At 42.3% G+C, this 144,179-nt stretch overlaps 1 protein-coding gene across 1 annotated transcript; it reads left to right on the top strand.

Annotated features, from left to right (window-relative positions):
* The first annotated feature begins 76,059 nt into the window (after positions 1 to 76,059).
* On the top strand, positions 76,060 to 120,748 carry LOC126418679 (endocuticle structural glycoprotein SgAbd-8). The gene is made up of 4 exons (XM_050085571.1): positions 76,060 to 76,144; positions 90,559 to 90,809; positions 113,539 to 113,794; positions 120,129 to 120,748. Exons 1-4 carry the CDS (start codon positions 76,133 to 76,135, stop codon positions 120,228 to 120,230), a joined length of 621 nt encoding a protein of 206 aa, XP_049941528.1. The 5' UTR covers positions 76,060 to 76,132; the 3' UTR covers positions 120,231 to 120,748.
* Positions 120,749 to 144,179: the final 23,431 nt, after the last annotated feature.

Below are 144,179 nucleotides of genomic sequence, written 5' to 3'. Positions count from 1 at the left end.
ATCTGAGGTAACGGTGTGTACAGGAATCTGGACGACCACCCATGAAGGTCTCGCTGTATGGTGATACAACATGCGATGTGTGGTTTTCATGAGCAATAAAAAGGGAGGAAATGATGTTTGTGTCGGTCTCTATCCCAGTTTCCTGTACAGGATGCAAAACTTTAATAGATGTTTGTATATGTGCAGCCTACATATCTGTAATATTATAATGGGATATCTGCACGTTATTAACTAATTTAGATTGTAACAATTGAAGACATGAAGTCCGTAAATGTGTCCGCGGTCGTTTTATGGCACTTAATTTGTAAATATCCAACTTGATCATTTGAGCTGAACTATCCATATTTACCAGTTACAGGTGTTGCCATTTTCATACCCGTCACAAATAGAAAAACAGTGGTGTGAGAAACTACAGTTGGCTGAGGCTAAATATAGGAAAGGCCTAGGAATACATATGAAATATAAATGATGTTTATATGCAGACTGATGTGACGAATGAAAAGTTGTACTAAAGTGAGGACTCGAACCCAGATCACCTGGTCACTAGCTTGGTACGCTAACGATTACACCACCCTGGCACCGAGGCTGTGCACACCTGCACGGCGTACCCTGGCACACACTCCTCCTCATTCCGATGCTAGTGTGGTCTGTGCAGTCATGCAAAGCGGCTATGCCACGGTGGTGCAGTGGTTGGCGCATCTGCCTAGTGAGCTGAAGACCCGCGTTAGATACCTGATCTTGGTATAAATTTTCATTCGTTGCTTTAGCCTGCACACACACAACATAAGCCGTGCGGTTCTGGGCGGTACAGTCTGGAACCGAGCGACCGGTATGGTCGCAGGTTCGAATCCTGCCTCGGGCATGGATGTGTGTGATGTCCTTAGGTTAGTTAGGTTTAATTATTTCGAAGTTCTAGGCGACTGATGACCTCATCAGTTAAGTCGCATAGTACTCAGAGCCATTTGAACACACAATATAGATGTTCGAGACTTCAAAGGTCTCTGAAAACAGATATTTGAGAAACACGAATGCTAAATCCTGTCACTCTAGAGAAAATAAATGGGATGCTTTAGAGTCATGTTCAATAAGATATTAAAACAAATACCATAACGATGAAGTGAAAGAATTAAAAGTTATCAAACAAATCGCTGGAGCAAATGGGTATAGCGACTATGACGTAACGAACAAGCTAAGGTGTAAAATATATGACATGATGGAGACAATGGCTCTAGAGGAAACAGGTTCGTCGCTACGTCATGCAGTATTGCATTTTCCGATAGAACTCCATAAGCTTTATCAATACGAAAATTAAAATGGTATTGGAAACCAAAGGTACAAATTGTTCTAGGCTACTCCACGATTTTGGAAGAAATAGCACCAGATATTTGTTGTGCCGCTCTACATGATTAACTGCCAAATCTTTGGAGAGTTTTATATTGGTAAGATGGGGAGCATTTCTAGGCTCGTTCAAAAGTGCATACGTATGGCCAAAAGAAGAGCACCTTCGGTACAAATTTGAATAACTAGAAATATGTAGGAAGAAATATGCACGATAATATTGACAATTATTGAATCTACTAGAGGATATGGAAATTTACGTATATAGAAAACGGCAGCTGGGTTACCGCTGAACGAACAGAGTGACTTTTACCTGAATGCCTATTTTGATGAATTCAGAAACCTACCACGCTTACGGAAAAAACCGCAACACGAGTTAGGAGTTGTATGACGTAATTCAAAGTTGGTATGCATTTTTCTGCATCTGAAATATGACGTCTATTCAGACGGCTTGCCAGTCGTATACGAGTGGTGCTAGTACCACCACTACAAGAATGCCAATCAGGTTTTCCTTAAAGACACGCTTTAACAGTCATGAGTGTTACTTACCTTTGAGATTGGGACGTGGTGCGTTTATGTTAGTCAAGAATACATTTAAGGCGACAAAGATGCCATTATCGATACATGACTACATTTAACTGGGTCTTGTAATACGTCTTTGAGAAAGTTGATGTTCCTTCTGCGATAATGCAGAAAAACTTTGCAGGAATGTAAGCACTGTACAAACCTGCCGGCAGCATTGATCACGAGAACGTACGGTTGCATGAAGACCGGCCTCCTGACAGCCGAGTGTTCTACCGAGAGGAACGACAATTCGGCGTTTGGTTCTGATGCATCGTGTTGCATCTGCAGCAGCAATCTGAGCAGAATTTGGCAAGTGGTACAAATCGGTTACTTGAAGGACGGCTCCGAGCCAGAGAGTCTGTAGCATGGATTTCACTGACCCCAAACAACCGCCAATAGCGACTTTAATGGTGTCAAACTAGAACTCATTGGAGGACAGGGCGGAGACGTGTAATGTTTTATGAAGAAAGCTTGTTCTGCCTCGGGTGCCCGTGATGTCCATGTGTTGAATAGGAGGAGGCCAGTTGAAGGCCCGCAACCAGTCTGCCTACGTGCTAGACGAAAGTGACCTGCAACTGAAATTATGGTCAGGGGTGCGATTCCATATGACAGCAGGAGCACTCTTGTAGTTTATCCCACACACTCTGACTGAAAATTTATACGTCAGTCTACCTACTGTGCTGCCGTTCATGAACAGAGTTGTAGGGGATGTTTTCCAACTGGATAACGCTTGTACACGTACCGCTGTTGTATCCCAACATGCTCTACATAGTGTCGACATGTTGCCTTGGCCAGCACGTCCACTAGATCTGTCTCCAATAAAGCATATGTGGAACATCATGAGACGACAATTCCTATGTCATCCCCAAACAGCTTTAACCGTCCCTCCATTGCCCGACCAAGGGCAAGAGACGTGAATCTCCAGCCCGCAAACTGACATCCTGCGTTTGCACAACACAATGCATGTACGTTTCTCGTGATTGTATTCAACACCTGCACAGGATTAGCCGAGCGGTAGGTCTAGGGTGCTGCAGTCGTGGACTGTGCGCTGGTCTCGGCGGAGGGTCGAGTCCTCCCTCGGGCATGGGTGTGTGTGTTTGTCCTTAGGATAATTTAGGCTAAGTAGTGTGTAAGCTTAAGGACTGATTACCTTAGCACTTACGTCCTATAAGACTTCACACACTTTTGAACATTTTGTATTCAACAGTCTGGCGGTTACACCGGCTATTAATGTACCAGCATTTCACATTTCCTATGTCCTACGTCGCGCTAACTTTAACCTGTGGCGCTGCTATGTTAATTATTCAAATTTACTATCTAGACAAATGTATTTCCGAAAGTTCCTTAATCTATTTTTATTATTTTTTGTTGTTGTGATTTTTGTTCTGTCGTAGTTTGAGCAACGTCACGAATCACAGCAGCTTGGTGTGTGCTCCTGTGCGTCGACAAACAGCGGCGAGGAGACTGGGCATGATTCCCTACGATACGCTAAAAAAAAAAAAACAAAAAAAACGCCAATCGAGATCTTAATTAAATATTCATTGACTCGTTAACTATCTTCCACTTAAAGTCTGTTAAATGCTTTGTTATTTTTACAACTTTTCCTCTGAATTTTACGCAGTGATTTATTTCTTACTTCGCTATACTGGGAGCTTTCCATTGTGCTCTGAACACGTTTTATGTGCATTTTAAGTATGAATATTATTTCCATAAATAATGTCCCTATTTATGATTCATTATCGGACACTCATTTTGCCTCACTGCATTTTAACTACTGATTACACATGTATCCCAGCTTATGTGCCTTGTCTTGACTGCAGTTATTTATATAAGTTCACGACGCCCTCAGGTCATCACAAGCGCTGATTGTGTAGCTAGGTGTACAGATACTGACGTTGAGACATCAGAAAATATTAATGGTATGTGTAGCTGCTAGGTATGGCTGTCAGTTTGTTATTTCTTATGTGTTCTTAAGTCTTTTGTAAATTTAGCCTCAGCTAATTTAATTTAGTAACACTGCTGCTTTACTATTAGTATTAGATTTGAAGATACAATATACGAAACCAGTAACTGCGAATTGTTCAACTCATCTCAACAAGCAGCGCCTTTAAGTCTCAACTTGTCTGAGACAATCCTGGCCTTCATTGTTATACCTGGCTTGTAATATCTATCTTTCTGCTTAAAGGACAAATACATTCACACACACACACACACACACACACACACACACACACACACGCACACACACAGATGAGCTGGCTCGACATGTGGAGAACTAGCATTGGTAATGGTGTTCGTATACCATATTAATTCTCTTGTTACTCGGCTCATTTGAAATATTCTTTGACGGCTAATTACACAGGTCTGCGACTAAAAAACTGCAAACAATTTTTTAACGTTTTCTTATACACTTGACCTCCCAAAAACAGGAAAAATATTCAATAACTTCTATCACATAGGTTTTTATGTATAATATACATGAATAATATACAATATTATTGAAGCATTTATGTTCATTACTAATAAACCTATGAGTTATTTTAATTTAATAAATATTAATGATTATATAAATTATAACTGATAAAATAAACTTAATTTGAAAAAATTTACAATGTTAACTGTTCTTTGTTACCACTTGCAGGTTTTACCGTGAACTCGTGGGCGCCAGAAGCAAATGCAAACAATCCTATTGTTCAGTTTTATCGTGTTGCGACAAGTCAAATGACGATTTGTATATCACATGAAATGAAGAGAAACTCTCAGTAGACATATTGCTATTCAAGTGAACAGTGCTGTTGTTTCTGTCTAGTCATGGCTACAAGAGGTTATGTTATTTCTCCAAACAGTTTGTTAATTATGTGGTGAATACACTACTAAAAGTCAACAGAGAAGCAAAAGTGATTTTGTGAGGAAAGTTTATTTTGCTTACTTTACATTAAAACTTGGGCCCCTCATATGGTGTGTAGAAGATGTGAAGAAGATCTTTGTTTGTGGTCTAAGAGTAAGAAAAATGCAATTCGATTTGGAATTCCTACGTATGGCGTGAGCAGAAGAACCATACCACTGACTGTCACTTCTGTTCAGTTGACGTAAAGGTATCTAATTCAAAAAACAAAATAAACATAAGTTATCCTAACCTTAACTCAGCTATACGTCCAGTGCCCCATACCTCTGAAATCCCCCCCCCCCCCCTCCCCCAGCCACATTCCAGTTTGGATGAATACCCGAGTGAGTTGGAAGACGAAAGGTGAATCGAGCTCAGATTTTTTTTCAGACGAAAATGAAAAGCCTCAACTATTTTCTCAAAGTGAGCTCATTGATCTAGTAAGAGATTTAGATCTTTCAAAAGATTCAGACTAACTGTTAGGTTCCAGATTAAAAAATAAAAACCTTTTATTATCTGGCACCTCATTTTCAAGGTACAGGCACCGAGAAAAAGAATTTACCCGGTTTGTATCAAAAGAAGGAAATTTAGTTTTTTGCAATGATCTGGAAGGACTCATGCATCGCTTTGATATGCAGTAAGACTCATCTGAATGACACCTATTAATTGATTAATCCGAAACTAAAGTAGTATTATTCTCCAATGGAAATAAATTTGCATCACTTCCGATGGAACATTCTGTGCGTATAGGCGAAAACTAAAACGATTTGGCCATTATCCTGGAAAAAATCTAATATCAGGACCATCAATGGATTGTTTGTAAGGGCTTCAAAGCACTACCTATGCTTTTGGTTCAACAGGCAGGCTATACTAAATACCCATCCGTCTTATGCTTGTGGGATGGTAAAGCCAGAGAACAGCAATGGACTAAAAGTGATTGGCCACCCCGAGAAACTTTAAAACCTGGAGAGGAAAATATTATCTATACTAGTTTGGGACCAGCAGAAAAGGTTTTGGTGCCCCTTCTCCATATCAAATTGGGGTTGATGAAACACTTTATAAAATCGCAGCAAAAGGATGGGGACTGCTTTAAATATCTATGTACAAAGTTCTCGAAGCTGCCAGAAGCAAAGTTGAAAGAGAGAGTTTTCACTGGACCCGACATAAGAAAACTTTTAACCGACATCCTCTTAGTGGAAAGTATGAATGAAAAGGAAACAGAAGCTTGGGCAGCGTTCAAGAATGTAGTGCGAATGTTTTTGGGAAATACTGGGATCCTGACTACAAAACCATTGTTCAACGGATGCTAGCAGCATACGAAGCTCAAGGCTGCAAGATGAGCTTGAAGGTCCATTTTTTACACTCCCACATAGACAGTTTTCCTGGAAACCTGGGAGTTTACAGTGAAGAACAGGAGGAACGGTTTCACCCAGATGTCCGTGACATCGAGAGACGGTACCAAGGAAGATGGAATGTCACTATGCTTACTGACTACTGTTGGATGCTAAAGCGGGAAACTAAAGATGGAAATCGGAAAAGGACTCGGCGAAATATCAAGGAAAAGAAGAAAAAGTTTCACGAAAAACATGAATAAGTATAATACTGTTACTATTTGTCTCAAAATAATATTGCATTAGTTGTAAAAAAATATTATGTTTGATAATTTTGAATAAACGAGTGCTTTTACCAATTTTTTGTGTTTGAATTTGCAAAAAACCCTTATGTGACTGAAAAAATAGGCATCACTTCTGAAATCAGCATTCTAAAACATATCATTCAGTAAAAATGTCTCATGCAGCTGACAAAAAATTTTTACAGACCTGCAGATAATTATCTAACGGTTATGAACACTAAATTTAATTTACCGTCAACTACTTTGAAACGCAATTTGGAATCAAAAACTTTTCTAATCTATTATTCATCATACGCTCAACGTGTAATGACAGCCACTTTTGATTCGTGTCACAGCACTTTATATCCTAAGTGAAAGTCCAATGCAGTAGTGAATCTCTTAAGGAGGCAGTCGTGACAGTGGAACGACGTCGGCATAAAAACCCGCAATATTCCGGTGATGGCACAGGTTTTCTCTGAGTGCCGCGCCGTGCCGTAACGCTGGCCAAGTGCTCATACTGATCCATATTGTGTGTTGCAAACGCAGGTGAAGTTTCAGTCTCAAATTTGTTATGCTCCCTCTCTCTGTCTTTGAGAATTCCAAAGGCGGTTCCCCTCTTCTAGTTAGAGGGATCTGCTTTTTCAGCGATTATACTTACAGCATCAAAGTGGATTTAAAAACCTGCTGTTACTCCAGACAGCTTGACGTGCTATACTCGTCTGAGAGGCTTGGGCACAGTAGTGGCTTATTTTCTGGTCATGTCGGTCCCAAATCAACGAAATACAATAGAAACGAATTTCTTTCTTTTCACATAGAAAATGAGAGTATCAGGGTGTCCCAATTCAGTATTTGTTGTGCCCTTCCTTCTCTTGGTCCTGCTAACTGTCAAAGATTTATTAGGAAACGCGTGAAGTATAGCTCCTCGAAATGACACTTAATAATTTATAAGATGAACAGGCGTGTGTTCATAACATGAAGACAGTACTCAGTTGTATCGAGTACTGTTGTACTCAGAACAATTTGCACTATTGTCAGGATTTACGGCACAAAAACATCGCCTTTCGAAGAGCTGTAGATAATCATGTCTTGAATAAAAAGAAACACGTCTTCTTTCCCTTTTCCAATTGTTTTTTATTATTTGTTTCTCAACGTTCTATAAAATAATTTACAAATATCTGGCTTCTGAAGTGCTATTAATAGTTAACTAGGATTTTCGATAGATAACGATTTCATATGATATCATTCGATTTCTGGTCTTCGTTGTCAGTGAATCTCAAGATCATTTCCCGCAAGACTAGTATAACTGAGTTACTCTTTTTCTTTACCTCAAAATCCTTTTTCACATTTGGCATTATCATCTATCCATTCCTAACAATATAACAAAGCCGGCCTCCATAGCGGAGTGATACGGTAGCTCAGCGTGTTCAGTCAGAGGACTGGCTGTCCACTGTAACAAAACTCAGTCAAAGGATCAATGACGAACATCAACGGGTGTCGTGTGATGTCCAACCTGACCAAATGCAACGTAAAAAAAACGAGAAATATGTAAAAAAAAAGTTTAGCGCGGCATGATACCACAAGAGCCGCCTGGGTTCGATTCCTTGCTGGGTTGGAGATTTTCCTTCGTTCGGGGACTGGGTGTCGTGCTTTTTTCATCATCAAATAGTTATCAAGAGCAAAGTATGTCACATTCGCTAACATGAGTAACACAGTTCTAAAAAATAGTAGTTGTATACATTCAGAGAAGTGTGCAAACATAGTTGTTTAACGACAAGACACTTTCCGTATGATTGCAAGAACATCTATGTGTTAACATAAAAAACATTTATACTAGTATCTATGATAACTACCTCTGCAGAGTAAAAACACACAAGGGAAAAATAGGAGCTCCACCAACTACGGGAACAAATAGGACAAGAGGAGAAAAAGGAAGGTTTGTCTAGCAACAAGAATAATTTGGCCAAAATTGTCAATACATGTCAACTTGACAAGATAAATATTATCACATAGCAGAAAAAGAGTAATCCCCAGGCAACAAGAATTTAGATATCCAACCACAAATCAACATAGAGAAAAAGAAATCAAGTCTAGAAAAACAGCAAATCACTTAAAAAGTAACCCTAATCTCACACCTTCTATAACAGGGAAAAAATATCATTATGAAATCAGAAGAAAATATCATCGTCATCTACACAGAGTCTCTCCTTAATATAATACCTTCAAAAGAAATACATCATAAAGATACCAGAAATACTAGAAATACCTACATAATATCATAAACATCATAACATTTGCCGGCAAAGGCAAATCATGACCTATTCTCAATCCAGTAAGACCTGTTATAAATGGATTAGTACAAACTTTGAAAATTCATCAGGTGCAAAACCACGATACTTGATCTGCCTAGGCGCCTGTCACATGACCATTACCTGAACGCTTACGATTTACTTCTGTATCTACCAAGCTGTCTGTACTAAGCTGCTGAACTATATAGACCTGTCAGTCCTTAACAAGTGGCATCAGCTAAAACGACGTGCACCACGCGATCGGTCTCCCCAAGCAGAGTCCCTCGCCACACAACGTTTCATCATCATAAGAATAATGAAAGAAATACTACAAAATTAAATATTTTCAGAAGTGTCGTTTCCATGCCACTTTTTCAGCTTCAGTACTAAATTTATCTTGGATTTTTCACATGGATTCTGTGACTATCTTAATGGCGGTCTGGATATGAGTGTGTCCCTCTCTAAGAAACACCCATTTTAACTGACATGAATAACTACATTTTTAGCCAGGACATTTCAAAGATGTACTATGATCTTTACAGCTCTCAAAAAGGAATATCTCTCAGGATTAATCATATTGGCTATAAGGCTAATGGGTCACGCAGGTATGGCCGATAGCTATCTGTATTTCAAATGAGAATGGCAAAGTAGGAAGTCTAGGCTGTGTTACACGTTTAATCTACTACTAATGCAGTGGGTTTCAAAAAGATTATATCTTCTACATGAATGAGAGTTGAAAATAAATCATGTTCCCTCCAGTTGTAGGTTGCCTGTTATAAGATTGTCGGTAAGGTTCAGCTGTTGCAGCTCGGTCGTCCGCTTTATCATTACCCAGTGTGTATTGAGTCCAGATGGCTATAACACAGCAAGAAAAGGCGTTATTTGTTTTCCACTGAACAGATACAGCTTAGTTACAACTGAGATTTCCTTCCAGAACACAGCACTGTTTGAAGGAGGCGCACATAACTAGTATTGGATCACTGACTGCAATATCGCCTCTTCTGCTGGATTGTGATGTTTCTGTAAGGTTTGTGAATGACTCGGTATACGTGCCTACCTTCCCAGGAATCGTGGATGGACTGAGATGACTCAGAGCAGCGTCTGCGCGTCCAGTTACTCTAGACATGCTCACGAAATTACGTGAAGTACTGTAGTGTCGAGTGGATGTTCTCGTGCGTATGGCGGAGAGCTAGCTAAAGATTTTCGAAAGGTAAGTGAAAACTTTGATCGTAGACAAAGTTGCAGAAAATACCCCTTATTTGTGTGCGCATGCATGTGATGGATATGCTCTTGCAAAATGTAATAGTTCCTTTGCTTGTTGTTGTGGTCTTCATTGCAAAGTCTGGTTAGACGCAGCTCTCCATGCTACTCCATTATGTGAAAGCCTCTTCATCTTTGAGTAGACTACTACAACCTCCAACCTTCCGAATCTGCTTAGTATATTCATCTCATGGACTCTATCTACGAATTTTACCCTCCACACTTCCCTCCAATAGTAAACTGGTGATCCCTTGATGCCTCAGAACCCGCCCTACCAAGTGGTCTCTTCTTCTAGTCAAGCTGTGCCTCAGATTCCTCTCCTACCCAGTTCTGTTCATCATCCTCTCATTAATTCCCTGATCTACCATTCTAACCTTCGACATTCTTCTGCAGCACCAAATTTAAAAAGCTTCTTTTCGCGTCTTGTCTAAACTATTTACTGTCCATGTTTCACTTCCATAAATGGCTACACCCCATACAAATACTTTCAGAAACGACTTCCTGACACTTGACTCTACACTGGATGTTAACAAATTTGTCTCATTCAGAAACACTGTCCTTGCCATCGCGTGTCTACATTTTATATCCTCTCTAGTTCGCCCATCATCTGTTATATTGCTGCCCAAACAGCAAAACTTGCACCTTGCACCCTCCACATATTGATACTTTCTTGATGCCGTACGCATGTCAGGCACTCGTCTGAAAACACTTCTCCATTCACTGTGGTCACCGGCGACAGAACTACCAGCAAATGTCACTCTACTGTCACGTCAAACTGAAGTTGCAACAATTGTTTCCTTGCTGGTGGTCTGCGTTGCTGCAGACATTATAGCACCAACTGTGTGAACACTGTCTTGGTGATCCATTGTGGACTTGGGACAGTAGCTGGTTAAGGATTTAACAAAGAGATTCGCCAAACAGCGGTGCTAATTGAGAAGTTCTTTCATTTACACTACCAGTATCGGCAATTCAAGATGCAATCTTCAGGCCCCATATGCACCTCTTAAAAATAATCGATATCGACATACTAGAGTCATCTGCCTCTGGGTGTGGTGAGTTATCAAGGGCTTCCTTCGAAGAGTTGAGTTCATCTGTGCGAAAACCAGTCCAGACATTCTACATTGGCATAACATTTGTTGCATCCCAGCCAATGTAAGTAACAATATCGTGAGATAAAAAATATTCTCGATAGCCGCCATCGTGCCACCTTCGATTTCCGACCAGTGCTCGGAAACGCTTCTCATTCTTAGACGAGATCGAAGACGACCCTCTCACCAAGAATCAATACTGAATTTTCAATTTATGAAAAACAAAAGGCTGTGTAATCCCTCTCCATACACATAATGTAGACGGAATTATTCTTACGGTGCAATGAAGTTTTATCATAGCATCATGCGGGCGCATGGGGAACGACAGCCCGGTGATCGTGAGGTTTAGAGAATGACAACGTACTAAACGCGGCACCTTCCGAACCCAGAAGTGGTCGGAACAGTCTTCTGACAGTTCGGTTTCCTGCCGCTTGCTACCGTCACTTTGTGTTGTTCTACTGGGGTAGCGCCTCTGCCGTGGTACTCCATTGGTCTCTGTTTAAGGGCAGTGAGACGCTGCGACTCGTATCGTGCCTGTGTGGATCGGACAATAGCAAGCAGACAGCTTAATACATGTGCCTGATTCTAGCATACTCAGGTTCAGGAGCAGTTGTAACATGGGGCACTATCCACCTCAGCCTCTTTAGTGGTAAAACAACTCAGTGGATAGCCTGTCAAAAAGATCAAGCATGAAAACAGGAAGAAGGTGTACTGTACTGTGGAAAAAGAAGCAAAACAGAAAAGCAGTCCAACCTCAACAAATGCGATATCGAGCAAATGTCAAGAGCACAGCGTTGTTGCTGAGTGGTCACGGTGTTGGATTGCGATGTGGAAGATCCCTTTTTAAATCTCCCTCCTTCTCCATTTTTTTCCCACAAAATATCAACTTTCCGTCTGTTTTTATTCTGTAGTCAAACTACACATTGGTTATAGAATATGAGTCATGTTGTAAGAATATATTACCGTCGCAAGTAAAGAATAGCGAGTGCAAGCGAAATGCCGCATAGGTCTCTCACGGAAACGGAAACAACAAATAAACGGGGTGGGAACTACATTACAACAAAGAAATGCAAGAGTTAGAAGCTTCCGAAACGGAATGCACGAGTCATAACATGTGGTACTTGTGTAGAACAAATAGGAGATATGTACCTGTGGACGTTCCTTCCTTACACCTTGCTGTTGCAAACGGACGTTAGACCACCGCAATGATTCAGATTTGACAACAGCGAACAGACACGTCAATGACCGAACGGACAGTTCATAATTTTGTGAAAAGTATGGGAAACGAGAGAGAATTGAACATGGATAAGACAACGTAACCACGATGTCACCGTTATAGAACTGCGTTGAGTGTTGAACATCTTGATCTTGGGCAGCTCACTGTTTCCATTTTACTTCTTTTTTCTCTGCACTCATTCTTCCTGTTTTCATGCTTGATCTGTGTTCAGTTTTTGACTGGCTATCCACTGGGCCATCATACCACTAAATCTGAGGGGGATTCGATGGGGAGTTTCCCTTATAAGTGGTTACAGCTGTCGTCGAAATGTGTCAGCATCCTACCATTCTGAAATCGTATCTAATTAAAAAAATATATTTTGGAAACCAAACTGTATCTTCCGTGAATATTACCTCATCTTTCACTATTGCTATTTTAATATGTGTAGTTATTATTGTCAATGAAGGTCCAAATGCCAAGTAATACATTAAATGAACACTGTTTTCTGCATTATCTGAGTATAGGTCAGCATGTGAACTGTGGCTGTACTGGAAAGTGAATCATACAGGTACTTAGGGGAAATTGCAAAGTGCAACTAACCTTTTTATGGGATAAGGGAAACAAGAAGCATTTGGTGACAATTTCAAAAGGGAGGTTTTTTCATATTTGTGGATTCTAAGACTTTGTTCTTTTAATAAATTTCACATAAATTCTATTAGGTAGCGACTGGTCTAACGTAAAAAAACGCCGAATTCCACGGTTAATAATGATATCGTATTGGCTATGATGCATATCAGCTAATCTGAGTTTGCGCGTATTTTGTGGACAAAGATTTTTTTTCTAAATTTCGGAGCTCAATCATCAACATTCTCGGGCGGGATGAGTGAAAGAGATGGACTAGTGAATTCTGATCTTTTTAGCCTAAATTGTGACTTTTGAACTAACTAAAACCCGCACTGCGTACTGCACAAGTCGGGACCGAGAACGGAATATTCAGAGGGATAGAGTTGTGTAATATATCAGCTAGCATTCTGTCACCGACAACCCATTTCGATTTTTTTTCAACTGGTTCGGTTAGATACTGTACACCCTCTTCTGTGAGTGACTGTAACTGCATGTGTGTGCCGAAATTGTAACTTGACATTACCACAGGCTTCGTGGTGTCTTTGTGTCAAACAAGTAACAATACACTGAGGTTTTAACTCACAAATCATCTATCCGTTAATAAATCACTTAGCCTGATAAAATAAAACATTTGATGCAACTTGTGCAGATGTGTGATGCTGATAGGTTTCACTACAAACCTTTATAGCCGAAGAACATTAGACATTTTTCTGACAGACGAGGCGGGTGTTACAGCTGCGGAAAACGACAAGTCCCCCGCAAACTTCTGTAAGGGGAACAACAATAACCACGCCGTTACAGTCATCCAAATGAATTTCGTCTTAATGTGAACATCGTTCTTTAATTTGACAGCTGTGTAGTCTAGTGAAGATTGGATGAGTCTGTAGGCAAGTTAATTTCAATAATGAAACGTATCAGTTTTAAATATTACATCTTTAGAACAAAATTTAATTGGTTTGTTATCACATATCTGCGACTAGAGCTTTGCTTGCTTGCAGTGTACACATTCAAAGTCCCTCCCCGCATGGCTGTTGATGTTAAGACAGCTGGTGTCCATACGTCGCTGCAAACGGATCACGGCGCGCATATCTTCAAAGCAGCCACCACAGTGCCACGGAATTGAAGAGCGGGCGAACATGGAAGCTTGTGTCGAGCGGTTGACGAATCGGAGGTTGAAGCAAGTACTTGGGAAGAAGATGGGGAAGCGATGGCGAACCACACAGTGATAGCGGCATCGGATGCTCCAGGGGTGCGCCAGCTAGTGCTGGTTTGACATTCCGGTAGCCTATTGCTAGAGGCTTTCCATAAACAGCGGGGGGACCAGAGCATGGAGCTTGTGCCATGGGCCGCTGCTGACTAACAGACAGTGGTGTTGAGTGCACAGGAAAGAGCTGTTAGGTGTTTTTTGGTACTTATTGTGGAGCAGCGATGCCGCAGATTGTAGAAACAGATGTCGGCGGAACTGAGCGGTAGTTAGCGGTTGTCGACAACGAGAGAACGGCGCCAAACACTTGAGGAGAGGTCCAGACGGTTTTTGTCTTGTTGCTCGGAAGATTGTGCCTGCTGTGCTAGGACAGTGCTGTGTGCCCTGTACACAAGAATGCTCAAGGAGTTACTAAGGCCTTGGAGTGTGCAATTAACAGCTTCAGAAACTGTGACATTGTCGTACCACTGTGACATTGTTTAGCTGTGTGCTAGTTGTGTTGCGAAAGTGTGCACCTTACTGCTTACAAGTTTATTGACTGGTAATTGCCAGTATACAACTGTTAGACGCAGTGATATCGCCCACTTTGTTCAGTCTCATAGACCTGTTTGGATACGGATCTAGGCGCTTCAGTCAGGAACCGCGCTGTTGCTACGGCCGCAGCTTCGAAACCTGCCTCGGACACAGATGTGTAATGTCGTTAGGTTAGTTAGGTTTAAGTAGTTCTAATTCTAGGGGACTGATGACCTCCGGTGTTAAGTCCCATAGTGCTTGGAACCACTTGAATTTTGTCTGTGGATAAATATTAGGGCAGATTCATTCTGACGCTGAGAAAAAACTGTTTCTTAAACTGCGAAGTTTGGGTTTGGTGTCACGCTACCTTTCCAGATTGATTAACTGTGTTGTATGCTTGGTACATAAACTTACTTTTGATGTTGCACGTAATTTTAGACGATATGTGTGTGTGTGCGAGGAAGAACTTCTTAGGGTAACGGTTTGCCACAAGCCAGCATTATTACTGGATATTGCATTTACCGTGTGAAATTTAAGTTGTGATATTATATTGTGCCACATAGAGTAGGATTTAAGTGCTAACTCTTAATTATCATCTGATTGAGCGTGTTAGTGTGTCTAAATCAGTACACTATATGAAATCTGTAAGATACCAGTATGAATTTTCACTCTGTAGTGGAGTGCGCACAGGTATGAAACTTCCTGGAAGATTAAAGCTGCGTGCCTGACCGAGACACGAACTCAGGACCGTTGCCTTTCCCGAGCAAGTGCTCAACTGACTGAGCTACCAGTAAACGACTCAGGACCCCGCCAATACCTCGTCTCCTACCTTCGAAGCTTCAGAGAAGCTCTCCTGTGAATACTGCAAGACATGGCTTAGTCACAGCCTGGGGGACGTTACTAGAATGAAATTTTCATTCTGCAGCGGAGTGTGCGCTGATGTAAAGCTTCACACAGTTTTAATCTGGCACGAAATTTCTCTAAGATACGTTGAAGAGTGATTTAGTTCCACTGTTTACAAGTGTCAGTAACGCTATTTCTCTCACTTAAGTATCGATAATGCTATTTCTCTCACTTAACTTTTTTGGTGCTACCGTTTTGGATGTTATCATTGTTATTATTATTATTAATCCCGAACCAGTAACATTTTTTATATTTATTGTATTGTCTTAAAATGTTTTGGAAGAATTTTACTGAATATATCATTGACAGTGCTCGATACTACAGTTGTTAGTAAATGTTGTCACTGCTACGCTATAATTATACCTTCATAACCCCGGGATCACCTTGACTCCACAGTGTATGTTGCAGTTATAATCCAATTCCATCACACTATACGTTTTAGGACTTCGGTAGCAAATCGTTAAAATTGTTTCTAACTGATTATTACTATAGTTAAATAATTAAAATAGTAAAAGAAATGTTACTAACACAATAGAGTTCATCTCCATCACTGTCATTTACTATTCTCGTGTAAATATGTGTCAGGTGCTACATGTGAATAAAATTACGGTTCCTTAACTCCCAGCCCTACCATTCCACAGTTTAGCCCCGCTACAAAGTTGTGGAATATTTTGACTGCGTTGTCTTCTCAGCATCTCAGTACTGGTGCCAAGAACTACGCAGGATACGCATTTTCCCCTTACCATTTTCTTTGTCATATGCCCAGAAGAACGAATATGTTTCCTGTTTATAACACGAAATTGTTAATATTCGACAAAAAGATATTGCATCGCTCATCTTTACCCGGATACTCCTCAATATGTTTTCGTCGTGCATACAGATCATCATTAGGGTATATTGTATTCGAGATAATAACATGATTTCTGTTCGGTTATTAGGCGAGTGTGGGAAGATAGAAATTTGTTTGAGCTGCGGATTGTGTTTAATCTCTGGTTAAGTATTCAATAATCTTCAAGGTTCGGATAACTTCAGATAATTGAATCATATGAATCATTTTCGACTGCCACACGAGAAGTGGAAGGATGTCATAACACTCACTAGGTCTGTTACTTGAAAATTATTTTAAAATACTCAAGCTGAGTTACCTTGAAACGAAGAAGTGAAAAGCATGTGTCTAATTAATTGTCGTTGTGTCAAAATACTTCAATAATAGGACGTAACACCCACTCCAAATTGCTTACAACATTTCTTGTTACGTCTAAGGTGCCTCACTCATTTAAATGTGATAGATGTGGCGTTAGTAATACAGAGAAAAAATGAAACGCACGAGTAAATGGCTTGATAAAGCTAAGAGCCTATTACACGTTATTCGTCTGCGGTCACACCATCGACAAAAAATAAATTTGTCTCTGAAGACGAGAAAAGTAATTAGGAAATATTTCATGTAATATCGAAAGTATGGAGCTATAACCAGAAATCTCTTCCTGTTCGTGATGCTGCGCTGATATGCGTGGAAACTGAATAACCATAAGTGGGAAGAAAGTGGGACAGATTACAATTAGCCATGCCGGCGAATGTCGTAACTACAATCGTCTATGCTGGTAGTATGTATTTTCCTGTATGTGTACTTCTCTGGATGAAATGGAATCTTTCCATGTTTGTTTGTTGTTTATATGGCACTACAGTCGCAAACGCTTGGTCACACTACGCGACGCCACAAAGATCTTAACGCCTCAGCTTCTCGGAGTGTACTCTAACGCCGTATATTGCGACTAGTGGGCTACATGTCGAACAGCTGAACGAGATGGGACAGTGGACAATGTGGGACAGTGGACAACACGCTGAGCTAGCATTCTGGGTGGACCAAAACAAAATCTCTGTCCGTCCACCCAGATGTCTCTAAGTCATTTAAGGAGTATTAAGAGGTGGGTGCTGCTGAAAGAACGCTGCCGAATTCTGGCCCCATCGTTTCAATCGTTAATTGCCTTTTCTTCGACAGAACTTTGCTAATATTTCTGTAGTGTTTACAGTTCGAACTAGTTTCGTAAATAACATAATGTACCATCTTACCCACGTTCACTGATGCATCTTCGGTTGTTTTCTTCTTTATTTCTACCCGGATTCGATTCCCGGCCGGGTTGACCTTATCATCATCATCTAATCCCCATCTACAAGCAAGTCACCGAAGTGGCGTCAACTCGAAAGACCTGCACCACGTGAAAGGTCTACCCGACGCGAGGCTCTATCCGCACAGTATTTCCATTTCTTCAATGGCAAGGCGTCTAGACAGAATGAAATGCCTGTGACAATCTACACGTATTATCTGTCGTCTTAGTAGCAGTAGTTTAACGTAGAACGCTGAAACAACGAAAGGTACAAAACAATTCAAGAAAGGTAATTATCATACCAATATTCAAGTAAGGTCGTAACTGTTGCACAGAATTATTGGCCTATTTCGCTGACATCAATCTGCTGTCTAATTGTGGAACATGATCTATGCTCACAAAAAGTCTTCGTCTAATATATAATTTTTTGTTTAAGGGTGTATATACGTATAATGTAAAATTATCAGAATGAAGTACAGTAGGAATATGAACCTGTTTATTAATTAGTGCAATACAGAATCACATATTTCTATTTACATAAACGTAAAATAACTTTCAAAAGTATAGACAAGAAATTTAGGATGCAAAATAAGTATTCGTGTGCCATACTTAAAATTACGCTCTGCACATAATCTCTTGCATTCTCCTCGGCATGGATTTCGGCACAGATTAATTCTGTACTCTAATTTTACGCCATTCCCCTAGTAGATGGTTCTTCAGAGCATTTGAGTTGACCACAGCCTTGCATTTAGAGCTGCATGTTTTGGGTCATTATCTTGTATGAAAATATAATCCACTGAAAGGTCTTACTATTCATACTTATTGGGTAGTAATTTTTTAGGATATTTACGTAAACCTTGTAGTCCATACTTCCATCAATAAAACCCAAATCCCCCACACCATTTGCACTCAGCAGCCCCAGACAAGTAATGAACCTCCTCCATGTTTAACCGGGACTGTTCTGTTTCTCCCTTCAAGTACACATTTTTTTTTTCTCCAAGTCGTTACTCGACACTTTGTCTTACACAACTCAAATCGATTCTCGCCATTAAGATTTGTGTTCTCTTGCAAATACAACTACGTTCCGGTTCTGTTCGACGTTCATAGGCAGCTTTATAAAGCAAATTTCTTACGGTCCGTACTGAGACAGACTTTCCCAATGTGTATCTGGACTGCAGTAGCAAGTTTTGGAGTGCTTACTTTTTATTTTTCTTGACTCCTCTAAGCAGCTGTAGCGTCTTCATGTGGGATAGATCTGCAGGACGACTGATTCGTAGTTGGTTTTTATACATTTTCATCTGATGAAACCTGCATATAATGGTCTCCAACGCACTCGTGCATCTGCAAGTTGTTTCTCAGGTTTCTTGAAAAGATTTTCCTTTTCAAAACAACGTGATGCAGATTTCTCCCTTTTCTTTTATAGTTTCGGAACTTTTTCCACCCATTTTATTTAAATAGCACTCAACCTCTTTGAAAATTGAGAGGGAACTATCCACTGCAGTGGATGAAACGCAGATACAAAAATAAAAGTAGAATTTTTTAGTACACCAGTACGTCTTTCACATCAAATGACGTATATTTTTTTTAAAAAAAATCTGTGAAAGATTATTGAAAACGAAACCTGCTATTTAAATGCTAACCGTTAAGAATACAAGTACAACTAGTTTTATCGTTTAGTTTCCATCGAATAATTGTTGCATGTGCTGATGAATGAGTCAGTATTATCAACAACGAGTTCCATGATAGAATATATGTACAGCAGTGGCAGAGTTTAGTTTCCATCGAATAATTGTTGCATGTGCTGATGAATGAGTCAGTATTATCAACAACGAATTCCATGATGGAATATATGTACAGCAGTGGCAGAGTTAGTATTCCGTGATGCCCGAATAACAGCCTCCCTGAAGTTCACGAATTGACATCGCAGACCCTCTTAACAGCCCTTTTCAGGGCTATGGCCGCTATTGGTGGGCGCACAGAGTCACCCCAAGGTACACTCCTGGAAATGGAAAAAAGAACACATTGACACCGGTGTGTCAGACCCACCATACTTGCTCCGGACACTGCGAGAGGGCTGTACAAGCAATGATCACACGCACGGTACAGCGGACACATCAGGAACCGCGGTGTTGGCCGTGTAATGGCGCTAGTTGCGCAGTATTTGTGCACCGCCGCCGTCAGTGTCAGCCAGTTTGCCGTGGCATACGGAGCTCCATCGCAGTCTTTAACACTGGTAGCATGCCGCGACAGCGTGGACGTGAACCGTATGTGCAGTTGACGGACTTTGAGCGAGGGCGTATAGTGGGCATGCAGGAGGCCGGGTGGACGTACCGCCGAATTGCTCAACACGTGGGGCGTGAGGTCTCCACAGTACATCGATGTTGTCGCCAGTGGTCGGCGGAAGGTGCACGTGCCCGTCGACCTGGGACCGGACCGCAGCGACGCACGGATGCACGCCAAGACCGTAGGATCCTACGCAGTGCCGTAGGGGACCGCACCGCCACTTCCCAGCAAATTAGGGACACTGTTGGTCATGGGGTATCGGCGAGGACCATTCGCAACCGTCTCCATGAAGCTGGGCTACGGTCCCGCACACCGTTAGGCCGTCTTCCGCTCACGCCCCAACATCGTGCAGCCCGCCTCCAGTGGTGTCGCGACAGGCGTGAATGGAGGGACGAATGGAGACGTGTCGTCTTCAGCGATGAGAGTCGCTTCTGCCTTGGTGCCAATGATGGTCGTATGCGTGTTTGGCGCCGTGCAGGTGAGCGCCACAATCAGGACTGCATACGACCGAGGCACACAGGGCCAACACCCGGCATCATGGTGTGGGGAGTGATCTCCTACACTGGCCGTACACCACTGGTGATCGTCGAGGGGACACTGAATAGTGCACGGTACATCCAAACCGTCATCGAACCCATCGTTGTACCATTCCTAGACCGGCAAGGGAACTTGCTGTTCCAACAGGACAATGCACGTCCGCATGTATCCCGTGCCACCCAACGTGCTCTAGAAGGTGTAAGTCAACTACCCTGGCCAGCAAGATCTCCGGATCTGTCCCCCATTGAGCATGTTTGGGACTGGATGAAGCGTCGTCTCACGCGGTCTGCACGTCCAGCACGAACGCTGGTCCAACTGAGGCGCCAGGTGGAAATGGCATGACAAGCCGTTCCACAGGACTACATCCAGCATCTCTACGATCGTCTCCATGGGAGAATAGCAGCCTGCATTGCTGCGAAAGGTGGATATACACTGTACTAGTGCCGACATTGTGCATGCTCTGTTGCCTGTGTCTATGTGGCTGTGGGTCTGTCAGTGTGATCATGTGATGTATCTGACCCCAGGAATTTGTCAATAAAGTTTCCCCTTCCTGGGACAATGAATTCACGGTGTTCTTATTTCAATTTCCAGGAGTGTATAATACCCACACGAGACGGTAGGATTAATGTGAGCGAAGTCAAACAAATCTTCGTGTTTCAGTGTCAGAGTCAATGGTGATTGTACTGATAGTGAAGATAGCAGCAGTCAGTTTCCTCTCCATTCCTAGAAATTTACTGTGGTCCATTTTTACTGAGTCCACCTTCGGCTAGCAAAATGTCGCATTTACAAGAGTTCCCTCTCAGAAAAGGGTATTCACCGTGTTTTGTTGCTGTTAAACATTCCACTCTCCTCTGAAAGCCAAGTGTGGATGTTATTGGCTACCCTATTAGCTAAATAAATTTACGGCGCACTCCACGTCCAATTGGCGCGTTAGGTCGTCAAAAACTCGAGGTGGTTGGTTGGCGCCTGGGCACAACGCTCCAAACGTTGTCAATCTGGAAGAGATACGACGACATTGCTGGCCATGGTGGGGTTTGGCAATTCGAAGACAAGCAATAGAAAATCTCGCTGTGCGTGGGCGGCCGTTATGTTGCTGAAATGTAAGCCCAGGATGGCTTTCCATGAAAGGCAACAGAATGTTGACGATGTACCGCTCTGCCCTAAGGGTGCTGCGGACAAAAATAGGGACCATGCTATGAAATGAAATGGCACACCAGACCACCACTACTGGTTGCTGGGTCGTATGGAGGGCGACAGCCAGGTTGCTATACCACCTCTGTCCAGGGCATCGCGACACACGTCTTCGGCCAGAAATATCGTTGAATGCAGTAGCATGGTCTTCAGTGATGAGTCCCGCTTCAAACTGAGTCCAGATGCCCAGCGAAGATGTGTTTGGAGACGCCCCAAACAGCGGTGGGAGACCAACTGGACTGTCACCCGCCGTCAATGGTGTGACGTGCCATTTCTTTTCATAGCAGGATCTGCTGGCTTGTCATCCATGGCATCGTGACAGCAGAGCGGTACGTTGACGATATATTATTTCCCGTTTTGTTGCACTCCATGGCAAGCCATCCTGGTCTTGTCTGCTACTGCTACTTCTACTGCTTTTACTGCTTTCCAAACTTCGACTTGGCGAGCAGGGTCGTTGGATCTCTCCCCAGCTGAGAATGTGTGCAGCAGTAAGAGCAGAGCCCTCCAACGACCTACAGATTTTGACGATCTAATGCGCTAACTGGAAATAATTTTGCTCCATATCCCTCAGAACGCTATTAAAAAAATTCTGTGGATCAATACCGAGAAGGGACAGAGGTGGACCGACGTATTATTGACTTACTCCGTTTCTGAAACTCTATATCTTGAATAAGTCGTCCGATTTTTCTGAAACTGTAAACATTTGTTTGTCTGCACATGTTATGAGGTGACCCATTTCGCAGTAAAATCTTCTTTGCCAGAACATAGAGAGTGAGAAATAGAGAGCAACCTCTTCGAGACGTCGCGCTCACATTATGATATTATGCGGCAAAAAGTCTGTGAATGCTTTACTGCAATGAGACTCCGTGAAATCTTTCATAGACACAGTGTTAACCTTTTTTGTTTATACCATAATGTGTCAACTTATGCTAATGTATGTATAAATAAAGAAATACAAGAATGAAAATTATATCTTCTTTTATTTGTGAAGCATCTTCAGTGGCCTGCAATACATGTTTCTTTTTACACATATAATAAACGTATTATGTGGTAGTTACCATATGTTGCTATATTACATTCTGGCGTGTTTTGCACCTGTTTCTTAGGTTAGAATCAATTTCTGTAGCACAAATTTCGTGATTTGAAATCATCGTTCAGTATTATTTACGATTTTCAGCGCTGTTAACTCATGCATGTGGTCCTGGAGATGTATTCGTTAGTTTCCACGCTCCAGGTTGGTCGATTTCCGGTGTTCTGTCACCAACATTCCATTCAACACATCACATATATCACTTGCCGTTTCCATTTTTTGATCAGCATATGTGTGTTTTAGGTGTGTATTGTTTCCAACCTCCGTTGTTTGTTTATCTGTCCTCCTTGGTTTGTGTTGAGTGTGTGTGGTTTTATATTTTTCACTTGCTGTGGGTGTGTTTGTTGTGCATAAACGTGCCATTCTTTCTCTACAGTGTGATTTCTTATACACGGATCCTTGTGTGTGTGTGTGTGTGTGTGTGTGTGTGTGTGTGTGTGCGTGTATTTGCTGTGTGCCTAATGTGTCAATCTTTCTTGAGAGCATGATTTTCTCTTATTATTTTTCTTTATTTATATATTTTTTAAATGGATATTTGTGTTTGTCTGTGTATGTGTGTGTGTGTGTGTGTGTGTGTGTGTGTGTGTGTGTGTTTTTCCACTCAGCAAAGAAAACTGTGCAAACTAATTACTAACTGTACAACTCATAGCCACAAACAATGGTACAACATCCGTATAGTACAAAAACTCAACTAAAAATACACACACACACCAATATCCAAAAAAAAAGTCCCACTCACAAGAAAGAATGCAAATTCACACACAGCAAAAGAAAAAAAGAAAAAGAAAACCGACACCAGACAGACAGACACACACACACACACACACACACACACACAGATACTCACATACACACACAACAACTGAAAACTATCAAGCCACACACACAACACAAACAAAAGACGGCAGATGCGTTGAATCAAATGTGGGTGACGGGACGCAGGAAATCGGCCAAACGGAGCATGGAAACTAAGGAATACATCTCCAGGACCACGCATGAGTTAACGGAGCTGGAAATCCTAAATAACCCTAAACGATAATTTCAAATCACGAAATTTGTACTACAAAAGTTGATTCTAACCTAAGGAACAAGAGAAAACACGACAAAATGTAGTATGGCAACATATTGTAACTACCACATAATACATTTGTTGTATGTATAAAAAGAAACATGTATATCAGGCCACTGAAGATGCTTCTCAAATAAAGAATGGAAACGCGTTTGGCAATAAACAAACTGCCTTTGATTAGTTGCGTAGGCAGAAAACAACTCAATGAATTTTAAAGCAACTAAGGAAAGATGTAAAACAGAAAACATGAAAATACCAACTCATCAGCATGATGCTAGTGAATACACTCTGTTCTTCCTATTATTTCCACAGCACTAGAGATTATTTAGAGATCAAGTTTGTTGTGGTGCCCGTTTTCGCAGCAGCTGTATATAAATTACAGTCGTTCAGTAGCAAAACGCCTTTTGCATACTGTACACGAAGATTTCTTTACTTAACTTGCGCCCTCAGACGTATTTCGCTTTGGCTACAACGCATCCTCAGTGGGTTTCATGCATTTTTTCTCACATATAGGTCATAGATTTAAAACAGTTAATTGAAGTTTTTTTGATAAAATGGATCATATTCTAATTCATTATTTGTAAGTCAAAGAACTTTGTCTGGAAAGTTTCCAGTTTCTTTTCTGGTCAGTGTTTTCGAAATATAGCACTCTAACTGTCATACAACAAACAAAAAATAGTACATACACCCACACAATAAACTTACATCAGCACGCATACCGCAATTACAGTGCTTTATTTCGAAAACAATGACCACAAAGAAAACTGCAAACTTTCAACAAATTTGGCACCTGAGACAAAGTGGTTTTGCTTAGAAATAATCAACTGGACGCTGATCTGCAGGTGTTTTTCATTTTTATTATAAAACTTCGAAGAACTGTTTTAAATTTACAAGCTGTATTTACGAACGAAAAAAAATCATGTAATATTTGAAGACATCCGTGGAAGATGATTCACAACAATGGCGAAACAAGTCTGGGTGCACGAGCTCATAAAAAATATTAATGTGAACTACACTACAGGCAATTAAAATTGCTACATCAAGAAGCAATGCAGACGATAAACGGATATTCATTGAACAGATATATTATACTAGGATTGACATGTTATTACGTTTTCACGGAATTTGGGTGCATACATCCTGTGAAATCAGAACCCAGAACAACCATCTCTGGCCGAATTAACGGCCTTGATACGCCTGGGCATTGAGTCAAACAGAGTTTGGATGGCGTGTACAAGTACAGCTGTTCATGCAGCTTCAACACAATACCATAGTTCATTAAGGGTAGTGACTGGCGTACTGTGACTAGCCAGTTGCTAAGCCCCCATTGACCAGACGTTTTCAATTGGTGAGAGATCTGGAGAATGTGCTGGCCAGGACAGCAGTCGAACATTTTCTGTATCCAGAAAGGCCCGTACAGGACCTGCAACATGCGGTCGTGCATTATCCTGCTGAAATGTGGGGTTTCGCAGGGATCGAATTAAGAGTAGAGACACAGGTCGTAACACATCTGAAATGTAACGTCCACTGTTCAATGTGCCGTCAGTGCGAACAAGAGGTGACCGAGACGTGTAACCAATCGAACCCCATACCATCACGCCGGGTGATACGCTAGTATGGCGATGACGAATACACGCTTCCAATGTGCGTTCACCGGGATGTCGCCAAGCACGGATGCGACCATCATGATGCTGTAAACAGAACCTGGATTCATCGGAAAAAAGGACGTTTCGCCATTCGTGCACCCAGGTTCGTCGTTGAGTACACCATCGCAGGCGCTCCTGTATGTGATGCAGCGTCAAGGGTAACCGCAGCCATGGTCTCCGAGCTTATAGTCTATGCTGCTGCAAACGTCTCTCGAACTGTTCGTGCAGATGGCTGTTGTCTTTTAAACGTCCCCATCTGTTAACTCAGGGATCGAGACGTGGCTGCACGATCCGTTACAGCCATGCGGAGATGATGCCTGTCGTCTCGACTGCTAGTGACACGAGGCTGTTGGGATCAAGCACGGCGTTGCGTATTACCCTCCTGAACCCACCAATTCCTTATTCTGCTAACAGTCATTGAATCTCGACCAAAGGGAGCAGCAATGTCGCGATACGATAAATTGCAATCGCGATAGGCTACAATCCGACCTTCATCAAAGTCGGAAACGTGATGGTACGTATTTCTCCTTCTTACACGAGGCATCACAACAACGTTTCACCAGGCAACGCCGGTCAACTGCTGTTTGTGTATGAGAAATCGGTTGGAAACTTTCCTCATGTCAGCACGTAGTAGGTGTCGCCACCGGCGCCAACCTTGTGTGAATGAAAAGCTAATCATTTGCCTAACACAGCATCTTCTTCCCGTCGGTTAAATTTCGCGTCTGTAGCACGTGATTTTCGTGGTGTAGCAAATTTAATGGCCAGTAGTGTATTTGATAAGCGCTTGTCCTCTGAACGACTGTAATTTATTTAGAGATACATTTAACCTTCGTAAAAAATCCGAGAGGTATTATCAAGTCGTACAGTAGCTACTGAATTCGAGTAATGTTTGATTAAAGAAGTGGAAGAAGAAAGTGCCGTTCCCACCGCATCTAGAGCGGCACACACTGCTAAGGTAGTAAAAACCCATGTCATCACCAGGAGACCAAACACTTTGGGCGCTCAGTGGACAGGAATTTGCAGGCGTCACTGCCTCTCGCATCGGGCAGCGGTGGCTTTCGCAATGGGCGCCGCACCGGCGTTTAGCAGTTGCACCACTGACGCGGCCGCAGACGACGCTCCGACGAGTCCGCGCTTCGACCCAGATCTGCGGTTGCGCAACGGCGCTAGGCCGATGGACCGGGCAGCCAGCATCGACCTCCTCTCCCAGCCACGCGGAAGAACGGGCGGCAGGCGCCAGCCATTCTATTGTGTACGTGGGCCGTCTGAAAGCGACGCTACCCTTCCCTCTTTCTCCTGCGGACACCCTCTACTTTGCTATGCTAATCGCGACATCAGCGTCTAGATGTGCCCACGTTTATCCGCAGACTTCTCTGGGATTTCTCCCGACCCCTAGACAATTAGAACCTTGTACGTGTCACAGCACTTGTGAAAAGTACTAACAATGTGGTAGTCATCATTAGCGCCGCAAACGACAGTAACATTGCTCCCGAGACGGAAGTCCATTCGGTGGTAACTTGTGCATCTCGTGATTCGATTTTTTTTTTTTTTTTTTTTTTTTTTTGTCATCAGTCTACTGACTGGTTTGATGCGGCCCGCCTTGAATTCCTTTCCTGTGCTAACCTCTTCATCTCAGAGTACCACTTGCAACCTATGTCCTCAATTATTTGCTTGACGAATTCCAATCTCTGTCTTCCTCTGCAGTTTTTCCCCTCTGCAGCTCCCTCTAGCACCACGGAAGTCATTCCCTCGTGTCTTAGCAGATGTCCTATCATCTTGCACCTTCTCCTTATCAGTGTTTTCCACATATTCCTTTCCTCTCCGATTCTGCGTAGAACCTCCTCATTCATTACCTTATCAGTCCACCAAATTTTCAACATTCGTCTATAGCACCACATCTAAAATGCTTCGATTCTCATCTGTTCCGGTTTTCCCACAGTCCATGTTTCACTACCATACAATGCTGTACTCCAGACGTACATCCTCAGAAATTTCTTCCTCAAATTAAGGTCGGTATTTGATTTTAGTTGACTTCTCTTGGCCAGAAATGCCTTTTTTGCCATAGCAAGTCTGCTTTTGATGTCCTCCTTGCTCCGTCCGTCATTGGTTATTTTACTGCCTAGGTAGCAGAATTCCTTAACTTCATTGACTTCGTGACCATCAATCCTGATGTTAAGTTTCTCGCTGTTCTCATTTCTACTACTTCTCATTACCTTCGTCTTTCTCCGATTTACTCTCAAACCCTACTGTGTACTCATTAGACTGTTCATTCCGTTCAGCAGATCATTTAATTCTTCTTCACTTTCACTCAGGATAGCAATGTCATCAGCGAATCGCCGGCCGCGGTGGTCGTGCGGTTCTAGGCGCTCCAGTCCGGAGCCGCGCTGCTGCTACGGTCGCAGGTTCGAATCCTGCCTCGGGCATGGATGTGTGTGATGTCCTTAGGTTATTTAGGTTTAATTAGTTCTAAGTTCTAGGGGACTGATGACCACAGCAGTTGAGTCCCATAGTGCTCAGAGCCATTTGAACCATTTCATCAGCGAATCGTATCATTGATATCCCTTCACCTCGTATTTTAATTCCACTCCTGAACCTTTCTTTTATTTCCATCAATGCTTCCTCGATGTACAGATTGAAGAGTAGGGGCGAAAGGCTACAGCCTTGTTTTACACCCTTCTTAATACGAGCACTTCGTTCTTGATCGTCCACTCTTATTATTCCCTCTTGGCTGTTGTACATATTGTATATGACCCGTCTCTCCCTATAGCTTACCCCTACTTTTTTCAGAATCTCGAACAGCTTGCACCATTTTATATTGTCGAACGCTTTTTCCAGGTCGACAAATCCTATGAAAGAGTCTTGATTTTTCTTTAGCCTTGCTTCCATTATTAGCCGTAACGTCAGAATTGCCTCTCTCGTCCCTTTACTTTTCCTAAAGCCAAACTGATCGTCACCAACGCATTCTCAATTTTCTTTTCCATTCTTCTGTATATTATTCTTGTAAGCAGCTTCGATGCACGAGGTGTTAAGCTGATTGTGCGATAATTCTTGCCAGCTCTTGCCGTCTTCGGAATTGTGTGGATGATACTTTTCCTAAAGTCAGATGGTACATCGCCAGACTCATATATTCTACACACCAACGTGAATAGTGATTTTGTTGCCACTTCCCCCAATGATTTTAGAAATTCTGATGGAATGTTATCTATCCCTTCTGCCTTATTTGACCGTAAGTCCTCCAAAGCTCTTTTAATTTCCGATTCTAATACTGGATCCCCTATCTCTTCTAAGTCGACTCCTGTTTCTTCTTCTATCACATCAGACAAATCTTCACCCTCATAGAGGCTTTCAATGTATTCTTTCCACCTATCTGCTCTCTCCTCTGCATTTAACAGTGGAATTCCCGTTGCACACTTAATGTTACCACCGTTGCTTTTAATGTCACCAAAGGTTGTTTTGACTTTCCTGTATGCTGAGTCTGTCCTTCCGACAATCATACCTTTTTCGATGTCTTGACATTTTTCCTGTAGCCATTTCGTCTTAGCTTCCCTGCACTTCCTATTTATTTCATTCCTCAGCGACTTGTATTTCTGTATTCCTGATTTTCCCGGAACATGTTTGTACTTCCTCCTTTCATCAATCAACTGAAGTATTTCTTCTGTTACCCACGGTCTCTTCACAGTTACCTTCTTTGTACCTATGTTTTCCTTCCCAACTTCTGTGATGGTCCTTTTTAGAGATGTCAATTCCTCTTTAACTGTACTGCCTACTGCGCTATTCCTTATTGCTGTATCTATAGCGTTAGAGAACTTCAGACGTATCTCGTCATTCCTTAGTACTTCCGTATCCCACTTCTTTGCGTATTGATTCTTCCTGACTAATGTCTTGAACTTCAGCCTACTCTTAATCACTACTATATTGTGATCTGAGTCTATATCTGCTCCTCGGTACGCCTTACAATCCAGTATCTGATTTCGGAATCTCTGTCTGACCATGATGAAATCTAATTGAAATCTTCTCGTATCTCGCGGCCTTTCCCAAGTATACCTCCTCCTCTTGATTCGATTACAAAGTAAAAATTGCCACAATTTCACTGTGGCGACTTTCTTGTAAAATAGTGCAGAGAGTAACGTTTAATTTTTACGCAAGTTGTTATGTTAGTAGTCTTGTGTTTAACCTTTCCACAGTTTCGTTTGTTATCAGTTTTGGCCAACGTACTTTGGAAATGATTAAAGTTCACCTTCGATATGTAGCGAAAAAAAATTGCGTAGAGCTATGTGAAGTAAATTTTTTTATCATAGTCTAATATTCCTTCTCTTATTCATATTCACGGAACTTTTCATTCGTTTTCAGTATTACGGGCATAGTCGTACATTAGTGTATCAGACTGCATTATGAAAAATTAATAATGTTTTGCACTTTGTTTGAAATCTCAAACTTATATAAAGCTGCCATATGGGGCACAGTGTAACAGTGTAATGTGGGGCATAGTGTCACAATGTTGAGAACTGGGGAACCCCTGTTCTAGGAGCCACTGACGATGATGAGGGTGCAAGTAATGTAAATAAATGTCGTGTGACTAGGGCCTCACGTCGGGTTGACCGTTCGCCGGGTGCAAGTCTTTTGATTTGACGCCACTTCGGCGACTTGCGCGTCGATGGGGATGAAATGATGATGATTAGGACAACACAACACCCAGTCCCTGAGCGGAGAAAATCTCCGACCCAGCCGAGAATCGTACCCGGGCCCTTAGGATTGACCTACTGTCGCGCTCACCATTCACCTACCGGGGGCGGACGGTACAAGTAATAATAAAGCAAGTGAGGAAAATGCACCATGCAAAGATTTGAATAACGCTGATATTTTTCAAAGGTTCGCTAAAGCTTGTGAAAGAACGAACCACCAAAGTAGAAAGAAGGAAATATGTTGCATTACAACAGGTAACCAAGCTAAAAAACGCATTGGAAGGTCATTCAAGACAGTCGGTGATGATACAGGAGAGGAAAACTAAAATCAACAAGAGAAATTTGTTTCCCAATCTGACTTGCCTGGAACAATACAAAAAGGCAAAAATCTGTTTTCCTTTAGATTAGTCAGATAATGGACATGTTAAAGGTCGAGTTGACGGCAAAGAAGAAAAAATTATACCAACTGTTGGAGACGTTTGTGTTTTAACACAGTTCCTGGCAAGAACTCAAACTAATGTACTGGTAAAATGGTAAGGAATAAGGATGATGTTAGCAACTCTGAAGTGACATTTCTCTCTTGCGAAACCAAAAATCTAAACGTGTTTATACATCCACACACAGCTAATACAACATATGTACTTTCCCGTTACACTGTGTCCCACCTTCCCTAAATAACAGAGTACCCGCTAAATCCCTTACGTTTTCTTAAAGTAGTGGAAGAAGGGGAAACTGTCTTCATTATATTTCAAGTGACACATTCTGCAAGGATCTTAAAAATATTAATAATGTTACTACGGAGCTATACGCATAGCTCTTTATATCTGATGATTAGCATGCCATATAGTGACGACAGCTAGACGGTGATCAAATTCGCCGGGCACATTAACGAGCACTGTATTTGTTCACCAGCTAGACAAGCCATGGGTTTAACAGCGTTTCAGTACCTTTTATTGCGATTCCCTATTTCGTTCCACCTACTGGAGACCTACTGGAGTACTGTAACGAAAAGGACATCTTTCAGCTGGTTGCAGCTAGGTAGCATTCACGATCACCCATTGCATATTCCAGAAATGTGATTATTTGTTGATAGGAATAGTACCATTCGGTAGATACCAAAAAAATCTCACCGATTCCATATTCTGCTAACAGTCATCGGATCTCGACCAACGCGACCAGCAATGTCGCGATACGATAAACCGCAATCGCGATAGGCTATAAAGCGACCTTTATCAAAGTCGGAAACGTGATTCCACGCATTTCTCCTCCTTACACGAGGCATCGCAATAACGTTTCACCAGGCAACGCCGGTCAACTGCTGTTTGTTTATGAGAAATCGGTTGGAAACTTCCCTCATATCAGCACGTTGTAGTAGTCGCCACCGGCGCCAACCTTGTGTGAATGCTCTGAAAAGCTAATCATTTGCATATCACAGCATCTTATTCCTGTCGGTTAAATTTCGCGTCCGTAGCACGTCATTACAGTGGTGTAGGAATTTTAATGGGCAGTAGTGTACTTAGTAAGTGCTGCTGCTGGATGCTGCCTTCCAAGACAGGGCTAAACATAAAGCAAGGTAGAGAGCACAATTTGCAACTAGTTTTACTTATTTTATATTTCAACGGTGTTTTTAATTTCATTCCCAGACGCTATTAGTGCGAGCCACGTCGGAAGTTTCGTCGAATTTTATCCGGTGACAGTTTTCGAAAGAATGCTCAGCGAAATCAGATTTATAGGGTGGCGGAAAGCAACATGGCCGATAACACTCTAAATAGAGACGGTGGCCTGCAGCTCAGCACGGCGTGGGTTGAAGCGGACACATCGAGTGCCATTAAGTACGCCCTTATATGGCGGTCTCGCGAGCACCAGTGACGTAATAGCCAGCAGCTAGTGTGTGTGTAAGGGGTGTACCAGCTGCGCACTGGTAGCCATATCACTTGACAATGGCCAAGGAGTGCTTTGCTGAAATCTCGTGGAATTTTACTCATTTGACATGCCTGAAAAACTGCGAGCATGGGTTATTATCCTGTGAGAACCTCTTCATCTGAGAGTACTGCTTGCATTGCACGTCCTCAGTTATTCGCTGGCTGTTTTCCAGTCTCTTTGTACAGGATTTACCCTCTGCAGTTCCCTCTCAGGCCACATAATTTTTAACACGGGTGTGTAGCACTACATTTCAAACGCTCCGATTCTCTTTTATTTAGGATTTGCTATAGTCCATGATTCACTGCAGTGCAATGCGACTTTCCATACATAGGTTCTCAGATATTTCTGCCTCAATTCTAGATCTATATTTGATGTTAGTAGACTTATTTGGGCTCAGAGTGCCCTCTCCGCCTATGCTAGTCTGCTTGTCACGTTCGTCACGAATTACTGTGATTTCAAGGAAGCAGAATTCCTAAACGTTGCGTATTTTGTGATCACCAATTCTGATATTTGCTCATTACCTTTTTTCGGTTTATTCTGGACCCATTTTCTGTAATAATTGCGCAGTTTATTCGACTGTGCAGGTCTTATAATTCTTCTTCTCCTTCATTGAGGACAGCACTTTCATCAGCGAATCCTATTACTGTTGTACATTTACATCTGCGTCACTACTACTTGCAAGTGTATGGCAAAGGATACTTCTGGCAAGGGGTACATTATATTGCACTAGTTATTACAGGTTACATTCACGTACGGAGTGAGGTTTGACGGACTGTATGCCTCTGTGAGCATCGTAAATCTAGTCTTGTCACACAATTACTACAGGATAAAAGCGATGGGAATCGTAGTACGTTCCCAGATTCATCACTTAAAGCAGGTTATTGAAAGTTTCTATGCAGGCTTCCTGTCGTACCGTAGATGCAACCACAACGGAGGAATATCTGTTGGGAGGACAGACAAACTTGTGTTTCATGAAGAGGGCAGCAGTTTTTACAACAGTTACAGGCCCAACAAACTGGATAATGACTGATGTGGCTTTGTACACCAACCGAAACTACCTTCCTGTGCTGGTACTGCGAACGGCTGAAAGCAAGGGGAAACTGTTGTGGCGTAACAAGCTTGCTACGCCACACTGGGAAGGGAGCCGAAAGGCACGCGTACACACACGCCGACTGGCGTCAAGTCTGGAACAGGATACGTTAGGACTGCTATAAAGAAAATACGTAGCTTTGGAATATACTTAACTTTTAATCACTCCTTGTGATACATCTCTCTTGACTATACAAATGAGACTCGTAAGATACATGCACTGTTACAATTGGCGCCTTGCTAGGTCGTAGCCATGGACTTAGCAGAAGGCTATTCTAACTGTCTCTCGACAAATGAGAGGAAGGCTTCGTCCGTATTGTCGCTAGCAATGTCGTCCGTACAACTGGGGCGAGTGCTATATCGTATCTCGAGACCTGCCTTATGGTGACGCTCGGTCTGCGATCACACAGTGGCGACACGCGGGTCCGACATGTACTAAATGGACCGCGGCCGATTTAAGCTACCACCTAGCAAGTGTGGTGTCTGGCGGTGACACCACATTCCTCCCCCGCAAATCGGCGAACGATCGTGTGATAAGTCTTCCGCCCGCCGTGGGGAGGACCCCATGTTGACGTATTCGATGAGGTGGGGAGCCTAACAACAGGCGAGGCCGTGCCACCCGCACCTGGCCATTCGGTCCGAGGGGAGCTAGGAAACGCCTGAAAACCTAGTCCAGGGTGCACGTCAACATGCGGTGTATGCGCCCGTAAAGAGACAGGAGGGGCCGAAAGGTCGACCTCCATTGCGTCGGGGTACCCGACGCGCGAAGACGCCCTGTGGTCCGGAGCGGGCAAGAGTTCCATGGCGGAGGACGGCTGGTCACGGGAAGCGATCGGCGGCGCGTGACCCAGGGAAGCGCTTGGCGGCTGCAGCGAAGCGTCCACTGCGGGCGGCGCCGGCGGGAGAACAGGCGGCGGCGGCGGCGGCTGCGGCGGCGCGTCGCCATGGGGCAAAATGGAAGGCATCGTCGGTAACACCTGGGGATGAGGCGAGCCAGTAGATGGGTCCCCAGGGCGCTGACCGGACGGCACCGTCGCTGAAAGCAGACGGGGAGCGGCAGAACCCGTGCGACGACAGAGGCGCAGCTGATTGAGATGCCGACGCACCTCACCAGAGGCCCCCAAAACCAAATACATCGCGCGGCCGAGGCAGCGAAGAATGCGCCCTGCGAGCCAACGCCGTGAACCGCGATAGTTGCGATAGAATACAACGTCGCCTGGAGCAAAAGCAGGAGTCTGCCGCTGCACAGGAACCTGATGCGGCGGATGCAGCAAAGACATCAAGGTTCGATGAGGACGACCGTGGAGCAACTCAGCCGGCGAGCGACCTTCTCGGGGCTGATAGCGATACGAGGACAAAAAGAGCAACAACGCGTCCTCCCGAGAATGCGAATCTTTCATATTCAACATCTGTGACTTGAAAGTACGGACCAATCGTTCAGCGGCACCGTTTGACTGAGGCGAAAACGGCGCGGATGTCAGATGTTGAATACCATTGGCCTTGCAGAATGACTGAAATTCTGCGAACATGAATAGTGGGCCATTGTCGGAAACAATAGTCTGCGGAAGACCTTCAATGCAAAAGATAGCAGACAACGCTTGGATGGTGGCAGAGGACGTCGTGGAAGACATCCGAACAACAAAAGGAAAATTACTGAAGGCATCTACCAGAACCAACCATCTAGCATTCCAGAATGGACCAGCAAAATCGATGTGCTAGCGTTGCCAAGGGGAAGTGTCTTTTGGCCATGCAAAGACTTTCCGCGGCGGTGCTGATTGTTGTTCGGCACACGCCATGGAAGAGGAACACATATTCGTAATCGCAGCATCGATTCCGAACCAAGTACAGTGCTGACGAGCAAGTTGTTTCGTTCGCACTATACCCCAATGGCCTTGGTGAAGAAGCCGTAAGACAGAGGACTGTAACGAACGTGGGACCACGACTCGGGACTGATCATTATCAGAACGCAACAACAAAACACCACGTCGAACAAAAAGTCTCTCCTTGTGAGCAAAAAATCGGCGAACCAACGGATTCTCGATCCGAGACTTTGACAAAGGCCATTGCGTAGCAACAAAACGCAAAACAGTAGCAAGGACAGGGTCAGCAGCTGTGGCTGTAGCTACACGACGAAAATCAATCGGAAACGATTCGACCACTTCATCGGTTTCCGAATCAATGAACATGCAAGCAAGTTCGGAAGAACTGAATGCTTTATCCTCAGCAACAGGCAAACGGGACAACGCATCGGCGTTTCCGTGCTTAGCAGTGGACCGATACAAGATATCGTAGCGGTACTGCGAGAGGAAAATAGACCAGCGAATGAATTTCTGCGCTGTACGCGGAGGTACAGGCTTGTTCGGATGAAAAAGGGACGTCAAAGGTTTGTGGTCTGTGATGATGGTAAAGTGACGACCATACAAGAAATCATGGAACTTAGTAACACCAAACACGAGAGCCAAAGCTTCTTTCACTATCTGTGAGTAATTTCTTTGCGCAGATGAGAGCAATTTTGACGCAAAGGCAATAGGTCGATCATGCGAGCCAACTTTGTGCGCAAGCACAGCACCGATCCCGAAATCCGATGCATCTACCATCAACAAAAGGGGTTTCTGGGGATCGAAAGGCGTGAGGCAAGTATTAGAAAGCAACGCCGATTTCAACTGGCGAAAGGCGCGTTCGCATTCCGTCGTCCAGACGAACGGAACACCTTTACGGCGTAAGCGATGAAGCGGAGCTGAAAGGGAAGAAGCGCTTGGCACAAATTTATGATAATAGTTAATTTTACCCAACACACTCTGTAGCTGCTTCATATTTTGTGGCGAAGGCAATTCTTGTATGGCACGGAGGTGCTCTGGACTCGGATGTATGCCTTGGGCATTAATGACATGTCCCAGGTATGGTAAGTCACGAGCAAAAAACACACATTTGTCCTTCCTCAAGCGAAGACCATTTTGTCGCAAGACCTGAAATAACGTTCGTAGGTTCGCAAGATGATCTTCTTCTGTCTGTCCAGAGATCATTATATCGTCCAGATAGTTTGCTGCAGTAGGGACCGACGCACAAATAGTTTTTAAATATTGCTGAAACAATGCAGGGGCGGATGCACACCTGAAAGGCAGTCTTTGGAACCTGTACAATCCAAGATGCGTGTTAACCACCAATACGCGCTGGGATTCGTCGTCCACCGGTATTTGCAAGTACGCATCGGCTAGGTCCAACTCTGAAAAATATTTTCCCGGGCACAGTTTAGCAAAAAGTTCTTCCGGGCGGGGCAAAGGAAATGTAGCAGTCACTAGTTGTGGATTCGCTGTGGCCTTGAAGTCCACGCAAAGTATCAATTTTCCAGAAGGTTTTGGCAAAATTACTAAGGGTGAGGCCCAGAGAGAAGCTTGCACACGTTCGATTACACCCTGTGATTCTAGATCGTTTAATGTTCTTGCGAGCTCATCACGCAATGCGTGGGGAACATTGCGCGCTCTGAAAAATTTCGGTTGCGCGTTTACTTTCAGTTCCAAATGTGCTTCATAGTTTTTAGCGCAACCTAAGCCCAGTGCAAAAATGTCTGCAAATTCGTCGCACAGACGAGAAACACAGTCTGAAGGCACAGTTTGATTCACTCATAGGACCTGATTTACAATAGACATGTTAAACAACTGAAATAAATCTAAACCAAACAAGTTCACTGCAGAAGAAGAATGAAGAACGTAAAATGACACAAGTTTTGTTTGTCCCTTGTATGTTGCAAGAAGAGTGCACTGTCCTAACACAGGGATGAGCTGTCCTGAATAACTTTTTAGCGTAACATTTGCGGCACGCAACGGAGGTGTGCCCAGTTGTTTGTACGTGTCGTGATTGAGCAATGAAACTGCAGCTCCGGTATCGAGCTGGAATGGTATGACCTTGCCATTAAAGTCCAAATCTACAAAAAGTTTATTGTCCTGCTGACAAGAGCGACTGTCTCGTGCAATTTGAACTGATATAGGTACAGCAACACTTGCTAATTGACGTGATTTCCGGCGACGTCGACAGACACTTTTTGTGGGACGAACACAGTCACTGTGAGAGAAAGTGTCACTGGACGAAGTGGAATTAACGACACGAATGTCCATGGGCGAAGGTCCCCGAGCCTGAGTGTCCTTGGTTCGATTCCGGCGCGAAGCAAAGGGCCTGGAATGATTGTGATTGTCTGATCTGAGCTTTTTCTGGCAAACACTTTGAACATGTCCTTTCCTATTGCAGAAAAAGCAAATAGCTTGGCGTGAAGGGCAATGTTCACGCGAATGTCGAGTAGCACACCGCGGGCATGATTTCACTGCATTTGTGGGCTGGCGCGGCACACCTGGTTTAGAGCGCGGCGGCAGCTGCGTCGAAGTGCGCGAGGGCAGGTGACCGGGCCGCGCAGCTCGCCCGGCGGGCCGGTTAATGTTACTCACTGCTGGCGAAGTGTCAAAAGATTCCTGAGCACAGTCAAGTGTGTCTTGTCTATCCAATATGTCTATCACTTGTTGAAGGGAGGGATTAACTAGTTTCAAAATTTGCTGCCGTATGAGAACATCAGAAACATTCTGTGCAATTGCATCACGTACCATTGTATCTGGATAAGAAAGGCCACAGTTACAGTCAAAGGCACAGTCCCTTGTAAGGCCTTACAAAGTTGCAACCCACTCCCTATTAGTTTGACCGGCCGTACGTTTTGTACGAAAGAAAGTATACCTTTTTGCAACTACATTAACTGTTTCTTGGAAATAGGCATCTAAAGCCGACAAAATTTCCTCATAGGACAGAGTTGCTACGTCGCATCGGGGAAACAATTTCACTATCACACGGTAGGTGGACACACCGACACAAGAAAGCAAAAACGGCTGCCGCTCATTACCTTGAATTCTGTAGGCGGCTAGATGAAAGCCAAACTGTCGGGACCATTCAGTCCAGGACTCGTGGTTTTGGTCAAACTGGCGAAACGGCGGTGCAGCTGAATGTTGTGGCGGCGGCAGCGATCAAGCTGCGGCTGCCGCATCGGTTTGAATTGCACGTTGACCCTGGACGAGCTGTCCAAGGGCATCCAATAATGCCTGCGTCTGCTGATTCTGCAAGCGATAAAATTCGGACAGTACATCTGGAGATTGTGACGAAGCCACGACACAAATAAATCAGAGCAAAGCAAGTAGAAAGAACACGATCCTTTAAGCCTCGTCGCCAATCTGTTGTGGCGTAACAAGCTTGCTACGCCACACTGGGAAGGGAGCCGAAAGGCACGCGTACACACACGCCGACTGGCGTCAAGTCTGGAACAGGATACGTTAGGACTGCTATAAAGAAAATACGTAGCTTTGGAATATACTTAACTTTTAATCACTCCTTGTGATACATCTCTCTTGACTATACAAATGAGACTCGTAAGATACATGCACTGTTACAATTGGCGCCTTGCTAGGTCGTAGCCATGGACTTAGCAGAAGGCTATTCTAACTGTCTCTCGACAAATGAGAGGAAGGCTTCGTCCGTATTGTCGCTAGCAATGTCGTCCGTACAACTGGGGCGAGTGCTATATCGTATCTCGAGACCTGCCTTATGGTGGCGCTCGGTCTGCGATCACACAGTGGCGACACGCGGGTCCGACATGTACTAAATGGACCGCGGCCGATTTAAGCTACCACCTAGCAAGTGTGGTGTCTGGCGGTGACACCACAGAAACTACAGCCGCAATTTATTCCAACTGTGATGCGACTCTAGTGTTGGTTAAATGGTGATGGCAAATTTTTGGGTAAAATATTGTGGATGAATATAGTCCCCGATTCGGATTTATGCTCGAGAACTACTCAGGAGAACGTCATCATCAGGAGGAACAAAATTGACGTCCTACAGATCGGAACGAGGAAAGTTCATTCCCTAAATATGGCAGGTAAGTAATAAAATTTAATAACGGAAATGACTATGTTAAAGTCAGATATGGTGAAAATTAGTGAATTTAGATGCCAAGAGGAACATACAGCGCCATAAATATGAAATCAACTAGCGATATACAAGAGTAGTTTTAAAAATGGCCGGCCTCTGTGACCGAGAGGTTCTAGGCGCTTCAGTCCGGAACGACGCTGCTGCAACGTTCGCAGGTTCGAATCCTGCCTCGGGCATGGATGTTAGTTAGGTTTAAGTAGTTCTGAGTCTAGGGGACTGATGACCTCATATGTTAAATCCCATAGTGCTTAGAGTCATTTGAACAAGTTTTTTAATAATGAACAATAAACGGAGGTCGGCTAAGCTACTACGAATAGTATATTGAACACATTATCGTAGCCAACACAGACCCGAAGTTCGAACCTACCACAGTAGTACAAGTTTATATCCAACTAGCTACAAAGATGATGAAGAGATTGAAGAAATGTATGGTGGGATAAAAAAAATTACCCAGATAGTTAAGAGAGATGATAATTGCTATTGGGACTGGAATTCGATACTAGGAAAAGGAAGAGAACGAAAAATTGCAGGTGAATAGGGCCTCGGAGAGTTGGGAGGGAGGGGGCGGGTTGCGGGAGACAGAAATGAAAGAGGAAGCCGCCTGGTAGAAGAATTCAATCATCACTAACACTTGGTTTAAGGATCAGGAAAGAAGGTTGTATACATGGAAGATAGCTGGAGACAATGGAAGATTTCAGATGGATTACTTAGTTTCAGAACTACATTTTATACTGGAAGACATTTCCAGGGGAGATGTGGAGTCAGATCAAAATTTATTGGTTATGAACCTAGACCAAAACTGATGAAATTGCATGAAGACTGTTAAGAAGATGGGGCCTCCATAAGTTGAAAGAATCAGAATTTTTGTAGAGTTTCAGAGGCAGCATCAGGCAATGATTGACAATAACACGGGAAAGGAGCAGAGTAGAAGATGAATGAGTACCTTCGAGAAATGAAACAGTGAAGGCAGTAGATGATCAAATAGGAAAAACAAAGGGTCCTAGTAGAAATCCTTGGATAGCACAGGAGACATTAAATTTGACTGACAAAAGGAAAAAAGAAAGGAAACACAAAAGTAAGAAAAAAAATGAGATTGACAGAAAGTTCGAAATGGCTAAGTGGGAATAGCCAGAGAACAAATGTAAAGATTTGGAACCATATATCACTAGGGGAAAGATAGATACTGCCTACAGGAAAATTAAAGAGGCTTTTGGAGAAAAGAGAAAGCTCTGATGGAAAACCAGTCCTAAGCAAACAAGGGAGAACTGCAAAGTAGTAGGAGTACAAAGCTGTAGAGTGTCTGAGGAAGGCCCGGTAGTAGACGACACTTTGTGGTAACTTCTGACAGCTTTGGGAGAGCCAGCCATGACAAAACACTTCCACTGGTGTGCAAGATGTATAAGTCCGGCAATTTACCATCAGACGTCAAGAAGAACATATTACATCCAATTACAAAGAAATAAAGTCGTCACAGATGTGAACAATACCAAAAACCGAGTTTAATAAGGCATGGCTGCAAAATACTAACAGGAATTTTATACAAAATAATGGAAAAACTGGTAGAATCCGTCCTCAGGGAACGTCAATTTGGATTATGGAGAAATGTAGGAATACGCAAGGAAGTACTGATCTTACGAATTTTCTCAAGGGATAGATTAAGGAAAGACAAACGTACGTTAAAACATTAGTAGACTTAGAGAAAACTTTTGAAAATTTTGACTGGAATATTCTCTTTGAAACTGTGAAGGAAGCAGAGATAAAACACAGACAGCCAAAGGATATTTACAACCTGCACAGAAACCAGTCAATTATAAGAGTCGAGGGATAGGAAAGGAAAGCAGTGGTTGAGAAGGGAGTGAGACAGGGTTGTAATCTTCCCCCGTTGTTATACAATTTGTAGACTGAGCAAGCATTAAGGGAAACCAAAGAAAAATTGGGAATCGGAATTGAAATTCAGGTAGAAGAAATGAAATCTTCGAGATTTGCGATTAGCACTGTATTTCTGTCAGAGACAGTAAACGGCTTGAATGGACAGTATCTTCAAAGGAGGATATAAGATGAATATAAAAAAAAGGATGCTGAGGGAATTATATTAGAAAAAGACACTCTTAAAAGTAGTATATATATGAGTTTTGCTACACTGTGTAATTATGAGTAATATACATGACTTATAATGACTTACAAGATCGTGGCATCTCCATCGGTAATGCTGGAATTCAATATGGTGTTGGTCCACCCTTAGCCTTAGCTTCCACTGTCACAGGCATACGGTCAATCATGTACTGGAATGTTTCTTGGGAAATGGCAGCCCATTCTTCATGCAGTGCTGCGCTGAGGAGAGGTATCGATGTCGATCGGTAAGAGCTGGCACGAAGTCGGTGTTCCAAAACATCCGAAAGGTGTGCTATAGGTTTCAGGTAAGGACTCTGTGTAGGCCAGTCCATTACTGTCATATTAATTGTCATGTAACCACTCCGCCACAGGCAGTGCATTATGAACAGGTGCTCGATCATGTTAAAAGATGCAATCGTCAGCAGTGGGAAGCAAGAAGGTGCTTAAAACACCATTTAGGCCTGTGCTGTGATAGTGCCAGGCAAAACAGGGGGTGGAAGCCCCTTCCATGAAACACAAGACCACGCCATAACACCACCGCTTCCGAATTTTTCTGTTGGCACTAGACAGGCTGGCAGATGGTGTTCACCGGGCATTGGCAATACCCACACCCTGCCATCGGATCGCCACATTGCGTACCGTGATTCGTTACTCCACACATCGTTTCTCCACTGTTCAATGTTTATTCTCCTTACACCACGCGAGGCGTCATTTGGCATTTAGCAGCGTGATGTGTGGCTTATGAGCAGCCGCTCGACCATGAAATCCAAGTTTTCTCACATCCCGCCTAACTGTCGTAGTACTTGCAGTGGATCCTGATGCAGTTTGAAATTCCTGGTTCAAATGGCTCTGAGCACTATGGGACTTAACATCTATGGTCATCAGTCCCCTAGAACTTAGAACTACTTAAACCTAACTAACCTAACGACAGCACACAACACCCAGCCATCACGAGGCAGAGAAAATCCCTGACCCCGCCGGGAATCGAACCCGGGAACCCGGGCGTGGGAAGCGAGAACGCTACCGCACGACCACGAGATGCGGGCTTGGAACTCCTGTTTGATGGTCTGGATAGATGTTTGCCCGTACGTTTCCGCTACATTATCACATGGGAAACAGTGGACCTAGTGATGTTTAGGAGTGTAGAAATCTCGCGTACAGACGTATGACACAAGTGACACCCAATCACCTAACTACTTTCGAAGTCTGTGAGTTCCGCGGGGCGCCCCGTTGTGATATGGAGTTCCTGGTAGTAGGTGGCACCACGATGTACTTAATATGAGAAACGTATGTTTTTGGGGGTGTCCAGATACTTTTGATCGCACAGTGTATTTGACTAGCAAAAGACAAACCTAGACTGGCAATGGCAAGAAAAGCGTTTCCGAAGAAGAGAAATTTGTTAACATTGAATATCAATGGAAGTGTTGGTAAGTCTTTTCTGAAATTATTTGTATGAAGTGCAGCCATGTATGGAAGTGAGACACGGATGATAAATAGTTTAGACAAGAAGATAATAGAAGCTTCTGAAATGTGATGCCACAAAACAATGCTGGAGCTTAGATGAGTTGATCAGGTAATTAATGAAGACGAACTGAACAGAATCGAGCAGAAAAGAAATTTGTGGCACAACCTAACTGGTAGAAGGGATCTGTTGATAGGACACATTCTGAGAGATCAAGGGATCACAAAGATAGTATTAGAGGAAAGAGAGGGGAGATTAAAAATCGTAGATTAAGAGATGAAAACAATAAGGAGATTCACAAGGATATAAGTTGCAGTAGTTATTCGGAGATGCAGAGGCTTGCACAGGATCGAATAGGATGGAGACCTGCATGAAACTAGTCTTTGGACTGAAGACGACAGCAACAGGCTCTCTCGGGATTGTTCATGTCTCTGGAGTTTCAGTAACTTCAGTAACTCCGTGACTCTCTCCGACGAGTGTAACAAACCTGTGGGCATTGCTACTGATCTTTTCTGCATACGTTCAGTAAACCCTGCCTGCACGGCTTGCACATGCTTGAACAATATTCTGGGATGTGTCGCATAAGAGATGGGCAGACTGATTGCATTTCCTTAGTGTTCTACCAGTGAGACGATGTCGGCCATTGCTTTACGTATTACAGAGGTTATGTGATCATTATACAGTCTGAACCGACGCGGCAAGAAGTCCTTCAACGTTTTATGCTATTAATAATGTCTGCAATGTAATGACTAAACTATACCAACAGCAAACACACTTCTCTGAAGCATACACAACTGTCGATGACCCTCCATCCAAGAAAACATGCTGCGTCCTTCCTAGGAGGGTGTCTCAACCCCGTCAAAAATTTGTCGTTTCCGGGAAATTTTCATTTGATAATGTTTAGCTGGACGTCTTGTCACGCCCAGCACTTTCAAAATTGTAAGTGTTCGCAAATGGTTTTTGTGTATATTAAAGTCTCCTCCGATGATGAGAGTGTGACTGGGGTACTTACGCATTAGCGAACTTAGGTTTCGTCTAAATTTTTTGGCTACATCTGGAAGTGAGTGTTTTGTGCACCCTGCACACTGTCAGCTACATGAGGAGCAGCATATGTTGTTTGGTATACAACTGACCCATTCAGGAGAATCCTTTAGTTCTCACCCCTATGGCGTAAACCTAGGAAGTTCCCTCCTGCAAACCTTTTCAAATATACTTAAAGATTGTTATCTACGATCCCCTAACTTCCCATCTCCCGAAGCCCCCCCCCCCCTCCACTCCTTCCACACACAAACTGCTGTGTGTATGTGCGTAAATTTAGAGCACTCAACAGTGAAGTTATTAGATCCCTAATTTAAATAGTCATGATGTTTATGGGTAAGCATTTAATCTACCGACACATATCCAGTCACAACGTAGTAGTACCAACTTATTAAAAGTTATTAAACATTAAACAAACTACAGAACTTCCAATTCTTTCCGCCTGAAGAGACCAATTATGACAATGATCTTTGAAAACTTTGAAGTAATATGATGCTCAGTGAGAGTTATGGCAAAATATAACTGACTCTGCATAGCTAAAATACCAGTAGACCCAGTAGAAGGCCACTGCAACCGTGGCCTAGAAGTTAGTTCCTCTAGTAACAGTATTTTTTTATGGCGTACTACCATACTCAGAAGACTTTTGTGTCAACAGATTAGATTAAATTCTGACCCGTTTCTGTCTAATCTGTCATCAATGCAACAGGTAAGAAAACATTTTAGTTACAATTGTGAAGGAAGAGTGCATGCAGTCAAGTTCTCTCTAGTTGGGACTGGTCTTTAGTACCCAAATTTTTACTATTTCAATCACTGTAACTTCATTCAGCAAAGGCGAAAACCTGCCTGTACCTTTTTCTGGACGGAATATGCTGGGAGTAACGGCTGTATTTCTTGAATTCATGATGAAAAACATCTTTCACCTATCTCCACAATTCAAACAGATTTTGTAGTCCTGTAAGACTTCAGTCTGATAGAAATAATTTCATTCCTAATATGACTACTTTCTATAGCTAAGGATGGCATTTGTACCTTTTCCTTATTCCCTCAGAAATGTACATAAAGGTGTTGTACTATAAAAATACTAAATACACTTCAACAGACGTGGCATATCTGCAATGGTGTTTTTTCTTCTTGACTTTTAAATATAGTTACCGATGGCAGAAATTTTCCCAGGTGTAATTGTAAACGATTTCCGACTACTTAAATTCGCAGTACTCACATCTAATGTCATATCGTATGCAGAGTAGTGCATCTTTATTGCATTTGATGTCTACGGCTTGTGGTCTTGCGGTAGCATTCTCGTTTCCCACACACGGCGTCCCGCGTTCGATTCCTGGCGGGGTCAGGGATTTTCTCTGCCTTGAGATGACTGGGTGTTGTGTGTCTTTCATCATCATTTCATCCTCATTCACTCGCAAGTTGCCATAGTGGCGTTAAAGAGCTTGTGGAGCGGTGGCCGAACCGCCGCGCGAGGGGTCTCGCGGCCACCAGTGCCATACGCTCATTATTAGTATTGCATTTGATGATCTGCAAAAATAATATCATACAAAATGTTTCCAATCGCGCAACATGTAGCAAACCAGCGAAATGATACATCACCACCGGCTTCCATTTCGAAAAGATGAGATCCAAAATAAAAACACAAGCATGTATGTGTGGCAACACCTTCATCGAATGGAAGCGTAACAAGACCAATGTTTTTAGATTAAATTTCCTGCTTGGAATTCTTGACATCTTATCAAACAACAGTACGTAGTCACGTCACCCACAGCTTCCTTTTCATATTGTTGTGGTCTTCAGTAAGAGATTGGTTTGATGAAGCTCTCCATGCTACTCTATCCTGTGCAAAACTCTTCATCTCCAAGTAACTATTGCAACCTACATCCATCTAAATTTTTACCATCCGCGCTGCACTCCGCGCTGCATTGTTCTGTAGCACCACATTTCGAAAGCTTCTATTCTCTTCTTGTCTAAACTATTTATCGTCCATGTTTCACTTCCATACAAATACTTTCAGAAAAGAGTTCCTGACACAACTATTATCGATGTTAACAAATTTCTCTTGCTCAGAAACGCATTCCTTGCTATTGCCAGTCTACATTTTATATCCTCTCTACTTCGACCATCATCTGTTGTTGTTTAGCTCCCCAAATAGTTAAACTCATCTACAACTTCAAGTGTCTCATTTCCTAATCCAATTGCCTCAGCATCACTTGATTTAATTCGACAACATTTCGTTATCATCGTTTTGCTTTTGTTGATGTTCATGTGTATCCACGATTCAAGACACCGTCGGTTCCGTTCCACTGCTCTTCCGGGTCTTTGCTGTCTCAGACAGAACTACAGTGTCATAGACGAATCTCAAAGTTTTTATTTCTTCTCCATGGATTTAAATTGCTACTCCAATTTTTTCTTTTGTTTCCTTTACTGCTACAACCCTGTCTCACTCACTTCTCAGCCAATGGTTCCCTTTCATGCCCCTCGACTCTTATAACTACTATCTGGTGTCTGTACAATTTGCGAAAAGATTTTCGCTCCCTGTATTTTACCCCTGCCGCCGCGCGGGATTAGCCGAGCGGTCTAGTGGGCTGTGCAGCTGCTCCCGGCGGAGGTTCGAGTCCTCCCTCGGTCATTGGTGTGTGTGTTTGTCCTTAGGATAATTTGAGTTAAGTAGTGTGTAAGCTTAGGGACTGATGACCTTAGCAGTGATGTACCATAAGATTGTCAAAAGCTTTCTTTAAGTCTGCCAGTGCTAGAAACGTAGGTTTGCCTTTCCTTAATCTATCTTCTAAGATAAGTTGTAGGGTCAGTATTGCTTCATGTGTTCCAACATTTCTACGGAATCCAAACTGATCTTCGCTGAGGTGGGCTTCTACCAGTTTTTCCATTCGACTGTAAAGAATTAGTGTTAGCATTTTGGAGGCGTGACTTGTTAAACTGATAGTTCGGTAATTTTCACACCTGTCAAAACCTGCTTTCTTTGAGATTAAAATTATTATATTCTTTTTGAAGTTTGAGGGTATTTCACCTACTTCATACACCTGGCTCACCAGATGGTAGAGTTTTGTCACGGTTGGCTCTCCCAAGGCTATCAGTAATTCTAATGGAATATAGTCTACTCCCAGGGCCTTGTTTCGACTTAGGTCTTTAAGTGCTCTGTCAAACTATTCACCCAGTATCGTAACTCCCATTTCATCTTCATCTATGTCTTCTTCCATTTCCATAATATTGGCCTCTAGAACATCGCCCTTGTATAGACCCTCGGTATACTCCTTCCACCTTTTTGCTTTCCCTTCTTTGCTTAAAACGGGTTTTCCATCTGAGCTCTTGGTTTTCGTACAAATGGTTCCTTTTATCTCGAAGGTCTCTTTAATTTTGCTGTAGGAATTATCTATCTTACCTTTACTGATACGTTGCTCTAGATCCCTACATTTGTCCTCTAGCCATCCCTGCTTAACCATTTAGCATTTCCTGTCGATCTCATTTCTGAGACGTTTGTATTCCTTTTTGCCTGATTCATTTACTGTATTTTTATATAATCTCTCCTTTCATTAATTAAATTCAATATCTCTTTTGTTACCCAAGGAATTCCACGAGCTCTCGTCCTTGTACCTACTTGATCCTCTGCTACCTTCACGATTTCATCTCTGAAAGCTACCCATTCTTCTTCTACTCAATTAATTTCCCATTTCTTGTCAATCGTTCCCTAATGATCTTTCTGAAACTACAACTTCTGGTTCCTTCAGTTTATCCAGGTTCCATCTTCTTAAATTCACTGCTTTTTTCAGTTTTCATCTAGAATTCATAGCCAATAGTTTATGGTCAGAGTGCATATCAACCCCTGTAAATGTCTTACAACTTAAATCCTGGTTCCTAAATTTATGTCTTACCATGATATAATCTATCTGAAACCTTCTGGTGTCTCCAGGCCTCTTCCACTAGTACAACCTAATTTCATGATTTTTAAAGCAATTGTTAGCTATGATTAATTTATGCTCTGTGCAAAATTGTATCAGGCGGCTACCTCTTTCATTCCTTACCCCAATTCTATATTCACCTACAAATTATCCTTCTCTTCGTTTTCCTACTATCGAATTCCAGTCCCCCCTGAAATTTTTGGCTCCCTTCGCTATCTGAATAATTTCTTTCATCTTATCATACATTTCATCAATCTCTTCGTCATTTGCGCAGCTATTTGGCATGTAACTTGTACTACGTAGGTAGGCGTGGGGTTCGTCTCTATATTGGTTACAACAAAGCATTCACTATGCTGTTCGCAGTATCTTACCCGTGCTCCTACTTTTTATTAATTATTAAACCTAGTCCTGCATTACCCCTATTTGATTTTGTATTTCACCTGATCATAAGTCTTGTTCCTCCTGCCACCGAACTTCAGTAATTCCCATAATATGTATCTTTAACCTATCCATTTCCCTTTTTAAATTTTCTAGCCTACCTACTCGATAAAGGGATCTGACATTGCACGCTCCGATCCGTAGAACGCCGGTTGTTGTTTTTTTCTCCCGATATCGACGTCTTCCTGAGTAGTCCCCGCCCGGAGATCCGAATGGGGGACTATTTTATTTCCGAAATATTTAACCCAAGAGGAAGCCATCATCATCTAACCCTACAGTAAAGCTGCAAGCCCTCAGGAAAAATACGGCTATAGTTTCCCCTTGCTTTCAGCCGTTCGCAGTATCAGCACAGGAAGGCCGTTTTGGTTAACGTTACAAGGCCAGTCAGTCATCCAGATTGTTGCTCCTGCAACTACTGAAAAGGCTGCTGCCCCTCTTCAGGAACCACACTTCTGTCTGGCCTCTCAACAGATAACCCTCCGTGAGTAAAAACTTGTCCCCTAATTCCACAGCGGATGTTAAAATTTCGAATGGTCCGCTTTGTACACTGAGATAGTGATGCGTAAGCAGAACTAATTAAAAATGAAGTACTTTGTTAGCAGACTTCAATTTACAGTACTCGCTATCCGTTTAATTTATCTTCATTTGCAGACTCTCAGTTTGACAGTAAATAACCAATGTTTCCAGTGTACGTGGAACAGAACTAAGGAACGCCTAGTTGCTTGCACAGTCTGCTTGTGTGTTCACGTTTTTCTGATTAATTGGATTTGTCGGGATCTCCATCACATAAGAGTTTGCTTTCTCCTACTGTCTCTGGTGTGCGACTAGCGCGTTCATTCTCTTAAGTGAGCTGCTCTTGACGTATCTTAAGTTACCTTCATGAAGCTACTTTAGAAAAATTATTGGGGTGATTTTCGGCTTATGTTTATATTTGCTATCGACCCTTAAATTGTCTCACAGGCCAGTAGTATAATTAGTCTTTTCTTTCCTTCTTCGCCGTCTCTGCATGGGACCTAGCCGTTTTCGACTTGCATAGGCACCTTTCATTCCAATCACTGGGTCCTAGAATTATGTTTTCCTTTGCTTCATGTACATATTTTTGTCGTCTTAGAGCTAGCCTTCCTCTCGTTCTTCTTCCCGGTGGCCCTCAGTGTAAAACCTTCCTTGGTCACCTAGAGTTTGGTATTGTCTGTACATGCCTGTACCACTGTGGCACTTTTTTCTCCAATATTTTGCTATGGATCGCGTTATCTCCTTTCGCCTCTGTACACACTCAGTTCATTTCCACTGTTTCCTTTTTAACTTTCTTGTTTGAGGTCACATCGGAACTCCGCTCCACCACACAGTGAAATACTATTTTCGTAATGTTCTGACGAATATTATTATTCCATGCATCGCTTTAGCAGTTATAAAAGAAGAAAGAAAGGAAGGAAGAAAGACAGAACGAATCTAAGAAAGTACAGTACTTTGATGTCGTAAAAGAGAGAGATTTTTCTTCAACATGTTTACACAGGTAAACAATAAACACATAAAAGAACGATACACATAATTAGAATTTGTGGAATTACTTCAACCATATCCCCCAAAATGCATTTGTGGAAACAATTAGGTATTGTCAACAACATTATGTAGACAGACATTATTATTATGTAGTGGCACTTCAGATGAACCTGTGCAGATCTGACGCATAACCATATCTTAAATCTGGACTGATAAGAATCAATACTGTAAGAAATTGTTAACATTCGTACATTCTTAAGTGAAGTTTCAGAAATGTTACGAAGGTCACTTTTCCATATACCATGGATTTTGCAGCTCGTGCTTGTTACGTAGGGGAAGCGCAAAAATCACTTACCTCTCATACATAACAGTCGTTCCTGTGTGACGTGTACCACTTCTGTTAATGGCAACTGTCCAATGCTATCTTCTGTTGCGCTTTTCGTGCACATATGAGCATTCCGTAGTCATCTAAGGCTTTACCCAGACAGAGCCCCGCTTGCCTGAGTAAGCCTTATGCAACCGGGAAGGGAAGCAGATTCCCCTGAGGTTATCCGCTAATGACAGTGACGTCTCATTAGCCATCCATCTCAGTGGCACGCAGCACGTTCCCCTACAGAGGTATCAGCCATTCTCGCTATCCGGGAGCTCAAGCCAAGACACTTGGTCTCCGCGACACACAAAGTTTCACCGCTGTGTCAATAGATGACCACCGAAGGATACGCAGATCATTATTTACGGAGGACAGACGGCGCTCACCAGTCCCCTTCTCAAGAACCCTCGATTCGTCAACACCATTTCGGTCAATGAAGGTTACTGTCCTTCTCTTATCGTCATTTGGCTCAACTCAGGGGGCTGTATCAAGTATTAAAAGCGATCATACATTACCAATTACAGTTACATGCCCTCTGCCGTATTATGTCAAATGCGTCTGGATCCATCTCCATTTATGTGTTTCATAAATTGTTTGTTATATATGATATACAGGTGGTAACGTTCAGGATCCAGATTAGTGTGTTCTCACATTTATTAGTGCTGCATCTAAATGGCCAGGTGTGTCAGATGAAATGAAAAGACTAGCTAAAATTTGTAAGAAAAATATATTGTCACGTGTTGTTATCAAAATCTGGGACATTTAGTTGAGACAGTGGAATATACTTACGAAATATGCTGCACAGTTTACTTGAGACAGTCCTGCTAATTGTTTATTGTGAACAAAGGTATCTGATGTTGGCGATAGACCAGTTGATACCTACTTTGAGCAATTCAGATATGTTAAAGATGCTATTGAAAGACAAGCTAAATACTTTGAGAAACGTATGCATTAATTGGCAGCTACGTATACAGACTACGTTTTTCTTAAGAGTGCTGAACAACAAAGATATAATGCACCAACTCAAATTTATTTCAGTTCTTGACGTACAGAGACGGATAATGTATAGTGAAAGGTATGAGGCTGAGTGCATGTGAGAAACTACCAAATATGTAAATTACCCACAGTAAATCTCGGAAATAGATTTTTCATACTAGAGCCCATGAGTATCGGTTTCCAGACAAATTTGTTAACTGCACCTCTCTTCATGAAGTCTGTCTGCAACATCAGATACCTTTGTTCATCAGATACCTTTGTCCAGAATAACTGATTACCAGCGCCATCTCGAGTAAACTGAGCAGTAGATCTCTTAGGTATACTTCTCTGTCTTAATTGCATGTGCCAGATTTTGATAACAGCATTTGACAATACAATTTTCTTATAAGTTTTAACTAGTCTTTTAATTTCATCTGACACACCAGGCCAATTAGATGCTAAATTACCATACGTCAGACCTCACTCACCTGGATCCTGAACGTTACAACCTGCTTACCACGTATAGCCTACACTTTTTTATGAATTACAGATGTCACCTGAGGGTTATGGCGCACGTAAGGCCGTTGCATTGTAAGCACCTTGATTCTACGTCCAGCCGCAATGTTTTTCGCGTCGTTATCTTTAGAATTTTGTGCTGTATGCACTTGTGCCTGACATTCGTAATTATAAATGTCCCATGTCCTCATACATTGCTTGCTGAAAGAAATGGAAAATTATGAAACTATCTTGTAATTCAGAACCTTAATTAATTTTAGGTTTTGAAAAACTCAAGAAGGTTACAGGGAGAATTGCAGCGTATATACACGTTCAACTTAGTATTCTACAAAAAGCAATGTGAAGTACGGAGCATGGGAAGAATGGCTGCTTAAACGTCTCTGTCAGAAGAGTGATTACTCTAATCTTTTAGATCCCTACTGTAAGATACGTAAAGGTTTGTAGTGTGTTACTAGATTCCTCTTTTAATGCTAGTTTTGGACACAATGGAAGTATGTTTCAGGGATAGTTAACACCTTTCTTCAAGCGTCATATCAGTACCGCTCTCTCAAGTGTTAGACCTGTGACGAACCATGCTGATGTTCTTTGTATACATTTAGTATTCCCCGCTAATTCTACTTGGTGTGGGTGCCACACACTTGAGCAATATTCTACGATGGTACACACGAGGCTTTCCTTAGTTTTTGAACGCAATCTCGTTTGTAACAGATTTCATTTTCCTAGTAGACTACACGCAACACTTTGATTTTCTCTTCCTTTACCTACGACAGAACGTAAATGATCATTCCAATTTGTATCCTTACAAATTTGACACCCAGATATCTGTATGAGTTGGTAAATCCTGGTTATGACTCACTGTATATTAGCCAAGCGACGCCAAATTTTTTTGTTTTAGGAAGTGCACTGATTAAAATTTCTGAAAATTTGAAGCAAATTGCCTATCATTGTACCTTTGAAATCTGATCAAGGTCCGACTGAAGGTCTGTGCAGCTTTTGTGGCAGTACGGTATTGGTAACCGCATAACCTGCTAAAAGTCTGATTTTGCTCTTAATTGGTCTTCGATGTCTTTAACATGGAACAAGAACAGCAAGGTTCCCAATACATTCCGTTCGAGCCCATCTGAGGTTACTTCTAAGTCTATCGATGATTGTCCTGGCAGATTAAAATATTGTGTCCTCTCTACCAAGTAACCTCAATTCTGTTATAGATTTCCCTTATTACCTCATACGGTTATGCTTTCAATGATTTCAATGATAAACAATGCTTTTGGGAAAACAAGAAATACAGCATATTGCAGACGGCGTTGATTCATGGCTTTCTGGATGTTACGTAAGAAAAGCGCGAGCAGTGTTTCGCGTGATCGATGTTTTCGGAATAGATGCTGGTTGTTATGGACAAGATCATTCTGTTAAGGTATATAATTATGTCTGAGTCCGGAATATACTCTAAGATTTCACTACAGATGTATATTAAGGATACTGGTAGTTTTATCAAATCTGCTGTCCTTTTTTGTACATGGGCTTAACCTGTACCGTTTCCAACTATAGAGCGTAGTTTCTTATTAGAGTTATATGCGGTACATTATGAGTAAAATTTAACCCTGAAATTCTGTAAAGAATGCGATTGGAACTCTGTCACACCCAGAGTTTTGTAGAGTTTGAACGATTTTACCTTCTTTGCTACTATATATCTTATCTTTGTAGCTGTCCGAGGATTAACTTCGGGCCGGCCGGTGTGGCCGAGCAATTCTAGGCGCTTCAGTCTGGAACCACGCGACATCTACGGTCGCAGGTTCGAATCCTGCCTCGGGCATGGATGTGTGTGGTGACCTTAGGCTAGTTATGTTTAAGTAATTCTAAGTTCTAGGGGACTGATGACCTCAGATGTTAAGTCCCATAGGGCTCAGAGCCATTTGAACTATTTGATTAACTTCGGCTAACAGTCTTGAATTTTCCCTCATAACGATACATTTGAAAATGGCTTTCTACATTTATGCTTCTTTTTACAAAGCTCATTACCAGTTATTTTATCATTCATTAGTGTCTGGACACTTGCGTTGTTTTTAGATGATGTTATTCGGCTTTTTTATTATTATTAGATAGATAGAGAGAGAGAGAGACAGAGAGAGAGAGAGACAAATAGATAGATAGATAGATAGAGAGAGAGAGAGAGAGAGAGAGAGATCATTCGATATGGTAGTCGATTGGTTCAAATGGCTCTGAGCACTATGAGACTTAACAGCTGTGGTCATCAGTCCCCTAGAACCTAGAACTACTTAAACCTAACTAACCCAAGGACATCACACACATCCATGCCCGAGGCAGGATTCTAACCTGCGACCGTAGCAGTCGCGCGGTTCCGGACTGAGCGCCTAGAGCCGCTAGACCACCGCGGCCGGCGATATGGTAGTCGTTTTCTGTGTAAAAAATGTGTTATTCACTAAATCTTCAAATACAGGCCTATGCTTTTACACCTATAACGCAGTTTTCTCTATATCTTTACATGTACTGTACACTGTGTAGGGTCCCTCCTATCATTAACTATTCCACTAGGTACATATGTGTCCGGTGAATGGCCGACTAATCTTTTAAAACTGAGATTCAAGCATATCTGAGTTTCTCTGGGACTCAAGGTTCTAAATTCCCTTCCACAGCGCTTACCTGCTGCAGTTATGTCCTGACAATGGCACGGTGTGATGCTGTTGAAATATCGGCGGTTGTTGATGACGCAACCCGGTTGCATTCCCTTATCTCAACATTGGCCTGTAGTGCTCCTGCGATATATTCCTCTTCAAAACAATCCACTTTACTGTCTGCTCAGGTATGACCACGTAAAGTCAACTGTGCGTAAAGCAGAAAACCGTAGGCTGATTGCACATACGCAGTTCTCGTTGTCCATCCACCTCCACTGTCGAAACAGTAGACATCATTATATCTCATCCTCCTCTTTAAAACGAGGCCAATATAGCATATGTCATATAGTTTTAGCAACTTTTATTCACTTGTGCGTGATTCTGGTAGGGTGGTGGTTTTCTTATCGGGGGTGTTCTGCGGATGTTGAATGGTTGGTCCATATTTCCATGCTGTTTTGTTGCCAGTAACTACCAACAAAACGTTGTTATGAGAGACTTAACGCATAAGTGATGCTTCCGAGCACTTTCAGAGGGTGAGCAGAGGCCAGAATTCGGATGTTTACACTCTCCCTTTACATTCATTTATCTTTAGTGATATTCCACCACCTCTCTAACTAATGACTCGTTCTTTACATCACATTTTGCAACTAATTTTGCAATGGACACATACAGTTTCACGATTATTTGCTAAAATAAGTAATGTGTACCACTGACTTCATTACCTGCCGTCGGCCGATCATTCTGCCCAACACTTTCTTTGAGCTTGTTCCACTTAATAATTAGCTACAGCTAATACTGATTCATCCACTAAAACTATCAACTAAAATTCCACATTAAAAAAAATCCTCTACTTTTCAAATGATATAGCGCAGCAATCAGTCGTCCTTTCCTTTTAGGTTTTATTAGACAAATCTACATTTCGGCTAGTGCCTTGCCATTGTCAACGCATATCATATTTTTAAGGCATGTGCTAGTACGTAAGTTTCCTGTTGTTAGGGATTTTGCCACAGGTCGTTCAGATCTACTGTCTTGAATGAACTGTGACAGAAGCACGAACTACAGGGGCTGACGTACTAGGACATCCGTTGATACTTTAAAATAGTGCATTGATAATGGCGAGCCACTAGCCGAAATCTAGATTTGCCTATTAAACGTGGATGGAAAGGACGACTAATTGTTGTGCTCTATCATCTGAAAGTCATAACACAGTCTTTGAGTGCACTCACATTATTAATCGAAGATAACTTCTGACAGATTTGACGCGCCCCACCACTAATTCCTTTCGTGTGACAAATATTCCTCAGCAATTGCAACCTAGTTCGTGAATTATTTGCTGTATGTATTCCACTCTCTGTCTTCTTCTACAGTTTTTAACCTCTACAGCTCCCTCTAGTAACATGGGAGCTACATCCTGAGTTCTTAACCAATGTCGTGTCATCATTTCCCTTCTTCTTTTCTTCAGTATTTTCTATGTACTCCATTCCTCGCCGATTCTGTGGAGAGCCTCCTCATTCCTTATCTCATCAGTCCACCTAATTTCCTAATTTTCAACTTTCGTCTGTAGCGCCACATCTCGAATGCTTCGATTCTCTTCTGTTCTGGTTTTCACAAGGTCCGTATTTCACTACCATACTCTCCTGTGCTGCAAACGTACATCTTCAGAAATTCCTTTCTCGTGTTAAAGCGTATGTTTTATACTAGCATAACCTCTCGGCCAGGAACGCTCGTTTTTGCCAGTGCTAGTCGCTCATTATATCCTTCTTGTTCCGTCACTCACGTGTTATTTTGCTATCTGGGTAGCAGAATTCCTTAACATGGTTTCCTTCGTGATCCCCAGTTCCGATGTTAAGTTCTCGCTGTTCACCTTTCTTCTACTTATCGTTACTTACTTATTTCTTCGTTTACTGGATCGTCATTTTTCATCTGTGTCGTTGCATCGAGCAGTCCCTCTCCTCCATAGCACGTCACGTCCTTCTGCTCAGGATATCTATTAGACGGTTCGCACGCTCTCATTCTGCTGTCTATAAAAAAAAACTAAACTAAGTCATTCAAAAGCCAAACTGCAGTTCATTACGCAGTGCCTAGTATAAACCAATGCCCTGAAAAAATGATTTTAGACAAGACATCTTGATATGTACGTCCGTCTTCATACAGATGGTTGCCGGATGTCGGCTGTGCAATATAACATGTCGTATCAAAGTACGTTCAACCGCCTAAAATCCAGTTGTTATTTTATTTTAGCAACCAGTTTCAGTGCCACATTACGCCGTCTTCAGGTTTCCTGACCGAAGTGTAGGAAGAACCCCACCTCTGGAACAGTGAAGTGATGATCGAGAAAATCGATGTGTCAAACACGTCAATGACCCATTTTGACTGGACGAGAGGTAAGATTCTTCCAACTCCTCGGTCAGGAACCCTGAAGATGGAGTAATGTAGGGGTGAAATTGGTTGCTGAAATAAAATAACTTTTGGATTTTACCATCGTTGCCTTCGTGTTCCTCCACTCGCCGACTACGCGGTGCAGCTCTTTTCTTACCTTATTAGTATACCAAAATCTAACATCCTTTTATATCACCAAATCTTAAAAGCTGCAGTCATTTCTTTTCCTGCTATTTCGTAGTCCGTGTGTGAGTGACTTAAATACAATGATGTGCCACAAATGTACTTTCTATGAAATTTCTTCCTCATCTTGGGGATTATGTTTGATTCTACGTGTGGGAAAAATTCTATAAATATCGATATGTACAGTATCGATGGCAACGGCCTTGACGCCGTGGATACACCGGTTCTCATGAGATCACTGAAGTAAAGCGCTGTAGGGCGTGGCCGGCACTTGGATGGGTGATCATCCAGCCGCCATGCGCTGTTGCCATTTTTCGGGGTGCATTCATCCTTGGGATGCCAAGTGAGGAGCTACTCTACCGAATAGTAGCGGCTCCGGTCAAATTAAACCATCATAACGACCAGGAGAGTGGTGTGCTGACCACACGCCCCTCCTATCCACATCATCAACTGAGGATGACATGGCGGTGAAATGGTCCCGATAGGCCACTTATGGCTTGAAGACGATAGTACAGTATCGATACTTATAATGCAATTTGGTGTAATCGAGAAATATCGGCCGACATTTTTAGTATTTAGATGAATTTAAAGAAAGATATCTAAGGCACAGAAATGATTACCAAACATTTAAAAATGGACAGATGTTTTATTACATCGACGATTAGCTAATTAAAGATTCGCAATGGACTATGAAATCACTTATTTAAAAATAAACTACTTAATGAAGCCAATAATCATCACCGATAGATATTAACACAATTCTATGTTTAATATATTTCCCCTGTCGGTCTGCTTCCGCTATCTGACACAAATAAGTCTACTAAGGAAGCCAGTCTTTTGGACGAAAGAGAAGAAGCTTGGTATATTAAGTATGTTTGAGAAATTCCTAACAAAACAGATGCGGAATGACGACTAAACATTTCTGACAGCAGAGTCCGTTTTTAATTGAATACCAGGGAGTTTTGTTCCGAGCGTACGTTACTTTTACCTTTTCTTTATATAGGTTACCAGGAAACAAGAGAAGCGCACATTCTGTCTCATAGTTGGTGGCAGGGGGTAGTAAGTTCTAGCATTTCGTACAATGGTGCCACAAAATGCGTGCATTTTGCTCCTCCTACCTATCACTTGCTGTGGTAGAAGTCAAATAAGGAAGTAACAATGAATATACAGTACAGATAGATTCACGTTCAAATCCTGTGCTCATTTGTAGTACTGAATATTAATCTCAAGTAAGTCCGTTATAAGACATTTGCTATCGGTTGGCAAGGATTGGTAGCATTTGGAATGGGCAAGAAATCTGCTGATGGGAACTATAATGCCTATGAATCAAGAAAAGACAGACAATAAAAATTGCGCTTTCGATATTCAGCGTTAAATTAGAGTAACTGACATGTCGATGAGTTAACCGATTAAATAACTCGATTTTAGTTGGTAGAAATTCGGTATGTTGAAGTATAAACATGTTTCGCCCGTCCCTGTTTGCTTCTTATTTCCTCCTTACTTCATCCGTGTCTCATTATTTTGTTCCAAAGTATCACATATCTTTCACATGTAACGGTCCGAATACAATCACCGTGCATTTGCATTTTTCTAAAGTAAAAAGTCAAAACTACGCTGTTGTATTAAAACTGTCTCCTGAGAGGCAGGATAAGGACGCAGGCGATGGAAAATCATTTGATTCTTTATAAAAATTGTTTCTCGATTACTTTACGAGCCACAAAGCAGCATCAAAACTTCTTGGGCCTGAGTATCTATCTGGACGGAGGATGAATGAGCGTTGGAGCGAAGAGACAATAGAGCAGCACCGTTTCTACAGTTGCTGATGCCGTGACAAAAGGACAGCTCACAAAAAATTGTAAATTTCAGTCAGTATGACGTAATTCTTGTATTTACAGCAGACCACATGATTTGTGCATGGACACTGAATGAATTTTTATAAACGATAGTTAGGTAATACGAGGCCCAATCAGAATACACTGTTCTGATAAAGAGGGCTATATTTGCGTTCTGAAATTATCTGATAAGGTGGGGTATGCATTATAGTGTGACGATTTATATGTACCTAATTACAGTGCAGTGGATTTTATTTCTTACTTAATTACTGGCGCTTGTAATACGTATAAATAGTTATTCTTCAAACTTAACCCGACTAGTCCTTGGAATTACATCACGGCCAGAGCCGCAGAACATAACTATCGTATGCTCAGCAATGTGCTTGATGACGATCAGTTTGGCTTTCGGAAACGTAAAGGCACCACAGAAGTAGTTCCACCGTTGCGGTTGATAATGGAAGCAAGATTAAAGAAAAATCAAGACACATTCATAGGATATGTCGACCCACAAAAAACCTTAGACAGTGTAAAATGGCGCAAAATGATCGAAATTATAATAAAATAGGGGAAATCTATATGCACAGACGGATAATATACGATACGTAAAAGGGCGAAGAGGGAATAATAAGAGTGGACGAGCGAGAAGGAAATATTCAGAATAAAAGGGTGTACAGACAAGATTGTAGTTTTCACCCCTAATGTTCAATCTGTATATCGAAAAATCAATAATGGAAATACGAGGGCCGTTCAGAAAGTAACCTCCGGTTGATTTAAAAAAATACACCAAGTTAAATAAAAATATTTTAATATATACATCTTACAACTACATCTTTGCACTATTTTTCTACATAGTCTCCATAGCGATTGAGGCACTTATCGTATCTCTTCACAAGCTTTGAAATTCCTTCTGCATAAAAATCACCCGCCTGTGCCTGGAGCCAGCCTGTGACCGCATCTTTGAGCTCTTCGTCGTCATCAAACCGCTGTGACCCGAGCCATTTCTTCAAATGCATGAAGAGGTGATAATCACTTGGCGCCAGGTCTGGGCTGTAAGGTGGATGGTTGATAACGTCCCACTTGAAGGACTCAAGAAGGGCCGTTGTTCTGCGAGCAGAGTGAGGACAGGCGTTATCGTGCAAAAAAACGATACCGGAAGTCAGCATACCACGGCGTTTGTTCTGTATAGCCCGTCATAACTTTTTTATTGTTTCACAGTACACGTCTTGATTAATGGTCGTACCACGTTCCATGAATTCAACCAACAACACCCCTTTGGCATCCCAAAACACGGTTGCCATCAGTTTTCTGGCAGAAAAATCTTGCGAGGCTTTTCTTGGTTTGGTAGGCGAATTTGAATGTGCCCACATCTTTGATTGTTCTTTTGTCTCAGGGTTCACGTACTTAATCCAGGTTTCGTCACCGGTCACGATTCTGTTTAACAATGGTTCTCCTTCGTCCTCATAACGTGACAGAAATTCTAATGCAGAGGCCATTCTTTGAGTTTTGTGGTGGTCGGTAAGAATTTTGGGCACCCATCGTGCACAGAACTTACGGTAACCCAATCTTGCTGTCAGTATCTCGTACAAGAGAGTCTTAGAAATCTGTGGAAAACCAGTAGACAACTCCGACATTGAGAAACGTCGATTTTCACGAACTTTTGCATCAACTATCTGAACGAGTTCGTCAGTCACCAATGATGGTCTACCACTCCTCTCTTCATCATGAACGTTTTCTCGTCCACTTTTAAATAAACGTACCCATTCATGGACAACTCCTTCACTCATAACTCTTGGTCCGTACACAGCACAAAGCTCACGATGAATAGTTGCTGCAGAATATCCTTTGGCTGTAAAAAACCTTATGACAGCACGCACTTGACATTTGGCGGGGTTTTCTATTGCAGCACACATTTCAAACTGCCACAAAAACTAAACTAGCGCAGGTACGACGTTCACTCGACCAAGGCTTGATGCCGACTGACCTGTTGAGTGCGTGAACGCACAGATGGCGTCGCTACTCCCCCCACAACCTGCACTGTGACCAATCGGAGGTTACTTTCTGAACCGCCCTCGTAAATGAAAAGTTCAGGAGTGGGATTAAAATTGGAGATGAAAGTGTATCGTATCATGATACGATTCGCTGATAACATTGCTATCCTGAGGGAAAATGAGGAAGAATTACATAATCTGCTGAATAGATTGAACAATCTAATGTGTAAAGAACATGGATTCAGATAAAATCGTAGAAAGATGGAAGTAATGAGAAGTAACAGAAATGACAACAGTGAGAAACTTAACATCAGGATTGATGGCCACGAAGCAGAGGAAGTTAAGGAATTCTCCTAGCTAGGCAGGAAATGACGCACGTCTGGCGGAGCAAGAGGACATCAAAAGGAAACTAGCACAGGCAAGAAGAGCATTCCTGGCCAAGAGAAGTCTTACTAGCCTCAAACATAGGCCTTAATTTGAGGAAGAAATTTCTGAGATCCTAGGTTTGGAGCACAGCATTGTATGGTAGTAAAACATGGACTGTGGAAAAACCGGAACAGAAGAGAATAGAAGCATTTGAGATGTGGTGCTACAGACGAATGTTGAAAGGTAGATGGACTGGTAAGGTAAGGCAGGAGGAGTTTCTGTGCAGAATCAGAAAGGAAAGGAATATGTGGAAAATGCTGAAAAAGAGATGGGACAGGATGATAGGAGACTGTTAAGACATCAAGGAATGATTTCCATGGTACTAGAGGGAGCTGTGGAGGGCAAAAACTGTAGAGGAAAACAGAGATAGGAATTCATGCTGCAAACAGTTGAGGACGTAGGTTGCAGGTGCTACTCTACGATGAAGAGGTTGGCGCAGGAGGGGAATTCGTGGAGGGCCGCATCAAACCAGCCAGAAGACCGATGACTCAAAGAAAAAAAAATCATTGACAGTATGCCTATTTCGTTGATACAGTACGGATCTTATAAATGGTGAGCTCCATGTGATTCCCAAGTCGTACAGCGACCGTAAACCATAAAATTACCAAAGCAGAAGTGAAACCTGCGTAAGGCAATGTTACCACTCAGGGCACATATTGGTTGAAAGCACTGATGATGGCTGTTAATGAGTTGAAATCGAATTGCAAAAATGAACCACTAAAACATGATCTTGCGACTGGTTCCACATCTACATCTACATCTCCATTTATACTCCGCAAGCCACCCAACTGTGTGTGGCGGAGGGCAATTTACGTGCCACTGTCATTACCTCCCTTCCCTGTTCCAGTCGCGTATGGTTCGCGGGAAGAACGGCTGCCGGAAAGCCTCCGTGCTCGCTCGAATCTCTCCAATTTTACATTCGTGATCTCCTCGGGATGTATAAGTAGAGGGTAGCAATATATTCGATACCTCATCTAGAAACACACCCTCTCGAAACCTGGACAGCAAACTACACCGCGATGCAGAGCGCCTCTCTTGCAGAGTCTACCACTTGAGTTAGCTAAACATCTCCGTAACGCTATCACGCTTACGAAATAACCCTGTGACGAAACGCGCCGCTCGTCTTTGGATCTTCTCTATCTCCTCCATCAACCCGACCTGGTACGGATCCCACACTGATGAGCAATATTCAAGTATAGGTCAAACGAGTGTTTTGTAAGCCACCTCCTTTGTTGATGGACTACGTTTTCTAAGGACTCACCCAATGAAACTCTACCTGGTACCCGCCTTACCAACAATTAATTTTATATGACAGTTCTGCTTCAAATCGTTCCGCATGCATACTCCCAGATATTTTACAGAGGTAACTGCTACCAGTGTTTGTTCCGCTATCATATAATCATACAGTAAGGGATCGTTCTTTCTATGTATTCGCAATACATTACATCTGTCTATGTTACGGGTCAGTTGCCACTCCCTGCGCCATTCCGTATGCTCTTACTTTGTTTATCGGGCGACAGTGCGGAGCTGTATCGAACGCCTTCCGGAAGTCAAGGAAAATGGCATCTACCTGGGAGCCTGTATCTAATATTTTCTGGGTCTGGTTGCTGCATATTTGGTATTTTACAGCAACGATCTCTCATCTGGGATTTTTCTGTTGTGCCCTTATCGTGAACTGTTCACCGTAGCCACATTATGAAGGGGCTTCAGCGCAGTTCTCTCAGTTAAACCTAATCATTGCACAAAAACACGAGAGCCGCCGCAGTATTCGGCAGCTGCTCAGTCTTGATGACTTTGTCACTGATCTCATTACCGCTCGCCCTCATTACTTTCATCATTATTCGCTTTCCTGTAAATACAAGGTACGTGCTCGTTAGCCTGCTCATTCCACTTCACAGTTCCGGTGATTCTTTCTTTCAGTGAGGATAACTATATCATCAGCAAATCGTATCACTGATATCCTTCCCGCGAATTTTTATCACGTGTTTGAACTTTCTTTTTTATCTACGTTATTGCTTCTTCGTTAATGTGAACGGGAGGGACTAAAGACTACATCCATCGTTTACACTTTCTGATTTGAGAATTTCGTTCACAATCTCATATGGGTTGGTTTATATATACACTCCTGGAAATTGAAATAAGAACACCGTGAATTCATTGTCCCAGGAAGGGGAAACTTTATTGACACATTCCTGGGGTCAGATACATCACATGATCACACTGACAGAACCACAGGCACATAGACACAGGCAACAGAGCATGCACAATGTCGGCACTAGTACAGTGTATATCCACCTTTCGCAGCAATGCAGGCTGCTGTTCTCCCATGGAGACGTTCGTAGAGATGCTGGATGTAATCCTGTGGAACGGCTTGCCATGCCATTTCCACCTGGCGCCTCAGTTGGACCAGCGTTCGTGCTGGACGTGCAGACCGCGTGAGACGACGCTTCATCCAGTCCCAAACATGCTCAATGGGGGACAGATCCGGAGATCTTGCTGGCCAGGGTAGTTGACTTACACCTTCTAGAGCACGTTGGGTGGCACGGGATACATGCGGACGTGCATTGTCCTGTTGGAACAGCAAGTTCCCTTGGCGGTCTAGGAATGGTAGAACGATGGGTTCGATGACGGTTTGGATGTACCGTGCACTATTCAGTGTCCCCTCGACGATCACCAGTGGTGTACGGCCAGTGTAGGAGATCGCTCCCCACACCATGATGCCTGGTGTTGGCCCTGTGTGCCTCGGTCGTATGCAGTCCTGATTGTGACGCTCACCTGCACGGCACCAAACACGCATACGACCATCATTGGCACCAAGGCAGAAGCGACTCTCATCGCTGAAGACGACACGTCTCCATTCGTCCCTCCATTCACGCCTGTCGCGACACCACTGGAGGCGGGCTGCACGATGTTGGGGCGTGAGCGGAAGACGACCTAACGGTGTGCGGGACCGTAGCCCAGCTTCATGGAGACGGTTGCGAATGGTCCTCGCCGATACCCCAGGAGCAACAGTGTCCCTAATTTGCTGGGAAGTGGCGGTGCGGTCCCCTACGGCACTGCGTAGGATCCTACGGTCTTGGCGTGCATCCGTGCGTCGCTGCGGTCCGGTCCCAGGTCGACGGGCACGTGCACCTTCCGCCGACCACTGGCGACAACATCGATGTCCTGTGGAGAACTCACGCCCCACGTGTTGAGCAATTCGGCGGTACGTCCACCCGGCCTCCCGCATGCCCACTATATGCCCTCGCTCAAAGTCCGTCAACTGCACATACGGTTCACGTCCACGCTGTCGCGGCATGCTACCAGTGTTAAAGACTGCGATGGAGCTCCGTATGCCACGGCAAACTGGCTGACACTGACGGCGGCGGTGCACAAATGCTGCGCAGCTAGCGCCATTCGACGGCCAACACGGCGGTTCCTGGTGTGTCCGCTGTGCCGTGCGTGTGATCATTGCTTGTACAGCCCTCTCGCAGTGTCCGGAGCAAGTATGGTGGGTCTGACACACCGGTGTCAATGTGTTCTTTTTTCCATTTCCAGGAGTGTACATAAATCAGGGATGCAGCACGTCATGTCAGATAGTGCACAAGCCCTGTGCTTGATTTAAAATTATCCCACTGGCGTCTGGTATTCGGAAAGAACCCATCTGTAGGCTTTCTAATAGCACATGGGTCTCACCTCATCTGTCACAAATACATAATACTTTCTCCGGTGGACATGCTATTACTTTCACGAGACCCAAGTATTTCATTTACTTTACGGTGTCTGTTTTATTTTCATCCAGCACACTGTAGCACCCGCCGACTGACAAAAAATCGAGATTCAGAAACCCAAACAGTCGGGACCAATGAATAAGCAGTTTGGTAAGAAAAACAAAGATATCGTAATTTAAAGTTCTGTATATATTACAAATGCGAAAGTAAGACTGTCTGTTACGTTTTCACGACAACCGATTTCTACGAAATTTGGTGTGGAAGTATTTTGAACGGTCAGGAAAAACAGAGGTTATGTAGAAAATGTTTAATACAAGAGATTGATTCATTTGAATGAATCTGCGAATTAGTAGAAAATATTTTGTCATTGAAAGAGCTATTTACTCAATGACTCATATATATGGAAAATGCTTTTATTATTGATATATGCTACGTAATACGATTCAACGTAAGGAATGCAATGCTTATCTTCAGCGTGTTTAATCCACATTCCTATGCTTACATTACTGAAACGCTTGGACTGGGACCGAGCGGATTAGGTTGTGGAAAGGGGCCAAAGTTAGTTGCTATCAGTAGCACCCAACATACAAACTTTATTTATGAACACACAATATTACAACAGGGATGAAAAACACTCAAAACATTATTCGACCTCCTTTCATTAACTTTAGATCGGCTGAAGGCCACACTCAAAATCCAAGACACAAGTCCTAAGCAAAAAATTAAAATACAAGGTTCTTCTGGAGGTTTCACCCAAAAATATTTTATAAATCTTCAATCTAAACAGGCTGAAGGCCCTCGAAATTTAATTTTAATGGAACTTGGCTGGAGGCGGCATATTAAGCAATAAGAAGAGTTTCAATCAAAAGGCAGATAGCCTTATCTTAAAAGATTTCATGCAAAATTCGGCTGAAGGCCCCATATAAAAGAATAACAATCTCATACCTTAAGGGCAAGACAAGTACATTAATTTAAGAGTTATTGATACTCGGCTGAAGGCTATACATCAACCATATAACTAAAACCCAAGCAGGGAAATTACTATGTAACCCACAAGAAATAGTGCTCAGAAGTTTCCAAGGGTCGGCCTGGGATTGTAACACTAACGCCCAGTTAGATGAGACAGGCAGCCTGTCCAACGACTTCTTACTCTGAAGGCAACCCAACCGACAGACAGAACATTGGCGCCCACAACGACCAACAACACCTCAGTTGTCGAACTACACGCCGCACTGGACAGCAACAGCACGACGAGGAAAATATACTGCCAAAAATTACGTCAACGACCAGGCCAGGTAACAGGAAACTCAACGGCCACAAGGCAGAAGATACCGCTGGTCAACTTCAATAATAGGGAATAAATTAAGTTCCACTCCACAAGAAGACGACTGGAAACTTACCGCCTTGAATACACACACGCTGTGGGCGAATGTCCCAAAAGCGACAACTGGGATCAAACGAAGAAATGTATACGGCTGAGGCTCGATAGTAGGTTCAGTGAGGATTCGACTTTCATGTCCAAGGTCGGTGGGCGACGAACTACGTAGCACTCGCAAGCAGCAACTCACACTCTAACCGTGAGTGCACACCGCCAGCGGCCCCGGCAGACTCTGAGCGATGTAGACTTCCTTGCTGCTCCATGCCAAACGACCGACTGCCCAGGTCCGGAAACGATGAAACGACCAAACATACGTCGGCTGATGAGACGACCAACCGAACGACCAACCAACGGTCATCCCGTTCCAATGTCCCTCCATGAGACAGTTCATAAGTGTCGCCAGTGGCGGGGAGCGCTGGCTGTCGGCGCCCACCGGCGCTCCGTCCCCGACTTCACTGCTGCTGTGTCCCGACTGCACTGCTGGTCAGTCTCCAACTCGACTGCCAGGCGAACGACGACCCGGAAGTACTATCAGTCGCTCCAGAGATGGTACGACAGTGCACTTATCGATATGCGCTGCTGCTGCCGCTCACGGACAAGTAAGGCAGGAAGTTAGTGATGCCTGTAAATGGAACAAGAAACTGAGGCGGCAGTACCGCAATAGAAGATGACAAACAATAAATAGCATGAACACGAGTCGTGCACGGCTCAGTTAGTAAATGCGAAAGTAAATCTGTCTGTTCTGTTTTCGCAAGCTGTAATGGCCGAGCGGTTCTAGGCGCTACAGTCTGGAACACGCGGCCGCTACGTCCGCATGTTCGAATCCTGCCTCAGACATGGATGTGTGTGTTGTCCTTAGGCTAGTTAGGTTTAAGTAGTTCTAAGTTCTAGGGGACTGATGACCTCAGAAGTTAAGTCCCATAGTGCTCAAAGCCATTTGAACCACTTTCTTGTTCTGTTTTGACAACTAAATAGCTGAACCGAAGTCGATGGAATTTGGTGCGGAGGTAGTTGGAACCATGAGGCAGAACACGTGCTACTTTATGGGGAAAAAAAGGTTTAGGGTGGAAAAGGAGATGGAACAGCTTTTTTTACATCAGTGTAGATGTTAAAATTATTAAATATATTACATATATTACATAATGTACATGTTATGTAGTGTACAGCTATTTCAGTAGCACGATGCATGGATGTGAGCTCCCATCCTTGCCCCTCTGTTCGCAGTGCTCGGCAGAGACTGGAAGGGGCAGCGTAGGGACACACATCACGTCTCTCTCTTCTTTTTTTTTCCACTTCTGGACCATTATTTTATTTCCATCATTGTTTCTTCGATATACAAATTGAACAGTAGGAGAGAAGAACTACATCCTTGCGTCAGACCATTTTTATTCCGAGCACTTCGTTCTTGGTAGTCTTCTCTCTTCGCTCTTGAACGTATTTTATACTATCCGTCTCTCCTTACAGCTTACCCCTATTTTTCTCAAAATTTCGAACATCTTGCACCATCTTACAATGTCGAACGCTTTTTTGAAGTGGACAAATCCTATTAACGTGCCTTGATTTTTCTTAAGTCTTGCTTTCTTCGTCAACTGCAACGTCAGAATTGCCTGTCCGGTGCCTTTACCTTTCCTAAAGCAAAACTGATCGTCGAGTAATACATCCTTTTCTCTCTTCCATTCTTCTGTATATTATTCTTGTCAGCAACATGGATGCATGAGCTGTTAAGCTGATTGTGCAGTGATTCTCGCTCTTGTCAGCTCTTGCAGTTTTCTGATATATGTGAACGATATTTTTCCGGAAGTCAGATGGTATGCCGCCTGACTCTTTAACTCTACACACCAACGGGAATAGTCGCTTTGTTACCACTTCTCCCAATGATTTTAGAAATTCTGATGGAATGTTAGCTATTCTTTCTGCCTTATTTCATCTTAAGACCTCCAGAGCTCTCTTCTGATTCTAGCACACGATCCCATGTATCTTCTAAATCGACTCCTGTTTCTTCTTCTATCACATCACACATATTTTCGCCATCGAAGGGGCCTTCAGTGCACTCTTTCCACCTATCTGTTCTCTCCTCTGTGTTTACCAGTGGAATTCTCGTTGCTTTCTTAATGTTATCACCTTTGCTTTTAGTTTCGCCGAATGTTATTTTGACTTTCCATTACGCTGAGTCAGTGATTCTGACAATCAAATCTTTTTCGATTTCTTCACGCCTTTTCGGCTTAGCTTCCCTGCAGCTCCTGTTTATTTCATTTCTCAGCGACTTGTATTCTGTATTTCTGACTTTCCCTAAACTTTTTTGTACTTCCTTCTCTCAACGACCAGCTGAAGTATTTCTTCATAAGCGTTTCTCACCCAAAAAGACAGATCCGTGAGGGCAGCTGACATTATCTCATTTACAATAACGTACCTTCTCACAACCTCTCGTCATAATAAAAGTACTGTTATGCAAGCACAGCTGTGGGCAACGGCTAGTCTGTAAATAAATGTTATAAAACACGTGTTATTAGAACCTTTGAATAAATAATAGTAACAAAGTTCAGTTGAATATGCTTGAAATCCATGTTTTATTACATTAAAACATCGTAAAACATAGCAATGTGATTGTATGTACTTTAATCACTCTCGTACCCGTACAGTTCCAAATGAGTCGAACACGTGCGAATATTCTATGTTTTGCGCTCGAGACTGACAAATAAGAGGGCGAATAGCGATGCTGTAATTTGCAGGCTTTTAGTCAGCATTATTCTGACAAGTTTGACGCAGCTGGTCATGACTTTCTTTTCTGTGCCAAGCTCTTCATCTCATTCTAATACTTGCACCCTACATCCTGATTTATTTGTTGTATGCATTTCATTCTCTTTCTTGCTCTACAGAATTTACACTGCACAGGAACCGTGGAAGCTATCTTCTCATTTCGTATTACATGTCCTATCATCTTGCCAGTTTTTCTTGTCAGTGTTGTCCATCTGTTCCTAGTCAACCGATGACCTCCTCATTCCTTAGGTTATCAGAATGCTTAGTTTTAGAACTCTTTTCTGTAGCATCACAATTGAAATGCTTCTATTATCTTAAATTCAAATTTTTCCAATGCCCATGACTATACAACACTGTGCTCCGAATGATCGTTCTGAGAAATTTCTTCTTAAAATTAAGGCCCATGTTTGAAAATAGTAAACTTCTCTGAGCCGGGACTGCCCTATTTGCCTTTGCTAGTCAGCTTTTTACGTCCTCCTTGCATCGCAGTCATGGGTTATTTTGCTTCCACGACAACAAAATTCCTTAAGTGCGTGTACTTCATGATCACGGAGCCACTGGACATAGTCGATTTCTGCCTTTATAAATAGATTCCAGATTTAATCCAGGGTGAGTCAAAAAGGACTTTGCAACGATACGGAAATTGATTGAGATAATTTACAGAATTGGTACATGCATCATTTGGCAGCAAATTTAATTCACGTATCGAATCAGTATCCAATTCCGCCACTGGAAGCGCCAACACAGTGCACAGTTGGACTGGCAACTTTCACTGGTGCGGAGTCTGCTCGCTCTGTGTTTTGGTTTCATAAAACGAAATTTGCAACACCTGTCCTGCGTAAATTTCACTCCGAATGCGCTATGGAATCTCCAAGTAGGCCTAGAATTTACTCTTGGTACACAGAAGTTGCAGCCTTCCTGCCGGCCGTGGTGGCCGAGCGGTTCTAGGCGCTTCAGTCTGGAACCGCTGGACCGCTACTGTCGCAGGTTCGAATCCTGCCTCAGGCATGGATGTGTGTGATGTCCTTTGGTTAGTTAGGTTTAAGTAGTTCTAAGTTCTAGGGGACTGATGACCTCAGATGTTAAGTCCCATAGTGCTCAGAGCCATTTGAACCTTTTGAGCCATTCCAACCTTCCTCGATAATCGCTTCCTATGTCGGTGGAATGGCCGTGAAGGTTCAAACGCATGGCTATCTCGCTCCCCAGACTAGACACCACTAGATTTCTTTCTGTGGGGTTTCATTAAAGAGCGTGTGTATGTTCCTCCTCTTCAAACAATGTAGCTGACGTGAAAAACGAGTGTGGGGAGAAACTGATTACCTATGGGACGTTAGGCACTTCATAAATGGTAGTCAAATAGAACCAAAGTGACGCTTGACACTTGTACGCGAAACTTCAGGTTGTTTGCTACGAAATGACACATCTACCGATTGGGTAAGTTACCTCAATAAATTTCTATATCATTCCGAAATTGTTAAGTCCGACTCACCCTATATTGAAGTGATGCTACACAGGGTACAGGTTGGTGGGCAGCAGGCTGTGGTGTGGCGGATGCCGGTGTGCTCACGCGACCAGCGACCGCCCCACAAGGACGGCATTCCTCGCGGAGCCGCCCACCCACCCACTAGCCGCCTGCCGGCTGGCCCCCTCGCCAGTTTGACCTTTCTCCAGACCGCAAATCCCTGCCGCTTCTTCACCGGCCTGGCCTGTTCCAGACCACCACTCTGCAGTCCCAACGGGCCCGCTTGCTGCCTTACAGTCCTTACCTCGCTGCTAATAACCACTGTCGCCAGAGACATTAAACTGACCTTTCCTCTTGTAATTAACACATCCTGCATTCATGGAGATGTAATACCACCTGGAACTCATATAACGGAATAATTTTGACGTTATTTGTGGCGAACCTTGAGACTGGGACTAGAAAGTAATCATGGTAATAGGATTTTCTTCGAGCTTTCAGACTACCAGGTGGTTAAATATCCAGAAGCTTTCGGACGAGTGCTCCTTGGCTATTGTCAAGTGCTTACGATGGCCGAGGAGCACGGGTTCAAAAACTCGTGGCTATTTAAGCACTTGGCACGGCTGGGAGCTAAAGAAAAAACAAGTTTCTTGTGGTGGCCACTTTCGCAGCATTTGTGTATAAATTGTAGTAGGTTTCCAAGGAAAGTAACTTTTGAACTAATTAATTTTGCATATTAATGTTTTATTTCATTTATACACCCACACGTGTTTCGCCTTTTTAACAAGGCACTTGCTGTGAGTGGCTGGAATATTAGATCATTTTTTTCCTTCAGTAGAACGAAGTTACTCCAGCATGCTGGACGTTCGTAATTTTTTTTTTTCCTTTTCACGTATTGATTAGAGACTTAAATCGAATCAAGGTCGTTTTCTATAATAAAATTGAAAGGCACTTATAGATTTGCATCTGATTCACCATCTAAAAACCAGTCAATTTTCCTGTACGTGGAAAACCGGTTGAAAACCTCCAGTTTTTCGTTTAGTCATCGTGTCTCCGTAACACAACACTTTAACTGTCAAGTCCTGTGTCCAGAGTATCATTTGTTTTCATACGTGTTCACAACTTTCTCGGTTTCTATTTTCATCTATTTAGTGTTTCTTTTTTGTGTGTTGATCTACGTAAGTCTGTATATGAGTCAGTGTGTGTGTGTGTGTGTGTGTGTGTGTGTGTGTGTGTGTGCGTGTGTGTGTGTCCATATAAATCCTTTTTCTCAAATTTATAAAAATAGTGGCGTTTGCGATCATCTGTTCGGATGCTTCGCGGTTATATTATCAATTAACTACTAATCAACTATTAAGTAGTTAGACAAATTCAAAATTTTGTTACTTCATATCGCCGTGAGACTATACATTGCTAATCATTGTATTTCCTATCCCCGGCATCTAATATTCTATGTCTACCTGACAGTAGAGCTCTAAAGAGTCCTGAGCATAATCAATTTTCCATATACTTTCAGGTCCTCAAATGATCTCCTATCAATGGCTGAAGTACCTCACTAGTCGTAGAAATATCCAACTACTGGCGTCATTGAAGTATTAGGCTGTCATGCTAGTACACTCTTTCGCATAGAAGCCCAAAAAAATTATTATACCATTAACGTTTTGGATATCGAGTGACTTAAGGTACCAGTCATAATGTATTGGATTAGAAAACAGTTTGCTGATTGAAACAAGACAGTTACCTATATGTACGACATATGTAAGGCTGACCTGAAGTTTCAAGGATCAGAAAAGCAACAAGGAACAAGCAGTACAAACACAGACACTTAGATTAGTTCTTAATACTATGACGCTATTTTCAGAGGTATTTTCATTTTTCTTGTTAGCTCTCTGTTGTATTGTAATAAAGACGCAGAAAAAATTAAAAATTCAAGAGATCAAATTTGAGCATATTGTTTCTAATATACTGTGAGTGATTTCGAGAAATTTCTTGTTTTGTGTACTTACAGTTACTAACTAGTCGTTGTTGGCTGCTCATTTCATTTAAGAAAATGTGTCTAAAGATGGAATTATCATTATCCACACAGAGAATTTAAACTAAATACCAAACAAAATATACGTGGTGGAAGAAATTGTATGTTGGTGACACCTGAGTTAGGAAAGTGCTAGAGAATGCAGGGGAAGCATGCGTCTCTATATTCGATGAACATTCTGGGGTGTTGCCAGTGATTCTGGCAAACCACAGAAAAAGTTAGGATACTGTGAGATGAGATTCCAATTTCTTAAACACGATATCACTACGCCACTTTATTTGTCCAAGTACGAGAAGTGTGGTATGAAATATACCTTGATCGAGAGCGGATACTTTTTTATAATAAATGGAACATAACCGTTCAGTTATTTAGGGTAGCTAACAAACTTGTAGCTAACGAAATCAGTTTCGAATCCACGCGCTACTTAACGACGGACTGACGTGTTTGTTGCATCAACGGTACTTTCAGATGGTTTACAGGTCCCGTTTACACAAATGAGTCGACTGCTCCCCAACTCTGCACTGGAAATGATAATGGAAACATATCATGTACTGTTCACTCACTAACAAGAACAATGTATTCTTTCGGGCCTCTGGAGCTCAGTAACATTTTGATTTTCTGATAGCTGTATAAACCTATTCTGTTGCCGTAAATTGTGCAATGTTGACAAACTGTTAAATGAAACACAGCACGCTGAGAGTTGTTCGTGTGAGAGACTATTCATATCCTCCCTACCTCTATGCTCATTCGACTCTGGACACACATTCGAAGATGAAAATTTTGAGTGCCTCGCTCCTATTAATTCCGCAGCCACACATCGCCTAGACAACCACCCTACGAACTCCACGTAAGGATTGAGTTACAGCAACAGTGAACTTTAATATCGACTAACAATACTCGTTTCAGTATTTCACTCGTCTTTACGTTAACGATTTCCGAGTTATATACCCCAGTCTTCACACTCATATGAGACAGACCATAGACTAAAGCTGAATCGAAGATACCAAACATAAATTATCAGTAAATACAGCTGAACCTTGGAGATGTTTTATAGCAGAAAAGGATCACAAACAAAAAATTGATTTCAACACTACGTAATTCTATATATAATTCTGCCAGAGGTCCTGCAGTGCCCGATCTGTTATGATCTAATTCCTGTCAACAGAACATGGACGTACAATTTCAAACAAGAGAAAAGAAAGGACGTTTAGGATTTAACTTCCAGTCAAAGACCAGATATCAGGATACAGAGGAAAAGCTCGGATAAGCTTAGAGCAGAATCGAAATCGGCCTTAAAGGATAGAGGGGAGACCACGGAACATCTAAATCGGTATGGCTGGATTGCTGAGAAGTGCGAGGTTGGATTTAAATCTCACTTCTCTCTAATTCCAGTGGCTTACTCAATGCGCCATATGACTAGGAGCCAACTGTTTGGCGTGTAGTGCGGTTGATGGTAAGATTTCGTTCTCTTAAGATACCCAAAGCAGTAACTGAGATATCACTGGATGGTAAGAGAAATTAAAGAGAAATTAGGGATTAAGTGGCGTTTGTGAAACTTACTAACTTAACTGTAGACCTGGGATAGACCAAGAGTGAGAACTCTTATCAATCCTACCTACTGTAGGTAGTATTGGGAATAACCGCAGATATTTCCATTGGTGATTGAAGACGGTGTACTGAACACCATTATATCAATGTTTACGTCAAATGTAGACTAATAATTAAAGCTGTTTCAAGTCATACGCTTGTAGGTCTGTTAGTACCTTCAAGTTCAACAGGCAAGAGCAAGCCATCCATCCTTATTTTCGGATGGGCAGCGAGTCAGCTGTTGAAGTGTGGACGGTGAACGTGCAGAGATAAAACGGTTTGTCTATACTGAGAGGTGTAGAGCTCTTAGTCAAGGAGTTACAACCTTGCACAAAATATCGGGTAGTAAATTACGTGACGTAGACTGTTAGAAACAGAGAAATAATCGAGACACTCATGTATGTACATATTAAGGTACCACATACAAAAACTTCTTCACTTATACATGCATATAAACAAAGTTCTAGAAGAATGCAATTTTAAAAACCGTTTGAATATGGACCTGGAATGAAATTAATTTATTAACATCAAAAAATGGTTCAAATGGCTCTGAGCACTATGGGACTTAACATCTGTGGTCATCAGTCCCCTAGAACTTAGAGAACTATTTAAACCTAACTAACCTAAGGACAACACACACATCCATGCCCGAGGCAGGATTCGAACCTGCGACCGTAGCGGTCCCGCGGTTCCGGACTGAGCGCCTGAACCGGTAGACCACCGCGGCCGGCTATTAACGTCATTTTATTTGTAGACGACCAAGTTCTCCTAGCAGACCGTGAATGTGCTTCACAAGTAATGAGTTTAAGTTGAATAACGCTATATCTGTAAATAAAAGAAAAGTAATGGAAATGGAAGGGAAACACATAATAAGGGGAAAAATAATGAAAACGATATTGATGGTAAACTCGTTTAATTATCTATGGACAGAGATATCGATATACAGAACTAACTAAGGTGTGGAAAAAAGTATACACAAATGTAATGCTGTAGATGTATAAGGAAGTATCTTGGAATGCCTATGAGGAAAGAAATAATAGAAAGCCTGCCCTTATGTATGATAGTGCAAACTGCATACTAAGAAAAGGAGATGAACGATGAATTAGAACAGCTGAGGGTTCTGAGGTCACTTCATGGACTAACGCTAAGAGAGTGAACATATAACACAATAACTAGACGTAAAGGTAACAATGACCGAACAGGACACTGATAAAGAATAATAGTACGATCACAACAAAAGGATTCCATCTGAGCATGTTTCATGGCTCATATGACATTTCAACCAAACTGGAAAGCGAGATAATGGATGATCAATGAAGAGATTAAGACAAGTTGCTTGTTAAATTTCTTTGGTTTTGGTACGGGTCATCATCAAATCCTTGAAACGAAAGAAGAAGAATAAGAAAAAAATATTTCCTCTATTTGGCAAATCCGCACACACAGTTACGGCTACAGAGACAACGACTGAATGTAGGTGATCTTATTTCCCTTCCAAGACCGCAAACTTCACCGGCCGTAGTGTCCGAGCGGTTCTAGGCGCTACAGTCTGGAGCCGCCCTACCACTGCGGTCGTAGGTTCGAATCCTGCCTCGGGCATGGACGTGTGTGATCTCCTTAGGTTAGTTAGCTTTAAGTAGTTCTAGGTTCTAGGGGACTGATGACCTCAGAAGTTAAGTCGTATAGTGCTGAGAACTATTTGAACCATTTTTGAACCGAAAACTACATCCAGACATGGGAATAAATGCCCTGACCGGTAAAAATTGTTGACCTTGCGGATACGTCAGTCGTCACTAACGTATACTTATACTGTACACATGAGTACATTTCGCAACACATTTAACTATACAGAAGAGGTCACAACAGCAGCTATCTTTCGCTTTCCGCATAATCAATCCTCGCTGCCGTCCACTAAACAGCGCGCTTTGCCGGACGCCCTTCAGGTATTTCCACAAAGCTGCTACTACCGTAAAATATGTCGGACACAGTAGATGACGACCATGACGGATGCGTAACTTAACGTGCTCTGAGTAAAACTGCACAGGAAACCTGCTGCGACTCGAGCAACAATGGGTAACGTTCGTAAAGTGGTACGGGATGAATGAGTGACGGAATGGATTTGCCACAGCCTCGTGGTGACGAGCACTGGCAGTGCAGCCAGCAGCCGCGGAGAGCGTGATGGCGATAGCCGGGTGCGGGATGGGCGAGAGAGAGAAGGAGAAAGGCCGGAGAGAGGGGCGCCATAACAGGGTCAGGCCGGCGGACGCGCTGCGCCGCGGCGCCGTATAAATAGCAGCGCGCACCAGGCGCAGCTGTAGTGCCCGGCACGACACTTTGCTCCGCTCGCCCCAGTCGCACCCACACGGCAGCCGTATCAACATGAGGATCTTGGTAAGCGCGACCACCTCTACGCCCTAACATTTCCCCGTCCAATCCTCTCATTAGCCTCTCTCCAAATTGACTGTCCATCCTTGACATCCCCAATATTTGCTTCTAATCACATTGCGAAGTTTCGAAAACTCTACAATTTACGTTTCAATTCTTTAACTTTACAGTACATCTTCCAGTACCAACAGCCATTGCACCAATTACTCGTCACACCCAGACACCTATTTTTCTCCAAATTCCCAATCTATCCTTCGTTTCCGAAAATATCCTCCCAAAAACTTTGGGAAACTGACTACTTACAGTCATTTTAGTTGATGAAAAGCCTGCAGCAGTATTCCGTTACCATCAATCTCCATTCTCTCTCTAAATTCTCTGTCGAGCTCCCATTTCCCCGCTTTCTTCTCCCATGTACGTATTTGTGCTGGGAAATCAGACAATTTTCTTTTCAGTTCATTGTGTTTTCGATTCCCCTTCGAAGACCTACAGCCAATGCACCAATTTCTCGTCATACCCAACAACAAACCTCCAAATTCCCACTTCAACTACCCAATTTTATCCCATTCCCATCAGGAGGGTTGAAACTGGGCTATTTACATCTCCATTACATGGATTTCACATCCCTCTTCGAACACCAACAGGTGTGGCACAAGTTCTCAGTTACACTCAGTCACGATCCTCTAAATTTCCAATCACTCCTCCGTTTCTACAACACTTTCTCCTCTGTCACCAACCAGCGAGGTAGGCCAATGGTTAACACAGTAGACTAGCATTCGGCAGGACGACGGTTCCAACCCGCGTCCGGTCATCCTGATTTAGGTTTCCCGTGAATTCCCTAACTCGCTACACGCAAACGCTGGGCTGCTTCCTTTGAAAGGGCATTGCCGACTTCCTTTCACACCCTTCCCTAATCCGACTGGACCGATGACCTCACTGTTTGGTCCCGTCCCTTAAACCAACCAGTCTCCCGTGTCAATGTAAATGTTGAGAAGCTGGATTTCTTTTCCAGTTTACTTGGCTTGTCGATTCCGTTCTGAAAAGCATGGAAATCGTTCCCTGTCAACCATCATTCACCAATTACCAATCACCTAGAGAGGCCTACATCGCTATGAAATTTATTCTCATGAACTCCTTCGCGCTGGAAAGCTGGACGATTTACCTTTCAGTCATTTACGTTTCTGATCTCATTCCGGAGAACTGAATGAAACTCTTATGGCGAACAAACGCTATACCCTTATTATATTTTCTCCATTTAACTATTCATTTTTTTTACTTGTTTGCTATCAATTTCGATGCAACTACGGCTCTTCTGTCATCTTAACACTGCGCTCAACGTCAAGTACCTCCACATCTCCGGTTAATGTATTCCGGTGTAATGCTAAGCAGTCTTAAGACATGGGGTGATATAGTAGAGTAACCAGATAAACCTTCAGTGGTGGCTCACATCGACGAGCGTATTAAATTGCCGAAAGATTAAACCATATTTGATTCGAAAGCGATGGCAAATTATAAAAGCAGTAAACGTAGCAGAGTGGAGAAAAAAGTAACAAAGTGACCATGTCGTCTGTAGCATAATTTTAACAAATGACTTCCCAGTTTCCAGCGATATGGAAGCAACAAGAGCTACACCTCTCCCTGGGAACAGTCATTCCAATTTCACATCAGATTCACCCATTAGATTCTCTGAAAAGTGCAAGTGACATCTTTATGTGTTCCTGTTACGTTCTATACAACGAGACGTTGGATGATTTATTATTATCATTACTTGGGTTTTGTATTTCATTCTGAAAATCCACGTTCTCAATGCCATTGCAACGGTCTGCTGCACTTCACCATTTTCTCCGATGCACGACTCATGTATCTTTCTGTATTTTGCGGTCCTCCCGCATTGGGTAATTTACGTTATACAGGGTCACAATTATTGGACAGAAAGAAATAAATTCGTCATAACTTACGAACGGTTTGCGTTACAACGTTCAAAATGCGCGCCTGGCCGCGGGGCATGATGGGAATTAGTATGCGCAGGCGCACACGCTCTAGCGACGAAGCCCACTTTCATTTCGATGGGCTCGCCAATAAGTAAAACTGCCGAGACTTTGTTGTGTACAGTGTCCATTCAAGGAATTATCTGTGCTATATTCATTGATGGAACGGTGACTATTGAACGGTACGTGAAGGTTTTGGAAGATAATTTCATCCCCATTATCCAAAGTGCCCCTGATTTCGACAAGATGTGGTTCATGCGACTCTGGTGTATTCAGAGGCCACTGGCCTGTGCCTCGATTGACCACCATGTTCTCCCGGTCTGAACACATACTGCTCCTTTTTGTGGGGCCGTATTAAAGACGTGCATAGCAATAATCCCACAATCACTGCTGAACTGAAAACAGCCATTCAGGAGGTCATCGACAGCATCGATGTTCCGACACTTCAGCGAATCATGCAGAATTTCGCTATTCGTCTGCGCCACACCATTGCCAATGATGGCAGGCATATCGTACATGTCATAATCTAAATCCGAATATATTTAGTGACGTATACTTGTTGAATAATGTGAGGGCATGGGGTTGTTAGTAAGTAATTAACGATTTTTTTCATATAGTTCAATAATTTCCACCCTGTATATGTCAGTCTTTGTCTCTTCTTGCAATTTATCGGCTTTACTGCTCTCGTTCTTCCCAAAATTTCATAATTTAGTTGCCATAGTAGATTACAGACAGCCTGAGTTTCCATCCCTCAATTGTTACTCGAGGTATAGCATCTTTCCTGGTAATACCTGGTCAAAAGTACATACAATATTCGAGTTCTGCGCTCCTTATTTATCAAATATAAGAATCTTTCATATATACGTACACATTTACTGTACAGTGGATAAAAACAATGCTACGTACTGTTTCTTAATATGATACTCTAATTCAGTTATCTAATTATGTTATGTACTCAACAAAGTCAAAGAACTTTCTACAGGTCAGTCAATATCTCTCTGATTAAAACACCAGTTTCCGTCTTTTCAGCATTTTGTGTCATCGCCTGTAGAATTCCTCATTCTCAGCAATTTCGCACACTGAAAGTGCAAGCTGTAACGAGCGTGGTAGGAGGGATCGTAATTAGTGCTTGGGGCATTTCTTCGATCGTGGCGTAATGTTCACCCTCCCTAAGAAACTGAAACGGGCGCTGTCAAAGCGAAATTAAACATTCACTTGCAAATTATTTAGTTAAAATTAGCCTGAGAGGCACAAGCAGATCATACTTCGTAAAAAAAAGAATAGCAAGTTGTATTTGGTCAACTGGAAATTGTGCACTTTTCTGTTAAGATACTGAGAAAGAGAAGGCACGTTCACGATTATCTTTTAGCCAATGTATACATCACCAACATAGGCCATCTTTACTTTCATTCATCATAGTAATAATATGGGCTAGGAACCGATTTCTCAGGAGACTTCGATACACGGTTAAGACAGGAGTGCTATCGTTGCCCAGCCTTCGTGTACACGGAAACACCGATTGTATCCGACAAATAGAATCACGTTGTAATGATTACTTAGAAATTAGCGATCTGAAGAAACGAAGATGTTTATGAATGAAAGATACCTTCGCACTTATAATTCAAGTTAGGAACGATATAATGCCTATGGAAGACGTAAAAGAGCACTGTGGTCGATAGTATACCAAGAAACTACCCAACGACCCCTATTAAAATATTCCATAATGTTTGACATACTTGTACTATGGAGGCGATCTAGTTTAACATAAAATTAGAAGTAAGAACTTCAGACAGCATGTCCTTGACACAGTATAATGCGTACATGGTCGAGATTCATTGCAGTCTGTTGCATAAGATCCGAAGATGACAATATTAGTTGAAGAAATCGGTAATCGAAACAAATGCTGTACTAAAGCGATCGCACCTTTCTGACGTTTTTACTTCTAATTTTATATCCAGCAATAGAGCCCCACAGTGGCTTAATGCTCACACACTCTGTATGCGTGCATTTTTATCGGTGAAAAAAGAGGAATAGGAAGTGCCTGAGTCCCTAACATACAAGATTATACCGGAGAAACATTTGTTTATTTTTACATGAAAAATATCATCGATTCACGTTATTACAGGAAGATTTATGGAAAGGTCTTTCACAGGTGTCTAATTTTTAATTATACGTGTCAATAACGAGAGGAGTGACCAAAAACGGTTTACAGTTTCGAATGGTTAATCTCCCCTCAGAATGCAGTTGAATTAGAGTCAAATTAGAGTCGTTTTCAGAATTCAAGAGAGGAGAAAATTATTAACAGCATTCGGACTCGAACCTAAATCCTGCTTTTAGTGAATTATGCTCTTACCACCTTTTATGTGGAAAGTAGTGAATCAATACTGTCAGAAGTGAAGCTGTAAATTCGGGTCTGAATATTGGCTGGATAGCTCAGTCGATAACAGCACTGCCAGCGAAAGGCAAGGTCCTGAGATCAAGTCCCAGTGTCGTACTCAGTTTTTATTCTCCAGAAAGTCTCAGTTAATCTTTGGTACTTCTTAAATCAATATTTACGTTAATGATTGTATAACTGAATGGCATTCGATTTCAGTCCTGTTTAGAACTGCGTACAGCATTAGCATACTGAAAAAAGTTACATTTCTCGCTGCCACTGTTCTACTTTCTTTGATTTGAGAGTCATGTACAACTGCAGCAACCGTCTAAAAAATAATTGCGGGAACGGTCTGAAAAGCGTAAGTTGTCAGTCAACTACTTTCCATTGACCAGGCTGGTAGACACAAACACGCCGTCGCTCTCCGTCAAAAGTGGAACGCACGTAGGCGCTAATGCGAGAAGCCGAAAGGTGTCTCCCCGCATAGAAGACTTGTTTACGGTCCGAGAAGCATCAGGGAATCTGTAGGAGAAAGTCGTTGGTTGCTCCTTCGCTTTGCGAACCGGCTCCTGGTCAATGAACTGGGCAGCGCATGCGAGTCGTTACTAATCCTGAGTAGGTACTCGGGGTCTTTCGCACTCGTAGCTTTGAAAACATTTTCTTTTCTTGGTTTCAAACCCACGTTAATTTCAGATTATAATTACATCTAACTGTCGCCACTACTGTCATGAAGAGGAAACTACTGTTAGGCGTGATTGCCTCATGATTCTCCGTCAATAACACAAGTATAGATGTCCCTGACATTTCGCAGAAGTGGGTCAGAAGTACTGATACGAAACTGAGTAAGCACAACTCGTTTATGGGACCGACTTCAGGCGTCTGATGCAGCTTCTAATAGCGTCTCTCTGTGATTTCGGGTCTCTTTCGTTGCCTCCGTGGTAAGATTCACGCCAGTCGCCATTCTGAAGTCTCAGCATTGTATATGAAACGTGTTCGGACCGTTAATGATGTAACTTCACTTGTAATAAATTTAGTGTAATTTCGCTGTGTCATCTGTAGCATGAATCACTCATAGCTACACAGGGAAGTGAACTGGTACAAGTCGAAACTACTTGCTGGATTAATACTCGTTCGCTTGGGATATGGACCACCTGGGTACAGATTTTAGGCGTTTTCTTACCTAGTAGGCATTCCCTGAATCATTACTGTACAGAGAAACGCTCATTCAGGACATGTTCGTCATTGTCAACAGATCATCTGCCTCAAAACGATTCAGTCAGAAACATAAGCGCAGTGTAATGCTGAAGTCAGTGTATTTTATTGTAGGTACTATGACGGAACCGAGCACGTGTTCATCGAAGATAATCTTGATATAACACCCCGGGTGCTACATATTTCGCAGTGATTCTTCACTGGACAAAATCTCGTTTTAGTTAAATGCAGGCGGCTAATCGTATCCGTGTAAAGTCAAACTGTGATAGTCGACAAGCTGTCAGCCCTACAACCCATTTAGTTGTCTAGTGTTGGTGGCTGCGTAACATTTCTAATTTTGTGAGCATACGAACTATGGACATTTACTCGCCCTCAGAATATGTAGGCTACTTCAGTCACCTACAAAGTCTGACTACTAAATAAAATAGTTGTACTGCAAATATCATGCACGAGTGAAGCATATCCCACTAGACATCTGGCACAAGTATACACATTGTTTTCCGTCAAGATGCCATACTAATTGTGAGTGAATACAAAGGATTAAGTCCTTTTCTTCTATACACTCCTTCCGTGATTTCCCGCAGTGTATATATTCCTTGACGTGCACGAAGCCACTAAGATATCCTCGTTAATTTAATATTTAAAATACTTTACTACTAAGCGCTACATATCATGGAAAGTATGTCTTCATACAAACAAAAGTCGATAATTTCATGACAACAGGAAGAAAGAAACGCAAGCCTTAATGATAAAAATATAGTCATAAATTACTTATATGTTTCTCTGAAATGTTATGTATTTACGAATAAGGAAGGGTGTATTTTATATCATCGTACGTAATCGACGTCACGATTAGCCTGATAACCTGAGGAAGTTTCCCCTATCAACATCACCGGGAAAGCCTACATTCCCTGATATCATGTAAATGTAAATTATGTTAATCCATAATCTAGACACAACCCTTACGGCTGTGAACGGAATAAGCTTGACATGTAGTCTTTTTTGTTTTTGAGATCTCCCTTCCACAGTCGCAGACATGTAACAAGGGCCTTTCTCCATCTTTCAAAACCGTAATATGTCATTCTAAGAACTTTCAGTGCTAGTTTTTTTGAATACGACATTATATCCAAGCGATGACTTATCACAGAGCCCTATTGGTGAAATAAAAGGGAAGAGGGAAGAGGTAAAAGGATTTCGCAAGAAAAGGCAAATATTTAATCGCCTGTTGGTGAGTGAAATGTGGCCTCCGCAGTAAAGCCACGCAAAGCAACGTGGGGTCAAGCGTAGCACAATATGGGCCAGCTGTTTCGTCTCGATTCCTATGGAATGAGACCACTGCAGAGATATAGCTCACTTCCTTACTTTAGTAGAAGCATATTTGAGGTTATATACTTCAGTAATAGAGGAGATGTCCCCCACGGTAGCTGAGTGGTAAGCGCGACAGAATGTCAATCCTAAGGGCCCGGGTTCGATAACCTGCTGGGTCGGAGATTTTCTCCGCTCAGGGACTGGGTGTCTTGTTCTCCTCATCATCATTATATTATCGACGCGCAAGTCGCCGAAGTGGCGTCAAATCGAAAGACTTGGAACCGGCCAACGGTCTACCTGACGGGAGGCCCTAGTCACACGACATTTCTTTTATTTATAGAGGAGATATTCCCAAATGTGCTGAAATGTTCCTGCAAAATGTTCTAGTGAACACAGATCAGAAGTCCGCGACACACTGAAGACTATGCACCAGCGCTTCCTGGCCTCATGTACAAGTCCAGAATTGTCAGTTTTTCCTTTTCTCTTTATCTGCCCTCACCGATACAATGAAATTCATACTCCTAACTGCGACATAAGAAAACCTTATGAGTAAAAGCAGCAGATACAGAAATACTCACCTTCCGCAACACCGACGTGCCGGAAGTGAGTCACTGAGGTTCTGGAATGTACACACAGTGACGTCGAGTCATGCCGATTCCAGTGCCGTGGTCAGCTGCACTAAGTTTCACAACTGGGGATCCATGGGATCGAAGTGGTCCCACAGATTCTCGATTGACCTTACATCTGGTGGGTTCGGTGGGGGGGCTGGTGTGGCCGAGCTGTTCTAGGCGCTTCAGTCTGGAACCGCGCGACCCCTATGGTCGCAGGTTCGAATCATGCCCCGGGCATCGATGTGTGTGGTGTCCTTAGGTTAGTTAGGTTGAAGTAGTTCTAAGTTCTAGGTGACTGATGACCTCAGATGTTGAGTCCCATTGTGCTCAGAGCCATTTGAATCATTTGGTTCGGTGGGCAGGGCAATACATTAAACTCATCCATGAGCACACTGATGCTCACACGCGCAAGTACTCTGCGAGCTGTGCAACATGTTTCACTGTCTTCTTCGACGAAATCACCTAGGGAATGCCAAGAAAATAACCTCCAGACCATAACGCTTCCTCCTTCGGTCAGACCCCTTCAGACGACTGTTGCAGCGCCTTACATGCCAAAGACATTCTGTCTGTTGCGGCATAATAACGTAACATACGTAAAGGCCCTCTTCGCCACTAAGTGGACGTTCAGTTGAGGTAATGGCAAGCAAATTCCAGTCTTCGTGGCCGATGAACAGCAGCCATCATGGGTACATGACCCAGGTACTTGCTGCGGAGTCCCACACGCTGCAAAGTCGGCTGAATGATCGTTGAGGAGACACTGTTGGTACGCCCTTGGTTTATCTGGGCAGTCAGTTCCTCAACAGTTGTACGTCTATTCGCTCGTACACATCTACGCAGCCGTCGTACATCCATGTCATCTATGGCTGGTGGTGCACCGCAGTTGCCTCCGCGACTGTTTTGGATAGAGCAGTTTTGCCACGCATGATATACTTTAACCATGGCAGCATACGAACACTTTAAAAATTTAGCCGTTTTGGACATTCTTCCACCCGTGGCCTAAAAGCCAGAGATCATACCCTTTTGGACGTCAGATAAATCGATTCTTTTCCGCATTACGACCCACTTTCTCTACTCCCCGCCCCATTACTGCCGTCGTTGAGTAGCAATTGCTCGTAACCATCGAACACAGCCATTAGATTAATGTGATTGGACCGTTTATACTAAATAAAATGTAAGATGACTGAGACTAGTTGAATTTGATGCCAAGTTGAAAATGCTGTGTCAATAGTAACTCAGCCAACCTATCACAACCTGCGTTCGTGTGGCATATTACGGCCGGAAGTCACCATTCGGGGAGTATGGCTGCCTGGTACAAGTGTTCTGATATGACACCACTTACAATCCATAACAGTTCAAGAAGCCGCGTCGGGTGGGCGAGCGGTCTGGGGCGCCTTGTCGCGGTCCGTGCGCCTCCCCCCCCTCCCCCCTCGGAGGTTCGAGTCCTCCCTCGGGCATAGGTGTGTGTGTGTGTTACCATAGCGTAACTCAGTTTAAGTTAAAATAAGTAGTGTGTAGGATTAGGGACCGATGACCTCTGCAGTTTGGTCCTGTAAAACCTTACCACAAAATTCCAAAATATTTATATTGTTGTCTTAATAAAAAGCGAGAAGAATGTGTATGAGAACAGGTCTTGATCATCAGCTTAGTTTTGGAATGATCAAATATGCAGATCATCTATCAGACCTCGCTAATGGGAAAGGTGAATTGCCGGAACAACTCCTCACATTGGATAGGGTCTCCAAATCTCGAGAACCTTTGGACACTAAACAAAATAAATTCATCAACTACCGCTATAGATGGAGACCTCTTTGCCCATCTCAAGCAGCTATTGCCAGCAACAGTTCAGCTGAATGAAATGAAAATTAAAATACCTGCAGTGGTATCTTTTGCATTTGCCCAGTTTCGCTGTTCCATTATACAGTTTCGTCCCCCTTGAGCAACGTAAATTGGGAAGAATTGAGCCTCGCTTGCAATTACAGCAGGAACCAATATTAAATTGATGAGCGAAGGAATAGTGTCGTGCTAACCATAGATCTACAGACGTCAGTTACTTAACATTGGCTCCTCTTATGACTGCACACGAGAGTGTCTTCTGCCGAATTTTCGTTGATCATTGGGCCTGAAAATGATGTACTGGAAAATGGAAGTGGTAATGTAACTAAATTAAACCCAAAAGTGACGGCTGCAGGTGTTTCACTTTTCATTTCATACTGAACAGCTGAAGCGCTTGTAACCATTTACTGCAGCTGAATGGTCCAAAGAATTCGGGAGTCAGGAGAGTTGGAATATCTTAGATGAGCAAGTAATCTCACAGGACAAAATAATAGTCACAGACGTTTGTGCCGCGATGTAGAATTGATCCACAACCGCTCATGTCAGGTGAGTGTCTGATCGATCGTATGTATGTGTGTGTGTGTGTGTGTGTGTGTGTGTGTGTGTGTAAGAAAAAGCAGCGGATCGAGTCATGGGACAACGTTACAGAATGGCAGAAAGCGTTCACGAAGTACCCATTACCGCAATGTGAAAGAAGTTGCCCTGTTTGTTGGTTTATTGATGTGGATGGTCCAACAGGTGTGCAAGGAAGGGTGCACAGCTCGGGGAAATGTAAGACGGAATAAGAACAGTGGTCGTAAACAGATGCTAACCAACAATGACTGAACAAGATGCAGACCTCATCAATGACAGTCGCTTTCAGATCCAGTGGGGTTAGCTGGTGCCAATGAATGCAGATATATCTCAGTATGTCCCCGAGCGTACTTTGCGGGGTACTGTATTAAAAAGATGCTGGGCACATCGAAAATGGCGATTACTGACAGCAGCAAATAATCCCACACTTTAATGGGACAAAGCTCGTAGAAACTAGACTATAGCGGACTGGAGGCGTATAGTGTGGTCGGACGGGTGAGATTTAGACTGCCTACAAATAATGAAAGCTGTTGAGTACACTGAAAGTACAGTGAATCACTTATCCCACAGCTTGTGGAGAGAGTCATGTCATTCAGGCCACAGATTATCATGTGAGACGATATTGCAGTGCATGTGATATTCTGCTTTACAATGCAAAGTTCCTTTGGACATGCATCAATGTCCAGAGGATGAGGCACTGCGGCGACTATAGTCGTCATAAATACGTTGACCGTATTTCACATTTACGAGTACGGACTACCATCTGCTGCAGAATGGAATGACGACAGGTAAAATTTGTGGCAGATCTGGATTCGAACCCGTATATCCCGCTTATCGCGAGCGTTAGCCTTACCAATTGGCTATCTGTACCACTATGCACGGCCATACCCAACCCTCCATATGTCATCAACCATGTGTCTGTAACTTGTACTCGTGCATCTATTATGCATACTCCCGTACGAGTGAGACATTTCTCTTGAAAATCGTTTGCCTGGTGTCGGTGGATACATACAATATTGCAATGCCTGTTTAATTCCGAATTACGAATCAATGCTCCGTTGAACGTGCATGCACGTCCAGAGGAATAGGCATTGCGGAGATTATAGCCGCTATGAAAGATATGAAACGTGCTCGAGGTTGCGAATATGGACGATCGTCAGCTGTATTATAATATAAAGAAGACAATGACAATTTGTGCCGTACCAGGACTCGTTTACGCTTACTGCGAGCGATCGCCTTACCATTTGGTTACCAGGGCACGACTCACGGCCAGACAACTCACGACCAGACCCTGACATCCGTCAACTCTGTGTCTGGAACTGGCCCTGAATCATGCCTGGATTGCCAAATGGTAACGTGACCGTTTTCATTGTCGTCATTCCATTCTACAGATGACGATGGTCCATATTCAAAGTTGCGAATACATTTAATGTTATCAATTGAAGTTAGATCTTCATTCCATAATGTGACTTGTGCCTGCTCGTCAAAGTTACCTTAAATCTGAACTGGGATTTTTATGTCGCCGTTTCGGTGACCAAATAATTTCGTTTCAACTGTATCTCCATGAGGAGTGTCCTGAGGACACTTCCAAAATGACGACAGTCGTGTTCACTGGGCTACACGCATACATTCCTAGTTTGAGAAACGTTCAAGTAGCCTGCCTCACTTCGAACTTGCCCTCTAAACCACTCGAGTTAATCTCACAGAAATTTTCTGCGCCTCTTTGGGCCATTGGCTGAAACGCATCACTCAGCTTCCTGAACTTTGATAGCTCTACGAGATTCGGTTTGCAATGAACAGCTTCATCCGGATGTGACATACCTATAGAGACTTATGGACACTTCTCCTAGTCACATTCAGGCCATTATCATGGTTAGCGCTGCCTTTATGAGGTGATAAAGTGATATGTTCCTGGGCTGATAAATAAATGTTTTGCACATTGTGCCTATTTCTGGCCGATAGCAGTATATTTTCACTTCCTTATTTCACCCACACAGGTAAGTCAACTACACACGTGACTGATATGTATACTACACAAACGCTGAAGCACATGTAGTGAGCTGAGTTTGGAATCAAGTATTATTTTGGTACAAGTTCAGATTATACATTTGTGTACAAATGTGATTGACAAAATTAGTGGCTTTGCGAAATAATGGTACGCTAGAAGATTGTCACTCAGCGTGGGAAATCTATACATACATTATCTAATCAAAAGTATGTAATGCCAAACTGACCAGTAGATATCTTGATAGATGGAGCCGCCAATATAAACGTAGATATTGAGTATTGTGTTGTGAGTAGAGAGCAGTAATAGCAGAACGGGTCGGTCAGGAAAGCTCAAAGATCTCAAATGTAGTCACAGCATGGCAAGTCAGTAACAGATCCATCAGAGACATTTCAACCTTGCTAAACCTACCAAAAGAGATTTTTGGTGATGTAATTATGAAGTGAACAGGCGAAGGAAAAACCACAAACTATGCAGACCTCATGTACTGATAGACAATATGTGTCGAGTATTGATGAGAGTGGTTGTGAAAAAAATTGCATGAAATCAGCGGAAGGGGTCATTCCAAAGTGATACCAGCAGTCCAGCCAACATAATGACTCTGCTTAGCCATCTGAAAAGAATGGGTTACAGTGGTCGTCGAGCAGTTCTCTTGTGGACCCAATGCTAAGCGACGCTTAAGATGTTCAAATAACTTACGAGTTTGGTGCCGGGTGACGTCGACCACCGGCGATATTTCGACAGGAGCACACAGTGCCATTCTCAAGGTTTGAGAATAGTAGGGTGTGCTCCTGTAGAAATATCGGCGGTGGTCGACGACGTCACCCGGCAGCAAACCCGTAGGTTATTTGAACATTCAATTCGCCGGGAAAAGTTAAGGTCTCACAGACGCTTAAGATGGTTTAAAAAAGCGACGCTATTGACATGACTGGACACGAGTGATATGGAGTGGTTAATCACACTACAGCCTATGGCAATCCGATTTGGGTTTGGCCGAGGGCTGAAGAACGTAACTGCCATCACGCTTAGAGTCAAATGTGAAGTACGGCGGAAGTATTTCTGTGTTTAAAGAAGTCGCGCCCTTAGAGTGCTGAACAAAACGCTTTAGTGCAGAAATATGTAAATTCATTCTATAGCACTATGTTATGCGTACAGGACAGAACCAGTTCGGAGACGATGATTGTTTATTCAGGCATGACAGTGCATCTTCTCTTAATTAATCATCCTTGGGGTAACGGTCTGTGAAAAAAATAAAATTCTTGAAATGGGTTAGCCTGTCTTGAGTACGAACTGAAAGTAATGGAACGCCTTTGGGATAAGTTAGAGTGCCGGCTTCGCTCCAGACTCCAGCGTCAAGTGTGCCTTCTCTGGTTTCAGGTCATGATTAAGAATGGGCTGCCAATCCTTCACAGACACTGACACCTCCCTGAAAGTCTCCCCAGCGATCACAAAGGCGAAGGGTAGACACACCTAATATTAAAGTCTACTAATAGGTGTCCGGATACTTTTATATTTTATATGGATATATCCGTGGCTGAGGGGGGGGGGGGGGGGGGGGGATGTCGGGTGGAAGGATTACTCGAATTTGGTCCTTGTTATATTTTCTGAGGAGTCGCTATTATGTAATTCGTACACTGATCAAGTATGTCAACGCGTTCTCATCTACTGAGACAACACCTTCTAGCAGATGGTATGGGTGGAAAGCAACGCTGGCGGATGTAAATGTACCCATGACGTCCAAAATTGTTGCGCAAGGTTTACAGGAAAATAATTACAAGCTGCGCTCACTAAGACACGACGTAGAGAGCGAAGGGACTCTACCTCATTACACACAACATTCGTTCATGAGCTCAATTTCCCCTTAGAGATGTGAAAATCAGTAGAAGTGAGGAGCTCAACACCGATGTTACAAGCACCCAGGAGAAACCTCACTACTCCGGAAGTTTATCTATATGAATAGCCCCTCACAATCCTTCAGCGTGACGGTGTCTGCACATTTACATCTGTCATTACTGTACCCAGAGTTCTCGCCGGCCGCTGTGGCCGAGCAGTTGTAGGCGCTTCAGTCCGCTAAGGTCGTATGTTCGAATCCTGCCTCGGGCATGGATGTGTGTGATGTCCTTAGGTTAGTTAGGTTTAAGTAGTTCTAAGTCTAGGGGACTTATGACCTCAGATGTTGTGTCCCATAGTGCTTAGAGCCATTTGAACCATTTTTGAACCAGAGCTCTTCCAGTGATGAGAGTATGTTGTCCGACGAAGGAAAATTTTCTTTCTTTTCAGAGCTGGGATTCTTCGCATAAAGTTACTCCTCCTCCAATGTTTACTCCTCATCTCGTACCTGTTAAGCATTGTATGCAAAGTAAACTTTCGTATCTACTCCAAATTAAGTTGCCGTTCTAACAACTCAGGACTTCTACAGCAAATTCTTTCCGGGTGGATTGAGGGAAATGATTTTTCGGCAGTTGTTACGTTCAAGCAAACACAGGACGGACGTTCACTGGAGCTCTTCTGTTTGGCAGGTGGTTCTGGCGATTGTAGCGTCCTGCGCCGTGGCTCAGCGGGGACCGCTGAGGGGTCAGCCGCAGCCGCTGCCGCAGTACCCTGAGGATGACGGGGCGCAGCCGCAACCGTTCTCGGCGCCGCAGCCGTCTCCCCGAGCCATCGGCCAGCCACAGCCGGACCCGCGCCCGAGAGATGAGCGCTACACCACGCCCATCCCCATCGTGCGCTTCGACAAGGAGCAGAGTGCCGACGGCAGTTACAAGACCAGGTAGGTCCCCATCCCTCCCTACACCTTCCGAACACGTATCCACTGTATTATTTGTAAATAACAGGAAGACTGTCCAAAGTAAAGGGTTCCCTTCCAGTCCCCCAAGTTAACTAAATATAATTTACAATGAAACGCTTCCAGGGATCTGTGTAAGCCTCTTTGTTATTTTAAGTTGCTTCTAAAATCCACCTCCTTTCTTTGTTAACTATCGAAAGGGTCTCAGTGTTATTACCTTATACTGGGACCATCCGCGATTCTCACAAGTATATTTTTATTTATTTTTTGGGGGGGAGGGAGGGGAGGGAGGATCTGTCATCTGTCCTCTGACTGGTTTGAAGCGGCCAGTCACGAATTCCTCTTCTGTGCCGACCTCTTCATCTCAGAACAGCATTTGCAACCTACATCCTCATTTATTTGCTGGATGTATTCCAATTTTCTGCCTTCCTCTACAGTCTTTGACCTGTACAGCTCCCAGTAGTACCATGGAAGTCATTCCCTGATGTCTTAACAGATGTACTATAATCCTATCCCTTCTTCTTGTCAGTGTTTTCCAAATATTCCTTTCCTCTCCGATTCTACACATAACCTTCTCATTCCTTACCTTACCAGTCCACCTAATTTTCAACATTCGCCTGTAGCATCACGTCTCAAATGCTTCGAGTCTCTTCTGTTTCGGTTTTCCCACAGTCCATGATTGACCATCTTACAAGGCTGTGCTTCACACGTCTCAGAAATTTCTTCCTCAACTTAAGACCTATGTTTGATGCTAGTAGACTTCCCTTGGCCAGGAGTGCCCTTTTTGCCAGTGCTAGACTGCTTCTCACGTCCTCTTTACTCCGTCCGTCGTTGTTTATTTTGCTGCCTAGGTAACAGAATTCCTGAACATCAACTTTTTGACCATCAGTCAGGATGTAGAGTCTCTCGCTGTTCTCATCGCTGCAGCTTCTTATTACTTTCACCTTTCTTCGATTTATTCTCAATCCATATTCAGTAGACATTAGATCGTTCACTCTATTCAGCAAACCATGTAATTCTTCTTCACTTTCAATCAGGATAACGATACCATCAGCGAGTCGTATCATTGATATCCTTTCACCTCGAATTTTAATTCCAATCCTGCACATTTCTTTTAATTCTGTCATTGCTTCTTCGATGTACAGAATGAAAAGTAGGGGGGAAGAAATCCCTGTCTTGCACCATGTTTAACCTGAGCGCTTCGTTCTTGGTCCTACACTCTTATTATTCCCGCTTGGCTCTTGTACATATTATATATTACGAGCCTCTCCCTGTAGCTTACCCTTAAGGTTCTCAGAATTTCGAACTCTTGCACCATTTTACATTTTCCTATGCTTTCTTCCGGTCGACAAATCGTATTAACGTGTTTCGATTTTTCTTTAGGCTTGGTTCCATTATCAATCACAACGTCAGAATTGCGTCTCGGGTGCAATAGTTATCAATGATAATCGAATGGAACACCAACGATTTTGACCACATGCCTGGAGTGAAAATTGTAAGTCATACTTGTACCTGAACTAGCGTAATAACAGGCGGCACAGCTAGACTAAAATCTTGCCTCAAGTTTCAGAATTTGAATGGTATGTGAAAGAACTAATACCAAGAATTTGAGAATTTGGTACTTCATCACTGATGTCTGCTTCGATGCTCGTTCGTTGGTGTACTTCCTACAAAAGCCAGGTATCCATGTTTGAATCTATGGGCAACGTATGTATGTGTCTCCCGAATATTCTGCTACTGACTAAAATTTTTCGTTGCATGGTCATTTAAGAGCACAGAAAAGGATTGTGTCGAATAGTTTACCTTAGACTGAAATATATAATTCCTCTATGTCATTACATAACCTTCTTACGGAAAATAACGAATGATTGCACTCATTGAGTCATGTTGAGGCTATTGAGCTACTGAATCTGTCGAGTACTGCATCAGCCCTGTGCACTACGGAAACAATAATAACCGTGACATTAACAGCTTGGGAATACAGGGTGTTACATTTATTATTTGCGGGTCACCTAACCTTGGAAAGGTTCCGGGAGTGTAAGGTAATCTCTAAATCTAAATGAAGACGTAGAGTAACAGTATTTATTTGCTTTAATAATTGATATAATCCACATTAAATTAACCCAGAGTAAAATTCTCTAAAAGCTTAAATTAAATCACAAAATGACGCAAACATATATTATAGCCAATTAAACAACAGAACTTCCTTTGCAAAGGAAGGAAGTAGTTGGGTATTGCTTAGAATATAAATCGTGCTATTGCAGTTGCCACAAGGATATTTCCCTAAAAGTCAGCTACCATGTTCTGGTCAACATCAGGTGGTGGTCAGAAGACGAATAATCGGGAATTAGTTTCATCCGCCAACTTCACGCTTTCAAAAAATAACTCTCCATTGAGTGGAGACCTAATATTGTTGCCAATCTGATGAACGACAATATCGCTTATTTGCGAAAACATGGCAACGCAGCAGAAATTTCCCAGTCTTGGTGTAGAAAGTGCAGGTTAAGAAAAATGAGATTGGTACCCATCAGGAGCAGTGAGTCCTATATTGGTGTAGGGGAAATTCATTCAAGTGGGCACACAAAAATTTTGGAGCAATTGCTACTGACTTTCCCACACTGGTCAGCTGGCACCATGACATGCCGTCGTTTGATGTACATACAGAAAAGTCATAAACATCATGCTGTATTCTCTGGCGGCAGCAGAGGTGGTCCTCTGCTATCAACAAGTCAGGCACCGACTCTGCCAACAAAAACACGAAGCAGACCAAAGGCCAACTTCTGCAAAATCTTCCCCATTCCCTAGTGATGCCGTCCCTTCTACGAGGCTCACCGACTGTCTCCTGCCGACAAACTGGACCCGAGTGCACAGTGGGAGTGCATCTTCCTGTCGAAAGAACCGCAAAGTGTTCCTATCATGTCCACACGTCCACTACACTGTATAATATAACCACGAAATAGTGGTGTAAAATGAAACAGTACTGCGTAGTGATATGTGGCAGTCATGTTACAAGATATAATGGTTTGTCCTCAAGAGCAGCTGTTGTAAGGAGTTTACACGAAGGTGTTTTTATTTATTTATTTAATTTATAATCAGCGGCCGTGCATTTCTACGTGCTCTAGTAGACTGTAAGTTTATGTAACTTCAAGAGATGAGGTTAATATATGCATCTAGTTTTAACGGCAGTTGAAGAACATTCACTCGTCAGTCACTGAAGGGACACATATTCTGTGGAACCTGGGATTAACCAGTGTCCAGTTCCCTTGTGCGACCACGCGTTCAGTTAATGGTCCCTTGTGCGACCACCCGTTCAGTTGAAGGAAATGAGCTATGAGCACGTAATGGACGTTTGACACGCTTATCAACTGCTAAATACAAAAGTTTATTGGTAGATTCTAATTATGGGGTATTGTGTATGCTTTAGAGACCACTGGTTTTGCACGTATGTTTTGGCTTTCGCAACGAATAATCGCCACATATAGGCCCTACTCCGGGGTAGTTTCTCTTGGATGACCACATGTTGCCCTCCGATGTATATTACCTGCTACAAGGTATCTTGGATTCTGTTGTGCTAAACAAGGAATAAGTGAAACTCTGTGAAATTACTTCGTAATTTTCGCCTAGAGACTAGCCACAACGAAACTGTAAACATTACAGAGGGTTTAAGTCCATGCAGCATTCTTTTTATATACAGGTAGCACTGCTCTGGTTCCTGTACCAGTAGAAATATATTTTTCAACGATTCTCTTTTTTCTAATTGTACTTCACCTTCGCACCCTAGAGTCAAGTTTGAGTACTGCGAAAACATTTTCTCTACTGGTAGCGAAGTACCATCTTCTTTATTGCATACAACAATTCCCTTTCCCATTTCCTCTCTCCAAAACCGAGAACAGTTCTATATGAATGCTTTGTGATGTTAGTTCTAGAATATTCTATACGCAAAAAATTTACTTTTTGGACAACTACTCCCCAATACAGTCAGAAATGTCCTTCGCCATTACGAAGAATTCTCTTTAAAAAATAATGCAAAGCGCCTACATAATAATAAAACTCAAAACAAGCTACTCAAAGGTGTTAATAGTTAGTTCTGGTAAGGAGGGGTAAGATATGTAAAAAACACAAGGGGGGATATGTACCATGGAGAAGACCAGGTAATTAAATCATGAAATAAGATCTTAGATTGTAATCCGTATGTAAGGGGCAAGAGTAGGTCGAAGTAGGAGGTAATCATCAGCATGAATTAGTAAGTTAGGACACAGGCTATTGATGTACGGGTAATGACATGCGCTTACAGTTCTCTGATGATACAGGTACTGAAATGATGAATATCACAATTGAGGCGTATTGAACGTCCCTAAAAACAGGAATCATGGAAGCGAGACACACAAATACATGTTTAAGAAAGGTAGTCGTGCAACTAAAAGGAAAATAAATTAATTTAATCGCGAAGAAATTGAAAGTAAAAGAAAATTAATTAATTGGCGAAAGAAGGAAATACTGTTACGTTCAAGAAAAATGAAGGATTAATAATTACATTATGTGTTGAGATTAAGCCGTAGAAGTGTATAAGTAGTGGAGAGTAGCAAATGTGAAATAAACTTGACATGACAATTGGTGACGGCGATTTAGACAAAGTTAAGGAATTCTGCTACCTTGAGAGCAAAATAACAGGACGGACGTAGCAAGGAGGGCGTAAAATCAGACTAATACAGGAAATAAATAGGAAGTCAGAGAAGCTAAAACAAAATTACTACAGGAAAAATTTGAGGAAATCGAAAAGGAAATGGTCACCTGTAAAACGGATTGAGATGAAGAAAAAACGAGAAAATTTTTCGGGTATGGTAAAGGTTGACGTGAGGAACACTAAGAATGCAAAAGTAATTTTGCTTCTGGATGCAAATCAGAAATCAGGCAGATGGGAAAAGAAAACTGTGAGCGTCGGAGAGGGAGAGGAACTGTCTACCTCATGGAATAAGGAACGTGTGTCGATCTAGAGCAGTGGTAATCAACCTGATCCCTAACGCTCACCCGTGTGCGCCCCAGTTTTCATTGTGGATGGGTAGGCAGTTAAGGGATAGAGATATTTTCTTTAGCTTTTCATGAAACTTTGAAAGAAAACAATATTTAGTAAGTAAATATTATTATAAGTTTTAAATTGTTACGACTCTGCTTCATAAATTGTATAATGTGAAGTTACTTACTTACTTTATAAATCACCATTACTCTGAAATTGGCGGGATGCTAGAGCATTTTAGTACTAACAGACATACAAAGGAGGGCAGTAAGTAAAACAAGTTCACTAGTCTTACCAGTGCTATGACTTAACAGAGCAACGTACGATTCCGATGCATTTCTTCTGTATTCAACCATAAGACTGTAGAATTTACTTTGTAGGGTTTATGAGACTGTAGGCATATCATCAGATTTCCTGCAGTGAAGATAGAGAAGACAGGGAACTGTAAGAACTATGGGATAATGAGCTTAGAAGATCGGCATTCAACAGCAATATGCACAGGAATGGAAAAGAAAACTGGTTTGGCTTTAGGAGTGATAAAGTCACCGAGCAGTCGCTCTAGCGGTTTGCTTTGTAACGGATACAAAATTTATGAATAACCAAGGTGCCGTCGATGTAAATAAAGTGTTCGATAATGGAAAGTGGTTCAAGATGTTAGGAATTATGAGTAATGTAGGATAAAGCTATACGGAAAGAGGTAATACAAATACGTACAGGTACTAGAGGGAACAATATAAATGGGAGACCAGCAACAAAATCCACCGATTAAAGTGTTTGTAAGTCAGGTATGTATTCCTTTTCTCCTACAGATCAGTCTGTACTTCGAAGAAGCAGTAGCGGGGATAAAAGGTAATAAATGGTATTAAAATTCGGGGTGAAAGGATGTCGGTGACAAGTTCCGCCGATTGTAGTGCCGTCCTCAGGAAAATGAAGAATTACAGGATGTGGTGAACAGAATGAACAGACTAATGATTATATCATATGTCGAGAAAAATCCGAAGATTGGCGATAAACTTGACATCAAAACTGGTGACCACGAGTCAGACGAAGAACGGAAGTAGCAATGAGGGCGGAAAATCAGCCTAGCACTGGCAGTAAAAGAATTCCTAGACAAATGGAATCTAATAGTATCAGACATAGACCTTAATTCAAGAAATTTCTGAGAACGTAAGTTTGGAGCACGGCATTGTACGATAGTGAGACGTGGACTATGGTAAATCCTGAAAAGAAGAGAAATTAGGTGCCTAACATGTGGTGCACTAGAAGAATATTGATAGATGAACAGTAAGACAACGAATGAGAAGATTCTCCCCAGAATCAGCGAAGAAACGAACATATGTAATAAAATTGACAAGAAAAAAAATGATAGTGTGTTTATTGCGACTTCGGAGAATAACTTCCACGGCACTAGAAGTAGCTGCAGAGGGTATCATATCATACGTTCCACAGGTAAATGAGGAAGTACGGTGCAAACACTACTTAATTATGAAGAAGCTAGCACAAGTGAGCAGCTCACAGCAGTCTGTATCAAAGCAGTCTATAAGTGTACATGTAAAAATATCCAGTGATCTGTTCCCAAAAGTGTAATCAGAAAATAGTGGAACTGTTCATTTGTTTATACGATATTTACGTTCAAGTGTAATTGGCAGTGCCTGTACCACTCATCGATCCTCTGGAGTTTTACAAGCAATTTGCATAAGTCTTCTGCCTCTGTAGCCTTCCTGCGGACAACAGCATCGTTCGCGAACAAATTCACGAGTCCTTCAACGATACTCCAGAAGTAAGCTTTACATTTGTTGATTTATCAGATGTAACCATGCATTCTATCTTTGATTGATCCTGAACGAACTGCTTCGAGCTGTGTTGCACACCCTAGCATTTGTTGCTGTGTAGCAGCATCTGTCTCTAAAAATTAGTAGATACTACATCGTAACCTGAGGAACGCTAGATGGTAGTTTCCACAGCCGAAGTAAAACAGAGGTCAAAGAGTGTAGTTTCTATACTATATACACAAATAGTAATTTACATATGTTATTTGATAGGCGCGAAGGTCCTCATAACTATACAGCATGACAACGAAGTGAACTCTGATGTGGGGAGAAGGACCCGTAATGAAACTTCACGGTTTGAAAGGATTTGTGATGTCACTTCAGTGACCACAAAATCGAGACAAGGATTTAGCATTGTAAGCCCACCTATCGATACGAAGTTCCTCTCTGACCAGGATGCATGCACTGGTTTTGATAGGAAGGGTAACAAAGCCGTTGTATCGTCTGCTGTGGCAACGTGGCTATAAATTGTTGGAATTGATAGTTGATATCCTGGACACTGGCATGGTTTCGGGTTGGACGTTGAGATGCTTCCACACATATGCTGTCGCCGACCGATCTTATGGGCCGCAGGAGTAATACAAAAAGACGTCGACAGTTCATATAGTCATGTCTCATGTGTGGAAAAGCATTGTCCTGTTGAAAAGCATGAGAGGTGATAAACGAAGACGTTGGATGCGGTGACGTACATTTGTACCCTCAATCACACCATGGTTCCCGTGCCATTACCCCAGGAGTAAGTCTGCTGCACCTCTCCAGAACTTCTGGAGAATAGCACCTCCCACTAGATGGGTATCACGAGAGTGACGATGGTCATCTGGAGTAGAGCCGAACCACCAATGATCGCTGAACACAATGCAACGGTCCAGTGTTTCCCAGTCAAGGAACCAGACCGAACGCAGCCGTGTGTGTTGTAGTGTTAAAGGCTACTAAAGCGTAGAATTCTATTCCCATGATACGGCAGCCGGTAGTCTTCGACCAATGGTGTGGAACAGTAGGATAACAAAAACGTTGCAGGGTGAACATAGCTGCTCTCGGATGACCAATGCAAATGTGAATGGGCTAAGTTGTTCTTGGCGGAAAGTACGGTGATTCACCCTTGCTGTGGTCAGACTTGATCGACCAGAAAGCTGACAACGAGTATGCCTGCCTCCAAGTTCCCATGCAGTCTAACATCTAGCCACTGTACCATACGAACGCCCCGAAACCTGAATGCAGCACAGTTAGACTATCTGGTCAAATGGAGACCCACAATAATACGCCTTTCACTCTGTCGTCTACAGTTATATCTGTCTTTCATGTGAACCTTCTCGCCTCCCTTACACAATGAACTAGGCCTAGTAATAACACCTAACACGAAGAACCGTAATGCACTGTGGTAACTGTTCTACTTGTCACGGAAAATCACAACTCTAACTATTTAGATTCGTACCGATTGAGAGTACTTGTTCACATTTACATTGTCATCCGGCTATGTCTTTAGTTGTTTCACTTCTTTTGTGAGGCAGTGTTTTTCACTACCTAACAGTATATCATCTTCGATCTGACACACCCATTTAACTGACGCTACGGGAAACTGTCAAAGAAGCTTAGATCAAGAGTAAATCTGGTCCCCAGAACAGCCGCAAATAGCTTCAGAAGCACTTCGGGTACGCTACGTACTTCTGCAGTTTCACTCGTGTACTTAGCTGCTGAATATTGAGCTCCTTGCTGGGAAAACAGCACACATACATCAGATCTACTCGCACTCTGTGTTTGCCTGTTCTATACTCCTGGATCTCAGATGACCTCCTGATGTGTAGCCGGCCGGTGTGGCCGTGCGGTTAAAGGCACTTCAGTCTGGAACCGCGTGACCGCTACGGTTGCAGGTTCGAATCCTGCCTCGGGCATGGATGTGTGTGATGCCCTTAGGTTAGTTAGGTTTAATTAGTTCTAAGTTCTAGGCGACTGATGACCTCAGAAGTTGAGTCGCATGGTGCTCAGAGCCATTTGAACCATTTTGAACCTGATGTGTAAATTATCAAGATGACAGAGTCACATAAGAAATTTCTAAGTAATGCATTCCAGAATTCACCAGCTATATCCGTGAAGTCAAGCCAGCCATCTTTGGCCACTTAACAGGTTAATTTTTCCATGTCTCCGTGAAGTGATATTAACGTCCTCGCACAGCACACACACCTAGGGACGAAGGCTGCATGGTTTGATCATACCCATAACGAATAGTCGACTCTCAACCGCATCCTATTGATATTAGGGACATGGTTCAAATGGCTCTGAGCACTATGGGACTCAACTTCTGAGGTCATTAGTCCCGTAGAACTTAAAATTAGTTAAACCTAACTAACCTCACACATCCATGCCCGAGACAGGATTCGAACCTGCGACAGTAGCGGTCTCGCGGTTCCAGACTGCAGCGCCTAGAACCGCACGGCCACTTCGGCCGGCACTGGGGACATGTAGCCACATACAGAGGAAGTGGGATTAATCGGAAAGTATTGGTTGTTACTGCGGTACACAGGAAAAGACTATAGGATATATCGTGGAGAAGTGCCCTCTGACCTGCTGGAGGTGACACCTGCGATCTTGTTGTCATATGTAAGTATTAATTTGTAAAGTCTTAATTCGAGTATATGCATGTGTATAAGTTCTGGGATCCTATACAATAATGATAATGAATCTGTTGACTCTATATCGTTAAGAAGTAGGTGTTGTGTTCTATCTCCAACGAAGTCCTAAATCCAATCATTCTGCGGGATCAGTGGAATACAACCAGTTTAATGACGGCAGGTGTAAAATACAGGGAGCGAAAGGATATTTACAATTTGTACAGAAACCAGATGGCACTTATAAGAGACGAGGGGCATGAAAGGGAAGCAGTAGTTGGGAAGGGAGTGAGACAGGCCTATAGCCTCTACCCGATGTTATTCAGTCTGTATATTGAGCAAGCAGTACAGGAAAATTCGGAGTAGATATTAAAATCCGTGGAGAGGAAATTAAAACTTTAAGGTCCGCCAATGACATTGTAATTCTGTCAGAGACAGAAAAGAACTTGGAAGAGCAGTTGAACGGAATGGACAGTGTCTTGAAAGCAGGATATAAGATGAACATCAACAAAAGCAAAACGCGGACAATGGAATGTAGTCGAGTTAACTCGGATGATGCTGAGAGAATTACATTCGGAAATGAGACACTTAAAGTAGTAAATGAGTTTTGCTATTTGGGGAGCAAAATAACTGATGATGGTCGAAGTAGAGATGATATAAAATGTAGACTGGCAATGGCAAGGAAAGCGTTTCTGAAGAAGAGAAATTTGTTAACATCGAGTATAGCTTTAAGTGTCAGGAAGACGTTTCTGAAAGTATTTGTGTGGAGTGTAGCCATGCATGGAAGTGAAACATGGACGATAAGTAGTCTGGACAAGAAGTGAATAGAAGCTTTCGAAATGTGGTGCTGGAGAAGAATGCTGAAGATTAGATGGGTAGATCACATAACTAATGAGGAGGTATTGAATAGAATTGGGGAGAAGAGGAGTTTGTGGCACAACTTCACTATGGGACTTAACTTCTGAGGTTATCAGTCCCCTAGAACTTAGAACAACTTAGATCTAACTAATCTAAGGACATCACACACATCCATGCCCGAGGCAAGATTCGAACCTGCAACCGTAGCAGCAGCGCAGTTCCGGACTGAAGCGCCTAGAACCGCGCAGCCAACCGGCCGGCTAGGGCATGTTCCGAGGCATCAAGGGATCACCAGTTTAGTATTGGGGGGCAGCGTGGAGGGTAAAATTCGTAGAAGGAGACCAAGAGATGAATACATTAAGCAGATTCAGAAGGATGTAGGTTGCAGTAGGTACTGGGAGATGAAGACGCTAGCACAGGATAGAGTAGCATTGAGAGCTGCATCAAACTAGTCTCAGGACTGAAGACCACAACAACGACAATGTCGATGGTGGTTTACTGTTGCCTCCTTGTGTTCTTGCACGTTTGGCGTGCCGAGTATTCGAATAGAAACTAGTGACTAACGTTCAGGGAGACACTGTTGAGCTGGACCGTTGTGCCACCCGTGCGATTGAGAACGTGCCTCCGGCTCTCAGTTCTGCTGGAGGGCGCCCTCTACCGGCGAGACAATAGACCAACGCCATCTTTGTCTCTCCATCTGTCCGGCCGCTCCCAAACCTGAGACGCTGGAGAAAGTGCCCCACCCGCTGTAACAGATCTGGGAGGGGCGGCTCCACGTGAAGGCTACCCGCCACGTGGCAAGGAACGTCCGTCGTGGGCCACGAAGGCAGCGGTCGAAAAAACAGGTGACAACCCGCTGCTGTGGAGCAACTCCATGCCGACAGAAACACTTTCCCCATTAGTCATTCCGCGTTGTAAGCTCATTCAAAGGGAGAGCCAAGTGGCGTTACTCCATAATAGCGAATGCGATGAAAGCAGTTATCATCAAGAGGTCACAAACGGATCATAAATATGATGAAGTTGTCTACTTCAAGGGGGGCGACTGCGGTTCAGATGAGGTGTGGAGCATTACGCGGTGAAAAATTTCACGTTTTGACAGTCCATGGCGAACCGGGTAGCTAATCGCCGAAGTCCAGTGTCGTCTGTAATTATCGTGTGGCAGCGTAACTTAGTAGGTATTGTGATGTGTTGATGCGGAATCGATTTACACGAGAAAGTAATTAGTTCCAATTTTCGCCACGAAGTGTATATATGGCGCTGTGAATGCAAGAAAGACGTACGGAACTGCTTCCATATGTAGTGGGTTAGGAACGGGACGTGGGCAGAAAAGGTAAAACGAGTGAGACAGATACAGTGTTGATTTTAATATTAACCTCCACTTTCACAATTTGTTCAAAATGAGCACGAGAAATGTCGACGAGATGCTGAACAGTGCTACGTTTGCATATCGTAGATACAATTCGAACAAACTGTTTTCCAGCGTATATATATCAAGTATCGCTGCGATAAGGTAGTGAACAGCCCGCACTGGATCTCAGTGAGTGGTTAGGTTTCAGTTATAACTGACAGGTATTATTCGCGTACTAAACTGTTATAGTTGATTTCATTCAGGTAGTAAAGATATAATGCCAACGGCCTTGCCGCAGTGGTACCACTGGTTCCCGTCACATCACCGGAGCACTTTTGGGCTAGGCTAGGGGCTACCATCTGGTCTGCTGAGCGCTGTTGGCAAGCGGGATGCACTCAGCCCTTGTGAGGCAAACTGAGGAGCTACTTGACTGAGAAGTAGTGGCTCCGGTCCCATAAACTGACATACGGCCGGAGGTGTCCTGACCACATGCCCCTCCATATCCGCATGCAGTGAAGCCTGTGGTCTAAGGATGACGCGGCGGCCGGTCGGTACCGTTGGGCCTTCATGCCCTGTTCGGGGGCATATTAGATAGTTTTTTAGTGGAGGCAGGCTAAATTTTTGGAAAATGTTTGGAAGTAAGGTACCGAAAGAATTACCTGCACAGCATAAGACGCAAAGAATGGACATCATCGCGAAGGAGATGCAGTTTTACAGCAAATCGTTGGTGTAAGCAAAACGTAACTGCATCATCACGAACCGAAAAGTAAGGCTGCGTGCACGGTTTGGAAACACCCCTTCATCAAAGTTAGGAGATTTAAACATCAGGCATCAGATAGTAAGGTTATGCTAACACTATGCTGGGGCATGGAAGATGTGGTAGCCATTCACTTCATCCCAAGAGGCGAACTGTGAACAGTGCGAACTGTAGTGATGTGCTGCGAACTAAACTGAAACCTGCAACGTGCGGTTCTGGCGCTGCAGTCCGAAACCGCGGGGCTGCTACGGTCGCAGGTTCGAATCCTGCCTCGGGCATGGGTGTGTGTGATGTCCATAGGTTAGTTAGGTTTAAGTAGTTCTAAGTTCTAGGGGACTTATGACCTAAGATGTTGAGTCCCATAGTGCTCAGAGCAATTTGAACCATTTTAAAACTGCAATCATATGATAACGTCGCGGAAAACTGCGCAAAGGTATTCTCCCAAGCGGACGGACGAAACAATAAAGGAGTTTAGATTCGAATTGCTGGAACACCCGCTATCGTATCCAGACCTGACTCCAAGCGATTTCCAGTTATGGATGCGGTACAAAATTGGTCACAGGTGCAACCAATTTTTCTTTTCTGCGACGGATTCATGAAACTCGTGAAACGTTCGACAAAGTGCGTTTATGCGTAGGGAGGCTATGTACAAAAATAATGTATGTTTCAGTTTTCTATCAATAATAGTAACAGCCCTTTTCTCAAAAGTCCCTTTATTTTCGGACTTCCACTCGTATTAGGAACGGTTCTGTTGCATTGTTTTCGGGAATTCAATTGAGTCGATTTCTAAGGCCATGCTTGGCTGATGTTCACAGAATAATTAATCAGTAGAATTTGCCGAAGTAGCCTGCATTGGCATATTACACAACAGCCATTTATCGTCATCTAAAGTAGGCTAAAATATGTTCGATAATTTTTAAGGCAATGTGTACTTCATTTCCATGCCAAAATATTTTGGCCACTGCCTAACACGAAACTAAGTGCCTCGTCATAACGTCACTGTGATTTGACGCGGTAGGCATGGGAAAATCCACCGATATAAGCGACTCTGACAAAGGAAAGATTGTTTTGGGCCAACACCCGATAACGAGCATCTCAGAAAGCGTGGAACTTGTCGACATTTGGCGTGCCACTGTCAAGAGCTTCTATGGAAAGTGGTTGAAGGACAGTGAAAGCACTAGCAGGCGACAAGATTCAGGACGTCACGCTTCGTCACTCAACGTGTGATGCTTTGTCGGTCTGTAACGCGCGGTTGCAGCGATCTTTGACGGATCTGACGAAAGAATACAGTGCTGATGAACGGACAAGTGTTTCGGATCACACTACACGGCGTACGTTGCCGAACATCGGTCTCCGTAGCAGCGGACCAAACTACATCGTCAGCTGCGAATACGGTCGGCCCATGATAGTCGAGATAGAGCGGTGGATCAAGTGGTACATGTCGCCAGGTTGGATGAATCACATTTCTTGTTTCACTAACTCGATTTTCCTGTCCTGATGCACCGCCATTCGGGTGAACAGTTGCTCGAAACGCGCACTGCGCCACGGGAGGGTCATTGGAACATCCTGCGGTGGTGGACATTCACCTGAGCTTCCACCGTACTTGTGGTAATAATGGAAGGAAGTGGTGGGAGTTATGCACTATGTCATCATTACTGCGGATCACATATATTACTTTATGTTACAGTGGTTTGGAGGATTTTGTGTTATGAGTATTTGTTGTGTGTTAGTAATTGTAATGGCCGTGTGTGAAAAGGGTAGCAGACAGATCACACGACCCAGTATCTGCTGTAAACTTTAATCATACTCAGCCTTTGGTCGTTTGGTACCGGATCCACAAAAAATTTAAAATTCTGCACTATAATAACTCCTTAGTTATAGACTTTTGACACTATCGCATTGAACGATTTTAGTACGGTCAGTTAGAATATTGTAATTTTTATAAGTTAATACAGCCGGTCTTTAGAATGTAGGAACCTCAGGAGCAGATAAGATGGAGCTAGAAACTGCCTGCCGTTTTGGTGGCTGACCATAAAAATCCAGTCTGAGCAAATTCGCGCAGTGGTTAGAACAGTATCCAGCCTTAGGGTTTTCGCGGTACTCATTAACTGCTTAAAGGCGAAACAGAAAACAGGATGCGACAGATTTATTTCCTCGCCGGCTTCCAATACGAGCTCGTGATCCACTTATAAAAACCTCACCGTTAATAGATTAAGAGAAAGGCTCTAACTTACAATTGGGTATTCGGATTGAAATCATTTAACTTGCTGAACTTAACAGATAAATGAACAATGCAATGGAAAAAGGGAATTTCCTGTAAATCTTAATATTAAGTAAGCAAAAGTATTGACACCGATGAGGCATTTTAAGTGATGCAGCACAAAAATCTTAATAGCCGATTCGAAGCATTCAGTAAACTGGAAGGCAGAGGAGCGACATATAGAGCTCAGTGCCAGACAAAGCAAAGGAAACGTTCAAACGAGACCCAGTTGGCAAGCAGATGTGGTCTGCGTAGGAAGGCGCTGATTGTTTGGAACGGAGTCAGGAAGCCATGAGCAAATGACTGGGAGAGACAGAGCTGTTGCCGAATGAAGGACAATTTGAGGAAGTTCGAAGAGCGACCCAAGCAATTTTCCTCGTAGAGCAAAGAAAAAGTATGTCAAGGACACCATCGTTGAGGCGGAAACAGCTCTTAGAGGAAATAAGATGAGGGAAGTGTTCCGAAAGGTGAAGTATTTTATCAAAGAGTACCAGGCCAGACGGAAGTTTGTCGAAGACTCGGCTGATGGAATCCTTACCGATGAAAGTGATATCGCCGAAAGAGGGAAGAACTACTTCGACCAATTTCTCAGCTGTGATGAACTCATGTATGCTTAGATTTCCTGTCTCTAAGCACACCTGACCCGGATTACGTCCCCATCCACATTGGGTAAGATCTAAGCACTAATAAATGGATTAAGAATCGTAAGAGCCCTGGTGAATAAAGAATACCAGCCGAGATTATCCAGGCAGGAAGCGAGAAGCTTGTAGAAGAACTACACGGGCTGATGCAAATAATCTGGACCAAAGAAGAACTACCAACAGAATGGAAAACGTCTCTGATCTTTCCACTCAATAGGAAGGGTTACAGATTGAAGTGTGACATCTATCGAGTAATCGCCTTGTTTAACGTACGCTAGAAGATCTTATCCAAATGTCTTATATATAGTATTCACACTTTGGCAGATTCAGTAGTTGGTTATGTCCATCAACATAAAGAGCAGCGATCCAGGCGGCGCTATTCATTCACTATACCAACAGAAAAGCGATCCAGGCGGCACTATTCATTCATAATACCAACAGAAATCACGATCTCTTGCCATATGCCATCGATTATAAAAATACTATAACATACTTGTGGAACTGCTGATTCAGTACAAATACTGCCTTATCTGCTCTCTCACACATAAAATTCTCGTTCTAAAATAACAGAATAAGGGAATGTAGGACAAGGAATACAGTACTCTTTGCTCTGTACAAAGGTCCAGTTCCGGATAGCCGTAAACAAAGACGACTCCATTTATATGTTCATGGAACGGAACGATGAATACTCAAACTGGGGCCTGATAATAAACACAAAACCCGGGATTAATTGGTTGTAGATGAAGATTGTCGAGAGGAATTGGATGTAGGATCCTCTAAAATGTAGTGTCCGTGCTTTAAATATACTTGGGAGTCACTTTTATAACAAATAAGCACACAAGACACTACAAATGAAATTGGGAAGAAAAAGTAATTAGCCATCACAACTCTGTGCTATAAAATCACAAAACACGAAGAAAACAAAGATCTTGTTGTACCCATAAATCGCAGAGAGTATCATCACATATGACGCAGAAATATTGAAAAAAAAAAAATAAAATCCAAAAGAAGAGAACAATGAACTGGTGTCCGGTGAGATAGATATTGACGAAGCAGTTATCACATCTTCAGCCTGCAACACATCGGAAATGAAAGAGTACTTCAAATTACAGGAGAAACAGACACTATTCTCGATGTCATAGCAAAACATTTACTTGGTACCTACACCGAATCGGCAATAGCCAGTGGCCGAAAGGAGCTTATAAACGACCACTAGCTGAACGAAAAATCGTGGGAGACCACGTAGAAGATGGATGCAACGGATGCAAAATGTTAATGATGCAATGAAGTGAAGGGGCATTTGAAAAGAAGATTGGACGGATAGGCAACTTCGGAAGTTAAGAAGCGAAAGACGATGGCTAGCTAGCTCACTAGGTTTTCCTGTTGATTCTTGAGACAAGCGATTTAAGAGTTTCACATAAAGTTAAAAAAAATAATAAAATCTTTTAACAGGCAAGGTCGCAAGTAAATAACAATAAGTGATGACTAATGCCATCTTATTATAAAGCCATCTTCGTATCTGCTATAAATATGTGTAGTGTCTGCTTGCAAACTGAGCCTAAACCCCAAAATCTGCATTACAGTGGACACACATGGAAGAATCGGATGGCAATAAAAGAATGGCTTACATCACTGAGACAAAATATTACGTATACAAGACACATCTAACAAGTCATCACTGATACCGGAATTTTTCATGCATTATCGTTACACAGCAACTTGTCAACGAAACCAGGCTATGCACAGTGCTAGTGGATCTAGTAGTGTATGGCGCATTCAGAATCGTAAGCGGACTGCGTTTCAGAAGCAGACACTACACGTGTTTTGTATAAAATATCTGAATCTGGCCATGTAATCGGCTCATACTAGTTATCACTTAATGTTACTTACATGCGATCCTGACCATTAAAAGATTTTATTAACAAATAGTTTTTGTATTCCTTCCTTGCTGTCGGCCGTTGTGGCCAAGAGGTTCTAGGCGCTACAGTCTGGAACCATGCGACCGCGTCGGTGGCAGGTTCGAATCCTGCCTTGGGCATGGATGTGTGTCCTGTCCTTACGTTAGTTAGGTTTAAGTAGTTCTAAGTCTAGGAGACTGATGACCTCAGAAGTTAAGTCCCATAGTGCTCAGAGCCATTTGAACCATTTGAACCTTCCTTGCTTCGTTCCCACTAGGAACATTCCTGGGTGAAATTTCTGGCACCGGGTAATCGGACCAGGATCTTCACAATCGTTTATATTTCAGCAGCTGAAACGCACTGTGGTCGTTCACAGATAACAGAACCTTTTAACGCGAAGTAAGAGCCGTTTGATCAAATGCCGTAATTTCTCAAGCAGGGAGTTGCTATTTTGATCAGCGAAGAGTAGTTGTTACTGTGATGAGCGAAGTACAAGCATACTTAATCGCTTGAGCTATTCATGCGCGAAAGGTCGCGGCTTCTTCGCAACCCTGGCGTGTTCCTAGCGAGATAACGGCGTTTGGTCGCAGGGTGACGCAAGAGGCTACGGCGTGCGAGTCGTGCCGGCGCGACCTTTACGGGAGCACCGTCGTAAATCGGGCTCTTCGACTCGTCCCAGAGAGAGTGAGTGTGCGAGAGGGATGGATGGAGAGAGAGAGAGAGAGAGAGAGAGACAGAGAGAGAAGGAGGCCGGAGATGCGGCACCAGTTGTTGCGCAACTCCGCAGCCTCGCGCAGCCGGCGGCCGCACGACGGCTACAGACAGCCTGGGTTTCACTCTCCACTGGAGAGTTGCGTCACACAGGGACGAGCAGTGGCTGACCCGGACAGTCGGAGGCGTGGGTCGTAACAGGGAAATGGTGCGAGGCCTAAATGCCACAGCGCAGGCGGCGATGGGGAAAGCGCGTAGGTACGGCAGCGGGAATTGAACCGGCGTTAAAGTGCGAAGACAGACGTGAAAGCTGAACCAGTTTCTGCGACCTCCGGCGCGTCAGGACAATTGCGGCCCCGGTTTTCTCGCCTGCAAGGCGAATGTCGCGGCCGTGCCTCGCCAAAGGTCTCGGCCGCGCTCCGACGAATAACAATCGCACTCTGTGGCAACTGGAGCGCTGGACTTGCTGAACAGCTGGCAGGCGCTCAGGACCGGATTTCGTCACGGTGTAAGCATCGCAAAGTATACATTCCGCGCAAACGGCCGTGGCCACGAGATGCGCAGTCGGCTGGGGGAGCGAGGGGAGAGTGGCGGTGGTGGGGGGTCGCTCAGAGGGAAAATTCCGAGCGCTGGAGGGGAAGCGCCGTTCTAAACGAAGCCTACACTCACATCTTTTTGCAGTTATTAAATTGGGCCCCTCCACGTGCACACTTTCATGGAGACCATTCAAAAAGATGTACTGTCACCTCTGCTTCAGTTAGTATCAAAAAAGCAGCGATTGTTTTGCGCGTGGCTTGCTAACCATTTGTCACTTCCAGAGAAGCACCATGAGTGGCACATTCTGAGTAAAACCTACACATTTCTCTTGCAGTCACGCCTAAATTTGAGCCGCTCGGGATTAGCCGAGCTGTCTAAGGCGCTGCAGTTATGGACTGTGCGGCTGGTCCCGGCGGAGGTTCGATTCCACCTTTGGGCATGGGTGTGTGTGTTTGTCCTTAGGATAATTTAGGTTAATTAGTGTGTAAGAATAGGGACTGATAACCTTAGCAGTTAAGTCCCATAAGGTATCACACACGTTTTATTTTCATTTCTAAATGTGCTTCTTTTGCCAAAACACAGCAGAGTTTACACTGTCTCATATTACATGTTGAGTAGACACATTTGCGAGAAATTTCTGAAAGAGTAGGTTATTAAGTGAGGAACTTAGCAAAAGTAATGTCAGTAGCTTATGAAAAAGCACATCATCGGTACAAAAAAAGTGTAATGTCTTCACATGAGTTGTTCAAAAACCCATAGCATACCACATTTCACCAGCTATCGATAGCCCTTAAGAATTACATTTATTCACTGAAAAAGACTGTAGTTATTGGAATATCACTGTACATAATAACGATATAGTAAAATACTCTCCTCTCTGTATGCTACCTTTTACCACAATCTGATTTCGATATCGAAACCATTTATGAAATGTGAGGAGTGTTGTCGGTACTTCACTGTGGCTCTATCACTGGTGCGGCTTGATCGCGAATGAGTGTGCTAGATCAGTTTTCTCGAAGTTGGTGACAGATAGATATCTCTAGCCAAGTCTATAGAAAAATTCAATATGTTGGCTAATTTTAATACGCAACAGTATATTATGCAATATGAACCACACGAAACATCGTAGCGACCTCTATTTTTCATTGCACGCATTTCCGAATTTCGCCCATTGTCTTACTTTCACGTAAATATCACAATAACTATGAGCGTAAACGGAATGATGGGCACATCATCATGAACGTGATATAAAGGCTGAGTCACTAAATGTTGCCACCAAGAATAGCTCCGAAAGCAGGATATGAGCTGAAAAGTTTGTGGGACAAAACTTGAATGGGATAACAGGGGCCATAATATGAAGTTGATTCTTTGTTGATAGGTGGCGTCGCTTCAGAGATATGAAGGTCAACTTTATTTTTTTAAATGGGATTCTATAGTTTGGTACTTATTTTCTGATAGCAGCTGTCGAGAGGAATACAATGATATCCTACAGTAAGGTCTTTGAAGGTCAACGAAGGTAACAAATGTGGCATGAGCGTCCATTTACAGAACGTGTTCAAAGAGATGACCATTGGTATCAGTGCAGTGCTGCAGTCTCCTTATCATGGATAGAGTGGTATTTCTTATCACACCGGCAGTTATCGAAGCATATGCTCTCATATCTTCAGGTGTAGTTCGAATGTCTATATCTTCAGGTGTAGTTGGAATGTCTATATCTTCAGGTGTAGTTCGGATGTCTATATAAACAACATCTTCTACGAACCCTCACAAGAAAAACTTCAGACGTGTCAAGTCAGGCGAACGAGCCGGCCACGACACATCTCCTCCACGTCCAATCCTACGATTTGGGAATTGTCTCTGCAGCTCATTTCTAGCCATCAGCGAAAAACGTGCCGGGCACTCATCGTGTTGATACCACATTCTGTTCCTTATTCCTAAAGGTATTTCTTCCAACAACAGACCTCATGTTTCTTGCACGAAAGTGGTGTTCTTCGTATCATTACGATTTTCTTCAATGAAATAGGGGCCTATAATTCTGTCCTGAAAGTATTCCCATTTTCCATAAAATTTCATCTACGAATGTACAACTATGGGATCTGACTACCGTCAGTGAAATATGGAGTAGTAAGCAAATCTCACAATGTAAAGGAACACGTAAAGGAGTCCTTAACACGAGTTAAAGCAACATAAAACTACAACCAAGATCATCATTCTTTCTGATACAACCTACAGCTTCAGAAGGGCCTTCTTATTGTAGAAGAGACATTGCTTTGATATGAGACTGTACTTTCTATTGCGGAACACATAACAACGAGAAGCGTGAAACACAAAAAGGAAAATCTCGAGATACTCAGGTCTGCAACAGTTTTTGAAGTTTTTAGCAACTCAGACCTACATTAATAGTCTGCAAACTATCATGCAAAGAAGCAAAGAAGAAAATACCTGCTTGAAGGAAGTTTATCTTGTATCCTCTTTACCTTTCAGCTTTGTACTGCATCGGCACAGGATCGGCTTGCTTATTAACAGATTTTGCATGGTTAATTCTTGTCGCCACACCATAACCACTCCCCCCCCCCCCCCCCCCTCAGGACGGATAATGTATACCCCAACCGTCTGTGCGTAGTATTACTGATGCGGAAATGAGCAGGAGTCCTCCAAATGTTTGCGAATCGTGTCACTGTGATAATGATTGTGTGAGCGAACAGTTTTAGCAGCTAAGAACTACACAGATCAACCAGTAAATCAACGGACATAGTATATGATACAAGGGGAAGAAAAAATATTTAAATCAGTTCATACAATGATAAACCAAACTGAAAGCCACAGCTTTAAAATAGAATTTCTAAATTTGTTCAATGCCCCTTTTATGCCCCGACAAGAAACTTATTACTGTGATACAACTGGAAATTTTAATAGGAAAAAGAAAGAAAGGTTGGTAGTCTTACCACGAACACAATGCGTTTCAACTAATTTACCATACTGATTTAAAAGGTTCCCATTTCTATTGCGTAATACATAACGACGAGAAGCGTCAATTACAAAAAGGAAAATCTCGACGTATTTAGGTCTGCAATAGTTATCTTGAACTTTTTTGCAATTCAGATGCACATTAGATGGCTGGAAAATTTCATGAAAAGAAGAAAATACCTGATGAAATTAGTTTATCTTGTATGATTTTCAATAATGCACATAAGAAATGTTCAAATGCTGCGGAAATAATTTAAATGAATGGTGTTGGCCAGACAACCATACATTAAAAGATAACATTGCTGGCATTTGAATGTATTATTTTTATTATTTTCACTATTGCTGTATCGGCTTTTGAGCCAGTATCAGGTGCAACTGGGAAACATGTCTACATAACACGTCATCGTGCCGATTGCAATCCGTATTTTTCAATTAAAACTTAATACCTTTATTGTGTCTATGGTACTCACTAAAGAAATGATCTTCTGGACTGATTAAAACTGTGTGCCGGACTGAGACTCGAACTCGGGACCTTTGCTCATCCGTCTGAGCTACCAAAGCATGAGTGACGAGCCCTCTTCACAGCTTTACTTCCGCCAGTACCTCGTCTCCTACATTCCAAACTTCACAGAACTTCTCCTGAAGACTTTGCAGAACTAACACTCCTGAGAGAAATTTACTCGTCTTTGCACCCGAAAGCAAAACAGCAAATGTATTTTATAACAATTTCTTCTGAGTAACTTTCTGACAGATTAAAACTGTGTGCTTTAATTTGCAGGAAGTTTCATATCGGTGCGCACTCTGCTGCAGAGTGAAAATCTCATTCTGGAAATATTCTGATTAAGTTAGATGGTGTACATATAAAATCATTAACACAATACTTTTCTTCCAGTTCAGGAAACAAAAGGGACAAGTTTCCTTTCCAGGTAGTTTAAAATAAATGTTTCTGTTACACAGAAGATTTGGAGTATAATTACAGACATTATAACAACATAAAATGATTTATATGCTGCAAACATTTGCAGTTTCTGTACAGCTTATTTCTTGAAATAATAGTGAACAAACTGATTGCACGTAACTCAATAAGTGCAGAATAGATGCATCGACTCTGTATAGCGAAAACAAGTATAAGCAGAGCAATATTCAACAAAATAGAACATGATGCTGTCGGAAACATTACATTGTAGATACAAATGCTAAGGTTTCATAACTTAGAACAAATCTGAAGTGAACAGCTTATGTCACAATTAGTAGAACCAATGTACTGACCTCTGAAACTCGATGTTGCCAGCTACGAGACGGGCAACAACATCGTGGCAGAGGAGACGGGCTTCCTGAAGAACGTGGGCGACAAGGACACGGAGGCGCTGGTGCAGCACGGCTCCTACTCGTACACGGCGCCCGACGGCTCGCTCATCACCATCACGTACACGGCCGACGAGCAGGGCTTCCGCGCCGAGGGCTCGCACATCCCCACGCCGCCGCCGGTGCCCGAGGAGATCCAGAAGTCGCTGGACCTCATCTATGCAGGCATCAAGCAACAGCAGGTGCGTACATCAGCTGCACCACACTACATCCTGGTGGTTGTACAGTTCATTTCTTATGCACTGTTCACTCACCTCAATAAGCAACACATATCTGCCGCCTGATTAGGTACACGAACAATACACATGAGGCTTCCCCGATTTCCTAAAGCAATTAAGAAAACTGTGAGACATAGATACTTGTGGCATCATGCAAAGCTACTTAAAAAGTTTTCTACAACGTGTGACTACATTTCAAAATGGGCTCCTTTCGTAAACTGTAAAATACCTAGACTATAACGTTGCGAAATGCCAGTCGACCTGATGCTTTCCTCTGGAGTGGTACAGTGACCTGTATCAATTGCGCTGCTGAGAAGTATATTCGTCCCCGCAGCACTTAGATACCCTACAAATGTATTTTAATGAACGCTATTAATTAAAAAGGTCGCCCTATTACTGAGTCTCGGGTATTGAAATATCCATATTTTAATATTGGCCGACGGCATGAACACGCTTCATTAACTGTAAAATCAATTATCTGGCCTAAGTGTACCCAATTTTATTATAAAGAAAGTTTTGAGTGCACACAGATTAATGAGCGACACCGCATAGAAATGAAAATTATCGTGTGGCATTGGTGGTCAGAAGTCCTCCACTTCGGGAAGTGCGGTTGTCTAACTGCAAGTCTTTCCAGTTGACGGCGTATTGGGCGACTTTCGTGTCAATGAAATGGTGAGGAGTACAACACTATACTCAGTCCCTGACCAGACACAATCCCCGACCCGGCTGGGAACCGAACCCGAGCCCGCTGCCAGGCAGTCAGACACGGTGACTACCCAGCTAACGTTGCTGACCGTCCAAAGATATTAGCTGATCGTATGGCAAAGAACACCTAACAGAAACTTGACTGTAAGTGAAAATAAACACTGACATATTTGGTGATGTAATCTCAGGAAATGGGATCGGCAGTAATCAGTTTCGTAACATATTAATATATCACAAACAGCCGTAGGTAGGCAACAGCGATTGTGCTAATGAATTTATTGCCCTCTGATGCCACCAGATATGATTGGTGTTACTTGACGAGTGGACTGTGGATGGTTCCAATGGATGCCATCACAACAACACAACTCGTGTGCTAATTCAGGTGCCTCACAAGTAGCGAGAAATTTACGTACACGTATCATCTGCCGCCAACTGTAGAGCATCTGTGCTCTTCGCCTTTTTGCTGCCACGAAATGACAACTCAGAAATTGTGGAAGCAAGTGGGTGTCAACTAGCAGCGTCTCCTATGTCTGCTCTGCACTGAATTCGTATATGCGAGTAATAAATCACTCGCAGTGAGAAAAATTTTGTCCAGTTCTAGCCAATAGCGTAGTATCCTTATTCTGAAGTCGACTCGCTTTTCCCCCGTAGTTTTACAAAAACTTCCAGACTCATCTCATTTGCTTATTCTCAAATCCATGGTCCTTCTTTGTACAAAATTTCAGGAAACTGTTCTTGATCTCTCACTCTATTTGTTTATTTTGAGAACATCCAAAACGTATCTTTCTTACTTTTGAGTGGAGAATATATCTGCTGTGCCATCTAGTCTTGGCGCATGTTTGTTGCGACACTTTCAACTAGCGGCGAAAGAAAAAAATGCAGAATCTGAATTGCTCATCTGCTTTTAGGACCGGAAGGCACATAGTAATCTGTACGAATGTGTCTTCTTTTGACTTGTCTTCTGAGAATTCACTAGTTAAAGTACGCTACCCTATGGAGAAAGTACTTCGAGGGCAGAGCCTAGCTATAAAAACAGCTACTTATCTACTGGAGTAAGTCTCCGTGGGTCACCGCTTTTAGTGCTCTGGCGCCAGACCAACATCCGATCTAGAACAACACTAGCTGACCACGTATCTACCGTGTCCAGCTGGATCAATGCATTCTTCCACCTGCTGGCAGCTTTCCTCTAGTCACTCCTGCTGTCTGCAGGATAACGCATTGGGATGTCTTGGCTCTCATCCACTGCTCTGTGTAACTGCTGACTTTCGAAGATCTCTGCTGACACAGGCGAAAAATCTACCATCACATGCACAGAAACTGAGTTAGAATATAGAGAAGAATATAGAGTTGGATTGATCCTTACAATCACTGTTACCAAACTCGTAGCTCGAATTAGAAAATTACTATGTCTAATCCAAATCTAATAAAATACTTTTATAAAAGAATGAGAAGAGCATGTCGGGAATGGCATGATGCTCCTCCGTGTATCTCAACCTTTGAAAGCAGAAGCATGTTTGTATTGATGGAGGCTGTTGGATTCCCAGCTCTTCCGTGCAGTCACTACGGTGAGGTACAGATGAGGTCTCCACAATGTTTTTTCAAATAAAGCAACTGGAAGAAATCGAGAGGGGATATGTCAACAAGTCGCGGTGGCCTCTTGTTTGGTATATCACATCCTTTCCAGCGCTAAGGAATTGTTCGGTTCACGAAATCACAGTGGAAAAATAGGAAACCACAAATCAGTGGTGCACTATCCGGCTCGTTCGCATTTCGCTGAAGGGGATGAAGCTCAAGGACAGCACATTGCTCAACCACTTCAGACGAGCGGTTCCTGTTACTATTTACTCGAAGAAGAAAAACGATCCAAGTATACCGTTTTTCAGCAGTGCGCACCACACACTCAACTTTTTGCTGACTCTGACATGTTCGCCAAAACTTTGTCGGTTTACCGAACCACATATGCAAAATCAGTGCGACTGGCCTTCGCACACACGTGGATGGTTTCTTCATCCACGGAAACGACATTTCGTTGATATTTGAGGTTTTACTCGATCCGGTCCAGCATCTCAATAGCAAATTCGTGGCGAAGCTGCAAATACATTCGCTTCAGTCGTTACGCGATTTGAAATTCGTAAGCGTGCAAGCGAAGTCGTTTGCACAGCACTTTGTGAACTGCTGGTCAGGGTATGTTTAAGTCTCGTGATGCTCGGTGAACTGAGATCAGTGGGCCTGATTGGAAGGAGGATCTCCTCTACCATTTCAGCCGATGCGTTGTCTGCCAGACCCTCAATGTCTGTTTACACTTCCAGTGGCTAGGTGCTTATCATTCTATGCCTTAACCGTATTTACTTCTCATGTCTGCCTTTGAAACTGACCTCTGAAATTTCTTTACAAGCAAAGGGGGGTTTCGTTTCTGCGTACCCCAATGCGCATTAAGCTCTGTGAAAGCGTAGTCATTTCTGGTAATTATTTAGCACCTGAAACAGAACAGAAGGAATCGTTTGGGAAAGGAAAACCTACAGAAGACTCTGAGTTCCTTTATCTGATGCCGCAGACAGCAAGTATCTATGTCTCATGTTGTTGTTGTGGTCTTCAGTCCTGAGACTGGTTTGATGCAGCTCTCCATGCTACACTATCCTGTGCAAGCTTTTTCATCTCCCAGTACCTACTGCAACCTACATCCTTCTGAATCTGCTTAGTGTATTCATCTCTTGGTCTCCCTCTATGTCTCATAGTTTTTTAAAAGTACGTTTGCACATTATGGAGGTTTCATGTGTACATCCTGTATAACTTATTAAAAAATTGTAAAATTTCGAATGTAATGTTAAACATGTGTATGTTTCCTCCATTATCAGTTTCACTAACAAAATGAGGTAACAACTTCGACAAGTAACTCAACTGGACGCAAAACTTACAAAAACGGACATCATGTCCTTAGTGAACAACGAGTACATTTTTCGAGTGCACAGTTCTGATAAAAATATTCAAGATTGTCGGCATGTTACACTATTTAGTTCTTGAAATTTTAAACATTGTTATTGGCTGAAGTATAACAACCGTGCTTTAACTTAATTACAGAATGTACGTATAGCCACCTCGGCTGCATAAAGTTAAAGATGTGAGTACATGTAACCTTACGTGATTATTATTCTGATGAAGTGCGCCTTAGAGCTGTCGAAACCATGGTCAGTTTACCATCTACACTCCTGGAAATGGAAAAAAGAACACATTGACACCGGTGTGTCAGACCCACCATACTTGCTCCGGACACTGCGAGAGGGCTGTACAAGCAATGATCACACGCACGGCACAGCGGACACACCAGGAACCGCGGTGTTGGCCGTCGAATGGCGCCAGCTGCGCAGCATTTGTGCACCGCCGCCGTCAGTGTCAGCCAGTTTGCCGTGGCATACGGAGCTCCATCGCAGTCTTTAGCACTGGTAGCATGCCCCGACAGCGTGGACGTGAACCGTATGTGCAGTTGACGGACTTTGAGCGAGGGCGTATAGTGGGCATGCGGGAGGCCGGGTGGACGTACCGCCGAATTGCTCAACACGTGGGGCGTGAGGTCTCCACAGTACATCGATGTTGTCGCCAGTGGTCGGCGGAAGGTGCACGTGCCCGTCGACCTGGGACCGGACCGCAGCGACGCACGGATGCACGCCAAGACCGTAGGATCATTACGCAGTGCCGTAGGGGACCGCACCGCCACTTCCCAGCAAATTAGGGACACTGTTGCTCATGGGGTATCGGCGAGGACCATTCGCAACCGTCTCCATGAAGCTGGGCTACGGTCCCGCACACCGTTAGGCCGTCTTCCGCTCACGCCCCAACATCGTGCAGCCCGCCTCCAGTGGTGTCGCGACAGGCGTGAATGGAGGGACGAATGGAGACGTGTCGTCTTCAGCGATGAGAGTCGCTTCTGCCTTGGTGCCAATGATGGTCGTATGCGTGTTTCGCGCCGTGCAGGTGAGCGCCACAATCAGGACTGCATACGACCGAGGCACACAGGGCCAACACCCGGCATCATGGTGTGGGGAGCGATCTTCTACACTAGCCGTACACCACTGGTGATCGTCGAGGGGACACTGAATAATGCACGGTACATCCAAACCGTCATCGAACCCATCGTTCTACCATTCCTAGACCGGCAAGGGAACGTGCTGTTCCAACAGGACAATGCACGTCCGCATGTATCCCGTGCCACCCAACGTGCTCTAGAAGGTGTAAGTCAACTACCCTGGCCAGCAAGATCTCCGGATCTGTCCCCCATTGAGCATGTTTGGGACTGGATGAAGCGTCGTCTCACGCGGTCTGCACGTCCAGCACGAACGCTGGTCCAACTGAGGCGCCAGGTGGAAATGGCATGGCAAGCCGTTCCACAGGACTACATCCAGCATCTCTACGATCGTCTCCATGGGAGAATAGCAGCCTGCATTGCTGCGAAAGGTGGATATACACTGTACTAGTGCCGACATTGTGCATGCTCTGTTGCCTGTGTCTATGTGCCTGTGGTTCTGTCAGTGTGATCATGTGATGTATCTGACCCCAGGAATGTGTCAATAAAGTTTCCCCTTCCTGGGACAATGAATTCACGGTGTTCTTATTTCAATTTCCAGGAGTGTATTTTATGCAACCGAGAGTGGCCATATGTACATTCTGTAATTAAACTATTTAGTTCACTAAAACTACATACTCTCACTGTCAGAATCCATATCGAGCTACCGACATTTCGATTAGAAACCGCAATGGAAATCAGCTTACCAAACGTTCACACAGTAGTCAAAGATCAAATTTACTTGCCAAAGGTTACACAGTTCTAGCTGGTGTATCAAAGCAACTACAGTGTAATATGTAAAATGATGATACCATTTGTACCAAGAAAGGTAAATTTCAATTTAGCTTACAAAAATATTAGAAATAATGAAAATCATAGAATCACTAACGCATTACTCTGTCGTCTGTCACAATGCTAGTCACCAAAATACGCGATTAAAAGCTTTATCAAAATTTGCACAGCAGCGCTACACCACACTCTTAACTTCATTATGCACAGTCATGGTCTCAGCATTTAATGGAGACATAGTCGCGAGTACAGGGAACGCGCACTGATCAGTGTCGTGTCCTGAGTCCCTTTTAATCCAGACCTTCACGATTTCCGACCGTTATGTTACCCAACAAGCTATCCAGCCATTGTTAACTGTCCAGATTAGCTCATAGATCTCTCAGTAAGTCACCCCCACTTTCCAAATTTCACAAAGCTGTATACTTGCATTCTCCATGAATTAGTGATCCAGGGAGAATATTTGGGTGGACAATTCACTCCAAAATAGTTATTTTCAAGAAAGGGAGTTCCAGTGATCCCAGCAAAATTCGCCACAATTTCGTCTGAAAAAGAAAGGCTTTGGTTCACCACACGACGATTTGTTTGATTATGCCTAGTTTCCCAAGTAGAACCGTGCTGCATAATATTGGAACCATATCATGAAAAGACAAATCGTTGCCTATATGTGATAATCATACGCATGTAAAGCGAGTGAATTTAAGTTCCACTTCTTGTCTGAAAACTAATCATTATGCTGTCTTGTTTCAGGAGGAGGAAGCGAGAAACCCAAAATTCCAACAGAACCTGGCTGATGGTGCTCTTCCAGAGGAGCCTGACAACTACCCGACACCCAGCAGGTTCCGCCAGTAGTGACTATCCGGGGCACGAGATGACACCGCGTCTAATACGGACATTTCCCGCAGCACGCGTAAAAGGGGCGTGCGCGTGTGACAAGTGGTAAAAGGCGAATCAGTGCTTCCGAGCAGCTACGTTCACTAGACGGAGCCCTGGGAAGACCGCTTTAAGTTATTCCATTCCACTGCGTCCTCTTCACTTTATGCACCTGGTCTCCATTCGTTTGTAGCATTATTTAAGGTTCTTAGAGACTGTAAGAAGTGATCATATTGCTACTAAACTGGTATGACAAAGAATACAGGCGAGAATCTTGACACTTAGTCTTAGATGTTAAGACTCTCTTAAGTTTCTTGCATTTCACATAGTCTCTGTGTGTTTTTGTACTCATTATTGTCGTAGTGTGCATTTGATTTTATACACACATATATGTAAAGTAAACTATTGTTGGACATGACTTGCCATTATAACCATTCGTCAAACTGTGCCAAAATTATGTTTCATTCTCAGAAATAAATGCTGTTCAACAAGACAAACATCGTTTCCTTTCCCGAGTTTTTACACGACATCGTTTATCATAATTAACTTTTTTCATACATATTCCTCATCATTACATTATACCGAAACTTCATGAATATGAAATACGGCGACTATTGCTACGAATGACTATCGAAGCATGTAACTGGTAGCATATTGTACAGACGGGAAATGTATCTGGAGCTTGATCTAAAAGTAATTATGGGTTCTCTGTACGATACTACGAGGCCTTCAAAGTTAACAGGAACTTTATGACAAGCAACAAAATTTTTATCAACACAAGATGAACTTAGATGTTACTTTTCTTTCAAAAAAATGGTTCAAATGGCTCTGAGCACTATTGGACTTAACTGCTGTGGTCATCAGTCACCTAGAACTTAGAACTACTTAAACCTAACTAACCGAAGGACATCACAGACATCCATGCCCGAGGCAGGATTCGAACCTGCGACCGTAGCTGTCGCGCTGTTCCAGACTGTAGCGCCTAGAACCGCTCGGCCACTCCGGCCGGCCTTTTTTCTTTCACACATTAAATTATATTGTAAATCATGCACTCTACGACGGACAATAAAGAGATGAGAATATTGCTACTCGGACAATTTCGTAAATTACGAAGAACTGTCGGAATTGAGATAATAATTTAACAAGAAAAAACTGGAAAATATACGAGGGAACTGATGTAAGATACAGCAATGGTAGCGTTCATTTGGGCAAAATATTGAATGTTTTACTGAACACGAATGTAAGCTGACAAACAGGATTTAACACCACGAAGTGAAAAAATTGTTAAATTTCTGTATTGTAGTGTCACACCAAATCTGTGGAACAGCCTCAGGACAGAATATGAACAACATAGTTAACAGTAAAACTGAATTTCAGATTCTAATGTTTACGAAAGTTCCAATGCTGGACGAACATCATGGTGTCGCTTGACAGTTACGAATGTGCATATCAAGATAATGATCCTATGTGGTGTAATAATAGTATCTGTTTAAACTCATGCCCTGACATTTATGTTGTACATTTAAGTACAGTAAAAAAGCACGCTGTGTTACCATATTCCTAATCTCGCATTCTCTGCGTGTCGCGCATACAAAATAAACAGGAAAACTAAGAAATTCAGTGAGAGAGTACCTGTAAACTAATGTGCACTTTATTAGATTCATATGCCTTCTAGATCTTTGATGCCATCCATCACGAATTCTTTCCTTGTGCCATTCTCTTTTCATCCCAGAGCAGCACTTCCACCCTACGTCCTCAACTATTTCTAGGGTGTATTCCAATCTCTGTCTACCACCACAGTTTTTACCCTCTAGAGCACCATGAAACGCCATGGGAATTATTTCCTGATCCATTAACACATGCCCTATCATCCTGTCCCTCTTCTTGTTTGTAATTTGCATACGAACCTTTCTCCACCGGTTCTGTAGTGAACCTTCTAATTCCCTATGGTATAAGTCCATCCAAATTTCATAATCGTTCCACGAAACAGACGCTTCGGTTCTCTTCTTTTCCAGCTTTCCATAGTCCACGATTCACTAACATACAATTGTGTGCTACGAACGTACGTCCTCAGAACCTTCTTCCTCAAATTAATGCTTGTGTTTGATACTAGTAACTTTTTTTTTTTTGGCCAGGAATGCCCTCTTTGCCTGTGTCTTTGCTGTCCTCCTTGCTTCTACCGTCATTCGTGATTTTGCTTCTGAGGTAGCTGAATCGTTTGTCGGTGTTATCTTACTCTTCATTGCTGTCGTCTTTCTTCGATTTACTCCCATTCCATATTCTGCGCTTGATAGACTGCTCATTCCATTAAGAATGTCCTTAATTCTTCCTGGCTTTCACTGGAGATAACAATGTCAAAAGTGGTTGTTATCGATATTCCTTTACTCTGAATTTTAATCCCTCTCGTGAAGGCTTCTTTTACTGCTGTCGTTCTTGTCGATGTATAGACTGAAAAATAGGGGCAAAGACTGCATCTATCTTACCCTTTTATAATCTGAGCACTTAGTTCTTGGTCTCACAGTCCCATTCTCGGTTCTTGTATACATTGTATATTAACCTTTACTATAGCTTACTCCTACTCTTCTCAGAATTTTGGACACCATTTACAGTTTTATGTTCTCAAAAGCTTTTTCCTGGTCGACAAATCCTAGGAAGGTATCTTGATTTTTCTTCAGTCTTGATTTTGTTATCGGTCCTAGGGCGAGAACTGCCTCTCTCGTGCCTTTACCTTATCATCAATTTTCTCTTCCTTTTTCTGTATAGCATTTTTGTCTGCAACTTGAACGCATAAGCTGTTAATTGTGCTTATAGTTTTTGCACTTATCTGCCGTTGCTTCTCTCGTGATTGTGTGGCTGACGTCAACCCGAAAGTCACAAGGTGTGTCTCCACAATTATAAATTCTTTTCTCCAAAATCTGCAGTTGCTTGGTTACCGCTACCCATAATGATTTCATAAACTGCGAAAGAAAGTTTTATATTATCGCTTCAGCCTTCTTTCATTGCAAGTCTTCAAAGCTTTACTAAACTCAAACAGTAATACTGAATCACAGTCCCCTACACACTCTTTTGTTCCTTAATCAAGTCATCAGACAGTTCCTCCCTCTCCCAGAAGCCTTCCATATACTCTTTCCATCTGTCTGCTCTCTCATCTGTGTTTAAGGATGCAGGGTACTTTTCCGGCTCAATATTATGTAAATATCAACACCTATTTCTTTTAGGCACTGTTTATAATGTATATGTTTTACACATTTTTTTTATATCAGGTAATGCAGCACACTTTATAAACAAATTAGAATTATTATCAATATTTTTTGAACCTGTTTAGGGTTATTAAAAAATTACAAAGAAACTGATGCAATTATTTTTCCACAATGCTTCCCCAAACTGAGCTACCATTTAACCCAATGTTACACATTTGAAGGAGACCAAATTTTTACCAGACATGCATGACTTGATGTACTAGACCTCCACCTATTACGTATATTACAAGGAAAAAAATATCACATCTTACATTTTAATTTTTATAATTTTTTCCTAATAAATATGTAATTTTTTTTATAAATTAGTTGTTTCTGAAATAAAGCTTAGGTCTACTACATGCATATGAACTGTTACAAGTTACAGAAAAAAATTACAGTAATGCTTAAAAACTTTAGGAAATATTTCTGTCTGAATTCTGACAAATACAACTTGCACGAAATTGTGAATGAAGAAATGAGTCAAATTAAACTGTGCCTCAGAACATTCCTGAATCATAGTCTTCATCCTGCAGCGTTTCTTCGTCTTCTAGCTTCACCTTGGCATTCCTTTTAGTCCTTCTTTCTTCTTCAGTAACTTGAAGAGCGAACTTTTCAGCTTCACGCACCCATTGTCTGTCACACGCAAGCAATTGAGTGTCTATATAAGAGCAACATTTTATGCCTCAATTTCTAAGCACTTCCAACCTTTCTACCACTCCATCACTGAAGCATATCACTGCATCTAGTACACCAACTTTTAATGTATTTAGTCCCGCAAAAACATTCTTGGGTAATCTTTCCTACACGAAATGGTTGAAACTTTCATTTGTATTCTGAGTGTCTACCATGAAGACATTTACTAAGCAAACCAGGGTCACTCAGGTCTCTAAAAAGTGATTTTATTTCATTCATAACAGGCTCACAAAGAGAATGTTTATGATGGTATATGTGGCCAATATTTTTTGCTTTCCACTAATATTTACAGTCTCATCTACTACACGTTCCATAGATGCTTTAGACACAACCGTCAAGGCGCCTAAAAGTTTTTTGATGTACATGCTCAACCTACTGGGAAGAGGAGAAAGATCCATCAAACCACAAAACGTTTAAGGAGACTTTTTTCCTTTTCCTATTGCACGCATTGCATGCACTAACTTCAAATTCACATCATGCGAATTATGCACAATTTTCGAAGTCATTTTCAGGGTAGATTTAGTGCAAGGTCTACACAGAACAACAAATTACAACGCTAAAATGTTCCTGCTACTTTGTTGTTCAGTTATTTCCAGACAGCCTACACCATCACACTGTTTACATTGCACCAATTCTTTTTTAAAATAAAAGATAAGATGCTCAAATCAACAACAAAGAAACTACTACAAACAACATCATTTTTAACACAAAAATGTGAATCACCAAGAGGCGTGCCGTTTGGGGGTTTCTTCCCTGAAGAACTGATACATAGGTTACTTTCAATAGCGTGGCTTGCATTGTTTATGAACTGGTTAGGGCGGAATTACCTTTCATTGAATTTCTTGATGCGTGGCATAGTTCGTATTTATTGCACACTAAAGGATATGTACTTTCATAAATGCATGCAGCACTTGGGCAACAAACATTCAGTAGCACGTGAACAAACTGCTTCAGCGAAACAAAAGTAAATACTAGCAATCATTTACAGACACTAGAAAACTGCACTGTCACCAACACATAGAATGTATCATACGTCTAATCGCTTGAAACAGAAAGTTCACAGTTATTTTCTAAATAATACCGGTTTCCGTAACAGGAATAAAGGTGCGTGACGGCATATAAATCATTCTTCACTTGTAACCTTATAATGTATATATCAATGTAATAAGGAAAGACTTTAGAAATTAATAAAGTTATAAAAAAATTCGATTTTCCCACCATTTACACGTGCTTTGTATTCTTAAAGTGGAATTCACATTGCACTCTTAATTATGACGACCTTGTTATCAATTTCAGCGACGTCTATTTCGATTTTTCTATCTTATGGATGTATCATTTCCACGACCATTCCATTTTTCCTGCAGCCTATTCGCTTTATCCTCCCAGCACTTCGTACTTCTTTCATTTCTAAGTATTGCTGCCTTCCTGTCTTTCCATCAATATTTTCGTATTTCCTTCTTTCTTCTATTATTTAATTTCCTCTATGAAGCAACGTTTCTTCACAGCCATTGTCCAGTGGGCTATGTTTGTCCCGTTTGTGTTATTAACTCTTCAGCCGAATTGCCTACTGTGCTACTCATTATCGCAGCGCCTACAGCCTCACAGAACTTCAAAGATATCTTATCATTACTCTGTATTTTAGTATCCCGCTTCCACCTACACTGATTCTTCCGTCTACCCTTCTTCATTGCTAAATTCTGATCAGTATCTTTGTCTGCTCCTTAGTAAGCCTTATAGTCTATATAACATCTGATTTCTCTGCTAGACCATGACGTAATCCACCTGCAAATCCAGAGCTTTCCCAGGTATACTTCATTTTTTGCTAATTAAAACATGGACCAGGTATGCTGCATTCTCTGTATTATCTATGCGATTGGCGAAATCCAACCTTTGGTCGCTTTGAAACAGGTACCTTAAGCTTCCACCTTCATTTTACATTATGATAAATATGTCGCTGGTATATGTGGACAGGGGTACATCTTGAAAATGTCCAAAATTTGAAGGGGGCCAATCGCATAGTTAATAAAAAGAATACACTCTACCTGGACCATACTTTCATTCTCAAAAGAAATCATATTGAGGCTGTGGACACCCACAATAAATAAATAAATAAATACTACTAGCTTACCTGTATCTTCTCCTCTCTCGTTCCTACTGCCGAGCATATATTACCCAGTTACTCTGCCTTCTGTTTCTTCCCCTACCACCGTCTTCCTATCCTCCACGTTCATTCGACTATTGTCTGCCATTACGTACTGAATTACCCGTTCAGTGTATTCATGTATTTTCTCTTTATCATCTGTTTGTGACGTCGGCATGTGTACCTCAACTATTGCTGTTGATGATGGTTCGCTATCGATTTTGATGAGAACAAACCCATCTCTGAACTATTCACAGTAACTCACTCTCTGCCCTACCTTCCTATTCATAATGAGCGCTGATCCAGTTATTCAATTTTCTGCTGCTGCTGATTTTTCCCTAACGATTTGAAGTGGAATGATCATATAAAATTAATTGTTGGTAAGGCGGGTACCAGGTTGAGATTCATTGGGAGAGTGCTTAGAAAATGTAGTCCATCAACAAAGGAGGTGGCTTACAGAACACTCGTTCGACCTATACTTGAGTATTGCTCATCAGTGTGGGATCCGTACCAGATCGGTCTGACGGAGGAGATAGAGAAGATCCAAAGAAGAGCGGCACGTTTCGTCACAGGGTTATTTGGTAACCGTGATAGCGTTACGGAGATGTTTAATAAACTCAAGTGGCAGACTCTGCAAGAGAGGCGCTCTGCATCGCGGTGTAGCTTGCTCGCCAGGTTTCGAGAGGGTGCGTTTCTGGATGAGGTATCGAATATATTGCTTCCCCCTACTTATACCTCCCGAGGAGATCACGAATGTAAAATTAGAGAGATTAGAGCGCGCACGGAGGCTTTCAGACAGTCGTTCTTCCCGCGAACCATACGCGACTGGAACAGGAAAGGGAGGTAATGACAGTGGCACGTAAAGTGCCCTCCGCCACACACCGTTGGGTGGCTTGCGGAGTATAAATGTAGATGTAGATGTAGATGTATGTGACCAGAAATTATTCTTTCTGTTTGACACCATTGACGCCCAGTACATATTGATCGATATTGTTGCTTTCCAAGCGGATTCAGACTTCTCACGTTCCACACCGCCCTTTCATTGTTTATTCAGTTTTTATCTCTTGCTTAACTTCCCTTGGCCCTCCCATCCGGAAGATACGAGTAAGCGACTGATGTGGAATCATTTGCCCTTGGAGAGATCATTATGGCACCTACTCAATTATTGGTTAGGTATACTGGTTTTTGTTGTCTTCTGCATCCTCATGCAGTTGACCATTGCAGGTTCTCTCGCCTTTTAGGGGCAGTTTCGCACCCAAAGAGCAAGACATTGTCGTGTACCTCTCTCCAGCACCTTCTTTCATAATTTAGTTGACAGACCGAAGGTGCTGAAAACCAGGAATCTTCAGCCGCCATTGCAGATGATTTTTATAGAAATTTTAAACAGGTGTGTGGATCGGACCCAGGACCTAGGAAGTGTTACTTACACTAATGGAAGACGCTACCCCTCGACAAAGATGGTTTGGTTTAATGGAGTCATAGTGAAAGTTAGGGTGAATGTAATTTTATATACTGTTTTGGAATGGCCATAGAAACTATACTTGATGACCATGAATCTCTGGGACTTAATCGTTAGTTCTCGGTGGTTGCTTCAACTGTTCTTGTTGATGAAAGTAGTTGTCTACGTTCTGCCACCTTTGTCACAAGAAATTTCCATTCTGTTATTTTCTTTTTTTAATACAATAAACAATGTGCAGGAGCAGAGCGAAACGCTCTCCTAAATACTATTGAGGCTATTTCAACCCACGCAGAGTCTTTCAGCAAACAATTTGCCTGTGTTAAAGAACGGAGAGACATGATTTACATACAATGTTTTAAAATTCATTATGATTAGTTATCGTTCGCATGTTCCTCCTCCAGCAACTCCACTTCACAACCGGAATTCTCCGCAACAATGTCCCCGTTTTAAATTTTCAGTTATCATACGTATTGAGGATACAGTATAGTGCCATTCGTTACATCTGAGATCACCGTCTCCTAAAAGACAACGTCTCCTTGATGCCATTTACTTCCAGGTATATTACAAATACTTATAGAAACTTAAGCTGATTCGTATAAACACGCTGAAATATATTCATAATATTGTTTCTGACCAATCAGCCTGTTTACCGTTAATTGCAGTTCATTTAGAAAGTTGTATAATATACAGATCGTTGAATAGAACCAAATTTCTTATTGTAAACTCAATTAAGATAAACATCTCAGAACGAACTTTTTGTCAATCATTCGAATAAATTTCAGATATGATTTGGCGATTTTATTTCGACAACTTACTCATATTTTCGTGTAGATAGAATTTTTAGTTCAATTGCAGTTATGTCTTTTTGGATACTGCTATTATTAGATGACAACTAAATATGTCGTTGAAATTATAGGCTTGAGGCTATATGGTACAATATATACCACAAGATAGATGCAATCTAGGCAGAAATTGATGTGAAGAGTATCTTAAGATGAAACATTGATTAGTTTGATTGGGAATATGCAGACTTTTTTCCTTTTATCCCTTCTCGCTTACCTGCTGGCATGACACGCACACAAACAAGCTTACCTGTGGTGTGTCACCCCTATGTTGCAACAAATTTCTATCTCTGAGAATGCCAGACGTAAATGTATTACCCATAGTATCTATGGATTTTTTGTGGCTTCTCACGATGGAGAAAATAACAACAAGTGTCCCCTTCACTTACTGAGGATGCCTGATGTTCTGACTTCACAAAAACCTCAGCTGTACTTCCATAGGCGTCTACCAACCATATTTTCTTCCATATACTACTTTTCCCCTTGAATTTCTTTCTCCTTATTTTGTTACTTTCCTTAAACTACTTTTCTCCTTATGTTACACTGATTCCTGCCGTACATTACTGCTCAGCAGTATATAAAAAAATTGGTCTATTCAAAAGTGCCTCCTGCTCATAAAAAAACACAGGGTGGGGAGAAACAGATTGTGAATACCTGTTAATGGGATTTCTACAGATAACTAATGCTGGTGTACAATATCTTTCCAAATAGTAACAGTTTTATACTGAAAGTGGTGATATGCACAACTTTACAAATAGCATAAAAGTTATAATGTATCTAAAATCAATACTGTTGACGGTTCTAGAAGTTGCATCATGAGTGCATCATTTATTGATGTGAATGATATCACGAATGTTCCTGGTAGATTAAGAGTATGAGCGTGATTTGGACTCGCACACAGATATTTTACTTTCCCGTAAATTGATTACGATAAAGGCGTTACAGACACACTTCAAATATGTATCTGTTATTCTTTGGTTATTTCTTAAAATCATGGAGAATTAGGTGAGCGGTAATTCGATGGATTAACAAATTGATGATCTCATTGCAAAATGAGTGTTATTTCACTGTCCATTTAAATATTTCCTTGGCAGACATAGCAACATTATACTGCACTAAAGGTTGGTGAAAATGTAAAACTGCTCTGTGTCTAGGTAAATTTTATCCAAATTACGACATGCAGACTTACACACTCCCTCTTTAATCATATTTGGAAATGTGCTGATAACACAAAACAGTTTCCCTTTATTGTACTTAGCGTATAACTCCGTATATGTTAGCTGATTTATTCTCGAATATGTTATTGGGTGTATATAATATTACGACTTTATAAGACGTTATGTTTTATGGAAATGTTCTTCACATGAGTTTTAACCCCAAGATAAATAACTCCACATAAACCTTTCCATTGATGCCTTCGATGCAATTACATTTCGGAACTGATCGTTGGTAATTCAACGCCTTTAATTCCATTACAAGAACATAATGTTTTGACTTTGTAGACTTTTTATGTGTAGAAACTGATCGTTTTCTCCTCGGGTCTGCAGCCGGACCGCGCAGTCATCTGAACAAAATATTCGCGAGGTCCACCTGGCAGCCATCTTCACGTGAGAATTTGTAGGCTAATATCACCGGAAGCGACGATATAAGACTGTTCTCGCATGGCTGCCAGGTTGACCTGGGAAACATTGTGTACAGATGACTGCATCATCAGGCTGCAGGTCCGATAAGAAAATCAACATAATGTTTTCAGTCTCAGTCGTGATTTGTTAAATGTATAGCGTAGATCGGGACACATTTTGGCCGAATTGTTACAGAATTTTTGACATTTTCTCGGTTAGATTTATCGTGGTTAAATTTGTTTAATCTTATAGTATGGTCATTAAAGTATAACTTTGTATATATAGTTACAATTCAAAATTACATATAAGATTGCAAAATAACTTTATATAGGATCATGTAAAGTCCGTAAATGTGACCCGGGAATGGGGCAAGTTTATGCACCTATAGCGCCATGTTTTCGCATATCATAGAAGAATATAATAAGTAAAATTTTCAAAATATGTTTTATAGCAAGTAAACAAAATTATTGGCTTTCTGAAGCAATCAACGCGGAAAAATACCAAAGTTTTACTGGTAGTAAACAAAGTTTTGGCAGATTTTCATCTGTTTGGATAATACGGCCTACGCTGAAGTTTGAGTAGCAAACAAAGCCCAGTTCATCATCACTGTCTTAGCTACAGTTTATGCACACAAAATGTAATGTTTCCTGTTGCACAGTCTTTCATATTTAAGGCACTGAACCCAATTCTTGATTTCCTTGTGATTGGTTGCATCATTTCAAGCAGTAGATACTAAGGCAGTTTTTAACCTCTTCAACAAACTACTACTAGTTTTAAGAGAGAGGAAGAAAAACTGGATGGTACATTTGTTGACGTAGGTGTGATTGCTAACAGACGCTTTGGAAGCACTAGTTTGTGAGAGGAGATTGAGAGGAAGGAAGAGATTTAAGACGATAGATGACATAAAGGAAGCGGAAATCACTCGTACCTGAGGACGAAGGCTGAAGACAGGAAAGGGTGGAGAGATATAATGTGGTAACTTGCCTTTGGGCAAAACACTAATAATGACATCAGAAACAGGCCTATCCACATTTTTCCCTGTTCTTCCTTTTAGTAATTTCTTGCCCATATAGGTTCTGGCTCTCATAGCAATACTTCTTTCCACTTGAGATTCATTACCCTCAAATAGCCTTTTTAGCAATTTATGCCTTCTATTCTCATGTGCCTTTTTTTTCGCTGTGTTTCTAACTGCTGTTTTCTTTAAGTTACCTTGACTGGAGTATCAGCTAGGATGGCAAATCAAAAAAGTGCATACACATCCTCCTACAGAGCTGCGTCAACATGTCCCATTGCCATGGTGGATTAGTTTCAAAAAACTGCAGTACCAACTTTTAGGCTCTCAAATTATACAAATTTGTCTTCTAAAGTAGAATTATCTCCTGTACTAACACATATTTAACTATTCTCAATTATATCGAGATGTGATTAACAAAATCTACTAACCTTGCCCAAAACCACGAATATATTCTTCGAGCTAGGAAATTCTCTCAGTTGGTACGGTGAAGTTTAGGAAAGACTCCACTAGATGGCAGTAGTAATCTTACTGTCGGTAACGCTCTAGCAATAATGATTCTCGAGAAACTCCTCTGCGTAAACGTGCCCCGTGAGTAAATGTACCCCGGCCTTCCCTACGAGTAGAATCTAATACGAAACAGATTAAAGTGCACTGAATGTGACATATAAGTTTCGTGAAAGAGACTCGATTTATTTCCCCCACGAAACGGATTCAATTACTTTAGTTAACAATACGTTCATAGTTTGACAAAAAGATGTGGTCAAATATGCCACACATACTTATCAAACGTACTAAACAAAATATTTTTGCGGATATAGGTGCGAAAATGCTTTATTTCCGCATCAGAACTCATTTCTCGCAACTTTACAATTAATTTACATTCTTTTACATTGATACTTTGTATGCCAGGGTGAAACACATGGCACCAGTTTTTAGGGCTTCCTCCTGTTCCATTCACTCACGGAGTGCGAGAAGACGATTACTTTGGCGTCTCTGTAAACGTACTTTTATAAGTCTGATCATGCTTTCGCAATCCCTACGGCGCTGAAACGAAGAGCGTTGTAGTAAAGTCCTAGGGTCATTGGTTAAAGCCATTTCTTGAAATGTTGTAAGTAGGTTTTCTGGGATAGTTTGCACCCGTGCTCAATCGCCTGCATATTCAGTTTCTTCAGAATCTCCGTGACGCTTTTCCATGGATTTTGACGTTGTACCAAATTGTTTAGATTTGTCGTGGATACAGCCGTTTTTGCCTAAAAAGTATAAGGGCAGCTGGTTTTGTTTGTTTTAGGTCACCTGAAAATGACACTTTTGCAGCTCGGCTTTCTTGTGCCCTTTTTTATCGTTTTGACAGTCTGCAATGTTGTCGTGAAGCAATCTGCTTATTTCTGAAATACGTTTTCGTGGTTGGTGATTATGTATGTCGCTGAACCTACATTTACTCCCCTGTTGTGCAATTCTGGTGGATAATTTTTGTGTAGCCATTGTGTACATTGTTTTCCATACTTACACTATATTTCACTCACACCTTTTTATTCCTTCAGACGCATTTTTCACAAAAGAAATCTGAGGAAACCGTTACGTCTCCATACACATTGATAGAGATATGTTCACGTTGCTGCTGTTGTTTCTGTTCATTGCGGCGTTAATTTAAGTGTCCTTGTACAGTGTTACACCTTCGTTCAAGACTTTCTTTCCTTGTACAACCGCTTTTGTATGTGGCAGTTTTCCTCTATTGTAAGAACATTGCCTTCTCTGAGGATCTTAGATCAGTCTAGGCGTTGTTTGGCTGGTGTTTTTCTTGTATGACATGATCTTGAGACGTACTGTCATAATTTAAGGCTCTGAAGTTTCAGACTACCTGCTTTTAAAGTTTGTGCGTGGTTAGTGTATGTAGACAGAATGGCGTGAACTACTGTTTACAAGTTAGATTCCAGCTTTGGAAATGTTTTTTGTATTTAAATTTTTCTGCACTGTGGTGTTTATGCTGAAATATATTTGCAGTCCTTGTTGCTACAGTATGTTCTCACCTCGTCCCATTTTTGTTGCTTTATGGTAGTATTTACCATTCAATTCAAATACACGAAAAGCTTAAACAAGAGATTCCGACCCAAGCGGATGATGGATATGAGCTTTTGTTGGGAGTAATCTAGACTCTTCTTCACACATTGATTTCCATAGATATTACGACGTCAGTGTTACAATAATTTACCCACAGTACATCGTAATGTAACAGCAGTGTTGATATTTTTATATGTGTGTGTAAAATATCTTCAAGTAAATGTCGAACACTCACTCAGTCAAGTGAGTGTGAACACAACGTGACGCAGAACTACAATTTACATTGTTATCGAGAGTCACGAAGGTCTTCAAGAAAGACGATCTGCACCCCATTACATAAAATTTTGATTTACGAGTAATTTTCGTGTAGAGATCAATCGAAAGAAGATCACGCTTACATGATTCACTGTAATATGGGCATTCCTTGTAGCTGCGGCATGACATATATTAGTCAAACTATCAGGACCGTGGAGGACCGATGTACTGACCATAAACGGCACACACGATTACAGCATCCAAATAGATCTGCTATTGCCGAACATTGCTTAGATACTGGTCACCCCATGTTATATAATAACACCGAGATATTGGCATGCACGTCCAGCTTTGGGACAGTGTTGTTAGGGAGGCAGTTGAGATTAAATTAGCGAGCAACCTCGTTAACAGGGCTGGAGGTTTCACTTTAAATTCTGTTTGGAATCCGGCTCTCTCCCGTGTCCAAAAACAGAGGGACAGAGTCAATGCTACCTCACCTGCGAATTCATAGTCTCACTATCGACAGCTCTGACTTTGGTCATCTTTGGTGGCACTAGTGTTCAGTGTGTGTGTTATCTTTCCTGCTTCAGTACGAGAACTTCAGTACGAGAACCGAGGTTTTAAATTTGCATGTACGTCGCCTGTCCGTTGCAGTTTGCGTTGAAAATGGCGGGGTGTTCTCCCGCCGAAATATCGGTGGTCGCTGAAAGTGTTACCTGGCTGAATTCCCGGAAGTTATTTGAAACTTGTATACGCCAGGAGAAACACAAGAAATAAGATAGTTTGTTTCGAGGTTTACGCACTGTCTGTCTTTATATCTGTTGCTGCCAACTGGCCCAGGTAAGTTTAACTTAACTTCCTGTGTGTCAATGTCAAGTTATCTCCTATTGTCACACGATTTAGGAGGAAAGTTATTGAATACAATGCTGTGCCCAGTAGGACCTTACCTGGCAATACTCAAGCATATTGCGCCTGGGCTGTAGGCAGCCGGAAAGTAGGTACGTCATTTTGGTTGCAAACTCACAGGCGTTTGTTCTTGCCTGGTCTCCAGAGATGCACCAACGTCATAAAAACAAAATGTTCTAAACAGGAGGATTTAGCAGGGATTAAGAAAACCTTACCACCCTACAGCCGTTCTAGGCTGATAGAAATTTTTCATTTTCTCTGCTGGTCTACTAGGCATCATGTCATCACACAGTAAATCAATAACACAACCCAATTAAGTGTGTTTGATGTAAAAAAAATTTTCTCTGATCACTTCTGTTACGGTATAGACCTCAGTTTCTGATGTCATCAGATACATAAAATAAACTAAGTACACCAATTTTGTTCAAAGCACTGTTCGGAGGACAGGAAAAAGTCAATAGTGACAAGAATATCGATTCCCCATTTACTCTCGTAAATAGTAAGAAATTAATTCTGGCTTCTCAATTTTCCTCACTGTTTGGGAGTACATCTAATTTAGAAGAATGAAAAAAACATTCCAAAAGAGAGTTAATGATCTGCATGTTATCTCTCATTTGTTAGTGCACTTGTCAGTAGGACTATTTGCGTGTGTTCGTGAAATCTATGCATTCGGTAATGCTAACACATAGTGATTAATATTAGAACTATTAATAACAGAAGTACGTGGTATAATTCTTGGATTTCCAGCCATCTAATTTTGAAACTCTAAACGGTTTTACAGACATTAATTTCTTGTGAATACTATACAAAAAGCTCTGTTGTTCAAAGTCAATTCATAGCTCACGTGCTTCCTTCACACTTTCGCTCCCCCCCCCCCCCCCCTCCTGTCGGCCCCTCCCAACCCTCTGCAGTCTTAACCAGTTACAAACAGATACACACACACACACACACACACACACACACACACACACACACACACACACACACACATACTACCCAGCTATTGTTCATGCCTCTTCAACTCTCTTCTTTCTTTCTTTCATTTACCAGTATGCATACGTGCCATAAGGTGACAGGAAAGTCTTTTCCAAGAAATGTAATCTGCTACATTTAAGTTAACGCATGTACATCTCATCAGCCGTTAACCCTAAAATGTTAGGGAACAATCACCACGAACATGCATCGCACAGTCTAGAGAAATGTGTTCCTAGATCCTGGCATATTATATCATAGAGAATAGTATTCTGTTTCGATTTTACAGTGAATATTGCTTAGAGTCTGTTGACAGAGAATGTTGAATCACTTCACTGTTAATATATTATGGACAATAAGGATCGTTTTGAGACGTTCTTAAATGACTGGTGCAGGTAACGGACAATATATAACTACCTGGATGCAGCGCTGTGTCGTGACTGATACATTCCATTACGGAACGGAGTTGTCAAAAGAATCGCATTACCTAGGGCCACAATCTGATTGCAATTGTACATATATATATATATATATATATATATATATATATATATATATATATATACATATTGCGCATGTTCTAACATATTTTTCATGGTACCCTCAGCGGACGCGATATCCTGTGCTAATGACAGATTCCCATTACCATCTTGATTACGCCATGATGTCATTTATTACACTTTTACTCAGTCGCTAGACTTGATCCTCTTGCGTTCTACACGTTGCACAGAAAGTCTAATCATTATTTTGCTGTATCTTTTTACTTATTCTTGTATTGTTCAGTTATAACGCACGGCAGCCTACGTGCCTAATATCACAGTCACCTCACCCGAATATATTTGTTCCCTTGAAACTTGAACTGTCGATAATGCGTTTGTCCCGGCCAGCCACGTCTATTGCACCTGCACACAGCTACGAACGTCGTGTTTCCTTCTTAACACATTTGTGAATTGAGATAGGTTATAGCGAACTTCAAATACTAAAGTGATCATTCCCAGCCCCCGCCAAGACTGGCAGTTGACCTTGTAAGCCACCTGGGTGCGACCAGCTATACCCCATGCAAAAAATATAGACTTCCTTCTTGTCGATGAAGATGTTAATCTCCTGTTTGGAAGCTCCCTAAAGATATCGAAACGTCGTCTGTCCTAGCCCGGCAGATTCTGCATCTACACAATGAGTCACAAAAGCGATTAGTCAGCTCCTCATCATACCAACGACTACAATTTCCGTTCCGTACTAGCACTGGGGAAGATGGAGGGGTTGTATAGTATGGGACGAATAAAAGCGGCCGGGAGAGCAGAGCTCCGTGGTACAAACAAACACAGCAGAGGAAAGGAAATACAGTACTAATCTGACTATAGCAGATGTTGAAAGTGAGCACCATCCACATCTTGGGACATTTGGGCCCTGGCCAGCAAGTTACTGAAGGTGGATCGAAGTTAGACAGCTGGAATTGCTGTAATCACATCCAAAATGCTCTGCTGCAGTTCTTGGAGAGTGTGATGGTTATTGCGATGTACCTTAGACGTGAGTGCTCCCTACACTATGTAATCGCACACTGACACACTACATAAAATCGTAGTTTTCATTTAAGTGTTATGCTTACGTATAGTACAATGTAACATGTTTTAGGTGCAAACCATTGATAATATAAATAAAATTGGGTGAGTACAGTATCACCGTTAAGTAGCAGAGAGAGGAATGGCAGTGGTAAGAACACGGGATCGTTTCGGATGGACCAGCAATGAAGTATCTGACCAGCCACTGTATTGTCAATAAAGTTTATTTCAGTTAAACATTCGCATATAAGATTTCCAAGACTCATCTTCTTTCTAAGTACTTTCTGATAACTTGCGAATTCCTCTTGACCTAAGGCTGCGTCAAAACATAGTAGAATACGAATTATCCGCTGAAATATTCTGTGTGCGTCTATGCCCATACTGAACATTATTGTTACAAGATGTGTGGTCGTCGCTGGTATCAGGAGCCACACCGTAATTTCTCTAGACAGCTTAAGGCGAATGCCCAGGTGGTCCTCTTGTGAAAAACGCAAACCTATACCCTACCCCGTCCTTCTATAGTCTGACCTTACGGTCAATCTCTAATGATCACGTCTTCCACGTTGCGTTAAGGACTATACCTTCCTTTCTTTTCTCTTTGCTTGATACAAAAACTGAAAGAAACATTGACTTTTTCGATCCATATTTCTGACTGGTTTGATACGCCCCGAATTTCCTTCATCTATCAAGTAAATATCAACTTTTCAGGAAGAAAAAGCACATTTGCAAAACATTTGCGGGCGAACTGCTGCACAGCATAGCAGCAAGTCCATGAAATACTGTTTTGACAATGGTAGCATGCTTCGCTTATTGTCTCATAGTGCAGCCTGTATCCGGTGCCACGGATCTCTCTGTCCTAAACAGTTTTATGTTGCAATTTACAACTGCAATCTGAATAAATGAAATCCATTAGCGTGTCACTAGAGAAGCAGCGTAATGCTGTTTAGTTATTAACATTGCTTTTGAGTGTTATTCTCTGTGCATTATAAAACTGGAACTATTAAGGTGATTAGCAGGAGATGCGTTATTCTTCAGTGTTATTGGCAGGATTAAATCGTAAATCGAAAAAAAAATTACTTCGTTTCATAACTATTCCTTGGTGAACCACATTTATTAATTTTGATTTTCAAACGTAGATATAGTGCAGAATATCAATACGACAACATTATTAAAATAATGTTGAACGTATAATGAATCTGACATGTTGAATACTCAAATTACCTGCTATTTTTCACGCAGAATAACAAGACTGTTTTCTAACAAGAATTCAGAACACATTGGGTAGAACTGTCCCCTCTCCCCACCTCTTTCCACGTCTTCGACATCCCACGTATAGGAGGGCACAGGTTGTCACTCCGCTGTCCGGCACTTGGCGCTCAGACATACACTATATGATTAAAAGTATGCGGACATCTGACTGCAAATTACAAGTTCGTTGCACCCTCCATCGGTAATGTCGGAATACAATATGATCTTAGCCCACCCTCAGCCCTGATGACAGCTTCCAGACATACGTTCAATCAGGTGCAGGAAGGTTTCTTGGCGAATGGCAGCCCTTCCTTCACGGAATGCTGCACTGAGGTGAGGTGAGGCCTGACACGAAGTCTGCGTTCCAAAACACGCCAAAGGTTCTCTATAGGGTTCACGCCAGGACCCTGTGCAGGCCAGTCCACTACAGGGATGTTATAGTCGTGTAACCACTCCGCCAAAGGCCTTTCAATATGAACAGGTGCTCTGTCGTGTTGAAAGAAGCAATCGCCATTCGAGATTTGCTCTTCAACAGTGGCAAGCAAGGAGCTTAAAACATCAATGTTGACTTGTGCTGAGATAGCGCCATAACAAGGGGTGCAAGCCCCCTCTATGAAAAATACGACCACACCATAACACCACCGCCTCCCAATTTGTTTGTTGGCACTACACACATTGGCAGATGACGTTCACCGGGCGTTCACCATACCCACACCCTGCCCTTGGGTCGTTACGTTGTGTACCTTGATTCGTCACTCCACACAACGTTCTCCCACTGTTCAATCGTCCAATGTTTATGGTCCTTTCACCAAGCGAGGCGTCCTTTGGCATTTATCAGCCAGCGTGATATGTGGCTTATGAGCAGCCGCTCGACCATGAAATCCTAGTTTTCTCACCTGCCGCCTAACGGTCATTGTACTTGCAGTGCATCCTGATGCAGTTCGGAATTCCTCTGTGATGGTCTGGATAGATGTGTGCCTATTACACATTACGACCCTCTTCAACCGTCTGCGGGCGCTGTCAGTCAGCAGACGAGGTCGGCCTGTACGCTTTTGTGCTGTACGTGTCCCTTCACGTTTCCACTTCTCTATCACATCGGAAACAGTTTACCTAGCGATGTTTAGGTGTGTGGAAATCTGACGTACAGACGTATGACACAAGTGACATTTAAACACCTGATCCCGTTAGAAGTCCATGAGTTCCGCGGAGCGCCCCATAAAGCGTATGTTTTTTGGGGGTGTCCGGTTACTTTCGATCACATAGAAAAAGTTGGACGCGGGGTGGCGGAGAGAGTGAAAGAACCGATGTGCACGAACGTTTAAACGCTGCACATGCAGAATTTCTTAACAATGTACTGCCAGTATTAGGGCCCAAATTTTCTCGCTGGATCGATTGCAGGGGCTGATATCTTTTTTCTCCTTAAAGTATGAGGTCGAGCTGGTGATGTTTTCTTGGCAGAGTAGCACTTACACCCAGTGTTCTCACTCATATGTTGGATGAATTCAGATTTCTGTCGTCCAACACCGTTTTAATGACTATAGCTCACTCAAGTGCCATGGATGTTACTCCTTAACGTCTTAACTCATGTCCTATCGTCCTGCCCCATCTTCTTGTCAGTGTTTTGCTAATGATCGCTATCCTCGCGTAATCTACGGAGATCCTCCTCATCTCTTATCATTGCTCATAATTTTATTGTATAGAATCATATCTCAACTGCTTAGATCGTCCTGTCTACGGACAACCTCCTCAATTCTTATCTTATTAGTCCACATAATTTTAACACGCTAGTATAGAATCACACCATTAACGGTTGGATTCTCTTCTTCTTCGATTTATCGCACAGTTCATGATTCAGTCCAATACAGTGCTGTGCTACCTCAGAACCTTCTTCCTCACATTAAGCGGTTGTTTGATACAACAGATATCTTTTGGCCGAAAATAGTATATATGCCTGTGCTACCCCGTTCTTTATGTCCTCCTTGCTTCGTCCATTATTTGCTATTTTCTGTCAAATGTCTCAGGAGTCCTTGCCTTTGTCTGCCCCTTAGTCTCCATATTTCAGTTTTCCCGTGCTACAGACACACAACAATACGCAAGTGAGCAGAAAATGTAAGAATTAGAAACGAATCCCGTACGATAATTTGCAGTGATCTGCTGATTTTCTACTCAAACTGGCGAACCCAGCAATGTTTCGCAATTGCTAGATATATACGGATATAGTATATACGTCCCAATCTCCTTCTTTCCCCTTTCTTTGTCCACCTTTTCTTCCCCTCTGTTTGTCCATTCCCCCCACCCTCCCTTCTTCTCCGCTCTCTTTATAAATATTTTGCTTTTCCTAGCTCTCACCGTCCATTTTCTCCACATTGCCCCTCCTCTCAGTCTCTCCCGATCACATCCTGGCCCATCACTGTGTCAGCAATCTCTCTGTCCATTTCCTTCTTCCCCTCTCTCCGTTCATTTTCTCCCCTTTCCTTTCTCTCTGTCCATTTTCTCACGTCTCCCTCTCTGTCTATCTCCTCTCCTTTCTTTTCTGACCTTGAGCTTTGTTTAATGTTATAGCAAACGATATCTCATTGGGAATAGAAGTCATTTAGAAAGAACAGGTAAACGGTTTGAGATCTTTAATATAAGGGGTAGAGGAGAAACCTCTGCAGCTCCTGGATCTGTGGGGATGGTAGCTTGAACGACAGTATTTCCCATGGTTTTAATCTGTGAACGGGTAGTGCTGCAAAATTTCGGATTATTGAAGAGGAATGGACATCTCTAAAAAGGGCCATAACAGAAGTTGGGAACGAAAACATAGGTACAAAGATGGTAGCTGCGAAGAAACCATAGGTAACAGAAAAAATACTTCAGTTGATTGATGAAAGGAGGAAGTACAAACATGTTCCGGAAAAGTCAGGAATACAGAAATACAAGTCGCTGAGGAATGAAATAAATAGGAAATGCAGGGAAGCTAAGACGAATTGGCTGCAGGAAAAATGTGAAGACATCGAAAAAGATATGATTGTCGGAAGGACAGACTCAGCCTACAGGAAATTCAAAACAACCTTTGGTGACATTAAAAGCAAATGTGGCAACGTTAAGAGTGCAACGGGAATTCCACTGTTAAATGCAGAGGTTAGAGCAGATAGGTGGAAAGAATACATTGAAAGCCTCTATGAGGGTGAAGATTTGTCTGATGTGATAGAAGAAGAAACAGGAGTTGATTTAGAAGAGATAGGGATCCAGTATTACAATCGGAATTAAAAAGAGCTTTGGAGGACTTACGGTCAAATAAGGCAGAAGGAATAGATAACATTCCATCAGAATTTCTAAAATCATTGGGGGAAGTGGCAACAAAACGACTATTCTCGTTGGTGTGTAGAATATATGAGTCTGGCGATATAACATCTGACATTCGGAAAAGCATCATCCACACACTTCCGAAGACGGCAAGAGCTGACAAGTGCGAGAATTATCGCACAATCAGCTTAACAGCTCATGCATCGAAGCTGCTTACAAGAATAATATACAGAAGAATGGAAAAGAAAATTGACAATGCGCTAGGTGACTATCAGTTTGGCTTTAGGAAAAGTAAAGGGACGAGAGAGGCAATTCTGACGTTACGGCTAATAATGGAAGCCAGGCTAAAGAAAAATCAAGACACTTTCATAGGATTTGTCGCCCTGGAAAAAGCGTTCGACAGTATAAAATGGTGCAAGCTGTTCGAGATTCTGAAAAAAGTAGGGGTAAGCTATAGGGAGAGACGGGTCATATACAATATGAACAAAAAGCAAGAACGAATAATAAGAGTGGACGATCAAGAACGAAGTGCCCGTATTAAGAAGGGTGCAGGACAAGGCTGTAGCCTTTCGCCCCTACTCTTCAATCTGTACATCGAGGAAGCAATGATGGAAATAAAAGAAAGGTTCAGGAGTGGAATTAAAATACAAGGTGAAAGGATATCAATGATACGATTCGCAGATGACATTGCTATCCTGAGTGAAAGTGAAGAAGAATTAAATGATCTGCTGAACGGAATGAACAGTCTAATGAGTACACAGTATGGTTTGAGAATAAATCGGAGAAAGACGAAGGTAATGAGGAGTAGTAGAAATGAGAACAGCGAGAAACTTAACATCAGGATTGATGGTCACGAAGTCAATGAAGTTAAGGAATTCTGCTACCTAGGCATTAAAATAACCAATGACGGACGGTGGAAGGAGGACATGAAAAGCAGATTCGCTATGGGAAAAAAGGCATTACTGGCCAAGAGAAGTCTACTAATATCAAATATCGGCCTTAATTTGAGGAAGAAATTTCTGAGGATGTACGTCTGGAGTACAGCATTGTATGGTAGTGAAACATGGACTGTGGGAAAACCGGAACAGAAGAGAACCGAAGCATTTTAGATGTGGTGCTATAGACGAATGTTGAAAACTATGTGGACTGATAAGGTAAGAAATGAGGAGGTTCTACGCAGAATCGGAGAGGAAAGGAATATGTGGAAAACACTGATAAGGAGGACAGGATGACAGGACATCTTCTAAGACATGAGGGAATGACTTCCATGGTACTAGAGGGAGCTGTAGAGGGCAAAAACTGTAGAGGAAGACAGAGATTGGAATACGTCAAGCAAATAATTGAGGACGTAGGTTGCAAGTGCTACTCTGAGATGAAGAGGTTAGCACAGGAAAGGAATTCGTGGCGGGCCGCATCAAACCAGTCAATAGACTGATGACCAAAAAAAAAAAAAAAAAAAAACTCCATGAAATTCCAAGCATAGGTGTAATTTTCTACCTCTCTGTCTAGATTATTCCGTGGTTTATTAAGTTTTCAAATTTATACTGAATTTTTGATCACCCAGTGTATTAAATATGTATTTATATGTTACATGTATATTAAAAATTGTACAGCCATTGCTGCCTGAATGTTAATTAGAGCATCACGTAAAAGTCTTAAATAAATTGGTCAAGACCTTTTCGAGATTTTTTCTAGAAACCTTTCCCCCTTCACATATTACATACATATTTATGTAGCATAAACGTTTAAGAAAATATAAACCCTATTTAAGAAAATATGTACCCGATGTCCGTCTGAATGTATATTAAAATGTAGTGTAAGTATTTGGAAGATGTCAGCCAATAACTTGCTAAAAATCTTTACCCTTTTCTCATTATGTTTATAATTATGTTGCATATATATTTAAAAATGGATTCAAGTATCGTATAAAATTTTAGATACATAGGTCAAATTATTAAGATTTTTTCGGTAACAACATTTTCCTTTAATGCACTATATATACATTCATATACACCACGTATATTAAAGAAATACATAGCTTACATCCATCCTAACGTATATTAGAGTATCTTGTAAACATTTGAATCAAATAGACCTCAAACTCTCCAAGAATTTGGCAGAAAACATATCCCTTTTATATAGTATACATATATTTATATACCACTTATAATTAAAATATGTGTATCGTACGTCTGTCCGAGTGTTTATTAGGGTATCATGTAACATTTGAAGAGTACCGGACAAGAACTGATCGAGAATTTTGGTAACAACGTTTAACAACGACTTAATGCTTTATGGTGGTGTAGGTATAGGTCTTTATATATCAAATATACATTTAAAAACGGACTAGTCTACGTTGATCCAACTGTTTATTACATTCTTACGCAAAAATTCGATGTATATCAATCAGGAACCTATAGAGATTTTTCCTAACCACGTTTCTCCTTTATGTAGTGTTTATTTATGTTCCAAATATATTGCAAATATTTATGAGGTCTGTCTGAACGTTTATTAAAGTAACGTGAGAAAATTTGAGTTACATCGGTCTAACTTCTGGAGAATTTTGCTATAAACATTAAAAAGCAGCGTATGGCTGTAAGTATGTTTATTGTCGTATAAAAATTTTAATTTA

This window comes from Schistocerca serialis, chromosome 9 (assembly GCF_023864345.2).
Source record: "Schistocerca serialis cubense isolate TAMUIC-IGC-003099 chromosome 9, iqSchSeri2.2, whole genome shotgun sequence".
NCBI classification, from domain to species: domain Eukaryota; kingdom Metazoa; phylum Arthropoda; class Insecta; order Orthoptera; family Acrididae; genus Schistocerca; species Schistocerca serialis.
The sequence above is the reverse complement of the archived record's forward strand: the minus strand, read 5'-3'. Positions and strand labels throughout refer to the sequence as shown.

Excerpts from the sequence above, each read along its gene's own strand:
- LOC126418679 (XM_050085571.1), top strand. Across the intron at positions 90,810-113,538 it reads GACGGCAGTTACAAGACCAG|CTACGAGACGGGCAACAACA; the intron begins GTAGGTCCCCAT and ends CGATGTTGCCAG. Across the intron at positions 113,795-120,128 it reads CAGGCATCAAGCAACAGCAG|GAGGAGGAAGCGAGAAACCC; the intron begins GTGCGTACATCA and ends GTCTTGTTTCAG.